Genomic DNA, 144,179 nt, shown 5'->3' with positions numbered 1-144,179 from the left:
TATAAACTCAAATGCTATGGAACAACTTGTTACCACTCCCACAAGAGGGGAAAAAATACTGGACCTGATCATCACCAACATAGGGACTCTATGCTCCAGACCAGAAGTGTATCCCTCACTGGTAAGATCAGACCATAAACTAATCTCACTGGATATTCACATCCCGACCCCACCCCCTGCCCAGAAAACCACAGTGAAAAACTTCTCTAAAGCAAATTTCACACTCCTCAAAACCGAGGTGGAATCCTTCAAAGCCCCCTGGCCTGTGGAAAATACGGCCCAGACCGCAGAATCCTTTATAAATGCATTCTATGAACACCTTCAGGAATGCATGGATCATGCGATCCCAAATAAAACCAAGACCCAATCCTCCAAAGGCAGAAGTCCTGTCTGGTGGACCCCAGCCATAAACAAACTATACAATAGAAGGAGGAAGCTACTAAACAATAGAGCAAAATCCCAAAAAGGGAAGGCATCACTGATCAGTATTAGCAAAAAACTACGGGCACTCATAAAATTGTCTAAGGCCAGCTTCGAGAGAAAAATTGCACAGGACACTAAGGATAATCACAAGGCTTTCTTTAGTTATGTTAGGAACCTGGGTGGTAATTCCCAGATATGCTCAGAATTAGTCCAAAATGACAAAAAATAAACCAAACCCACAGACATTGCCAACATCCTAGCTGACAGGTTCAGCGCAAACCCCCCCCCCCACCAAAAGGGCAAATATCTATCCCAGCAGAGTGCTGCCCCCCTGACATCTCAGATGCTCAGGTAAGAGCTGCCCTCTCCAAAGCAAAAAACACAGCATCAATGGGACCAGATGGTGTCCTGGGCTGCGTCCTACATGAACTCCAAGAAGAGCTAAACCCAAACATAAAACTACTGTTCAATCTCAGCCTTACTACAGGATATGTGCCCAAAGAGTGGTGTACAGCACCAGTGGTCCCTCTCCATAAAGGTGGTGCCTCAACGGATCCTGGAAACTATCGCCCATAAGCCTGACTAGCTTGGTCTGCAAAGCTATGGAAAGGATCGTCTTGGACCTCATAAAAAAAGATATTGGGGACCTACAGACACTGGATCCTATCCAGTTTGGCTTTGTTAAGGGCAGATCCTGCCTCTTAAACCTGGTTGATTTCTTTGAAACAGTCACCAAGGCCATTGACGAGGGGAAGGTGGTCCACACAGCCTACCTGGACCTCGCAAAAGCCTTCGATACAATACCCCACTCGGGCATTATAGATAAGCTCACCAGCTTAAATATAAACCCCTATGTCACTAGATGGATTGCAAACTGGCTCAAGGACAGAACCCACATGGTTAGAATTGCAGGAGCCATGTCAGACTCCAAACCAGTTACAAGTGGTGTCCCACAAGGCTCAGTCCTGGGACCTCTCTTGTTCAGTATATGGTACAGGCCAACACGGAAGGACTGTGGCTGACCAAGTTCGCAGATGACTGCAAACTGGGCACCATAATTGACTCTCCAGCCGACACAAGCATCCTCCAAAAGGGCCTCATAGAAACAGACAACTGGTGCCAGAGCCATGCCTTCAAGTTAAATGCCAAAAAGTGTATAGTCATCCCCTTTGGCAAAAACAAAGTGCCCACAAATTACACATAGGTGGTAATCCATTAAGTACAGAAGAAGTAATTAGGGACCTGGGGACCCAAGTTGATAGCAATCTCTCATTTGACAACCACGTGGCCAAAGTGGTTAGAAAAACATTTTATATAGCCCACCAAATCATGAAGGGATTCACATCTAGATCAGGGGAGGTCATCGTGCCTCTTTACTCATCCCTCATCAGGCCCATAATTGAGTACAATGTCCCTTTTGGGATGTACCTTACCAGACACCTGCAGCAACTGGAAAGACCCCAAATGTACCTCACCAAGAGGATCAAAGGGCTCAAACAGATGCCATATGCTGCCCGGTTAAAGAAACTCCAGCTCTACTCAGTGGCATACCGGCTGTTCAGAGGTGATCTGTGCCTGACGTATAAAGCCATGTCCAACCCAGAATTAATGGACATGCTGCACCTCAGAAAATCCAAATCCCATCGAGCTACGCTCGAGAGACTTGAACCTCAGCACTGAAATAAATAGGACATGCTGGAGGGACAGATTCATAACCCAGAGACTCCCTTCACTCTGGAATAAAATCCCAGTCCAGGTTAGGCAGAGTCCCTCATTGACTCTCTTCAAGAGGAATGTTGATGAGTGGATGGGAGATCGTAGGTTTACCCCGGGTATCACTTCTGTGTCACTGTTAGACAGAGGCACAGTATACTAACCTCGAAAAAGGGCATAGCAAAATAAATTTAAAATGGGTGGCGAAAGCCAAACACATTCTGGCTAGGCTTATAAATGCCCTAGGGCAGATAGCCTAGTATGAACCTATGAACCTATGAACAAAGGAAAACATGCTGCTTAGACATAATTTCCCCTGATGTACTACAAGTGAAGTAAACATTTTTTGGCAAAACAAATCTGTGACACCAATTTCCACCCATCAAAAAATGTTACTCAAATTTTTCTCACATCTAATCTTGTAGTTACTATAATGAGAGAGACACCTCAAGTTAAAAACACAGAACACACACTTGGGGGGGGGGGGGGGGTTAAAGCCACAATCATAATAATGCAAAAGTACACCCTGATCATCTTCAGCCATAGGTTCAAGAATATAGCAAATGCATTCACACGTGCACACAGACACACACATGAGCGTGCACTCGCACGCGCACACTCACACACACACACACACACACACACACACACACACACACACACACACACACACACACACACACACACTAACAACATTGAACACCACTGAACTGTGGAAATTAGCACATAACGCATAGGTATGAAACTGCATCTCAACTACTTGAATAGATAAGTGATATTAAACATTCTATGTTCTAAAGCAAGTATTCTCACCCTGGCCCTCTCTTAGTCACTCCAGTCTCCTCCTGTACAGCTGCATATTCTCTGAAATCTCTTTGAGACTATGCAGAGAAAAACAGCAGGGAGTAATAAGGCCTTTGGATGGCCTGTACTGGCAGGTAGCATATGTAAATGACATAAGTTCTACTCATAGTATATAGGTGATCCCTGCTGTTTAACTTTTTCCTCCCATCAGCCTAAAAGGTCAGGATAGTGGTGCCTAATAACACTATAATGGTGAAGGCACTAGTTACATGTGTGTGGGATACCAGTGACATGTGTGGCAGCCTGGGCTAAACTAATTCAGGCTTCAGTGTTATATTCTGGTCATTGATAGGCCTCCTGCAGAAGCATTAGGGTGAAGTCCTTATGGAGGAGGTGGAGAAAGAATTTGTCTCTTCTGCACACCACTTGTGCACTCTACAAGGGGCACTCTTCTCTCTTCTCTAGCCATGATATCTAACCATGAAGAATCACAGAGAAAAATGGCAGAAAATTGTCACCCAAAATGAATGTCATATGTATCATTTGCCCCATGATGGTGGGCATCGATGGGCAGATCATGTAGGCACTCCATAATTATGGTTGTCAGTGAAACTTTAAATTGAAAAGTATGGCAGTTCTATATTCCTGTTTATAATGTTAAGACAGCAGCCACTACAATGACTCCATTTCCATAAGGCTATATGTGGAATTACAGGTGTCCCCTTAAAAGGCATGTCATATTCCGCACATTTGCAGTGCTGTCCACAGGGAACCAGTCATCTGCACCACTCTAAGTACAGTTGAGCACAATATTTAGTAGATTTTATCATCATGCAAATTGTGAGCTTCAGAAACAGTCAAGAATTAGTCCTTAATTGACATTATCATCTTTCCCAGCCAGAGAAGGGATGGAGTTGACATAATGGTCAAAGTTTTTACCTTGCAGATACAAAGTACAGGGTTTGTTTCTTACCTTGGGTTATTGGCTAGACTTTCCACTAAACAAACAGCATGAGAATTACCTATTCTAAAGACTTACACCTTCATTATGATATAAATAGGACATGCTGGAGAGACAGGTATGTATCCCTGGGACTACACGTTCTCTGGAACAGGCTTCCCATCCATGTTTAGCAGAGTTCATCCCTAATCCAATTCAAGTGTAACTTGGACAACTAGATGGGAACAGGACATTCATCCCTAGTTGGCACCTGTGTCTCTAATGGACACAGGCAGCTTATGAATAGTTCTTTTTCCAGGTCCTGCTTGCAAGTGTTTCATCTCTCAAGCCCTGCTTACACTTATCAAGGGTATGAGAACTTATCAGAGATTTGGGATGCATGGCTATGTTTAAAAAGGCCCTTGTGGTCATTAGTCTAGTAAACACCTATGAACCTAAAGTAAGTGCAAGGGGAGATACTGAGACTCATCATGCTATGGAAGAACTTGTACAGCAGCAACTTGTGAACCTGCAGCAGCTGTTCCTGAGAGGAGTAATTCAGGAAAGTAATGCTCTGGTTGTAAATGTGCTACTTGTTATATGTTTCAAGTGTGGCTGCCTTTACCTAGTATTGCACTCAGCATGATTTTAAATAATTTTGTCATTACTTGTTAGTGTTTTAGGAAGGTGTACTATGAGAGATAATTTAAGGGCAAGGCAACTATAGGCATGGAAGATGCAGAGCATAGAAGAATACTTGATCACTAGCCTTGTGATACCACTTCTAAATGCCTGGTGTATACAGTACAAACATGCAATCTGCAAATATCTTTTTTAAATAGAGAGAAAACAGCCTTATCACATTAGTCAGTTGCAATTGTAGAGGTATTGTTTTGTAGGGGAAATTTGTTCAGTAAATGATGTGCCTGCCATTACGTACAGAATATGGATACAGATATATAAATGTCGAGCACACATGCAGCATACTATATGGGCAAGGAGGACACTGATGGTGCAAAGATTTGGCAGACCCACTCAAAAATAAGAGAATTAATTCAATTTTTTTCCATGCCTACACCTAGAAAATGTGGGAAGCAGAAACACTGCAAAATGCTTAATACAAGCACTCCATCCCCATGGATCTCTTTGGCCACCATGCTTCTAACCAAGACTTCCAGGATCATGCCTGGCAAGATGGGGTGGTAGTATTAATGCAGTTAGAGGCCATAACAGTAATTCAGAGACAGCACTTGTGATGCCCCTGCACTGGTGCAGTAATCAAGGAGCTTCAGTCCTCACCACTGGCAACACCTAGGGGAAGTACACACTGGGAGGATGGCAAGTACACACACAGTAAAGTGCAATTTCCCTTAAGAGGACACAATGATCACAGTCAATCTGGGGCTGGGTTCTCCCTCTTTTTCCAGATTCCAAATAAGATTCCCCACTGGCACAGCTATAGGGCTGAGATCTATGCTGAGTGGTCAAGCCAAAACCTCCAGCACCCTCTCTGTCCAACCAGTGCTTCATGTCCCTGCCCAAGTAGCTGACACACACACACTTTGAGATCTGATTTATATACAAACACACACTAACACACCAGGGAAAGGCTGGCACAGATTTACTACCTATGCTCCCTTCTGCCCAGACTATAATGTAGTTATTACTGCCACCAATCACTCTTATCAGCTACTCTAGACCCTTAACAAAGGGTGTCCAATCTTACTGTGTAATGTTACTATTAATCCAAATCGTAGTTTTGACCAAGTGCCAGGCTATTAGGAGTGGCCTGTAAAGTGTCGCCAAATACATATACAAGTAATCTAAGAGCTTACATATGTCTCCCAAATATTAGCCACAAAGATAGGCTTAAATATATTTAATAAAAAATAATAAAATAACAAGACAGTACTCAGTAAATCAACACAGTTACTTCAGAGTTTAAAATCACCGGAGATATTTTAAAACAACATTGCAGGACAGTCTCAAATAAATACAGAAAACATCTAAACTAATCCTTACTATATTCCTAACTATATCTAAAATAAATTACTGCACCCTAGTTACTTACTATTAGCAAGGGAAGTGCAGATGCTGATGATGAGTGGATGTTTCCGTTAGGTCAAGACAAAATACAAAATGCACAGTTGCTCCCTGAGAGAGTTCTTAAATTAATATCCAATATTACTGCTGGGTTAGCTTGGATGACATCACTTTTTGTCACCTGACTTTTAATTCCTAAACTAAACCCCTCAGTGTTCAACATTTAACACTCTCTGTGAAAATACATAGCGTTCAGATGTTTGCAAATGCTAGAAGACATAAAACAATAAAACACTTACAAAAGAATGCAGAAGGCACCCTAATTCAGTTTCTGCTATTAAAACATAAATTTGCACAGGTATATAATTTATATGCATTTCTGTTATTTTTCAGTAGGGTACACTGTGGACAGATCCTTGAAGCTCAGTACTGTACAAACCGCATTCAACTCACACTTCTGCACCAGTAGTTTAATATACACATAACATGTAGTTATGTGTAAATCATATCGATATTCAAAAATGAGAGAATTATTTACAAAATTCCAAAGAGCTAGGCTGGTGGCGTGACATTTCTCCCACCGTCCCAAAAACTCAAGCTATTTTTTCAAGTGACCCATGAAAAATGTTGCTTGAGGGGGTTGAGCCTATCTGGGAATACCTTACCCCATTCCCTGTCTTTAGAACCTGTCTGTGTTGGCATTGCTAACGCCATAGCTGTGCTGCATTGTCATATCATATGCTTGCAACCCTAGGATCCACCTTAGTAACTTGGCATTTTGCTGACTGGCTCGATGTAGTGATGTAGCGATGTTAAGGGATTGTGGTCTGTAACTACAGTGAATTTCCTTCTATACAGATAAGTCTGAAGTTTCTCGATTGCCCACACTATGGCTAGGCATTCCTTTTCGACAGCTGCATAGCATTCTTCCCTGGGTTGTAGCCTACAACTGAGATATACCACTCATTGCTCTTCACCCTCTAAGGAAACCTGGCTAAGTACAGACTCATGCCATGGTTTGAAGCATCCACCTGCACAACAAATTATTTGCTGTAATTTAGATTGGCTAACACAGGGGGAACCTCCCAAAACTCTTTTAATTCTGGAATTCCTGCTCACATGCTGGGGTCCACACTGCCTTATCTGGCTTGTTTTTCCTTGTCAGGTCTGTGAGGGGAGCAGCTATGGTACTATAATTGGGGACAAACTTTCGGTAGTATCCCACTGTCCCTAAGAATGCCCCTACCTGCTTTTTGGTATCAGGGTCAGGCCATGCCTGAATGGCTTCCACTTTGGCAGGTTCTGGCCTGATCTTACCACTCCTCACTCTGTGTCCAAGGTAGCAGACCTCTGCCATACCCACCTGACATTTGCTGGGCCTAATGAACAACATACCCTCTGTAAACTGCCCAGCACCTCCTGGACATGCTGAAGGTGCTCTTGCCAGGAATGGCTGTAGATGGCAATATCATCTAGGTATGCAAGGGTAAAATCTCCTGCTCCTGCTAGGATATGATCTATCAGGCTCTGGAAAGTTGCTGGGACATTTTTCATCCCAAAGGGCATCTTTGTGAACTCATACAAGCCAAAAGGATTCACAAAAATTGACCTCTCTTTAGCACTGGAAGTCAAGAGCTCCTGCCAGTAACCCTTGGTAAGATCAATCATGGTAAGATACTTTGCCCCACCCAGCTGCTCTAGGGCTTCATCTGTCATGGGGTACGTTTCTGCTCTGTGTGACTAATTTCCTGTATTACACACAGACCCTGGTGCTGCCATCCTTCTTTGGTACCAGCACCACTGAGGAGGCCCAGAGACTGCTGAACTCCTGGATTACCCCTAGTTCCAACATTTGCTGTATAACCTCCTTCAGACTCTGACTCTCTCAGGCACCAAATAAAGGGCCTGCTTAATAGGCCTTTGGGGTCCTGTATCCACATGGTGTTGCACCCCGTGGGTGTACCCTGGTTTCCCACTGAACATGTCCCCAAACGCCTGGAACACTATCCAGATTTTTCAAACTAGGGTAGGGGATAGCTGCTGGGACATTGCTAACCTTTCCACTGAGGTGTCTGTCCGAGTCTCACTGAAGAGATCAGTCACCAGATCCCCTCAGACTCCTCATGCCATCTACTGCAAATACTCAGCAGGAGGGCCTCCCTGTCATGGTAAAGTTTTATCATGCGAACATGGTACAATTTGTGCCCCTGCCTCCTGCCTGGCAGTTGTACCATGTAGTTAACATCACTGACCTTCCTTACTACCTTGTAGGGTCCCCCCAGGCTGCCTGTAGCTTGTTGGGTCTGACAGGAATGAGAACCATTACCTGCTGCTCTACAGCATACTCTGTTGTTCAAGCATTCCTGTCATACCATACCTTTTTCTGCTGTTGGGCTTCTGTGAGGTTCCCTTGGGTCAAGCCCATGAGTTCCCTGAGCCTTGTCCTGAGGTTTAGGACATATTCCACAACAGACTCCTTGTGGGATTCACACTCACCCTCCAATTCATCTCTAATCTAATCTATAAGTCCCCTCACCCTATGCCCATACAGCAACTTAAAGGGTGAAAAACCTCTGGATTCCTGGGGCACCTCTCTCTAAGCAAACAACAGATGGGGCAAATATTTGTTCCACACCATCTTAAACTGGTCTGCAAATGCCTGTAGCATAGTCTTGAGTGTAGAGTTTAACCTCTCAACAAGACCATTGGTCTGGGGATGTTGGGGGTGGTCTTAAGTGCTTCACCCCACAGTGCTTCCACAGATAAGCCAGCAGGTCTGACATGAAATTGGCACCACTATCAGTTAGTATTTCATTTGGGAAACCTACCCTGCTGAAAATCTCTAACAAAGCATTTGCCACCTTTTCTGCCTCAGTGGAGAACAGGGCCACTGCTTCAGGGTATCTGGTAGCATAATCTGTAACCACTAGGATATACTTTTTCCCTGTGGAACTTGGGGTACTCAGAAGCCCCACAATATCCATAGCTACCCTCTGAAATGGTTCTTCAATCACAGGCAAAGGAAACAAAGGAGCTTTCACCTTGTCTCCTGCCTTGTCTACCTTTTGGCATTGCTGACAGGTCCTGCAGTACCCTGTTACATCTCTGGAAATTCCAGGAAAACAAAGATTCTGCATGACACATTTTCTTATATGTTTTATGCCCATATGACCTGCAAAAAGAGTATCATGGGCTATGGCTAAAAGTGCCTGATGGTGTGGTCTGGGCACAACCAAATTCTGTATTCTCTCACCCTCTAGCCCTCTCTCAGGGGTCCACTGTCTATACAGTAACCCTTTGTCCAGTATCCAGATTTCCTCTTCCCTTGAGAATCAGTGCCTCACTAGCTACCTCCCTCAGGGCTTGTAATGTAGGATCTGAGAGCTGAGCCTATCTCAACTTTCTCTTTCTAACCCTTCCCAGCTCCCCTTCCACAGGATGTCTGGTATTCTCTGACAGCGGTGCCTCACTGTCAGCCTGGGAACTACTAGTCACATCTGCCCTTGCAGTCACTCTGTCCAAGAGAACATCAGTACCCACAAGCAGCTGTGACTCATGTTCAGTATCACTGTTACAGAGTAGCTCCCTCCCTGAAGTAACCACCTGATCAGTTGTTGCTGCAAGTGTACAGTCTGTCTGGGTCTCCCCATGGCTACCAGACCCACATGTTTGTCTCCAAGCCTGACTGTGTGTAACTGCATGCACACATGGTACTGCATTATGAAAATCATTCCCTATCAGGACATCTGCTTAGATATCCTCAAACACACCTACTTACTGGCTTCCTTTTCCAGCTTCCCAGTCAAGGTGAACCCTAGCCAAAGGTATTTGGAATGGGGCCCCTCCTATAGCTATGACTAGGTTAGACTGCCCAAGCAAGTAGTGCTCCTCTTTAACCCTTGCTGGATTCACAAAGGTTAAGTCAGAGACTGTGTCTCTCTCTTAGCAATGGCATCTTTCCCATTCACTAAGATAGGATATAACCTCTTGTGGTAGTTTGGTACCCTTGTTCTCTCGAGACAACTTACTTCTGGCATTTTGTCATTCCCAATTACTGGCTCTCCCACATTATGTTCCCCACCTTGCTCTGTGGATATCTATATGCTACATGGCCCCACTGATTGCATTTAAAACATTTAACTCTTGGTCCTGGATGCATACCTAGACTAGTGGCTTCCCCTGCTACTGGCAGACTCTGTTGGGGCAGTCTGGGCTACCCACCATGGGTTCCTTTAGAGTCATGAGCTGCACTGGGTGTCCCTTTCCTGTGCAGTGATGCCCTGCATGTTAGGTATAGGTCTCCCTCCTTCCCCAACTCATCGTCAGTTTTGCATTGTCTATCAGCTAAACAGATTCTCATGTCCTCAGCAAAGTGCTAAGGGCTTATTCCCTCACCAAAAGGTCTGCCAGCCCTTCAAAAGTGGTGACCTGACATCCACTCACCAACTTATGAAAATAAGTGGTTAGTTCAGCAACATATTCTCACACACTTTCATTCACCTTGCGTCTATGCTCATGAAACTTTTTTCTATAAGCTTCAGGAGTTAACTTAAAGCATTCTAAAAGACAGTTTTTTACAAAATTATAATTTAAGCAATCAGTATCAGACAGTTTAGAAATAGCAGTCACAGCTTTACCATGGAGTAAGCAGGTCACAAACTCTACTCAGAGCCCTTGGTCAACAATATACTGTGCACATAACCTTTCAAATATATGAATGAAACTATCAAAATTATCCCCCTTGGCAAATTGTTGAAGAAATTTACTGACCTATGTTGCTTCTAGGGTTCGGTTACTCCCTTACCCATTACCTCAGTGACTCCTTTTCATGTTGCCTCTGCCTCTCCTTCTTCTTAGCCTCTAGATGTTGCAGTTTCTCATTTTCCTCAGCCTCTAGACATCTCAGTCTCTCTGCTGCTTCTATTTCCAAATGCTTGGCCTTCAGCTCAAGTCTCTTTAACTCCAGATGGATTTTTAAGTCCTCTGTGGAAAGGTTAAGCTGTCCATTTTATGAGAGTTGTACATCTCCAAGGGCAGCCTGGTTATCCTCCTGATCTCTGGTCTGTGATGCAGCTGTGTCCAAAGCTACAACCATTTCTGCCTTAGTCAGTTTGGCATGCACTAGTCCTTTAGCCTGGCACATCTCAGCCAACTGGCTCTTTGTCAGCATGACATACTTCTCTGCTGACATGCTTGCCTGATCTCCCTGACTATCTAAGCTAACAAAAAAATAAAATAAAACAATTATGAGGTGAAACTCTGAATGTTCACTGAGTGGCTGATTAAGAGCACAAACACCTTCTGTGACCATGTACACAGGCTACAGGAATTCAATATCCACACCACTACAAGTCAATTAATATGTGATATGTCTATCTCACCACTGCCAACCAAATAATATGTGATATGAATATCCCACCACAGCCAGTCAATTAAAATATGACACCCATGCACTGCCCCAGTAATCAAGGAGCCTCAATCCTCACCACTGGCAACAGCTAGGGACGTACACACTGGGAGGATAACAAGTACACACATAGTAAAGTGCAATTTCCCTTAAGAGCACACAGAGATCACAGTCAGTCTGGGGCTGTTTTTCCCTCTTTTTCCAGAACCCCAATAAGACTCCCAACTGGCACAACTATAGGGCTGAGATCTCAGCTGAGTGGTCAAGCCAAAATCTCCAGTACCCTCTCTATCCAACCAATGCTTCATGTCCCTGCCCAAGTACCTGACACACACACTTTGAGATTTGATTTATATACAGACACACACACACACACACACACACACACACACACACACACACACACACACACACACACACACACACACACGCACACACACACACACGCACACACACACACACACACACACACACACACACACACACACACACACACACACACACACCTGGGAAAGGCTGATACAGATTTACTAGCTATGCCCCCTTCTGCCCAGACTCTAAGGTAGTTATCCCTGCCACCAACCACTCTTATCAGCTACTCTAGGCCTTTAAGAATGGGTGTCCAATCCTAGTGTGTAACGTTACTATTAATTCAAGCTGTAGTTTTGACGAAGCATGAGGCTATTAGGAGTGGCCTGTACAGAGTCACCAAATGCATACGCAAGTAATCTAAGAGCTTAAATATGTCTCCCACATATCAGCCCACAAAGATAGGTTTAAATATATTTAATACTTAATAATAAAAGAACAAGACAGTACTCAGTAAATCAACACAGTTACTTCAGAGTTCAAATTCACCGGAAATATTTTAAAACAACATTGAAGGATGGTCTCAAATAAATGCAGAAAACATCTAAACTAATCCTTACTATATTCCTAACTATAGCTTAAAGAAATTACTGTACCCTAGTTACTTACTATTAGCAAGACAAGTGCTGATGTTGATGATGGGTGGATGTTCTTGTTAGGACCAAGATAAAATACAAAATGTATAGTCTCTCTCTGAGAGAGTTCTTAAATTAATATCCAATATTACTGCTGGGTTAGCTTGGATGACATCACTTTTCATCACCTGACTTTCAGTTCCCAAGCTAAACCCCTCAGCACCCAATATTTAACATCTCTCTGTGAAAATACATAGCCTTCAGATGTTTGCAAATGCTAGAAGACATAAAACAATAAAACACTTACAAAACAATACAGAAGGCACCCTAGTTCTAGATGTTCTGTCTTCTTGCAGCATTAAAACTAACTTTGATAACACTATTGTAAAACAATTTAAATACAACTTATTTTATTGAAGTTTTGCAAGTTAATCTCTATGCTCCAGTCCCTACTATTAAAACATACATTTGCACAGGTATATAGTTTATATACATTTCTATTCATTTCCAGCAGGATACACTAAGGACACATCCTTGAAGCTCAGTACTGTACAAACCCCGCTCAACACACATTTTTGTACTGAAAGTTTAATATACACTTAACATATAGTTCTGTATAAATCATATCAATATTCACAAATGACAGAATTATTTACAAAATTCCAGATAGCTAGGCTGGTGGTTTGACATCCCCCACCCTGAAAACTCAAGCTAGTTTTTCAAGTGACCCTTGAGAAACATTGCTTGAGAGGGTTGAGCCTATCTGGGAATACCTTACCCCATTCCCTGTCTTGAGAACCCATCTGCGTTGGCATTGTTAACCCCGATGCGATACTGCACTTTCATATCATATGTTTGCAACCCTAGGCTCCACCTTAGTAACTCAGCATTTTGCTGACTGGCTCGATGTAGTGATGTTAAGTGATTGTGGTCTGTAACAACAGTGAATTTCCCTTCATATGGATAAGTCTGAAGTTTCTGCAGTGCCCACACTATAGCTAGGCATTCCTATTTTAGAGCTGCATAGCATTCCACCCTGCGTTGGAGCCTACAACTGAGATATACCACTGGGTCCTCTTCTTCCTCTGATGAACCCTTGCTAAGTATAGTCCCCACACCATGGTTTGAAGTATCCATCTGCACAACAAATTCTTTGCCATAATCTAAACTGGCTAACACAAGGGGCTCTCCCAAAACTCCTTTAATCTTCTGGAATGCCTGCTCACATGCTGGGATCCACACTACCTTATCTGGCTTGTTTTTCCTTGTCAGGTCTGTGAGAGGAGCAGCTATGGTAGTATAATTGGGGACAAACTTTCTGTAGTACGCCGCTGTCCATAAGAATGGCCTCACCTGCTTTTTGGTATCAGTGGCAGGCCATGACTGAATGGCTTCCACTTTGGCAGGTTCTGGCCTGATCATACCCTTCCCCCACCCTGTGTCCCAGGTAGGAGACCTATGCCATACCCATCTGACATTGCTGGGCTTAATGGTCAACATTACCCTCTGTAGTCTGTCCAGCACCTCCTGGACATTCTGAAGGTGCTCTTGCCAGAAATGGCTGTAAATGGCAATATCATATAGGTATGCAAGGATAAAAATCTTCTGCTCCTGTGAGTATATGATCTACCAGCCTCTGGAAAGTTGCTGGTGCATTTGCCTTCCCAAAGGGCATCTTTGTGAACTCATACAAGCCAAAAGGAGTCACAAAGGCTGACCTGTCTCTAGCACTGGGAGCCAAGGGTACCTGCCAGTAACTCTTGGTAAGATCAGTCATGGTAAGATACCTAGCCTCACCTAGCTGCTCTATGGCTTCATCTATCCTAGGCATGGGTTAAGCATCTGACTCAGTGTGAATAATTTCCTGTAGTCCACACAGAACCTAGTGCTGCCATCCTTCTTTGGTACCAGCACCACTGAGGAGGCTCAGGGACTGCTGGACTCCTGGATTAATCCTACTTCCAACATTTGCTGTATCTCCACACACACACACACACACACACACACACACACACACACACACACACACACACGCACACACACACACACACACACACACACACACACATGCACACACACACACTTTGAGATTTGATTTATATACAAATACACACACAGACAAACACACACCTGGGAAAGGTTAGCACAGGTTTGCTAGCCATGCCCCTTCTGCCCAGACTATAAGGTAGTTATCACTGCCATCAACCACTCAAATCAGCTACTTTAGGCCCTTAACAAAGGGTGTCCAATCCTAGTGTGTAATGTTGCTATTAGTCCAAATGGTAGTTTTAATGAAGTGCCAGGCTATTAGGAGTGGCTTGTACAGTGTCACCAAATGCATATGCAAGCACTTTAAGAACTTAAATATGTCTCACAAATATCAGCCATAAAGATAGGTTTAAATATATTTAATAATAAATAATAAATAACAAGACAATACTGAGTAACTCAACACAGTTACTTGAGTTCAAAACCACAGGAAATATTTTAAAACAACATTGCAGGGCGGTCTCAAATAAATACAGAAAACATCTAAACTAATCTTTACTATATTTTTAACTATATCTAAAATAAATTACTGTACTCTATTTACTTACTATTAGCAAGGCGAGTGCAGACATTAATGATGAGTGGATGTTCTTGCTAGGGTCCAGAAAAAATACAAAATGCACAGTCTCTCTCTGAGAGAGTTCTTAAATTAACATCCAGTATTACTGCTGAGTTAGCTTGGATGACATCACTTTTTGTCCCCAGACTTTTAATTCCCAAGCCAAACCCCTCAGTGTCCAACATTTAACATCTCTCTGTGAGAATACATAGCCTTCAGATGTTTGCAAATGCTAGAAGACACAAAACAATAAAACACTTACAAAACAATGCAGAAGGCAGCCTAGTTCTAGATATCCTGTCTCCTTGCTGCATTGAATCTAACCTTTATAACACAATCGTAAAATAATTTAATTTCAACTTATTTTCTTGAAGTTTTGCAAGTTAACTCTGTATGTCCCAGTTTCTTCTATTAAAACATACATTTGCTCAGGTATATAGTTTATATATATCATGAAATGGAGGACTTTCTGGCCTCTATTAGAGGTAGTGGCATTTCCCACAATCCCAGAGTGTGGTGTTGGATGTTGGGACAGAGCACAAGTATCCAACAAGATAATCTACTGCAGATAGTTCAGGTATGCCGATCTTTTTTCTGTATAAGACCGCCTGTATGTCCACCAAACCCCTTAGTCACTATCCAAATTATTGAAGCTGTTTGATTTTAGGCATACAGGAACATAAGGGAGCCCCCTCTAAGGCCATCTATGTAAGGTATGGAATTAAAACATTTACCTTTTTAATGCTAGTATTTGTACATCTCCATTTCATACATACTTCTAGTGCTGGGTCATACTTAAACAGGATACTATGCATTTGTGTGTTCAAATATGATTATTTATTATTTATTTATTTATTGGCATTTTTTACTGGCAAAGTCCACTGGGCCAAGCAGAGCCTATTTTCAATGGAAGCCAGGGAGAAAAGCTCCATGAGAAACAGAAAAAATTCTTATACAGAAATACGTTTAGAATATATACACATGCTAAATACACATTTAATACGCTAATTACAGTGTAGTACAATTATCATTGACATAGTTGTGTGGGTGAATATAAAATGCATAGATACAGACACATGATACACACTTAAACTAATTACAATGTAGAACAACTATGGCTGACATAGTAGTGCGGGTGAATATAAATACTCAGCACACAGATTATGACTTAGATTTAGAGCTAGTTGTTGTACATAAGAGGAAAATGAATGGAAAAATATGAGAAGGTATGTAAAAAATTGGAAATGATAACAGTAGAGGTAAGAAGGGTGGGATACCCAGGGACAAACACCACACAGGGAGAGCAGGTTTATTGGGACAATAACAGTGAGGAAAGTGTGTTTCCTCTTAGGAGGCACATGACAATAGCTGCCCCTAGCATCATGGGTAGAATAATACAGACGGGGAGTCAGTAATGGACTCACTGGAGACATGGTTACCATCGTCCACCTGAGGATGGTGTGTCATTAGCTACAACCTAATGTATGACCTTGATCATTGAGGTGAAAGCTAATACTACTACAGCCACTGCAGAGTTAGTGAGAGTCATGCAAGATGTGTGAAATAACCTGCTGGTGTGTATATCCTATATGTATAATTGTCTGGCTAGACTCAGTCACATACTGTAGTGTATCATGTCCTCTTAAGCTCACCTACTGGGAGTGAGGCACTACCTACAAAGTCAATCCACTGCTACTTCCATGATGGTAGTCATCATACCCATGATCAATATAGATCATGCTCCATAAGTGCTAACACTTCCTCAGCTGCATCTGTTGTGGATTGCCCTAGATAGGATGTCTCCGTATGTGTGGCAGTCATGACAGTGGCACATCTCATTGCAGACTTTGCTTATGGTCACAGCACACTGACATCTAACCTAGGTCATGGTACTTCCCATGAGACTACTGGTAGATCCAACTCTGGTGGGTGCAGAAGTGATGTGATGCTAAAACCTCTGCCATTAATGTCCTGCACTTGTCCAGTACATCAAGCCTCAACACTCTAACTACTACTGAGGTTGAGTCCCTGTTGACCCACTTTAACACAACCACTCCCCCAGTACATCACACATACAAACTTCCAATGATACTATCCCTATACAAAGTTTTTCATGTTGACTGCCCTTCCACACACTGAAAGACATTAGACACTACATTGCATTTAACTTTAATGATCTTCAACACTCACACATTTCCCTGAGAAATTATTCTACTCTTGTGCTCCTTTACACACCTGAACAAAAGATGATAATTGTACCCAGTCCATTGCATGTTATTTCATGGGTTGTGTATGTCTATGCATGGGTAAGCACAGCATGGTGTTGGTTTTACATGCATCACTTTTACTGTTGTGTTTCTGTTTTACATTGTCTTCTATTTATTAAAGATGTATGCAAACCACTGCCTGTTTGCCAGTACCACAGTATACTGTGCCTGCCTCCATATGGTATTATTATTCCTACTTGTGGCTCCTCTGCTAACTTAGCATCTGACTTAGCCCCCACTGCCAGGTATATTGAGGATTGCTGCTCCTGCCATTGCCCATATTGCTGTAACTGCCCCCGAGTATGATATTTATTTATTTATTTATTGATTGATTTATTGATTTATTTATTTATTGACATTTGTTAACCGGGTCTGTCCAACTGGGCTTGTGGCCCATTTTCAGTGGAGACCCGAGGAGAAAAGCTCCAATAGTACATTTTAAACAAGTACAATTTTAAACAATATTGATATAATAACAGTTATAGCAAAAAGATTAACATATATTGGGTTACATGCATAAAGTTAAAGTTGCATTAAAAAGAAGCTAAGTAACAATTTTACATTGATATAGTTCAATAGGTCAACAATAAACATTTTTTGTTTGTATAAAATTATGCAAATGCATAGTAGATACATTGGAGAGAGTGGTGCAATGAGGTACAAAGTATGGTCCTTTTGAGGGTACATAAAGGGAAGGAAGACTAGGTAGGATCATGGCAAGGGCAGGTTCTGGAATTGAGAAAATAAGGTTTTAGTTCATTTTTAAAGTGTGAGGTGTGGGAGATTGAACGTAAGTCAAGGGGAAGTTTGTTCCAAGCATGGGCAAGGGAGTGTTTGTAGAGTAGTTTGCCTACTGAACTTTTTGGGTGGTAGATATCAAGTAATTGTTGGTTAGAAGTACGGAGGGTCCGGGATGGGATGTAGATGGAGACTAAGGAAGATAGAGATGGACAGAAGGAGGGTTTATAAAGAAAGAGTGTATCATATGAAATTGATAAGATAGCAGAAACTGGGGAAGTTCAAGCCATTGAAGAGAGTTTAAAGAAATATTGTATAACATTGCACACACTAATAGTATTTTTGAACACCTGACCATGTCATACTACAAGACATTACCAGATGAATCCAGACAATAAAAGCATGCCTTCAGCACCCCAAACACATGCCCAGTAATGTTCCTGGCTTACGACTGGGCATGTTTTTGCCCCTGCTTTGTTTGATAGGGTAGATTTCTTATGGACTTTAGCACAATCAGTTCTTGACTGGACTCTAACTAATAAAGTCTCTCTCTGTCACCAATCTGGCCATCTACCAGACAGCCTAAGTTAACACCTACCCACCTTCCTTCTTGGGCACTGTACATGCCCACCAAAAATGTCCATTATATACATATGCATAACAAAAGAAACTTCTCCCAGAATCCTGTAAGACTTTCCTGCATCAGTGTGACTGGCCCCCTTTAAAACACCTCCACCCAGACCTGGCTATGCAATACTTCCATGAAAAATTCTTTACCATCCTAAACAACCTAGCCTCCATTAGAACAATCCATGCAAAAACTAGACATTTACCTTGGCTTAATAATGACACCAAGAAACTCCTTAAACAGAGAAACAGAGGCTGGTATCACCACCAAGAGGACAAAGACCAAACTTCCCTTCATACCTGCCACCAACTTTGAAACCTAGCCAAAAAACAAATTAAACATGACAAAAAGCTTTGCTATACAACAATCCAGCAAAAACATCAAAATAATCCCCAGAACTTCTGGGGAGGCATCAATCAATTGTTGAAACCAGAACATTCCCCAACCTCAGCTCCAACCACTCTAAATTCTACTGACAGCATTGCCTCTCAATTCAATACCCACTTTATTAATTATATAACATCTCTGGTAAAGAATAACAATAATACTACCTTATCTGTACCCAAAAGACCTCAAACTAGTCATAATTCCTTCACTATAAAAACAATACAAACAAACATTAAAAAACGTCTTTCTAAACTCATGTCCTCTTCCCTTGCTGCTGGCCAAATACTTAGTGAATTTCTTAGACTTGCAGCAGATGTCATCTCCTACCCAGTATCTCTACTAATTAATTATATCATTATCGAACAATATATCCCTAAACTCTGGAAGGTATCTTTTATAATCCCCCTTCGCAAAGGGTACCGCCACTGACTTCACAAACTATTCTCCCTCCCATAGCTAAGCTCCTTGAAAATGCATCCATACTCAACTGATTGACTATCTTCAAAACAACAAGCTCCTGTCTACAAACAAATATGCCTTTCATCCAAAACACAATACTACGACTGCCCTTATTAGTTTTAACAATTCATTCAACCAGTTGAGAAATAATGGCCAGCGGGTCTCTTCTGTCTTCCTTGACATGTTAAAGACTTTTGATAGTGTATCACACCAAAACCTTCTCTACAAACTAGCCTCATTAAACCTTTCTCAATCTGCCCTCTCTTGGTTCATCAGCTATTCATCTGACTGCCAACAGACAGTTAAATAGCAAAATGAACTCTCCACCCTACTACCTTTTGCTGTAGGTGTACCTCAAGAGTCAGTCCTTGTCTCACTACTTTTCTCCATTTTTACCAATAAACTCTGTATGGCCACTCAACATGCAACCATTGCTCAATATGCAGATGACTTCTCCCTCATTTGTTCAGCTCCCTCGCTACATGCACTATGTCAAAAAACCCAACAATCCTTCCCAGACATCGAAAACTTCCTTTCTGCCCCCCAACTTGTACTCAACCCAAATAAAACAAAACTCATGCTCTTCACCAGCAGCAAAACTTCAAAACTCCCTCCACCGTTCACTACCTACTTTTCAAATAAAACTGTAATAGAACCTGTTGACCACACAAAACTCTTAGAGGTCACAACTGACAACAGTCTCAAATTCGATAAGCACCTAGCTCTAACTATCAAAAAGGTACACTTTAAGTTAGGTTCACTCTGCAGACTCAAACCATTCCTAATTGATACTACCAGACAATCCATCTCCAGAGCTCACCTACTCTCCACCCTCTTATATGCCTGTCCAATATTCACCAGTCTGAGAAACAGACCTAAGTAAACTGCAATCCAGTTATAATAAAATAGCTAAGTTTGCCACAAATCTTCCCTATAGATCATACCATTGCATAGCTCTACACCAACTAAAATGGTTGAAACTACCTAACCTCCTATCCTTCCATCAACTAAATTATACAGATTCTATCCTTAACCAACTTGATAATTGCCCAGCACTCAAGGACTTAGTTCAACCACACTGCGACAGCAGACTCCTAAGATCTTCTAACAAACTCTTACTGAAATTAACTAAATCCAATGTTTCCCTGTTCTCATACAAAATATCTAAGTCCTGAAACTCTTAGCCTCAAAATATAGTTAATACTACCAACAAACGTAAATACAAACTATTACTGAAGGAACACCTTACCAACACTTGGCTATGCTCTTGTACCAACCCTGGCTAACTGCCTTCCCTCATTATCTCCCTCCCATGTCGTGCCTTCACACGTTGACATCCTCACACACCAATCTCTAACTAGCTACCTCATTTTCTGCCTATTACCACTCTCAATCACTGTTATATCAAGTATTACCTATGTAAATTCAGACTTCATCCCCACTGATGCATTACTCTGTTGGTCTTGTTGTCTACACTCTTTTTGCAAAAAGTTTACTAAACACACGAATTAACAAACTATCTTGTCATGTAAAACTTACATATTATATTGCTTGAGTTAATCACCTGTCTCATGTTACTTTTATTATAGCTTATATATGGTTCTTTCCTGTCTTATTTTACTACTGTTACTCATTAATGCTGGACCCTTTCTGCACTGTTACTTGTTCACCACTGCAATTTGTGTCAGTTGTAAGAAATTGAATCTATGTAATGGAGCTTTTCTCCTCAGGCCTCTGCTGAAAATCGGACATTGCCCCAGTCAGACGTTCCTGGTAAACAAATGTAAAATAAATAAATTAAAAAAAAGCTAGGGTGGGGCCAGAGGAGAAATTGCCTTGGACATAAAGTTTTGGGAGTACAGTCAGTCAATCCCAATCTTTAGTGCAATACTGGCTTTTAAAAGCTGATATTGTGTTTATGGTCAAACCTGAGCACTATAGCTTTCCATGTGTGATCTAAGCAAGCAGCTGGTTACAATTTAAATGTAAAAAAAAAAAAAAAAAACATCAAATCTCTCTTTGACTAAAACAGGAGCACTGCAGCTCTTCATACAGGCAGGGCATAAACTGTAATAACTATTTGCTACATTTGTGACAGGCAATTTGCTACAGTTTAAAAGAAGATTTTTTTAAACTAAAACATGAGCGCTGTAGCACTCCATACAGGCAGGTTATAAACTGCAGCTACAGTTTAAAAGAATAAATGTTTTTAAAATAAAACATAAACACTGTAGTGAACCATGCAGACTGGGCATGAACTGTAGCAACTGTTTGCTATCTTTGTAGCAAGTAGTTTGCTACAGTTTGATAAAAGAAAGTATTCTTTCTTTTTAAATAAAATGTGTTGAAGGAGGGCTGGGCGCTCAGAAATGGGACCTGAATGGCTGGGTGGGGTGACGGTGTGGGCGTGCCATGCATCTGGCTACCTGGTTGGTGTCTATTTTTTTTTTTTTTTTTTTTTTTTTTTGCTTTACTAGCTACTGAGGTTGGGCCTTCTACTGAAACAGCACTCACTTAGATGTAGAAGTTCCTGTCAACTATCAGGGATTCAGGCAGCTCAGAAGAGTTCTGCAGTGCTGTGATGGATGTTGGGGCAGAGGTGGAGGACAGCCAGAGGATTCCCACTACTGATACTGAAGTTATGCTATTCAAATATATAAATTATTTAGTTTACGATTTATATTAAGTTGCCTTAAGGTGCATGCGTATAATACTTTTATCAACTGAAAATTTTCTAGGGACATCTGGCATTGAGGTACAATGACCACCAGCACACAGTATGGGCATATGTTTTTCTCATTATTTAAATGTATCACTTTCTAAGGTAATTTTCATTTGCAAATGTGGTTGATTTATCCAGGTGTATGTATTATACTATAATCATTGTTATATTTCTTCTGTTTTTCTGTTTACTTGGTGTATTTACAGGTGAGACTGGCACCAGCATTGTTGACCTTCCTCTGCCCAATGTTAGAGGATCTGTAGCTTCTAACCGGATGGTGCTGGTGATGAAGAATCACAGTCTGGGGCTGCATAGGTATAATGTTGATTAGAGTAGTGTGGTCATCTGAGTTGCAGAGCTGGTGGAATCTCCCCCTAGTCTCGTCAGTGTGAAGTACCATACATGGGTGATGGTGCTCAGAAATGGCCTTGGAAGAGATAGTCAGAATATTGCATGTCTTGCATTATGATGTATGAGATTGCATGGGTGTGAATCACTGGACAGGATAATCGACACACTGGATCATGCAGGGTCAGTTATGGAACACCTGCTTGGGGAAGGGCAACATCCATGAGGCCAAACAGTCAGAGCATCATCAGATATGAGTCAGCAAGACCATGAGGCTACTAGACCTTGCTCCTACATTGGTACAACTTCCACCGCTAAATCACTGGTGGATGTGTCCACACCAAGATATGGTCATCCATGGTCATGGTCATGGATGTGGTAATGATAACAGCTCATCCAGCAGACATCAATCATATTCAGGTAGCACTCTGACTTCTAGCCGCTGTCATGGAACTATCAGTACAACTCCTGACAGAGGTAGTTCATGTAGTCAGGGCCATCAGCAATGAACTGGATCCTCTACTACGTATAGCTCACATTTGTCCAGGATGACAGGGCATAGTGCTAGCACAAATATTTGGCTGTGTGTTCCTGAAGACCCACACACCTCATGCTGACCATGACACCTTACACACACATGAATATTCTTTAAAACTGACTTCCTTACATTTGGAAAATACTGTCCCTGACAGTGCATACTTGGTCTGACCTCATCTCTCACACGCACACACACTTCTTTTGTGCCCCCCCAAATACAGATGCACACACTGTGCAAATTATGATGTTTGTGCCCTGCCCTTTGCACAATTCTGCAATTTAGAGTTGCCTACATCTGATCCACAGAGTAGTCAGCTAATACTTGCTCAATCAAATGGCCATGTTTTCATTAGGATGCAAAATAATTTTTGGTTTTGTTTAACCTGCTTAACTTCAGTAGTGTTATTAGTTGTAGCGGTCATAGCTGTAGTGTTAGTAGTAATAATAGAGTTGAAGTGGTCACAGCTGTTGTATTAGTAGTAGTAGTAATAGTAAAGTAATATTACTTATGTAGTACAACTTACTCATCTCCTGGTGCAGATGTTGTTGTGTAATATCTGAAACCAGTGAAATAGAATGAATACATTGTATACTATATAAATAAGTGGACACATCACTATTATTGTCATAATAAGTGTGTACACAATGCAAAAATGACATCTGCTTTATTTATTTTTATATATTTGTTTATTGATTTGTTAATCAGGTAAGTGAGCAGGTACATGGGCCCTTTTCAGATGACAAATACTCTGTGTGTTTGTGTGTATGGTATATTTATTTGTGTATGCATGTGTGTGTGTGGGGTAGTTTAGTGTTTCTTGTCAATCAACTTGTTTTTGGACAAAGGTGGAGTATCCTAAGAATAGAACATGCAGTAACATGTAAAGTATAGAAATACCACACAGATAATATCTAGGAATCTGGACTAAAGCCTGATTTTCCTCTGCATATTATATTCTGTAAGTTGGCACAAGCAATCGGTATTTTGGCAACAGTGGTTGGGTTATATTGCAGGGTAGCTCCAGATGTATCTATATAGTGAAACTGTGATTTGAGCAATCCAAATACATGCCAGAGCACCAAGTAGCAGAGCTGAGGTAGAGATTGTTAAGTGCACATTCAAAAAATGGTGATAAAGAAAGAAGGAAAAATGGAAGGCTATCATTTTGTTGTGGGCCAAATGATTAATGGTGGCAGTGGCTACAGTGTAAAATGGCCATTAGCCTAGTAATTGCCAATGAGCCTACAATTGTACAGACAGGTGGTCCTGAAAGGCTCATAGGCTAAGCTTAAAAGTGGGAGAGAAAAAAATCAATATCCCTTACTGATTTTAATATTTCAGTGGTAAACCATGAGGAGTAGTGATAAGTTGAAATTGCACAAAGTTTAATCACAGAGTTTATTGTGCATAGTGGGGTAAAACCCAGTGGGATTCCAATAATGAAAAAAAAAATAGTTTAAATACATATTCCCAGTGTGGAGGTGGTTGTAGGGTTGCATTTGCTGAAATTAGTGGAAATTATGAACTGCACCATGGTAAAGGTTACAATCCCGGCAAATGGATTATAAAGGTCAATGGCAACATGTATATATGACTAGAGTAGAGAAGAGTTTGAGATAAGCTATTAAGAAGTATAGGAAGTAACAATTACCAGTATCAAAGTTCCAACAATGAACACAGCCACTAATTCCTCCACACTTGTTAACAGGTATATCTATAGTAAATGACTTGTTTACAGTTAAGTGGTGATCATGATTCAGACAAACTGAACAAAACCTTTTATAAATGGGAACAACAATACCTTCAGTGTGATTCATAAGCCTGAAATTTGTTTTTAATGTTTCTAACTCTCGGTCGGCTCTTTCTTTTGTTGCAAATGGAAAGTTTGACTATTGCAGAGCTTTAGTGAAGCCTTCAGAGTTAGTATAATGATATGTCTTACACCAGATGTGTTCCTCAAAAAAACACTTTAGCATACATTTCTAGAATTACAGCTGACATTTTGATAAGTTAACACATTTCTGCAACCAGTTCTTTGCACACATTGTTGATTTTATATTGTAACGTGGATATGGAAACATCACTAGTCAAATGAAAATAGGTGCCATCAGATGCATAGGTATATAAACCTATAAGTATACACTTTTGCAACATGTTTCAAGCACTTAATAGTGCTTACCTGCCAAATTGAGCAGCTCTGTATATGATAACCCTGGTGTAATTTGTATCTATCTATCCAGTCATGAAAACTAACCTTAAAGTTAGCCAGTGTAATATTGTATTTGACCTGTTGTGGTAACATATTTCATACTCTAGAAATACATTGAATTAGGAGCTCATTCCTCACATGAGTCTTGATTATTTGTTGGTGTAGACTGAGAACCCTAGTGTGGCTATTTGCAAAGCCATCTGTTTTGTGAAGGAATAGAAGGTCTTTTCTGGCTTCAAAAGTGAGACACAGTTCACACTGGAGCAGCCTGTAGGCTACTGAGTATAACATGAGTCATGATAATCTATCAGGATAGTTAAAGAATTAAAGGCCTTTAATTTTACTGGTTAGAAATTTTTAGGATGTGTGAGTGTGTGTGGTCAAGATGGCTAACTGAGAGAAGCAAATAGTGAAAGCTGTGTGACTGAAAACTTTTTCTGAGAGAGAATAAAATCAAAAAAATTAAAACATGAAGATACGTGTTAGCTAATTTTCTTCACTGATAGACAGAAAAAATATAGCTTCAAGTTATTCAAAAGCTGTATTTTTTGTCAGAGTTTCAACTGCTTGGTTAAGAGACAAAACACTTCAATAGGAGTCACTCAAAAAATTGTACTCAGGATGCTTGTGTTAAAAATACATCCAGTCATTAATATCTAGTATGCAGGATGCATTGCTTAAAATAGACAACAGAATACCAAACTAGAAAGTTTCAAAGAAGACACCAGAAAGAATATGGAACATTTAGAGATTCTTATGAAACAACAAAGTACATGCATCAACAGTATGGGATAAACTTTACATGATCATGAAGGAAGAATAACTGAAAGTCTGTCGCAGACTGCATTTTTTAAACAAAATAACTGTCTTATAGATGCACTTGATCATTTAGAAAATAGATTGAGATGAAATAACATTAGAATTTATGGTATACCCGAAAAGTATGAAGGAGATAATATAATATACTTCTTAACTACTTGGCTGCATAAACATTAAATCTACATGAAACTTTATCCTTTGAAATTGATAGGGCACATGGATCCCTGAGACCAACTTCTAAGAAGGAAATTTCACCACCATATTCAATTATATTTAAATTCATATCTAGCTTAGAAAAAGATCAAATATTAAAAACAATATGTTCCAGCCCACCTGTTTAAATAGGTGAATATGTAGTCAGATTTGGAAATGATTATTCCAGTAGAGTAATGAGTCAAAGAAAATCCTGCTTACCACTGCTCAAGGAACTTAAAAATAATGGTGTTTCCTACAAAGACTAAATTATTTCTTTCTGAAAAAAAAAAACAAATATTTAACACACTGGGGGAAACATCCCCTTTTTAACAGCAACAACATCCCTAATAATATGAAGAAATGGAGTGAAACAGTATATCCCCGAAGAATCAGAGTGAGGTGAATTCCTAGAAAATTGCTTTTAAAACTAAAAAGCCTAAAAACAAGTGATGTTCATTCTCTGACTGCAGGACTTTTATTTCCTAAAACAATAGATTTGCCCTTTAAGTAAAAGGTTTGTACTGGACTTTAAACTTCAAAACATATGTAAGTATGTATTTATATTTTAAGCTAAAACATTTGTAATGATAAGAAATATAAATGGTTAGTTTTACTGTTCTACTATATTTATAGTGAAAGCCTTAATATATTTCATTTAACTAAACTTATAAGTTTAACAAATGCTTCCTGTTAAAGAATGCCATTAAATTATAAGCAATAGAACTGGTATCATTAAGCCTATATAAGTTGAAAATGTTATTTCTTCTGTTCAACTTGTGTGCATTGCTGGGTTAACTAAATGTCAGATCTAAGTAATAGGTAATATGCTAATTAGAAGAGTTAAAGTGCTGGTGATGTTGTTTTCTTTTTTCCTGTGTATCACATTCCTTTCACAGGTCATTTAGGAAGTAACTGACTCTTAAAGAATGCTTGAGAGTAAAAGAATGTTCCATTTCCGAGAGAAACCTTAAGAATAAAATAATGTTCCATTTCTGTCAGAATGCTGGATTCTTCCTACCTTGAGTTGTCCTGAATAAAATGTAGGACAAAGTTCATCACTGATATCTGTGAAAAAAGGAAAGAACTTTCTGTTTCTTTTTTAATTATATATGTGTGATAAATCTACTCAAAATAACACCACTTTTCTTTTCTTAGAAGTGAAGAACTGATAAGACAAAAGCTATAGTATTGTTTTATACTGAGATGTTGTAACATAATTTGTTTACATTCTGCATGTTAATAGCTTATGTTGTAGTGTTCTTAACTCTAACAATATATATTAACTGTCCATATTAATTGAAAGAAGTAAAGTTAGATGTTTATTACTGATTAGAACAGCAGAAAATAACTAATAGGAATGAAAAACTTACAGAGGAAATTCAAAGCTACTTGATGCTGTGAGTTGTCATTTACACATGCTGTAGTCAAACGTTGATGTCAGTATGTGCAGCTTAGATCAGAGCAGCAGTTCACAATGGCTAGTAATGCACATTCAAATTAAAGAAACAGGAATTATTTTATATAGTCAAGATTGCTTGTAATACTAGAATTAATAAGAGTAAACATCTTATGAATAATATGCATATATATGCACAAGGAATGCAATATCTACCATGTAAGATTAATAAAACAGCAGTATCAGTAAGTTAAGTAATATGTGCACATACTATAATCTTTAATAGAAATCTGATGATTAAATAGTGCTTTGATGGGGATTGTAGAAATACAAGATATATAGAATAACAGAACAGTAGTGGGAAAATGAGACAAGAAAAATATTAAAATAAACAGATTTTAAGAAAGGGTATCTATTACATATACCTACATATGGCATACATGTAATGTACAAGAGCTCATGTAATTTACATAGAAAATCATATACAAATATTTGAAAATAATCTGGAGGCTGACATTTGAAGCTTGATCATGTGAACTTTGAAGCTTTTTATACATTGTATGTTTTTAGATTCATTAAGACTACCTGAAATAACTCATTTCATAAGTCAAACCTAAAAGTTGAGTGTTTTATTGCTGGATCAGTACATCCATTTTGACAAAAAGTAAAGTAGATTTTTCAATATATTTGAATCTGAGAAGGAAGAATGGGATTTGAACTGAACACATTGTAACTTTTGAATACAGTATAGATTATAAATATTTTTGATACCATAGAAATAGCAATGCATTCTCTTAAATGTCAGCAATGTGCATATTTTTATGAAATAGTTTAATAAACTAAAATATTTTTAAATATTTTGATATTTGTTGTGTTAAATGTGTTGCACACATTTGGGCTATAGACACTTGTACTTTAAAAATTAATTTAGAGCTTTGGTTAGATATGTAAAATATGTGTGTGTGCGTGTGTCTTTTAGTGTGACAAATATATATGTGCATTGATTTCCCTTTTATATTATAGTTTAGTATGATATGATTACTTGTCACCTGTAAGTTTGCAGATGTCTTTATCTTTTCAGGTCCCACTGTTATTTATGTTCTGATCTAGTTATAATAATGTTGAATGAGCAAATCATTTAGGAATATTTAATAGGTAATTTATACTACTATGACATAAATAGGTACATAATATACTATTTGTTGCATTATTTAATATTTGTGATTAACAGCATAGGATTATTAAACTTTTATGTAGTAATGAAGGAATTGTTTTAAATGGCAAATTTGATAACTAATTTAATAGTCTCTTATTATTCTTGACATTTATATAAGATTATATTACTTATTTGTAAGGCACAGTAGCTTTTTGCCTATTTTTGTGATGACTTTTTAGGTGTTGATAGGTAGTGAGATAATATAGTAGTTTATCTATTTGATAGGCAAATTAGGAACTTTGTTATCCATGGTAGGTTCTGTTTTATTATCAGTATATACAGTTACAGTTGTAGACTTCTCATTGTTTTTGTTATTTATGAGTTTTAGTAGTTTAGTTTGTAGAAAGGAAGAATTAAAAAATGTGGAATGTTAAGACAGTGTTGGAGGAATGCATTAGAATCTTATATATAATTAAATTAATATGGTGGATAAATGTGTCATATTATCTTTTAAAAGAAATATTTCTAATACATAATATAGATAGTTTTAATCTATTATCTATTAATGTAAATGGAGTAAATAATAGCAACAAAATGTAATCAGTAATGAGATATCTAAAATTAAATAGAGGACACATTATATTCCTGCAAGAGACTCACTTGATAGATAAATATATGTAAAATGTAAACAAATTAGGTTATGAAATGTTATCATCTGCTTCTTTTAACAAAAAGAGAACAATAACAGCTATAATTTGAACAAAATCTACTGTAATACCTAAGGCCATAGTATCAATTAATGATCTCAATGGAATGTATACATTTGTAATAACTAAATAAAATGGCAAACTCGATATACTAGATACTTTTTACTGGATCCCTAGAATATGTGCAAGAGTGGATAAAGATCACTTAAACTTACTATAAAGTCACTGGAAGGGTAGTTTAATTAGAGCAGGGGATTTTAACTATATATCTAGTATAGAAGATACAAGTGATGAGAAGAAATCTAAAATATTGGCATTAGCTGAAACACTAAATTGATGGATTAGGAATGATGATTTAGCTGATTTACTAGTAAAAGCAGAAGATAAGTCATTGTTCTTCACTCATTACTCTTATGTGCATAGGACACATACTAGTATTGATAGGATGTATGCCTCTATAGATTTACCTAATAAAATGATTTATTTTAAAACTATTCCTTGCTCTTTGATCATAATGGACTAAGTATAAATAGAGTATAGGATATAAAGACATTTCTGATTATGTATGGAATCTCAGTATATATGATGACATTAAAAGAGTTTAAGAGTTACCTTCAGGATCAAATAGAGATTTTTTTTTTATCTTTGAATGATAATGGTCAGGTTAGTAAAGTAATACTATGAGTCTCCTTAAAAATGCATATTAACGATAGAATGGGAACATAGCCTAATAATAAAATGAAACAGTGGGATAAATAGTTGTTAGAAATATAAGATGAAATATACAAAGTGTGGTTTGAACAACAAACAAAGAAATTAAAGAATACTAAAGTCATTAAAAATTTATGACAAAATATTAAACATTTTTAATGCATAAAGTGGAGATAGCTTTAGAAAAACTAAAATTGCATGGTTATGTGATGACTTCAAAAAATCTACGTAGATCAGCTAATAGAAGTAAGATATTAAGCAAATAGGCACAAATCAATAATATCCAAAATATTCACACAAAGTAAGCTTACGTCAGGCATAGAGAAAATGCTTAATATTTATAAAAAAATCCATGAGGATCTTAATAAAGATAATAATAATAATCTTGATGATTACAAAATTGACAATTATTTAAAAAAGGTTACTAATAAACTTAATGACCAACAAATATCTTTGTTGAATAAGCCTATTACGCTGATACAAGTTGAAGAAACTTTTTAAAAAAGGTAAAATTGCAATGTTCCAGAGTTGGATGGTTTAAGTATAACTTTATATAGTCTGTTTCCATTAAATATTTTAGAATTACTGACATTTTCAGGATAATTCAAAGTGAGAAAATAATTCCCCCCCGAAGGAAAATTTCTGTAATGTCACCCATACTTAAACAAGGAAAGGATAATAAGTTAATTTCCTCATATAGACCTATTTCATTGTTAAATATAGACTATAAAATATTTACTTCCATTTTCACTACAAGATTAAGAGATATAGTAGATGTAGTAATTAATAAAGATCAAACAGGATTTATAGCCAACAGATTAACATATGACAATATAAAAAGGGTAGTAACTACCTCAGATTTAGCAAAAGGAATGAACAAGAAATTGGCCCTAATTAGGTTAGATAGTGACAGCTTTTGATTCTAAAGATTGGAACTACTTGTTTAAAATTTTTGATGGATTTGCATTTCCTGGACATTTTTTTTGGAATATTAAAAAAAACTGTATAGACACTCCAAAGCCTGTTAAAATTGCATCTTACATTTCTCAAGGATTCACTTTAAACAAAGGCAGAAGCAAGGGTGTCTTTTGTCCCTTGTACTGTTTGCATTAGTTATTGAACCCATAGCTAATGGTATAACAAGCAATGAAAAGAAATATGTATTCTCAATTAACAGAGACTGCCAATCTAAAAATACAGCTTTTTTTCAAATGATATTTTACTAACTATAGGAGATTTAAGCTATTCAATCATAGAAATAGATGAGGAAATTGACAAATTTTAAGAAGTTTCTCTGTTGAAAATTTAATAATAATAAAACAGAAACTTGAATGTTAAATCAGTTATTGGATAGTAAGCATAAAGATAAATATAAATATTACTGAGAAGAAAAAGAACTAAAATATTTAGGAAAAAATCTATCAAGACATGATTAAGATTATTAGTAATAATTCTGAAAAAGCAACTGAAGAAGTGTTACTTCGTATTAAAGAATGGAAATGTTTTTTTTTTCTTTTGAATATAGGTTTATACTTATTAAAATTATTATATAACCCAAGAGTATATATTTAGATGGGTCTACTTCACATGACAAAATGCCAGTAGACCGACTTTTAAAACATCAAGATGACAGCACTGAAAACATGCAATGCTGACAATTTAAATTGCTGATGTACACAAAACCAAATGTATAAGATTCTAACTTACCTCCCATTTAATGAAATTATGAAAGTAAGAACTCATACTTCTGCGGTGGTGCAGCGGTAGAGTTGTTGCCTCACAGCAAGAGGTTCTCCCGTTCAATTCTCGACTGGAGTGCGGGGAGTGCCTTCTGTGTGGAGTCTGCATGTCCTCCCCGTGGTTGGATGGGCATTCGAAAGACATGCATAAATGGGCGTGCCTTCGCTGAAGGTTAGAGATCGAGCTGGCACCTCGGCGTTCATGAAAATCTACTGCCAATCATTAGCAGACCAGAGTTCCGCTGTGGCGACCCCTAACTAGGAAAAGCCGAAAGACAACAACATGAAAGTAAGAACTCATACCATATCAACAGGGGTCTATCACTTTAAAACTCTGTAATACATATCTAACTCTCACCTACATCCTGCCCACTGAACAATATATACATATTCATAGAAAATCCCACTGAATATTCATGAAGGTATCTACGGCACCCACATGAATATTCAGTAGAGATTCCTCAATTCCATTATTACAATTATTTATTTTTTACTTTTACATTTTTGCAGGAGGGCTGTGCCCCCAAATACCTGCAAATTAAATATACCAACTCCGAGATCACACTACACTGCAGAAATGAGCAGGTTTCCTGTTCCACTCAGCTGCCAAAATCAGTATTTGAAACGTTCGCTCTTGTAAATGTCGGCATAGTGAAGTTTCAGTCATATAAAACATCGCTTGGCATTTTAAAAGTTGGTCTACTGAGATTTTGATCATGTACAGTAGTGTGTGTATATATATATATATATATATATATATATATATATATATATATATATATGGGTTACCTTCATTTAATCAAAAGCTAATTTGACTGATAATCATTTTACTGACACTTCATTTGACAGACAATTAATACTAGCAATGTCTAGAGCACTGTAAGGCAAGTAAAAGGAATATGTCTTTTCCCCACTGAAGTGCGACTGTGGAGTTAGTATATATAGTTAGGGAGTAGGGGGCACAGCTCCCCACACTAGGGGTTGTGGGGGGCAGCCCCCCACTTACTTTGGTTTTACTAAACAATATAAAACCAAAAGCAAAGAATATACCATAAAAGTAAGAGGGGGCTACGCCCCCCCCCACACCCCCCCAACTATATATACTAACTCCAGGTTCACACTTCAGTGGAGAAAAGGACATATTCTTTTTACTTGACTTACAGTGCTCTAAACACTGCCAGTACTAATTGTCAGTCAAATGAACGGTCAGTCAAATGAGTGTCAGTCAAATCAGGTTTCAACAAAATGAAGGCAACCCATATATATATATATATATATATATATATATATATATATATATATATATATATGTATATATATATATATATATATATATATATATATATATATATATATATATTTATATATATATAAGACTGAAACACCATCAACTAAATCCCAAAAGACTGAAAATTCAAAATACTGAATGAAGGAATTTGCCCCTTCTCCACTGTTGTGCGATCTTGGAGTTTTGGAGATGATATATATATATATATATGTATATATATATATATATATATATATATATATATATATATATACATATATGTATATATATGTATATATATATATATATATATATATATATATATATATATATATATTGGTCTACTACCGGAGATCGAAATTACACTATTTCAAAATCCGGTAGTAGATGCTCACTAAAGCGAAAGTGCACTTCACCGAAAGTGCACTTTCAAGAACACCACTTGAGCAAATGGTTATGGACCTTAGGGTTAGGGCTTGGGTTAAGGATAGTGGATAGCTAGTATGGCTATCCACTATCCTTAACCCAAGCCCTAACCCTAAGGTCCATGACTACCACACCACAATGGAGGAAATTGCATGTCCTCTGTGGTGCAGTAGTCACGGACCTATGTCCTCCACTGTGGTGTGGTAGTCATGAACCTTAAGTTTTGGGCTTGGGTTAAGAATAGTGGATACCTAGTAGTGATATCCACTATCCTTATCCCAAGTCCTAACCCTAAGGTCCATGACTACCGCACCACAGTGGAGGACATTGCCCATTCGTTCTTGTGGTGTTCGCGAAAGTGCACTTTTGGTGAAGTGCACTTTCGCGTTAGTGGGTATCTACTACCGGATTTCGAAATAGTGTAATTTCCATCCCTGGTAGTAGACCCATATATGTATATATATATATATATATATATATATATATATATATATATATATATATGTATGTATATATATATTATATATATATTATATATATAATTAGCAGGGGGTATGGGGGGTGCAGCCCCCACCTGAGTGGTGTAGGGGGGCTTGATCCCTGCATTAAAAATCTGTTCAGTATTTTGAATTTTTAGTCTTTTGGATATATATATTTATCTTTTACTATCAGAAACTTGAAACTGACACGGCAGTGAATTAATTGACAATGAGATGTTTGAATATGATGTTTTTGTCATTGAAAAAGTCAACCATTTAAAAATGCGAAAAAAAGGTGCTGTCACTTTTAAGAACATCGATAATGTGACAGCGATCATTTAAACAGCCCATAAACAGAATTATATGTAGCTGAAAGTTGCTAAATACATATTTATTATCCTCAAGCCAAAATTCATAATATTGGGATTGTAAACCTTAATTTGGTACCTGTTGGTAAGTTACTACATGGCATAGCTGCAAACTAATAGTATGGAAACGATGTATTGTAGAACAACAGCCAAACACTAGAGTTTCTAATTACTGATATGTCATTATGCTTTTATGTTAAAATTTGAATTCATGGCTATTGTAAAACTGAATTTTATGCTACTTCTGCCTTGTACTACTCAACACTTGTTTGTGTATTATTGCTGCACTTTTGGATATATTTAAATTGTGATGTCACTTTGCCATTTGGGTATCACTATCGGGGGGGTTTTGATTCATGCAATGCGTATGAACTGAATGGCACGGAAACACTGTGGCAACACAGGAAGTACCCAATGTACTCATTGCACCAGGAAGTTATGCGTGGAATGCATTAAAATATATATATATATTGCAATACTGCATTTAAAATGTAATCATATGGTTTACATTCATTGTTCCAGTCTCCAAGAGCTCACAGGATCATTATAATATTGAAGTTCGACATTAACATTGAAATCATGCCTTCAACATTTCCATGTCAATCATTTGACCTACTTAATATTCATGAGATCGATTAAATGTGTCAAAACGGTCTTGCTTGTTAGTGTCGGTCATTTGATAGTATATATATATATATATATATATATATATATATATATATATATATATATATATATATTTTCATATATATATATATATATATATATATATATATATTAGTCAACTTCAAATTAGCAAACACTCATTTGAATGAAACCCATATGGCCAAGATGAAGTTTCCGAAAGTTCAAATTAACGAAACTTCAAGAGAACAAAATCCAAAAACCCAAAAATCATTTACCACAAAACCCTCACCTTCTAGAAACAAACACACACAAAAAATACAACATACACAGCTACAACACCATACCACTACTTACCCTTCCCATAAGTCTACAGTACATTAAAGCAACATGACAAAAAATGTAACTACATCATGTCTGCAGAGTTGCTTGCCCCCTGCACCCCTATGAGGGGGCTCTGTCCCCCCACATCCCCATAACTTAATTATACCAACTCTGTTATCACACTACCTTGTGGAAAGGGCATATTTCCATCCTGGTAGCTACTGCTGCAACAGACTGCAGGTCAACAACTCTTTTGGGTTTTTGGGTTTCATTATTGTAAGGTTTTATTAATGTTAAGTGTCGGTAATTTTGCTTCAGTTATATGGGTGTCATTCCAATGATGATGATATATATTTATTTATATACTTATATATCTTGCATTGAATAGCTTTATTATCTGGCAAACAGCTTTTAAAGAAATGGAAAAATGTTAACTTCATTCCTTAAAAGCCAATAATTGCTTATAGAAATCATATAAGATTATGGTGGTATTAGCTTCCCAGATGTAGAAACTTATTCTATTGCTGCATATTTTAACTCTGTTATACTGTGAATAGACTCAGCTTAAACTAGTCAATAGAAAACAATCCAGGAGAAAATTATACTAGATTTTTATAAGTTTATTAAATATTATAAATATGTAATAATCCTTTCATCTGATTAACAAAATTTACCTTAGAGGGAAATTCATTTCAATCTTTAGACTCTGCAAGTATGAAATCAATTCTTAAAACAGTTAAGCAATATGTTTTTAAAACTCCATTAATATCAAAATGGAAATGTTTGTGCTTTCCCATTGTACACACCTCTAAATTTAAGGAAACTTGGAACAATGTTAAAATGAGTTTACTAAAAGGGAATGGCTTAGGATCTGATTGCTTTGAAAATGGAAATGCTAAGTCCCCAGCATATTTAATGAAAGAAAATAAGTTGGACAAATCTGCTAAACAATTACTATTATACATCAGTAAGGAATTAAATGAAATTGTCGGTAATATGAGTGAAAAGGAACAGATCACTCTTCCCCCATTATATCAATATATAAATGCTATTAACAAAAGTAGATTGACCTACAAAGGAAGCTTGCCCAAGTTATATGAGCTAATCATGAATAATAATGATAATAATAATAATAATAATAATAATAATAATAATAATAATAATAATAATAATGTTTATGCAAAATTCTGGAACTTTTTAAATAGTAGTAGATGACTCAATAAGAATAACATTTTGTTACTTAAATCAGTTAATTTTTATGTTGAAATATTTACATAGAATGTTTGTTATTCCATTTAAAATCTCTAAATTTACTAAATTGACTTCTTCAGTTTGGTAAAGATGTAGTAAACATGTAAAAAATTGTCTTTGCTATCCCTCCTACTCTTTGGGGTGTGTAGGCATTGTGTGTTGCCCAAACATATTCTGCTCCCCACATTATTTTTTTTTCAATTTAATTTACTAAATTGACTACTAAAATGACTTCTTTAGTTTGGTAGAGATATAGTAAACATGTAAAAGTGATTGGATACACCTGTTTATGGATTGTGAAAAATTAAATGTATACTGGGAAGAGATAAATATGTTTTAAGGGGTTGTGGTATGATAATTGTTCTTTAACTAGATCAGTAATAGTAATGAATGTTCCGCTTGCTGCATCTGTTACAACCAAAGAGCAAAAGTGTTTTGGGTTCTCTTGACAATTGCTAGAAAAGTTATTTCAAATAATTGGAAATTGAGCTCAGTTCCTACATTCAAAGAATTTTTAAATTTAAAAGCAATACTATGTAAAATTGATAAAGCAGTAATCAGAATGAGATCTATAAATCATACTAAGACTTTTGGTAGTTGGGATAATCTTGAAATGTTGCTATTGAAATACAAAGACTCTTAAAAGTGTTAATTGTAAAAGATTCAGTATATCCCTATCATTGTATAATATGTGATGTTGAATTTCTTCCTTTCTGTGTATATATTATAAATATATTAAATTAATAAACATTTTCCTTAAAAAAAGAAAGAAAACAGAAATGTTTAATGGCATTCTATTTGATTTTATCATACTAAAGGAGGTCTGATGAGGGAAGAGTATAGTTGAAAGATGACTTATTGAATACATTTCCTTGAAAATTAGCATGTCAAACAGCACTAATACCAGATCACAGCACTATCTAATATCTAGCCTTAACCTAGACACCACTCAGGTGTATCATGTAAAACTAAGTCCTTAAACCATAATAGTCCAAATCTAATAAAGGTCCAGACGACATGGATATGCAATTTCATAATGTCTCAGTGGCCAGCTTGGTAGATATGTACATCCTGAGACAATACAGCAATTTTCTGTACTCAGCCTTATAATCCTTAAAGAAACTAGTACAGTATGCAATAAATGTGCATATGTAACTTCCTTGGAGGCATAAATATGGATTACAAACAAGATTGTCAAGAACATATGCAATACACCCTTCATACATACCACTCAACATACACTTAGGGCATCTTACTCAGAGACACTTAAAAGAAACCTTCTTAAACCTCAAACACCTCCTAAACTGTCAAGTGGCAGTAACTATCCTCAGCAATCACTAAAGCGCACACCAGAAACATAAAAACAAAACACCACAGATATGCCTTTGCCCAATGATTCCCAAGAACAAAGCCCATAAGGCATGCAAACACATTACCTTGTACTCTTGTCATAAGGGATTCTATTGTATGTCACACAGATGCCTCTCTCACCAGGCTGGACATGGAGAAGATAACAGTCAGTTGCCACAATATCAAACTTGCAGTCAAGTCACTGCACCACTGGTACCAATATGATATCATAATAGACCATATGGGTGTAAATGACTTGAGACTTACCTCACTGGACTATATAAAAAGAGACATTATGGATTTCTCTCTGAATATCTGTCAAAGACAGGTATGTGCCTTGCACTGAACAGCATTTTGCATTCACCTAGGATGATGCCACAGTATGAACAGAAAATTATTGATTTTAATAATAGCTTAGTTTTGGATATCACCTCTGTGGGAATCCAACATCTATCACATGGGAGGACATGCTTAATAGACCATGTTGCGTTGCTAAGGATGGTCTGCATTTGTCTATCCCTGGGCTTTCACATATTGGCTTAAAGTTTTTCTGCCCCCAAGATGCCTTTTTAGGTAATAAACAGCAAATTGCAAAAAACACTAAACTTTTAAAAATAATAGTGAGTACCACTGCGAGCACTTATAACACAGACTCAAGCATATCTTCTTGAACACAGGACCATTATAGAATTAAAGAGATTATATATAAGAATTGGTTTATTATTACTGAAGATAAAGCTATATTTATGCTTTTAGGAATTAAACCAAAAGTCATCTTTAGAAGAGGAGCTAATTTAAAATCTATTTTGGAAACAAATGTAAAATCTATAAATAGTAGTAATCTAGGTATGTCTAGATGTGGTGCATGTCACCAATGCAAATATATTAACTTAGACAAAAAAGTTAAATTAAAGAATGAAATGTATTGTATTAAGGGAAGGTATAATTGTCATAGCAGGGCTGTGATATATGTTGCAATTTGCTCTCAGTGTTCCATTTATTATATCGGAAAAACTGAGAGAAAGTTGAAACAACGTATTTACAAACACTATTATGCTATCTCTAAAAAAGATAAGAATAATGCCTTAGCTAGGCATCTTATTGATTACCCTGACCATAGTTTTAAATTTTCGGTCTTGCAACAAACACAATTGGACCCTAGGGGAGGCCCATGGCAATTGAATCTGGAGATAGATGAAATTAAATGGCAGATAAGAACTGAAGCACATATATATCCCGGCCTAAATTAATATATTTCTATAAAATGTATCCTTAAACGCTTAGCCTTGAATAGTAAATAAGGGTTGGAGTATATTTATTTCAATATGTTTGAAAAACTGTATATATTTGTGTTTTGTTTATGTTGTAACATACTGTGTATTATAGGAGTATATAGTAATATGGCATGGCTCTTTAAAGACAAGCTTTTTCCTAAATTGATTTTTAATTGAATTTTTAATTGATTAATTGATGCACATTTAATGTATATAAAGGGTTTTAATTGATTTGTCTTTGTCTGAAGAAGGTGGGATATAGTTTTCGCCGAAAGCGCTAAGTAAACCTGTGTTCAAGAAGATTTGCTTGAGTCTGTGTTATAAGTGCTCGCAGTGGTACTCGCCTTTTTAGGTAATGCAAAATGGCAAAACTGCCAACATAACAAAAAAAAAAAAAACTCAAAGCAACCTAAAGGTGTTACTGCTCAATGCTAGGAGCCTAAACAAGAACCTCCATGCTCTACAAGATCTAATCACTCTGGAGAATGTGTTCATCTGTGATGTTACAGAAACTTAGTATAAAGCCACAGAATGTCTTTTGACAATGCAAGGCTACAGCACCTTCCACATAGAGGACAAATGTGGAGATATCTCAATCTACATTAGCGACAAATACAACTCCAACTTGATTAAACAGGATGATGCCCTGGAGATCATCCACATCCAAGACTCCATAGACAAGATTCCTTACCATGTCCTGACCAGCTACAGATCACCCTCTATGACACACAATGCTCACAACTCTTATCTGGACCTACTAGAAAGGCTCAACATATAACCAAATACCCTATTGATGGGAGACTTTAACTACTCCACTACAGACTGTGAAATGTATATTGTCTGTAAAACAGGCACAATCTTTTCTGGACTTTATCAACACAAACACAATGGACCAGATACTGACCACTCCAACAAGTGGATCAAACATTCTGCACAGCTACTTGTGCAGAACTATTCACAGAAGCCCTGTACAAACATATAAATGGCTGCACTGAGGCTGCCATACCTACCAGAAGTAAGCCCATATCTAATATCATAAACATACCCCACTGGTGGAATCCTTACTTTAACAGGGTATATAACAAATGAAAAAAAGTCATCACCAAAATAAGAGAGACCAACTCTCACAACGACAAGAGTTCTCTAACTGAACTTAACAAGAAATTAAGAGTCCAACAAGGCTAGTTATAACATCAGGATAGCCTTCCCAGCTAAGGACAATCACAAAGCCTTATTCAGCTATGTCAGGAACCTTAAAGGTAACACTCAGCAGTGTGCAGAACTGGTCATAAATGGCACCACCTTCACTGACCAGGGTGACATGGTGAAACTACTGACTGATAAATGTAGCTTCAAATTTTACCCTTCACCCCCCCCACTGCCCCCTGGGAAATCCCTTCTAGCATACTACTATTGTCCATTGCCTTTGTAATCTTTTCAAAGAAGCTTACTAGGTTCTGGCGACATGACCTACCCTTTACAAAACCATGCAGCTTTGGGGTTTAAATCAGTTAAGTTGGTATGTGTGCATAAATTAGTTCTGTTGTGCTGTAATCTATGACTTTGCATATAAGGTTGGTGAGACTAAGGGCCTATAATGTTACGGGCATATGTATAGAGCCATCCTTGTATAGAAGAGTCACAGTAACTGTCCAGATGTCAAACACAAATACTGTGAACAGGGTGAGGTTGAACAGTTTTAGTAGAAAGTTGGAGAGTGCTTACTTTGCACTGATGACAATGCAGCCTGGTATGCTATCTGATCCAATGGAAGTATTATTACTTTTAGGCTTTCATAGTGATTCTGAGACATTTTGAAAAGTGATTACAAAAGAAACTAATTTTTCAGTGATAGTTTATCTAATAATATATTGGCTATTTTATAAGGATCAGAATGCATGATATTATGGACATGCTCAGTGCATTGTTGGATGTTATTTGTTAATTTTCTAGCATAGCTGAAGAAAACAATTGCAGTTTCTGTTGGTATTTATAGTATCATTACGTTTGTACTCTAGATTTTCTGATAGTGTCTTAAGTTGATTACTGGCATGTTTCAGTGTGGTCCTGGGATGGAAGGATGGGGATTTCTCACAAATTTACATTGTTTTCATTCCCTTGTTATACAGTTTAATAATATGGAAATTCCACCAGAGGGGTTTATTCCTAAATGCATAATTATATTTAAAGCAAAGGGGTACTGAGTTTCCTATGCAACTGTTTAGGCAAAAGTCAGAGATGTGTCTGTTGGTCCTTTATGATGGGTCCATTTGTGGGGATTGTTGGGAATTTTGTCCAGGTCTTATATAATCTAAAATAGTTTTTTCCTCGAGAAGACCTTAAAGATGGCCTTGTTTAGTATGGGGTGATACCACTAGGCCTGGCAGAGAAAATGACTGATTTAAGATCAGACATCCAGGTAAGGTGATGCATGGTAAGATAGAGGTGGGTGTTAGGCAGTTAAAGACCAGGCCAAGGATATTAGATCCCATAGTTGATAGTTTTACAATTTTCTCCAATGGATTGTATTACTCGCTGCATGTACATCTGTGGGTTGCACCTTAGGTCATTCACTTCAGCTTGGGCCACCACTAGGTCATACTCATATTTGTCTGGTTTAAAGGGCTTTTAGGGTACTTGTGACATCAACGATCCTGACATTTGACAAGTAGTGTACAATCACCCTCCTTATATGCAGTCTGGTGAGTCTGAATTCTGCATGGCTTCCTATTGATTCAACTACAACTAAAACATGTCCCTTTAAGGAAGGAGCTATAGGTCCCATCCCTCCTTATCCTGTTTGCTATACATCTTGCTCCATATTGAGACATCACCTGCTATTCTGGCCATAGCACTTTAAAACTCCACCACATATGGATGCTATCTCTGTATTTTTTCACACCTTCAACATTCTGGTCTTTCTCTCTCTTGGTTAGTTTCTTTTGGGTCCTATATGATCTATGTAACTGCCTCATACACTGATCTCTTACTGGCCTTAACACTTTTAAGGAATTCATCATTTCTCAAGCTTCTGCACACTTCTCATTACTCTCCCTTGTCCTGCTTTCCTTTATCCATATTTCCTTGTGCTTATATAGCCTACTGCTTCTGCAGCCATTTCCAAATCACTCTACATCTGCTATACCCTCCAGTTTCTATATACACATGGCAGTGCTCTAAAAGACTGCTGCACAACTGCAAAGTTCACTGAAATAAGTGGATGACATTCACCAAGCCGTGTAACACAGAAAACATGATAAACGTGGAATTAGCACGTAGGCAAGCACAGTCCACCAAAGACAGGAAGAAAAGCTGGAAAACTGCTTTATGCAAATCAAATAAAATGCATGCAATGAATGAGGAAAAACTAGTCACAAGCTAATGTGGCATATTGACAAAATTACTAAGAAAACATAATTGTTACAGGTATTTATGTAATAGTGCATTGTTAATTATTGGTACTCTGTGGAATGTGCCAAGTAGCTCCACACAAAAGATAATTTAAAAATTATTTGCTGATTGGGCATGCCATACAAAATCACCTTCATGTCAGTGAGACTAATTAAAAAAATGAATGTGGGGAGCGGGACATGTGTGGGCAACACAATGCCTACACACCCCAAAGCGTGTGAGGGATAGCAAAGATGATTTTTTTAGGGGTACGAAGATAACACACATGGAAGAAGGAAAAAGATGGTCAAAGGGAGAGTCAGAGGAACATGGGCATTTTTTTCTGGCAATATGCTTTTTTTTTTTTGAGAGAAGAAAGGTTGGTTAGGTATTGCTAGATGCAATAGGATAATTGGGTAGGGCAACAGCACTAAATATAGAGGACACCACACAACAGAAGAAAAGGGAGGTGCAACACAAAGGGACATGATAACGTATATATATATATATATATATACAGCACATGGGGTAGCAGATAGCACTCAGAAGTGAAAACAAAAGAGTGGTGCAACTTATATATGAGCCTCTATGCCAAAAAAGTCTAAAGAATACATCAGTGTAAATGTAAAATAAATAAATCAAGCAATAAATAAAAGTATCACAGCAGTTTTGTAAATTGTGTATATGTGGACTGGAATGTTAGATGAGGAATGACTAACAGCATGGTATATGATGCCTTCCATACAAGAATGGATAGCACAGTGCAGCAAAGCACATGTTGAACTACAAGCATGCTACATGTGGGAGCAATTGCCATGTACATAACTGGTGCATGCTGCACCTGGTAATGACCCAGAGATACATTCCTAGCACAGCAACTGAAACGACTATGTGTGCAACCACAACAGCAAATGTCACTTCTCTGGCAAGACAACAACACATTGCATAAACAAATACAAATGAAACAAAATCATATGTAAATATAATAAGCCTACAGACCATTGTACCCAGTAGCAATCCATATTACACATACACCATATTCACGGTATATGTTATCCTCATTCCTGATCTTGTGCAGCAAATGTGATTTTCATAGATTGCATGGACACACCTTTCTGTTTGATTTGTGGTTTCTGCTCTAAGTGTGAAATGTACAACATGCACAACAGTGTATGCTGCAATAATGTGTTGCTGCATGTGTTTTGCTGCTATAGGCATACTGTGCTTAAAATTATACATGCAGTGCCTCATGCAGTGCCAAATTGTATGATACATATATGCAATACTGCAATATGTCAGTCATGAGAAACTAATCCAGCCATGAACATTTGCATGCATGTCCAAGAATGTTTCATGTCCCATTTGCAGAGGTTTAAATGTTTATAGGTGTGTACAAGGCTAATGACCACTGGATCCTTTTTAATCATAGCTATGCATTCCAAGTCTCTGACAAGTTTTGGTACTCTTGGTAGTGTAAGTAGGGGCTTGGTAGATGAAACATTTACAAGCAAGGGCCTGATAAATGAACCATTTACAGGTTGCCTGTGTTCATTAGATACATAAGTACCAAACCAGAGATGACTTTCCTGTTCCTCATCCAGTTGTCTAAGTTAAACTTAAATTGGGTTAGGGAGGAACTCTGCTTCACATGGATGGGGAGCCTGTTCCTGAGAAGGTGGAGTCTCTGGGATACATACCTGTTTCTTCAGCAGGTCCTATTTACATCTCAGGCAAGGTTTAAGTCTTTAGAGCGGGTGTTGTTTGTTTGCCTAGTTCAGAACATTTCCATCATAAAAGTCTACTCAAACTTCTTCAATCCACCAGTATCAGTAAATATGCACAATCTCTGCAGAAGTAAAAGTCATCTAAATAAGTCCACATTAAAGAGATCTGTAACTAATGAAGAGGTTGCTGCTAGCAAACAATTTTATATTTCATTGTTTCATCTACAAATAAAGTGCCTGTTGCCCTTGAGGCATAAATTTCCTATGTTATATAAAAAAAAAAACAATAAGCTAATAATATTGCAAAACGGAATGTATGGCAAACTGATAACAGGTTCATAGTTGCTAGGTATTTCAGCCAAAGAGGACATTCTCAGGACTGCAACATCTACCCCCTTTAAAAGTACAACACAGTACAGTATCAGCAATGCATTTACATACTGTGAGAGTAGAACCCACAGCCTTCTGCATCAAATGTAAGTACACTACTTGTTGTTCTATTAACAATTCAAGTAGACAGCATAAAACAGCACTAAAACTTCTCTTTCCCTGAAGCTCTCAGTTCCTTGTAAAATCCACTTGACACTCAACTGTATCTCACAACTTTGCAGCACAAGAAATCTGGAAAAAGCCAAAATGTATGGGGGGGGGGTGGCAAAAGCCCAAAAACCAGGGATACATTTTAAACATTGCTTGTATAATTTTAGAAAGTTGCCAGAATAAAACACTGTGTTACCACCATACATTTTACTGCCAAGTCTTGAACTCAGGACACTGCGTACTACACTCAGACCAACATACCACTATGGAAAATCAGCTGTGCCTTAAAAGACAGGAAGACTGAAACTTAAATGGCTATCATTTAGTGAATTCAATTCTCACCATAGCTCTCAACCTCTTAGCGCAAAACACCTGGACAAAGCCAATAATGGGGGAATACAGCCCCAAAAATAGGGACAAATTTCAAATATTGATCTTATAAACTTAGAAAATTGCTAGAATAAAAGGTTTTGAGGTACCATGTACTTTCTGAAGAACATGAAGTCTGAAATTCAAATGCCTGTCATTATTTAGTGAATTCAAAATCCAGAAAACCACAGATTTCATGAGGACCAGAAGAGAACAAACATATGAGGCAAAAATCTGATAGTTTTCACAAATGGTGGTGGATAGGGAAATCAGGCTCTTGCTACCTACACCCAAGGTACAGGGTTTGAGCCTGAGTTTTTCTCTAGCCACCAGGTATATTTCCTGAGTTTCTCTCTAGCCACCAGATATATTTAACGGGTCATTTTACACATAGACATGTTTGGAGTCCTTCCTGCAACACACACAGTACCTGGGTTTGGAGTCCATTCCTGAAGCACACACACAGTACCTGGGTTTGGAGTCCATTCCTGCAGCAGTTTCAAAGTTCACAGCTTTGTTTGATTCCTGCAGCTTCAAGTCCCAGCCATTTGAAATAGAAGTCCTTCCCATGCAGCAGACCTAAGAATACAAGTCCTTCCTGCGAAAGAAGCTATCCAGCCTTCAGATGTTGCAGTCCAATCCCCTTCCAGTCTATGCAGTTGTAACTGCATAGACTTCTGGGCATCTCTGTAGTCTGATGCTTTCTTCCTAATCGAGACTGGTTAAACAGCAGTCTGGATTCCTGCATGTGTGGAGTTCGGGGAATGCCAAGCACGCATGAGTGGAGTTCCGGGACCTGCTATAATTGTTTTTATTTTCGTTTTTCTTTTCTTGTTTTTTTATTTCATTTTTTCTTTTCTTTTTACAGCTGGGGGGCTGCAGTCCTGCAGTCCAATAGCACGTGCCACCCCTACCAAAGACCCTGATAGGTTATGTTTCATGCTATTTAGAAGGCAGCCTGGGCTATTGTGAGACCCTGTGATGTAATGTCCATAGCCTTAAAAAGAGAGAGAGAGCATTGAGGTCCTGTTATCTAGTGGTAATTGCGGGTGTTATATTTGATGGTATTTCCTGAATGGAGGCTGGGGAGATGGGAGATGGGTAAAGTTAGAACTTAATTTGTCTGCCAGTAGGTTTGCTATATCCTCTGGCTCAGTGCAGGTGGCTCAATTAACAAGAAGCTCTGTAGACAATTGTGTACTATCTTTGAGGTTGCCGACATTGCCAAAGATTGCCTTATGGCTGTCTACCTGCAAGGACAGATCTCAGAATGCCTATGGGTAATTTGTTATTTCCAGCAATGCCTGCCCTGTCAGGTGTTGTTGTGTGCATATCATTTATCTGTACACAGAGCATGTAATAATGAATGCCTGACAATGCCTGGCTATGTTTAATTTTAATTCATCATTCTGAAATAAACCGTGTCTCAAAAATAGAAGTAGGAAACATAATGTGAAGTATGCATTCTGAAATTAAAGGTGTTTATAAAAATTAAAGGAAATAAAATTGTATTAAAACATTTTGATACATTTGTTATAGTTTTACAGTTTCACATTGTATCCCAATAAAATTGTAAAGCATATAGGGGTAGGAAACTTGTAAAGAAGGTAATCAAGGTTATACTTTATTTAATGAGTAACAGTATTGTGAATGTAGGAATCACAGGCTTGTAGATTTCAATAACCATGCTGTCTTAAAAAGCACATTCCACTTATTTCCTGTTTGGCTTCACCCTGTTATTTTTTTTTTATGGAGATACATTAATGCAGGCATCCTCCAAGAGAGACAGAAGTATATGTAGTCCCATTCCTATTTTGGCATGAACTGCAGACAAACCACTATATAAAAAAGGTTATTTAGGGAATACTTCACATATTAATTTAAATTTCAGTTATTAAAAGCATTAATCTTTTACAGATGCATTCTGAGTATTCTAATTGTTGTTTCGGAATGTTACAGTGTAATATTTCAGACATGTAAAATGCATTGCTTTTTTTGCATATGATTAAGGTTAGGGGTCTACGGAGCTTCATCATGTAGTCTAGGATCAAGGGTTTTAATCCCTCAGTCTTCATATACCCACTGTGTGACTTTGAGTAAGTCACATAAGCAGACAGCACTCCCAGGTGACCATTGAAAAGAGGCTTGTGTGTGGTGGATTTATCCAGATAACAAATAAATTAAAAATTGTGTTGGTTTCTGAATATGAAAATGCCATTAAACAGTCTGCCAAGAAAAGTTATATATGGAATCCAGTTTTGATTTGAGTCCAACTACTCTGCTAATAGAATTCATGAAATAAAATTCAAGTTTCTGCAGGGCCCCACAGAACATTACCTAATGTATTAGCAGATTAACTGGTTGTTTTTCCCTCTCGTATTACTACTAATGTTAAACATTAACTGTGAAATGCAAACTGATTTTATTGCTATTAATACTGGACAAATTAGAGTCAAGAGCATAATTTAATGTCACACGTGCAGGTAGTAAGTGGTACCAATCCAAGATTAGACTGAAAATCACATTCTATCATCTGGATGTATGTAATGTACCTTACAACAATTATGCAGAAGCTCACAAACTGTCATCATCTTTTGGAACAGTACATCCAGCTTGGTATTTTCCATTGCTTTTGTTGTCTTGGCTGTGTAGTATCTGATCTCAACCTTACTGCAATAAATACTGGGTGTTCTACATGTTTCTAAGGCAGATGTACTTATATAACAAATGCCCAAAGACATTGTTTTCAAACAATGGTTTTCTGCATCATGAAATTTGCAGAGAAAGAAGATAGGAAATTACTTAAAAATAAACTCCATTTCACTTAGTAATAGCGACTTCAAACATAATTAGATTTGGAAATATGAGAGGGGAGGGGATTTAAAGTACAGCATGAGATTATTCCTATGTAAAATGTCTTCCAATTATGTCCATATTAATAATCTTATGATCTTCATTTTAAAAACACTTTAGATTTTTCTCCTAAATATCCAGCCATTTACGTGATATATGATTGATAGATCTGGTGACTATTTGATAAAAGCATTCCATTACAATGTAGAGTCGTAGTCTTGGTGGTACATGAAGCTGTTTCTCTGCCACCAGTTTCTTTACATCTTCACTAGAATTAAATGCAGACTATCCATTAAGAAGTAATACATAACCAATTTCTGAACATGAAAAGATAAAATACCTTCAGAATATTCCCTCCTACAACACTGTAGTAATTTTAAAATTTTTTCTAGCACATAATAATTAACTTATAGGAAAAAAGGAGGGGTTATTTACAGATTAGGTGCCACAGCAGTAAAACGGTTAGTGTAGTCACTTCTCAGAAAGGGGTTCTTCAGTTTGAATAATGGATGGGGTGCCTTATTTGTGGAGTCTGCACATCCTCCCTGTGGTTGCATGGCTTTTCCCAAGGTGCTCCATTGTCCTCCCATATTCCAAAGATGGAAATGGGCACACTACATTGACCATAGGTATGAGGGTGTGTACATCTGTGTGGTATGGAAGAATAACTGTGACAGCACTAGCCACCCAGTGGTGTGAACATTGGCTGTAGATGATTGTCACTGTTGATGTGATACCTCGACCCCATGTATAAAAATGGGAAAAGGGGATTGTGGATGGATGGATGGATGGATGGATGGATGGATGGAGTATTATGTTTGCATTTATGTTCCTAGGAAGTGAATCTTTGATTATTATTTTGTGGAAATGCACTTAGCAATAGGAACTGTTCTGGTCCAGTTCTGGTCCAGTCTTCTTTTGCTTTAGTACAAAGAAGTATGGCTTGAACCTGTCTGCTCTCCCTGTTAAAAATGTGACACGGGTACTATGAGGACTCAATTTCATGAATGATGAAGTTTAGCAATATATGGGCTTGCTGTTCTATTGTTACATGGCACATTTAGACTCTGTAGTGCCAGTTAAGATGACATTCAGAGAATACGTATGCTATAAGAATTTAATAGACTACATTTTGTTAGATTCTAAGGGGCATTATTATATGCAAACAAGTTCAGCATTAAATGATATGTAAGACAATACTTACTGAATCATGTGGTTTAGTTTGGATACTTTTATACATCCAATAACTCCATTAATATTCACATCCAACATAGACCACATATGTATAGCACAGAACACTGTAAAATGCTTAAGAAGTTCTGGCTATCTGTCTTCATTTTGTAAGAATCCATAGGATGTGTATTGCTGAACAAGACTTAAATCATCAGAGCATGGGACATTACCCACAGGATAGCCTCTCATTACTTTTTATGCACCATCACATCTAAGTTTGTTGATTCTTAACTCCTTCAGACCTTCCTAGTTCCCAAAATGTATATTCTCTGATGACATTTATTTTTACTTTGATAATGATATTGTAACCACTGATATCTCTTCCTCTTTACAGTGCTCTATTGGGTTTAAGGTACTTCTGATGTCTTCACACACAGCCATTAAACATACCCAAGATGGCTGTTTTGAGAATCGGTGAATCTGAATTCTCCATAGATGATCCTTCTCAGTAAAAGGACAACTATGCCCTAAACACATTTCCTTTCCTTAGATTGTATGTTCTTCCCTACAGAATGAACCACATACTTCCCTGCATTAAAAGAAGGATGATTCAGTTTCTTCCCCTCAGTATCTTATCACTTTTCTCATTATACACACTGGTGAGGTGGAATAACATTTCCTTTCACTTTATCTAGGTATTTGTTTTCATTTCTCTTATATTATTTTATCATTTTGCCTGTCACTTTGAAAGTTTATGGCAAACACAGCACACATCATTTTCCACTCACAATGGTCATAAAGTTATTAAGACTAAAACTTCAAAGCTTTTCTAATGTGTGCTATCACTAATTTCCACATTTTTTCTCTTACTGGATCCATAAAGCTAGTAAGCCTTTTGTAGCCTGAAGTTATGGAAACTTGGTAATAACTGACAGCAATTTCATTAATCAGCTGGACTTTCTTTGCAAATCAGGAATTTTGATAGTCTGGTTAAGTCATGGAAGGAAGAAAAGAAGGAAGGACCTGTAACTTATACAATTTCAATAAAAAAAAGATATCTTAACTATTTATTTACGTTTCTGCAATAATTTATTACAGATTGTGTAATGCATATGAATATGAATCACTGCAAACCAATCACTTGACACTTTTGCTGAGTTTAAGAATCTTAGCATGTAAATATGATCTGACAGTAGACAGTTGGATATTGCAATCTTATCATCTGTGCCCTCTAAATGAATTTTGGTCACAAAGCAGCATGTCTGCTCCCACAAAAGCATTGAGTATTAGAAAAAAAAAACAATAAATGTCCACTTATTATGCTCCAGACATGTTTACATTATAACTTCATGAGATGGTAAACAAATATGTTTGCTTTTTTTTTGGATTCCACCCATAGTGATTCCTTATGGAATATTATGAAAGAAAAGTTTACTGGTTGGCAAAAGTGAGAGCTAATTGGAAAGCTTCAGGTGTACATTATGGGCATTAATAAGGCAGCAGTCTCATGTGCCAGTCTTCATGTTTTTTTGTAATTTCGCTTTTTACATCATATTTTCTGAGCACTTAAGTTCAAGTAGATTTGTAATTTATTACAGTGAATATGAACAATTTGACTAAGTGCACCAAAATGAATTCCATTTCTTTTGGAGAAAAAAATAAGGCTTCTGCCATGCAAACAACTTTATGTATGGGTAGTGACCTAAATTTAGTCCAACAACTATGAGATATTTTGGCTGAGTGCGAGCTCTTATGTATGTTTATGCAATATCATTCTCTTATAGAAATGCTTTTTTTCTGTTTTTAAGAATTATATATTAAAATTATTAAGATTAACACTATCACTACAGTAGCTGAAGGTTTACTACTTTTTCAGCAGCATAATGCTTCAAGGATGCAAGTTGTGCTGCATAGTAGTATGGTTACTGTTTTATGTGGTGGATTTTGGATTTTCCCCATGGATGTGAAAAGAAGGAAAGGGTTTAAGTCTTTGTTTTAAAGTTATTATGCTTCCACTTTCCCACTCACATGTCCTTGGAAAAAGCCAGTGGTGGGCATAAAATAGAGACATTAGGGTGGTGTCTGTCACTTAAACGAGTGGGATATCCTCTCTAGTAGTCTTGCCATTCCCACCCTTGCCTGAAAATGCTTTCTGTAAAGCAAATGAAAATAACTGCTGCACCAGAACTTACACACCAAGAGTTTATTAGGAAAAAAACAAAAAACACATACATATAAAATGTAAGCGCTTTCACAATCTCTCTGGTTGCTTCATCAGACAAAAATGACTAGTTAACAGATCCTTAATATAACAAGTGTAAATCATCAGCTGACATGCCTTAATTGGAATTAATTATGTGCCATAGGTAAAACCAATGAATAGTTAAAACTTCAAAAATGCATATTTCTATCTAAAGCTATAAAATATTATTAAGTCAATTGAGTATATAATATAATATAAATATAAAAATATATATATATTCATTTTTAGTACAGTCTATATTAAAACATATATATATAAAAACGTAATATATGTCTCAATAAAAATAATACAAATACAAATAAAAATACATATATAACTGTATGTATACCTAAATAAATATCTAGATGTATGAATGTCATATTATACAAATCTATGAACACTAAATAAATGGAATAAATATACAACTGGGAAAAAAATTACAATTGAGAAAAAAAATACCAGTCTCATTGTTTGAGTCGACGGGATTTAAGAAAGGGTTTCAAGGATGCCACACTGTTCAGACCAGGGTATTTCTCTGCTTGAAGTGACAGAATCCATTTCTGTTCAATGCTCTCAGTTAGGTTCTCTATGTCACCTCCTCTCATCCCTAAATGAACCACTTTAATCACAAGGAACGTAAAGCTATGTGTACAATCTGTCTCTTTAATATGTTTTGCTAAGGCATTAGTTTCTTTATAATTATTAATATCTCGGATATGGTCAAGTATCCTACTTTGAGCATCCTGTTGGTCTTGCCTACATAGAATACATAACATTTCTGACAAAAAGAAAAATACACAATATTAGTGGTTCGGCAATCAGCATAACTGGAACTAGTAATAGTAAACTTTCTTATAGGATGAGTAAAGGTTCTGCATGTAAATAAAGATTTACAAGCAGAGCATCTTTTACATGGAAATGTGCCTAGTCGGGTTGAACTAAAACATTTATTCATGTCCATCTTATTGCATAGATATTGCTTCAAGGACCGATTGTTTCTAAAAGAAAAGGTGGGGTTGTTTCCAATCTTATCCAACAATTCAGGTACTTCTTGTAAAATATGCCAGTTTCTCTTGATAATGGAAGTGACTTCATTAATGTCATTTGAATATTGGAACACTACTCTAAACTTGTTCTTGGTCTGCCTGTCCCTGCTAGCATCATTGTGATGAGAGTTATTAAAGTACGGTTTGCATCTATCATTTCTATGTGTCCATGCCTCTCTTATGGTTGTGTCAATCTTCTGTTTGGAGTAGCCTCTCTCTAAAAATTCTTGAGTCATCACTTCTAGAGCCTTGTGTGCATCATCATCTTTATTGTGTAACCGTAAGACCCTGTAAATTTGTCCCTTCAACACATTCTTAGGGATATGTCTTGGGTGCATACCTGATTTGTGTAGTAGGGCATTTTTTCTGGTAGGTTTTTTATATATACTACTACTGACATCTGTAAAGCCCTTGTTTATCTGGTCAGTAGCAAGATATTCTCCCAAGATATGTCACATCTTATATACCTGCAAAAATGAGCAACCAAAAACCTCATTCACTCCATCCCTCCAGTGTTCAGGTATTTAGATCTTGTTGGATTGTTCCTGGCCATCTGTACATTAATTTACAAAACTGCCAGTTCTGTCTATTGTTACTCTTTAAAAGATTATTTGCATTAAAAGTTGTGTACTAAATCACTTCAGTCCAGTATGGCAAATTATAGAGAGTGAAGCATTCTGTTCCAGACATTGCATGGTGTTCTAAAGCATTCTCCATGCCAGGATCACAAATTTCTTATAAGCAAGACACAAGATTTTAGGAAATTAACCTTATTAAAAAAAGGCTTAACTGTTTTCTATTTCAAGAGACTTTGTATAAATGTGCTGCCAATATTACTTACAATCTTGTAATGATACTTTGTAAGCTAGTATCTGCTAAAATTGCCAAATAAATTATTCTTTTCACATTATACTGTTTTGTCAAGTCTATGTTCATAGGTTCATAAGTGATTACTAGGCTAATGGCACAAGAGTCTTTACAAGTCTAGCCTGCTTGAATAGTCTAACCATCCAAGCAAACCTAGCCATCTACCATTCCAAAAAGCCAAAACCCTTCTGATTCAATTAAACAAAATTGTCATTAACAGTACAGTGAACACAAATCTTTATCCTGTAAAACTAGTATATATGTATGAAAAATAAGAGAAGTATTCTATGTCCCAAAGTTGTTGTTTAATTTACATATTTTCATGTTTATATGGTCATTAAAACACTAAGAGATAAATAAAATGTCTTATTGTTCAATAACTATATACAGTCTTGAATCTTATATACTGTCATCCTGAAAAGGTGAGAAACTGCTGTACTGCAGTTAAAGAGTCCTATTATGTACCTCACAAAAAGATCAATTTCCTTCCTGAATCATCTGTTTTCATTCAGTACAAATGTAATATCCTGACCTAATGGAAATGCTGCATATCCACAAGTCAGATGGGAAAAGATTCACTCACTCTCGGGATCTTAAGCTAGCCTACAGCATTAACAGGACATGCTGGAGAGACAGATATGTCTACCAGAGATTGTCCCTCCTCTGGAATAAAATCCCAATTCATGTAAAACAGAGCACCTCGGTGACCCTATTTAAGCATAACTTAGACAACTGGATGTTTGTATAAGACCTTCCTGTCAGTTGGGTTACAGAACTGATTCTTATTTCGAAGGAGATTCTTAGTAGTCTGACCATACCAGAAAAGAACACGACACTGGGGGACAGCATTCTTCTACATTTGTGAGTACTAGGTCCAATATGTTTATGCCTCTAGTAGGAGTATGCACTAACTGGTCCAGCATATTCGTAATTGCAAAGTTTAGAAATCTCCCTGCCTGCAAATTTGGGGTCATGTAGAATTCCCATTTCAAAGAGGGATAATTAAAGTCCCCCATGAGTATGGTATTTGGTTCAATATTGAGTTTCTCCAAAAGGCCTAAGTATGAGCGTTGGGTTCCATGGGGCATAGAAGGTGACCTATAGATTGCTAGGATATGGTATGGGATTTTGTCTGTGGCAATCTAGATGTGGAGGAAGTCCAGTGCATCATCCTGTTTAACCAACCTAGCGGTATGCTTGTTATTGATGTAAATCAAGAGACCTCCACCTTTAGTCCCTTTAGTCCATGTCTGTGCAGTTGCTGGTCTAAGTGTGTCAAAGGCACTAAACCCTTGCACTACTGGGATACTCTATGTGGCTTTAAACCATGTGTCTGTAACTTCACAGATGTCTGCACTCTCCAAGGTGAGGATAGCTTGGAGAGAGTGGAGCTTCTTGTTTAGACTCCTGGCATTCAGTAGTAACAACTCCAGATTACCTTGGGTAGATGCTGCTATGCTGGAAAGTTTGTCAATTTGGCATTGACTAAAAGAGGCACTATGGGGGACGCCAATGTTTTAGCCAATAATCAAAAGCCTAGAGGGACAGGTGCAGACTATCTTTGGCAAAACAACATGGTTTGTAACCATATTCTCCCACTCTAAGAAAAAATTGTATCCCCATAGAATGATACAGAAAGTTAAGCCAACTAATACCATAATCATCTTCCCTTCATATTGTGGCATCAGCCTTGGTGAAGGTAGAATGCTGCTCAATGCAAGACACATATCAGCCTGTGATGCATAGTCTGAGAGCTCCATAATGTCTCTCTTTATATAGTCTGTAGAGAGGTACATCTCGCGTCATTTGTACCTATACGGACTTTGACTGAATCATACTGGTATCTGTAGTACAGTGACTTGAGTGCATGTAAATTGGCAGATCATGGCCCCTGATAGGCAACTGACCATTATTTTCTCCTTGTTCTGCCTGGTGAGTGGGGCATCAGTAGGTCATACAGTGGCATCCCCTATAACTAGCGCCCTGGGTATTGTATGGATTTGTCTGATGGGCTTGGTAGTTGATGGTCCACTGGGTGTGGTTTTATGCAGTGTTAGGTGCTGTTTTTGTTGTGTGCTTTTGGGTTTGCTGAGGGTAGTTGTACAGGTGGAATGTCTGGGAGGTCTTTAGGGTTTGGGAAGATTGCAGTTAAGTGCTTCAGGATAAGTAAGCCTATGTGTGAGATGCATACTATTTGTAGTGGGTGTAGGATATATATTTCTGATGACCAGATTATTAGTGTTTGGATGTGAGAGTTTTGCCTACAGAGATGTTGTGTATTTACATCTCTCTCATATTGTATTTTTGTTTCCATGAAAATTGAATAGTTGTCAGTGAACTTTAAACAGTTGTTAAATTGTCGTTAATATTTCCATATCCACCAAACTGGCTGTGGAGTAATTGGGTGAGCTTCTTGGGTATGGTGCACAAGGGGTTAATAGTGAGTTGAATAAGGGTATTTTGGGGGTTAACGACTAGACTGGGCTATATAATATTCAAGGGGCAGTGCTCCTCACTGTGCAAACTAGCTGGTTTGTGCTATTCGGTGTGCAAAGTAGCTGCTGTACACTCACTGAGTTACAGGTACATTTACAAAGGTGAATTTATAGAGGCAATTTGTTGTGTGTCTGCATCTATACAGCGCACTATTAAATACCAATGCACAATAAGTAACAAGCACACAAATCCACCAAATTTTCATAGGCACTTAAAACAGAGGAAACTGCTTATAAGCCGTCTATCCAATAAAACAAATACTTAAAACTTTCTTATGTGTTTCCCAACTCAGATAGACCAGGCCACTTCCGACTACCATCAGATGGAATATCGCAGTCATCTTAATCTAAAAACACCAAAAAGATGGCTTAAGAGTGTAACATTATCATAAAACACCTTAAGCAAATTACTCGGTGAGGCGATTTCAAGTATTAGGGACCTTTGAAATGATTTAAAGTGCAAAACCAACAAATAATGCAGAACAAGGTGGATTGAGTTTGGAGTTGATTTAGTTGGGGGGGGGCAAAAATAGCAGTCCATTGCATGAGAGTTGTAAAGAGATTATGCATTCTGTCTATTGTCATCATTTTCAGCCTGAAGGTGATTTTCATCTGACTTAGTGTCAAGACATTTAACCTGTATACGATAAACACAGTTAAATATCTCCATTCTCAGGAACACCTAAGGAGAATGTGATTTCTCAGAAGGAAAGAAAATTAAAAGCTTATTGTAAAACTGAAAGAAAAAGAAGAAAATGAGTCAATATCCTGATCAACAGTGACAATGTCTAAACTGAAGATGTGGAGAATTTACATGTCTTGGCTGATCCATTCTTGACTAGTAGCCTTGTTGGTTGGTGGAGAGCCATCAAGGAAGAAATGGCATGAATAGCTGAGGGTGTGCTGCTCTGTTCCAAAGGTGGAAGGACATACTATTCTCCATACTGCAATTCATAGAAGCTTTGAGATATTGTAGGTAGGTGATATCAAGAGAATTGACTCCATATTTACATAGTCCAGGAGCATAAGAATATGCAAATTTGGGCTGTAGAGTCATTATAAGAACACGAGTTAAGAATATTTTCTAGGATATATGAAACAAAGTCCTAAACACTTACAGAATGATGCCACTTATCACCCATTGCCCCAATAGGGTGACAGTAAAAAGGCTAATTTTAGGAATGTGATGAACCTGAAATTGTTTAATCCTGCAGGAAAACTACTCAACTTGTTTGGCTGTATGTCATATAATATGGATTTTAAATGCTAGTTTATCAACAAGGAAAAAAAACCCAGCAAAACTAGAGACTTCACTGTGTAATAAATTAACCCCCCTCATAGAGGAGGCCCATAGCGTGTAAGTAAATGACCCCTTAAAGACACACAGTGTTTCACTACATGGCATCTGAATGTCAATGACATTTTTACTTTTTAAAGTTGTGGTACATTTAGGCCAATAAAGCAAAACCCCACCAGCTGTATACAACCACATTTCAGTCTTTTTAGTGTCCTCGTCAGTAAAGCATAAGGGTATTGGTTGGTTATATTTAAGCAGCACCAAGTGTAAAATGAGCCTGATGTCCATAAACATTAATGTAGGCATTATGCATGTCTACAATGCGTGGAGTTTGGTGTTACTGAATTGAATGTATCCATAAATACTTAAAAAGTAAATGATCAAGGGCATTCAGAAGCCATGTAGCTTAAACATGTATGTCCTTAAGATGTCATTTGCATATACCCCATGGGCCTCCACAACAGAAGGATTTAAGGCATTAAACAGTGAAACTTCTGAGGCATGCAAATCACCTCATAAGCAGGTGAATTTCATGCAAATAAGGGAGGTAGAGCAATCAAACAAGCAGATAGGCAGCTCTTCAGACCCCTTGTCAGTGTTTGTAATGTATGCAGAAAAATTCCATGTACAGGAATATAGACAGGCAAAAGGGGCTGTATAAATGTAGATAGATGGACAGAAATGGCATAGCACATACAGATATGAGTGAAACTATCCTCTGTGTGTCTGACAAATTAAAGGAAATAAGTTAGATTACATTTATTTTTTTTAATAATTTGAGCATGTTTGCACAGCACGCTGCAGTGTGCAAACATGCTTAATAAAAAAAATAAAAAAAAAAAAAGAAAAGTGGAGAAAAGTGGAAAAACAAAATTAATATTATTATTATGTGACAGAAATGTATTACAGGATCCTGCGTGGAGTGTCTGCAATGGTGCATTGGTGCTGTTGCTAATGCGGTAGGGTTTTGAAGTTTGTAATTTCCAGGCGGTAAGCATGGATCCCTGTGCAAATGAGGTGGAGTTACTGAACAGTAATCATGTCCGCATATACCTTTCATGTAGACAGAACCATTTTGCTGTTTACAGAGGAGGTAGCTGACATCAGAGGACGGTGTGTCCAATGTCTTCTAAGCTTATTTCAGCTTATCTGTGCCTGTTTGTGCAGCGTGCCACTGTGCTGAGCTTATTCTTGCAGGGGTGTGTGTGTGCACTCACTTCTAAGCTTTGTTTAGCTAAGGAGAGTGAGTTTGAGGGTGTTGGCGTGGCATATTGCCATGCTAAGTGTGAAAGTCTGGAGGTACATATACAGACTGCTAAGCTTTGTTTACCTATGGGGTGTATGTTTGCTCTGCACACCTCAGTGCTGATTGCATCTAAAAGGTAGTGACATATTAATTAGTTTTGACCTCTGTTTAACTTAAACTAGGACCATTAAATGATGTTAATGATATACTAGGCAGGTGGAATGCATCATAAGTAGCCAATCACTCAGTCAGCACCTACAGCAGGGCACTATAAAGTATGCATACACTCTACAATCTGATTTTCCCACATACTCTGCCCCACTGGAGTACAGACTTGGGAATTTTAATTGAGAGAATGCTAGGTGCTGCTGCAGGTCTGCTACCTCAGCATGTGTTAGATGCCGAAGTCAATGCTGCTGCTGACAATAGGCCTGGACAGAGAAAAAGAAAAGTGTTCAGGTCCAGGGTAACCTTACAGGAGCTACATGAGCTAGAGATTGTAGAGTGCTACAGGGTGGACAGGAACATACTACAAGAACTCACTGAGCTCTGCCGCCCAAAACTCAAAGACAGAGCCAACAGAGGGGAACCCATCTCAGTGGAAATAAAGGTATGTGTATCCCTTAAGATACTAGCTACAGGTACTTTCCAAAGACCAATGGGGGCATGCTGGGGGTCTCAAAGACATCTGCTTCTAGGGTACTCTACCAGTTCCTGGATGCCATGCAACCACATGCCAGTGAGTGCATTTCTTTTCCCCTCACCCCTGAGATGCCAGCGATATGCAACACTTCTACCATGTAGCACACTACCCTGAGGTACTGGGTGCTATAGACTGCACACATGTACACATCAAATCACCACCCAATGAGGAGGGCAGAATCAATCCCAACTGCAAGGGGTACCACTTCATCAACTGCCAGTTCATGTGCAATGTCCAGGGCATTATCATGAATGTGTGTGCTGGCAGCACTGGCAGTTATCACGACTCTAATATCTGACATGCATCACAGCTGAATCAGATGTTTGCTGGGGGGATATCCCACATGGCCCTATATTAGGGGTGCTGGCTATGCACGGGAACCATGGATGATGAGACCCATCAGAAATGCGTACACGCCCACTAAAGTATGCCATAATGAGGCACACGCACAAACTAGGAACATCATAGCACATGCGTTAGGGCTTCTGAAGTCATGGTTTCCATGCTTCAATATATCTGGTGGAGCCCTGCAGTACTCCCCAGCCACATGTGCACATATGTTCTCAGTGTGTGCCCTGCAAACCAATATGATCCTGCAGAAACAGCTGCAGCAGGATCAGCAAAGGGAAGGGATACACAGCCCCCCACCAAAGCCTCCATCACCACTGCCACAGTCACAGCAGGACTCGGAGGAGGAACCCCCAGATGATATCCTTGTAGGCAGATGTAGGCATGCCCAGTATGCCCTGGCTTTTGCTGAGAGACAATGCATAGCACATTTATTGACAATCTGGGGCCCTAGAGACTGACACCTTACCCCTACTCACATACATATAGTACAATTGTTGATGCCAGGTAACCCACACAATCATTACCTATACATATATTGGCTGTGTACTGCTTGCTCACACAGAGTCATTCCTGAAGTACAGTCCTGTCAACTGTTGCATTCACAAGGTAAGTCTCTAACCTACACACTACTTGTAAGGATTACTATAATATAGTATAGTATGTACGGATCTCCTGCTTTTATGCAAGGAAATATAGTGGGCTATGAGGACAGAAGTAACATCCACATGATACTACAGATACCCAGTCCAATAGTATGTGTTGCTTAATAATCACAAAGCTTCATGGTGTGAATATTCACTACATTAGTCAAGAGAGATGTTAAACAGTAGGGTCACATGATATCTGGGCTACTGTCTATCCCAGCAGATCATGTGCTGTTGTTCCCCCACCCCAAACACAGCAGTGTTCACATATAGCTGCTTTAACAGTAAGTCAGCAATGGTATATCAGCAGACCAGGCAATCTCAGGGTTGTAACATAGAACTCATTGTATGTCACACATAACGCAAGAATAGCAATGTACATATTTATGCTATTGATTGTGTGATGAATGGCTCCACTCTGTCTGGCAGCCTGTGTGGCTCAGTGGACTATGGAAGTTAGCATGGGTGATGGTGTTGATGATTCTAATCTGGAAGTAGGCACATCTTTTGCATGTGAGATATTATTATGCTGGTGTTTTCACAGACTGTCAGTCTGTGTGTGGTGTAACTTTATGAACCCCAGTCACATATTAAGTACAGCAGACAGTTGGGGAATGCCATGGACATATTGAGTGATGCGCAGTACTGCAGAAACAGGGACATACGTCAATGTCTGTAACACACATCTCAACCTCTTAGTGCAAGCAATCTGTTCAAAATGGGGGGACAAAGGCCCAAACATAGAGGCATATGTTAAATACTGCTCTCATACACTTTAACAGTTGCTAAAATAACAGGGTTTGTTATAACAGACATTTTTCTGAAGGATGTGAAGTCAGAAACTCAAATGTATGTCACTATTTAGTGACTTCATTCCTAAGTTCATCCAAGTGATTCACCAGAAAACCGCTAATATTATGAGGAATACACCAAAACTATGAGCCAAACCTCTGGACATTCTGCAAAACCCTGGACAGTTGAGAAGTACACAAAATCCCGGGCTAGAGTTCAGGTAGGTGTGGCCTGTAGTCACTTTAAGTACTGATAGTCACACTGGGCATGCCCAAATACATTTAAAACAAGTGCAGTTCTGTTGCCCCATCATCAGATTAACCTGTTATGTATAGATATGTCTATACATACAGACATATACCGATACATATCCATCTTTCACTCTCTCTCACATACATAGCATATCTATTGCTGTGTAGTGTCAAAAAGATATATACCATCACATATCACTATATATATCATAATGATACATAGACTCTCCACATATATCTACAGAACACATATACATATCATACACACACAGAGCTACAGTTATATATACATTCCTGTTAATTACATAAATATGTGTGTGGATGTCTGTATCGTCCTACATACCCTAATAATGGTGAGTAAATCTACACTATCATACATCATACATCCATACTGTTGCTCAAATGATCCAAACTAAGGTTGCAACAGTACATAATCCAGTTAGCTACAGACCCCTGTGTCTGCTGGACCACGTAGAGAGACGCAGGTGAGCAGGTGGTGTAATGTATTATGTTGTCAACACACGCGCGGACAGGGTGCATTGTTCCTACCCACAGGTTTGCCTATCTACCTGCAACCAGCCACATATGGCCATACTGGTCAATGTACACACATAGCTAGGATAATAGCAGTAATCTCACTGCTAGGATACTAGATGCAGATAATGGTATGAAGCAATATCACTCTGCAGACCACAGATTCTGTTCCACACAAGCCTAGTTTGTGTAAAATGCACAAGTACTGAGCCTGCAATCACATATACAACAGACTCAACCTGTGGTTGCATGCAGTAAGTACTGTGACCTATAGTGAATAAGACTAGAAAGGTAGTGGTTCTAATCTCCCTCCGGGTTACTTGCTGTGTGTGTGTGTGTGTGTGTGTGTGTGTGTGTGTGTGTGTGTGTGTGCGTGTGTGCGTGTGTGTGTGTGTCACCCTACAGAACAACTGCCATGCCCTCATGGGCTATCCACCTGCAATGGTTATGCACTATTTGGCTCTGTAACCTGCTGTTGGCTTCCACACTGCCTTCCTCTATAAGGCCTGATGATGTCATCCACCTAAAGACTACCAGCTGACAGTGTAGGATCCCTACTTAAGCCATGGTGCATGCAATAAATACTGTGATCTATCGTGTGTAAGACTAGATAAGCAGGGGTTCAAATTTCACTCCAGGTTACTTGGTATGTGTGTATGTCCTGATGGCATAAATATGATCATCTTAGTAACTTAGTAATAGGTAGGGTTTTGCAGCATTTTATTTGTAGCATGTGATGTGGCCCCCCCAAAGGACTGAAAACAATAAAGCCTGCTGATGTCATTGTGCATATGTCCTGAACTGATAATATTAGGAGACATGAGGTGTGTTGCATACCTCACATACTGTGATCTGAAGCGTGCACCATTACATAGGTTAGTCTTCCCATCTACATACAGCCAACTTGCACTATGTGTGTGGCTTGACATGTCCTGTACTCAGTGATTGAAAGGGGTGCTAGCCTGAATGCAGCCATGTTTGTGTGTGAGCCTGTTAGAGCATTTTACATCATGTTATGGAACCATAGAACATTTGAACTTCCCTAGCATAATAGCCATACAGCCTCACAATCATAGGCATCTTTATACCCATAGTTACAGGATCAGTACATATTGCCCCAGTCCAAGAGGCACACAGGCAGATGCCCTGTGTTTAGATAATGGTTGCCCAGCCAATCACACAGATGGCATGGGGTGAGGTGCATGGAGGTGCTCTGTGTGCCATTATGCAGGATTCTCTTTCAAGGGTGTGTTTAAGTCTATTAGGCACATCCCTCCCACAAGCATGTAGTACCAACATCACATATGAGGTTAATGTCTTTACACTGGGTTATCCATCTACTATGTCTCATACAGAGAGGCAGTATATGCAGTCAAGCAGGGTCACACATTGCCCTGTATGCAGAACTCAGATCACTTCTGAGTAGTCTATATGCCACAGGTGATAATGACATTCATTGCAGACTATCCTAATTGAACACATACTGAAGACATGAAGTGACCTTGTCAGGGACCATACTGCAGTGTCCAATTGCCAGTGCTGCTTGGAAAGGTACATCACCAAATGGCACTCAGATATTGACGTGCTGAGGGAAGACTACTCGGAGGTTATGAGCATGTCACTTACAGGTGACTCTGGCCTCAGCTATGCCAAATGATTACTGCCATACCACTGTAGAGACATGGTGATCTGAGGCACATTAGGTGTAAACCTGTGTGGCCAGTACGTTCACCCCTGAGTATGTACATCACATGTTGTAAGTGATGTGCTACTTACCAGGCACATAGTTCAAACTGATGGAACTGATACTACATATATATTTGCATGGAGTTCATGGACATTACTATGTCAACAGGCATGTGCTCGTAATACCCTTCTGTAGGATAGTGGCATACCACAGAGACTCTATGAGTGCTCACAATATGCAGGCATCAGCCAACATTGTTAGCCACAGTCAGTCAGTAGTCATGTGTATTTTGGTTGAATGTCTCTATGTTGCGTATGTGTGCCAGCAATGGGCCACTTAGTGACCCCTACAATGACAGCATCATGGATGCCTAAGTGGGTGCTTTGTAAATGTTGCTTGAGCAGTGGATATAATCAGATGGTTTGGATGAGTCTAGGGTGTTGTATGTCCTGATGTACCCTCACTCAGGTCCATGGTGACTGCCTTGGAAATGTCCATCACATGTAACAGTCATGCTCTCCCTGTCACACATCGAAACTGTGTACAGTCAACTGTGTGTAGAAAACATATATGTGTGCTTATCAGCTCCATGATGATCGCACCTACGGGCATACAGGTATGGATATTCAGAGAAAGAGGTTTATAGTTATGTTGGTCAGTGGATGCACCACGTCTGTGCAAGGGTATAACAGCTGCAATTGTTCATTCAGCTGCTGTGCATCCACTAGTGTCAGTATGATTGCAAGGGTTTCCCACTGGTGTTAGTAATCCATGTCAGATCACATGTGGGATGCAGTCTGGAATGTTAGCATGTGTAATAGATGCTGTGTATCTTCCAATGAGAGGCCAGTTATGAACTGCTCTGTAAATCTGGAAGCAATGGGACAGGTTGTAGGAATATCATGTGTCACATGTGGCGTGGACAAGGGAGTGCAGCTGATGCAGACAGTGTGAGTGTACAGGTAGGTATGAGTCCAGACCCATCATATATGGCATCATGATGTATGAGGTCAGAGACGATCTGGGCCTGTCCTTTGAGGTCACAACTATACTATGTGCTGTGGTTCTGCTTTGCATGGGTGGCTACTTTTGTCATTTACCATGTCTACTCAACATCACAACAACACTACTCACTTCTTTTAGCTGAGAAGGTACTGGCTCCATGTTAGGGGGGCACCCTCATCCCAAATATCACACAGCACTATCCACCTGTTATTGTACAATCTGCTAATGGTAGTTGTCCACCAGTCAAGTTTGCTGAGCCATGATGAGCCTGTGTTATTCCTGTCATGTTCAGCTGAGTCTATGCCATTGTAATGCTGCTGACATAATGCATGGGTGTAGAGCTCTGCATACTTGCCTGTCTCATCTGAAGGGGGAAGTGCATTCATACTATGTCAACCATCCCACAGGAGTAAATAAATGGCTGTCTTGACATATATGTCTGTATTGTCTACAAGGGAGAGGTATGTGCCAGTAGTTCTAAGTAGACTGATTTGTGGCCAGATCCTACCAAAGAGGACCTCACATTGGGGGTGCTGTACTGGTCACCCATACTGGTAAACACATGATGCAATACCTTGGTTCTCTGTGTGGGGATGTCATGGCACTGCTGCAGGGCATTGTAGGTAAGGGCCTGGACTATCCTTTGGGCAAGTGAGCCGCAGCACAACTAAGCAACACAGTGTGAACATATTACACTTCCCTAAAGTGTCTGTCTGTACTCTGCACAGACAGCTTACATGACTCTCTTCCTGCAACATGCTTGAAGTAACTACAACACTTACTTGCACAGAGGACAACTAACATGTAGTGCCAAGTGGTGTCCCCAGATCTGTGAGTCATGTCAACTTACATGCCATGAAAGGAGTTAGCATAGATACATGCACTGACACTGTTGTACAGCTAGTGAGACTGGACCAAATACTGTTTCTTTTGCTCAAGGCTAGATCATGCCTACTGACTGCAACCAGTGGAGCCCATCGACTGTTACACTATGCAATGGATGTCGGACATATGTCTCACTCCACCAACCATGGCCTGACAAGGTGTATGACACTATTAGGCCAGCAGGCCTTGCTGGAAACTGTGTATGTCATGTACAGAGTGTTATGTCAGCTGGTGGATAGCAAAGTGTCTGACAGTCATACTCTGGGAAGACAGCATCAGGAGACCTGCACTGCAATGATGCCAGTCATTAGTGGGGTTCACCATCCTCCATTATTGGCATACCCCATCTACCTATTCACTCTCTGCAGTCACAGCCACCATCAGTGACCTTTGACTGAGTACATTAGCAGATAATTGCATATTGGGAGCTGTCACAGACTCCCACACAGAACCAACCATAATTTAATAATGGGGGCATTTTCTAGATGGTAGAAGTTGCCATCTGCCCCATTTGCTGAATGCTCTGCCTTATGGTGAAATACATGTGAGGAGATTGTGTAGTGATATAAGGGTTTTAGAACAGGAAATTATTGGAACTTGTATCATGTTTAAAAAGGAGGCTATAGTGTTGAAGTTATTACTAGTGCCCTTGAAAGATTGTGTGAATTGGATTGTTCTGGTAGGAGTAATTATGGCAGAAAAAAAGATGTAGATGCGAAGTTAGGTGATTACCCCCATAGAGATGGTAAAAAGGTTTATTTTGTGACTGTGTTTAATTTGTTGACCCAGGAGATTGTTGATATTATAAGGTCCTATTGGCCCTTTCTTCTTAAAGGGAAAGGTTGTGTTAAGAATCTATGGACTATCCCCTTGATATCCCTAAAGATGGGATGAAGTGTAAGAGATAGGTGGTCCACAGTAAGTTTTGTGTACCGAAATTGGGATATAATAAAAAGGTGTGTAATTTTGGTTCTTGGGCCTGCGGGGGTTATTCTATATGCCAACATGTGGTTAGATTTTTTGATAATATTAATGGTGTTAGATATAAGCCTATAGTGGAATATTCATGCAATACAGAAGGGGTAATTTATTCCTTGAGGTGTTCCTGCAACCTATTTATATTGGTGAAAGTAAAAGATCTTTTAAAATAAGGTTGCAGGAACACTTAAAGAGATATTAAGAATAATAAGTGTGAAAGCCCCCTAGCATTTAATTTTAATGCTGTTCATGGGGGTGGGGGTTATAGTGACTTAAAGGGATGTATTTTAGAACATATTTCAGCTGAGAATATGACCCTCTTGAAGAATAAATTGTTATATAAAGAATCTATCTTTATTTTAAAATATGGAACCCTGACACCTACTGGTCTTAACAGGGAATTTAGCTGGAAATCTCTCTTGTAAAAGTTTTTTTATTGGATAATTGTATTATTGCTGTTAATTGTTAGTAGTATTTATTGATGCATTTTTATTGCTTATTAACTCCTAGAAGGCCTGTAGGCCGAGACACTAGAACAGTGTTGGTTTTAAGTGTGTTGGTCTGTGTTTGTAATAAATTTTCTTTTTTATATCGATTGCTGGCCACGTTGTGGATTTTAATTTGTTTATCTATTTTGTGGTATTGGACTGCAAAATACTACCCTATGGGAGATCATCCACCCATGCAAAATATTGTAGTGTCCACACATTGCACACTCTTCAGCCATTACACATGGAGTTATGGACACAGAGAGTAGAGGTAAGATGTGGGGATACATTCACTGTTGTACAACATACAACAACAGGTTTTGGATGTAAATCTCAGATTGTCACTGCTATACTGAATGTGGCAGTCACCACTGCTATCACTGTGTGCAGTGACACTCTTGCTATGTAATTACACAGGCATATTGTATAACTGTAGCAGCCATACAGGTTTCATGGTACACCAATGCACAGCATAGATAACATGTCCTATGGGGTCCGTGTCATGACCATACACACGCAGTCTATCTCCTAAATGCTTTGGAGGGAATGTGTAGGGCTCCATACAGAGAGGTGTCAGAGCCCACTGTGTGCCTCCCACATATACATGACAGTACTATCACATGCTTCACGTGTTCTACACACCAACAACATCATTGTGGTATACATAGTACACACTGCAGAGACAGGTATGTAACAAAGACAGTATGCCGTACGTGAAACAGCCCCCCCCATGCATATGATGCACATATCTGCTGTGACACAGCATGTGCAGATTACAAAATGGGATGCCAAACTCGACAATCATGGTGGGTGTTGGGCAACTGTCTGAACTGGACACAGGATGTTTGTATATGAGTCATCTCCATTACCACAGCTTGGAAATGAATGGGTACCCAAAACCCTGGTGACATTTATCAAGGGTAGCAGATCTATTCACAGATTAGGGATGCACAAGTACGCTGAATGCCGCCACTATCCTTGTTAGCCTGTTATACACATATGAACCTATGGAGCCACGCACTTATAGTGCTGTAGCTTGCTGAACACATATTTCTGCTGTGCTGACATGCCATCCTGTGCTGCTTTATTGCAGCTGTGTATCCATAGGTTACCCCAACAGACTCCTCAAATAGAAACATAAACAGGTCCTTGATACACCTGTCATTGTGTAACTATATAGACAGTACAATATCATTCAACATAAGGTACACAGAAGTATGCAGCGTACTCGTGAGAAATGTCAGCATACAGTACCTGTCATTAAGCACTACAAGTGGCATGACAAAACAACATGTTAACTAATATAGTCACCCTGTACATCAGACACATAGCTTCTTTTCTCTGCATGCATCGATGGTGAGGATGACAGGGATGCGGCACAGGTGTCATCAGTTGCACAGGGTTTTATGTGGGGGGGGGTGCAGGAGGCCCAAGCTGACCCAAATGGTTGATAGCATGTGTGTGAGTCAGGAAGGGAAGCAGGTAGGATGAACCATGGAAAGGTGTTGTGTATTTCTGTAGGTGAACCTGCGTTTGACAGTGGTATGTGAGCGTGTGCGTGCACACAGTCAAGCTCAGTGCTAGCCCTACATATGTGTACATTGGACAGCTTTGGACTGTACATGGTAGAGTTGACAGTTCACCATCGCTGGCCCCGAACACGGGAACTGGTTCTGCCAGGAGTTGCACTGGCACCTCCATGCACAAGGTCAGAAGTGGTGCTAGTACCTGACTGTGACTGCTGTCTACTGGGACCATGTCCCCCATGGGAATGCCCAGGACCATGAGGCATGGCCTGCCACATCATGGTGTGGACAGCACACTCCTCTCTGTAGCACTGGATGCACTGCCACTATGGGACCGTTATTGTGCATGGCCATATGGACTCTCAGCAGATGGGTTTGCTGACCTACGTCCATGAGTCCGATGCTCAACTCTAACCACACACTCCAGCACAGACAATGTGTGGTCCAAGAGAGACACTATCTCAGCCATCTTCTGTCCACTGCATCAGTCAACTGATCCAGGGTGTCCCCAATGCAGTGGAGACAGTCATGGATGTCAGACTGTAATGCATCCATAACCCTAAGAATAAGTCTGGTGTTCCATTCCGAATTTGCCTATGCCTCCATGCTGGTCCAAAACATGTGCCAAGTGACCCATGATGTGACACCTGGAACAGGTGGTAGATAGACAGCAGACCTCCTGTGAGTATCCCTGTCAATCTGCCTGTGTGGGACCTCACCAGCTCTCTGGCTAAGGCCAGTGTCTACATTCACTGGAGCCATAGTTTTCATACTTTCCTGTTCAATGTCCCCAACCTCTGACTGTCTAATATCTGTGGCCTCCAGGGCTGGGTATGTGTGGGCATGCTGACTGCACTGTGACAATAGAGGCAGAAGAGGGATGTCTACCTCTGGGACAGATTCAGCCCTCAACACCATATTAAGCAATATGACATTATAATTGATAAATCAACACATAACAACCCAGTACACCTATCTTAACAAATATAATGAAATACATGTTTCACTGCCTAATTTAATGTCCTTTCATCCTTTTGTTTTTAAAAGGCATTTTATAGTAAATGCCTCATTTAAACCAGGAGGCTTATCTTTTCTTTATTGTCATTGCCAAAGTGTTTCTATTTGTTCAACTACACTCCTGTGATTACCCCCTCCAAGAACCTTATATACCTGTTTCATAATGGAAATTAAAAACATTCTACCCTGTTTGCACACAAAATCATGTTTAAATAGGGCATTATTCTGGCCCTTAACTTTAATAGAATATAAATATTCCTTAACAAAATAGTGCCATGCTTACCAGAAGCAGGACCACAGCCTTGGCCAATTCCTGATGGACCTCTGAAAAGTTGAGGGTGAGGTAATGTCAGTATTAGTGCAATTTGCAGCACAGCACAAGGTAATACATCCATATAGCTCACATTTACAGTAGCTACTGTGTTACTTGTATTAGTCACTTTCTGAGTATGAGAGTAAAACTGAGGTAAACCCCCCAAGAGCAAAGACCTGACACCCACGTAAATGTATGTACAGTCTGACACACTGACTGTGACAGTATTATAATGCTGATCACAGTGAACCTACCTGCATGCTCCTCTGCTGTGGAAACTGTGGCACCCACCTCCATGATGTATGGTGTGGTGGATGCCTAGGAGCTGTCATATGTGCCTAAGTTTGACAGGAATTCCTAAATGGCTGAGAGTGGTTATTCCACTGAAGGCCCTCCACCGGTAATGGCACAATCCCTGGCTACATCTGTTGCCCTTCATCGTGCAGCATTGATCATGTCTGTTGCCCAGTTGCAAACCTGCTCATATGTCCTGCCCTGATGGCCAGTGTCATTCACATCACAGACAAGGTCTCCCCACAATGCAGCCCACTGTTCTCTGTTTTGCCTCCCCCTGGACAGTAGGATGTGATGATGGAGCCTTAGTCCTTCAAGTGTAATTTTATTTTCCACATCAGAGAAGGGTGCATGGCATCTAGGATACATGATTCCTGAAAGACAATAAAAGGGAAATGCATTACAGGATCACATACATGGAAGCACACTACATAGAGATATAGCAAGGACAAAATGGCTGGCACTATCCACTGCTTGCTCATACAAGTCATATTCCACACTGTTCAACATAATATGTGTGTGGATACAACAGAGATAGTAGCACTAGTCAGATGTGCCATGACAGATACTACTGTATGATCATACACCTAGCACTCGAGTCTATTGCGGTGTGTCCATTACGGGTAACCCCCCAATAATATGTCATAGGAACAGCGCCACACAATTAGCAGTGTGCTTTTACAGTCCCTATAAAGGGACAGTCCAATGAGCCCAGTATGCCAGAATGACAACAGACAATGCACCCTTGATGTATTGTACATCCTCTGTAGGTGTACGAAAGCAGGAGATCAATGACATGTCATTATCACAGGTCTAGGAAAGGTTTAATGCTGTAATCTTTATTCCCTATAAGTATGTTCACACAGCTGCATCCTGTTGTACATAAAAAAGTTTACATACTTGATGGAGTGCAGTACTCCTCTCTTGATATAAAGTGATAGTAACATTTTCAAAAAGGAGTGCTCTGTGTGAGGAAATCCACATGCAGACTAGTTTCCCATAGCCAACTGCTTGCCTTTTAAACATGGTTCTCATCAGCAGGTGATTGCCTCTAAACCAACCTGGGGGTCTGAAATGCTAATTGCAGCTAACACAGCTGATCTGCACTATCATCAGCAAATGACATGCAACCACTGTACAATATATAAGGCCTTCATGTAGATTAGGGGGAATTTCTGGTATGTTATTCTGGACATTACTAGGTTTTTGAGACTTCATTGTCACAGAGGGTGGGTCTGTAGCAGAAACCTTACCACAGAGATGTTTGTGCTACAGGTTGCAGTTGCTGCTGCAGGTAACAGACATAGGCAGAGAGTGTGAACACTTTGGAGAGCAAAAACCTGCAAGAGTAACTGTGAGAGCTGTGCCAGCCTTGTTGTAGAGGCAGAGCCAGATTGAGGCTACCCTTTCCACTCCAAATAAGGCATGTGTTTAAGGTAAGTATGTTAGGCAATGGTATCACTAACATAGTACTAGGCAACATGTTTGATATGTCCTTTAGTAAGAGGGAGTATAAATATAAGAAAATGCCCACCATTTGGGCAACTACCATGCCACGTGTTACACTCTAGTAGTAATTTGCAGCATGTACGAGGGCAGACCTTGCTACAAGCAGGGACTTCCAATGTGTATGTTAGCTGTGCAGCTGTGATAATCTGTAAAGTGACTTTGGAAGAATATTAGTGGCCCACATTTACAGTACCTGTGTTGACATTATGTGTGAATGCATATTATTGCATGACGTGACACTTTATGCTCATATAGTTTTGCTACAGAGATATGTGAAGTGTGTTCCTACCTGCAGGCCTGTGACCTCCATCATGTGAAAAGCCGACATGTCATTTGAAATGCATTGTATGGCTAAAGAGTGCATGACTCAGTCATTAATTGCTGCCATCACAATACTGTAAATTCACTTCTACACACCACTGGATTTGAACCCAGGGCTGTGTGTAGTGAAATGTACTGCTTACAAAGCAATTAACCGACTGAGTTACTGAGTCACTGTTGCAGTAGGTGTATTTGCAAGATATATTTGCACACATATAGGCTGTGACGTACATTTTCTACATCCATCAGTATGTGCATGGATTTATATGGATGTATGTGTGCATCAGGGTCCCAGATGAACATGTACTTTGCCATTAATGCCGTAGTGTGTATCTTTCTACATGTTGTTGCTGAAGGGCACATTTACCTGCTATCACAAGCCTCACTTACATCCATTATTTTGTCTTTGGCTTTTTAGTGGTGTACTATTGCACCAGAGTCCAAAGTACACTCCCATTTTTACTCTTTTTAATTTAATTACTTTTTAATCAAGTTTGCACAGCATGGTGCAGCTCACAGCTCCTCTGAATATGCTTAATGACTGTAACTGGCAATTACTATGTTTTCTTTAAACCACCTCTTTTAAGTAAGAGTTGTGTGGTGTGGCAGGTTAATGCAGTGGTCTGTAGATGTATATTACATGTTTTAAAACACATATAGCTTAGCAAAGCTGCTTTGCATGCATTGTGCTAAAAAATGTAAAGAAAAGAAAATTCTGGAGATAGGAAAGTGGTGAAATGGGATGCAATCAGGGTGAAAAACATAGCGAAAGGCAGGTAGTTATGTGCAGGAAGGGTGCAGGAAAGAACCATAGCTATCCATTTCTTGTACAGTAACAAATGTACACTTTGACAGAATCTGTATATGACTTTGAACTCTCAAGAGAGAGAGGGGTGAGGAAAACATAACTGTGTTGTCAAGCCAGTTGGACAAAATTACATATGTCCAGTGGACACGTGTGAAATGGAGAGCTATGTATGGAACGATATATTTTTTTGGGACAGATGGCCATTTTTTTTAAAAGTGAGAGTGGATTGTTGGGGAAGGGACATAGGCACATGAGGGGGAAGTAAGTTGTGTAAGTGAGGATGCATTTACAGGCAGACAAGACAGACAAGACAGCAGACAGGGGCAGTGTGTGACACATGAGGGGTTGAAAACCTTGGATAGGGAGGGTGTTGTGGAATCCAAGTCCAATGTGCCTCCAGTTGGCAACAGCATGACACACATCCCCACCAATGGGACTGTTGGCACTGCTCCTTTACTGCCCCAAGGGTGGTAGTGCTGGAGGGTGGGTACCAGGATGAGGCTGCCCCACCAGGTCAGCCAGCATGCCCTCAATCAGATGCAGGTGACAGTCAAACCCATGGTAGACTATCCTGCACACCAAGACTGGTAGCCCATCCCAAGTGACAACACCCCCTCCACCACCACTCTCAGAGGGGGCTGGGCCTCATCCCTTGGGGTGGTATTACCTGATGCCATAGGTAGTGCAAGGGCAGCAGAGTGGACACCATCGGTCTGTGTCCCAGACATGCTGGATCCCAGTGCCATGGCCAGTGCCATGGCCAGTTGAGGCAAGGTAGCCTACCTTGTGCTGTGGTGAATGAGGTATTGCAATAAGCTAAGGTTAGTAATAATCAAACCACTGTTAATATTAGCAGACTGGAACATCATTTTAATTAATCCAAATACACATTAATGTATAGCATGTGTAACACAACAGTAAATAACATAACAGTCAGTATGGCAAGAGCATGCCATTAAGAAGTAATCCATAAGGGCAACAAAATAGTTTAACAAAGAATGTTAATAGTGAATCATAGTACTACATAATATTATGTCACATTTTGCAAAAATATAGTTTATTTAACAACATATGTTAATATTAAATCATAATAATAATAAATAACAGTAAATAAATTAAGGTAAGGGGTGGGGAAACAGAGTAACAATCCATTACTGACAATGCAGACTATATTCCTGAAAACACTGATAATAAATACGCTACAAGTGTGTTGTGTCAATTCTGAGTACAGTAACTACAATTTTCCTATAGGTGATGTAGCTTGTACATACCCCTCAAGCTGTTAGCATGGGTCAGTACAGGCCAAGCAATAACAATTCAGGTATACAACTACAAAGAATACTTTCACATAATGTGGACTTTTATAACTACCAAGATGTTCTGTAAGCAGATTTGGTAATACATTGCATTCCAGGTAATCATTTTTTTCCTAATCGTGTGATAGATGGATCAGGCAGTTTTAATTACATTACGTGAATTTGTGACACTTGAGAGGCATGTTTGTGTACAGTGCATAAACTAGACATCTGTCAGGCCTTAGGTGGCAGGCATGGAAATATAATCCAATAGCTGTGACTGCAGGGGACATTTCCAAAACATTTAACTTTATTAGTATTGCTGATAGCTGTCTGTGAAATGTTAGCACAATAATATCTGCTCATAACATGGGCTATTTCAACCATATACCACATACCATTTATTCCTGGAGTGGTAGAAAAAGACAGCATTATGTGACTGAATTTGTTCTGCGTTCCACAACTATTACAGTGCTATATTTGACTGCAGTGACAGTAACACACACATGCATGGCAAATAGTTGTACTGCATTTTTTTGAAACAAATTTCTTTAGGAATCAGCTATGTTGCTTAGCACTTTATTGGTATTGCTGATAAGTGTCTGTGAAATGTAACCATGATCATATCTGTTGATAACATGGGCTACCTCCCCCATATATCTTTTGTTCCTGGAGTGGGAGAAAAAGACAGCATTATGGGACTGAATTCATTTTGTATTCCAGAACTATTACAGTGGTATACTTGGATGCACTGACAGTAAAACACACATGCACAGAAGGGTCTGTATTAAATCATCGAACGCTTAGAAAAGTGAATGATGATTTACTGACCCCATGTAAGTGAAAGCTTACAAACTCGAATGCTTAGAACAATGATTTTTTTTCCAACGGAAAAAATTGCTGTTCCAAAAAAAAAAACATAACATAAGGAGAGGGGGCTTCGCCCCCACACCCCCCCTACTTAAATATACCAACACTGAGATCATACTACAGTGACGAAAATGGCAAAGTAACAGATGCAACCAAGCGATTTCTTTCCCAGGGAAAGAATTCGCTTATATGCCACTTCATCATTTAGCCTTTTCGTGTTTTCAAGTTTGACCAAGACGCATTCGAAAGAATGCGTCTTCGGTTATCTAATAGGAACCCGCATGGAATACAGTCATAATGCATTTATTAAAACAGATTTCTGTAGGAATCAACAATGCTGAACACTTTATTGGTATTACTGATAAATGTCTGTGAAGTCCACACAATATTTAGCCATAGAGTGGGCTACCTCACTCATATAACTTTATTACCTGGAGTAGGAGGAACAGAGAGCATTCTGTGACCAATATTGGCATGGAGACAGCCTTGGACCATACTATGAGTTAAACAATACAGCTTGCAGCCCATTAGTTTTGCATTCTACAGCTATTACAGTGTTGACTGCAGCAACCTTACCATAGACAAGTAATGCATACAGCTCTACTGCAATGGTTATGACAACACAATCCTACTGTACACCATTTTACTTACTGTTATCGGTATCGTTTATTGTTTATTGCAATGTAGATGTTATTGTTCATTTATTGCACTACACCTCTATTTGCCCTTTTATTGCATTACAGTTCTACTTGCCCATTTATTGCACTACAGTTTTTATCGTGTATACTTCATTGCAGTAATTGCTTTACTCTGTCTTGCTTATTGCACTACAGTTAGCATAATAAAGCCATACATACCACACTCACAGCACAACCTGGCCAGGCCCCAGTATAGCATTCAACATTACGTGCCCTCTCAGCTGCAGCTGTTGGGAGAGAAGCACACCATTGTGCATACCAATTTTGCAGACATTCAGCTTGCATATTGGAGGAAAACATACTCACATATCTGTGTGGCATTCCCAGCTATGGCTTCTTGGACTCAGGTGTCCAAGGTTCCCCTCTTTCTCCTCTTCAGGTCACCATAATGGTGACAACACTACTCACCTGTGTGAGGGATACCAATAATACTGGTGAGTTCCCTGGCCAACCAGTCCCAAGCCTCTGCCTTACACTCCGAGCCCTGGAAACCATCCTGCAGCTGCCTGGGTTCATGATTTTTTACCAGGATCCCAACAAATACCCTGGACTCCTGAACACTTAATCTCAGTGCCCCAAAGCACGCACCTTCACCAGCACCACTTGCCATATCACCAGCTGACCAGACTTCAAAGATTGTTGCAGAATTCCTGCCTATTGTGCCTAATATAGGCTGTTTTCCAACCCTTACACATCACTGAGCAACTTTCAAAAAAGTGCAGCATTGCTTCACATTACTCAAACCAGCTAAGCTCAGGTAAGCAGTGCAAAAACTCACATGACTAAGGTCTTAGCTAAGCTTAGCACTGCACAAAAAAAGTAGCGATTAGCATGTTTAAGCACTGTTCAGCACAGCACAATAGTGACATATTTCACAAATTTGTTTTTAAAATTAAACATATATAAGGAATTAAATTATAGATATCTTATCAGTGCTACAGACTTGAACCCAGGATGTATACCTTCAGATATACTACTGGGCTACCTGTTAGCATTGCTAAGCACAGCGGCTCACCATACAAACACACTTAAATAAACACAGACATAAATAATTAATTACATCCGGTTTCTATTTTTAGGTGTCTAACAACAGTCAGCTATGTATGTATAAGCAGCGCTCAGCTTTGCGGCACACCGTGCTGGGCCACGCAAACAGTAATAAAAAAAAAAAAAAAAACACAGAAAAAAAACAGAAAAATATTTAAAATAAGCAAAATACGTCATTATGATAATTAATGACATACGGGTTTTTTTAGATGCCTTTGCTCTGTGCCGACCTGTGCAAACATGCAAAAAAAACCCAGAAAAAATATTTAAAATAAAATATTACACATTTGACCCATTTCACAGCATTTCAACAGTAGCAGAGAACAGTATAGGCCATCCACAACCACGGATAGCTCCTACACTTCTTCCTACACTGAGTCACTAAACCTGTTCCTACGCTCTTCCTCAGCAGCACTCCATGGCACGCTGCCAAGGGGGAACTGTGACCATGTACACAGATGCATTACATGTACAGGATACATTCCATGTGGCCTCTACATGGTGCCTAGATTTAGTTTATTAAATCCTGGGGTAAGTATTTTAAGTGTTTTTTGTCTTACTGAAAATCAGCTGACATGTCATGCTGATAAAATATGATTCTAGCTTATATGATTAAACTCATTCAACACCAAAAACAAAACATACTGTAGGCAAAAATAAATTTGAACATTCATTTAAACCTACAAAAGATAGGAAAACAAAAACAATTTTCCTTTGTGATGTTTACACCCTCCATAACTCTAAACCCACATTTATATGAGTAAGTGGTATTATTAAAGAAAGTTTGTTTTTAAGGTAAGATGTAACATTAGGGTTAATGATAGAGGCAAGATTAGTGTTAAGATTAGGGTTAGCACTCATTATTAAGGTGAGCAGAGGGGCTTTCCCCAATGCATCAACTTATTAAGGCATACTAATTATAAATGTAACACTTCCCTGCTCCTAACCCTAACACTACTTCTTGCCTTTAACTACCACTGCACAGACTCAGACACACAAACACAGACGAACATACACATATTCAAACCTCTGGATCTATTCCCCAACCTAATCCTTACTCTAAACCTAACTCACATACACTCTCATAGAGATGCACTAAAACTATGCCTTCATCTACCCCGTACCCTAACCTGAATATGCTACCACAGACACACACACACACACACACACACACACACACACACACACACACACACACACACACACACACACACACAAACACACTCAAACACTGAAGCTATGCCCTTATCTAACCATTGCCCTAACCCTAGCCTGCACACACACACACACACACACACACACACACACACACACACACACACACACACACACACACACACACACCCGCACACACACACACACACACATATATACACATTATCTAGCTGTGTATTTATCTATTCACAGTTTTGTCTTTATTGGTGATGGGCAGTTTAAAAGCTTTTGTGGACACTTTCTTAAAATATTATCACCAAGCTGTGAAGGGTATATTAGGAGCTTGAAAATGTCTTTTGTATTTGCCTCCATGCTAGGGGCTACCATATTATTGTAAATGGAATATCATTCAATAATGCCCAATATTTTTAAAATGAAGACATAATTTTTAGATCAAAAATTAAATATGTATACCTTTCTCTGAGGAGGTGTAATTTAAGCGGTAGTATATTTTAATATCTGGAGTAGGAAGTTAAGCACTCAGACTACAGATACAGGAGGCACTCCCCCTTGCAGGAAATACATTTTTTTAGTAATGTTAATTAAACTGGATCATGTGCTGTTCGTTAGGTAGCAGTAATGTGATCTGTAGTAGGCTTGATTGAGATAGTTAGGTTTGGTAAGCTGACTTAAGCCAGAAAGAGCAAATCTTCATGTATATGTTCCAATGAGCATGTATATATATATATATATATATATATATATATATATATATATATATATATATATATATATATATATATATAGATATAGATATATCAATTTCATGAAGCCCACCTCTCAGGGTCCTGGGTCCAGCCTATATTACATAACAGACAAAAAGCACTAAATAAATAAAAATGTAAGAAAACAGATAAAAATGATGAATGTACTAAAAATATGGAAAAGTATGTTTTTGAGAAAGGGATGAATGTTCTTTTAACAGCTTTGTGGCCTGGAACATGGAAAGAAATAATACTTGTTATGATATATAGCAACAAATAGATGTTACACAAAAGTTCTTAAATCATGCTGAACATGGAATAAGCTAATGGTTTGGTAGAAAAGCTTAATAGCTGGAATTCTAGAATGAGATTGAAGGTATACAAAACTGAGTCTACTACAAGTGCATGAGTGCTTGTAATAAACCCATGACAACATCAAAACTAACTAAACAAATTGGTTAGATTCTACTCTGCCAATGGTGTTTGCATTTCTGTGCACTGCAAACTGAAACATTAACAACAAATACATTATTGTGAAGCAATGAATACAATACATTTTATGAATGAGAACTTTTCCATCACAGACAAGTTATTGTAAATGTTTTTGGGTACTTAACATATTATCACAACCAGATCTTGTAACCTGGGGTTCTTCCTGATGTGATCGCGAAACGACTGTATAGTAAACTGAAATGGGGTGTGTGAAGTTCAAATCATTTTTGGATCACCTTTGTTATGAAAGAGGAAGTGGAGTAACAGGCAAATTCTTCTTCCTTGGGACCATCCTTTACCGGCGTAACTTCCACCAAAATAACATGAGCAGGGCACACTACATTACGTAAGATTCCTACATGTCATTCTGACAGTGCCAAAACAGTAGTTATCGCTTCACACACCCCTTTTCACTTAAGAGAAAAGTCATTCTGAGATCACATTAACAGTGACAGCATGTTACAAAATGTGGTTGTGATATGGATGAGGAGATGTTTTATTTTTCAGAAGTAGGAAGGTGCCCGTTAAGTTTTGTTTGTTTATAGCCATTGTTGTACTTCTCCACAATTCCCAGAAAGACTGTTTCAGTGCCAGGGAAGGAAGTCGTTTTGCATTACAATGACAGTGGAAGTAAAAACGGAGAAGGTTTTGCACTCAGTACACTACTTTCTGTTGTTCGTGGTATCTTTAATAATACCTACACATCTGGAGACTTGAAAAATTTCAGTGCGGCCAACTGCATTCAAGCCCATGGAGAACCAGACCTTTAAATAAAAAAGGGCGCTAAATACAGAGTCCCAGAAACAACAGTAACTCATTCTAAGGTCATTCATCCCTTGTGCTCTCTTGTTCCCAAGTACTGACTCACGTTTCTGAAAATTGCCCCAGAAAATAGGGGCAGAATTTAAACATTACTCGTAGAAACATTTTGGAAACTGCAGAAATCGCTACTTATGCATTGCTGACTGCTCTGCAATCTGGTTGTGATAATACGTAAGTACCATTTTTTTGCCAATGATAATATATTTTTTCTGAGTCTTGCACCACTGGCTTTAAGAAATTGAAGGAAAATACAAGAGCAGGATGTGGAGTAATTAATCGAAAAGGAGGTACTAATCAAAAATCAAAAATCTCAAAGGAATATAAAAGCAAACGTGCTCAGGTCAGGACAATTTACATGCATGATCTGTGAATGTGAATATATGTGTGTGTATATAGTTCAGGAAAAGAACAGAGATTTTCCAAATGGTTGTTTTCCAAGTACTGGCTGAGATTTTCAATGAAGATTTTAATTTAGTCATTGTATACGTTTTCAAAACGTTCATTTAATTTCTTGTTTTTAATTTACAACACTGATTTTACAGCATACTGCTCTTACAAAGGTAGTACTTTCTGCAGATAAACATGAATGCTGTTATAAAAAAAGCATGTTATATAATTTCACATGCTGAACCTAAATAGAAATTCATAGCGCAAGCTGGTTACTGTGACAAAATGCCCTGTACACATACACTCAGAATGAACAAAACCTTTTTAAGGATTTTTCTTTTTTTTTACTAAGACAGATGTCAGATACTGCTTGAGTAATTCATATTTGATTTACTCAAAATTTATACATGCTGAGCTTTAGATATATTAACAGTAATCCTCAGTCTTGTGTTTAATATGGCAGAACCAGAACTTAATTTGCAGGGATCAGACAGAAATCCATCAAAGTGATTAACTCTACATGTAAACCATTATCCGGTGACATCCCTGCTGTGAGTGGTGCAAAAGAAGGTAATAATGCAGTAATTGGCTTCACTTAAATAACTTTAATATTAGCTATAATTGCTGGTTAGATACGGGATTCTGCCTCCAAGGCTTTGCTGCAGTGTTTCTTTTCATATATTTTTGATAATGTCCATTGGAAAACAAAGCATAAACAGCAGAAAACAGAATTTATGGATTATGATGAATAAAAACATTCCTGATTCCTGCAGAAGTTAGTCATTTTGCTTAACTTGACCTGAAGAGAAGCTTGGCAGCACAATCCTTTTGCTGATATGTTTTCTGTACTTCAAAATTAAAACTGTAGGACTCAGCAGAGTTGAATATTACTGCACTGCAGAATAGAGACACCAACGTTTATACTCAGTGACTTCATTTTGCCTTAAAGAAAATGTTAATTTTTTAAATGGCTATCTTAAAACCCAGTCATAAATCATCCACTGCTAAAGTATATTAAACCATTTTTACTTTCACTGTGGTCATTATAAATGTCCTCTTTAAGTACATAAGTGCATGCATACATGTACATTCTCACAGACATGCGCACACACAAAATGTGTGTATATGTGTTTACTTACTCTCCCCCAAAAAAATTGTCTTCCCTTTATATTCCTTATGGAAGCAGTATATGTGCTAAGTTGGTCTATATGTAATCTTGAGTGTAAACAGTGCAAGGTTTCAGCATCTTTGTTAAAATTATCTTCGGTCAGTGATAAACTCATTGAACTCACACTGTCAACATTTATACTATTGAAAGACAAAAATACTAAAACAAGTGTTTTTGCATTGAGACAAACTTTCCTTGTACTCATCATGTGGGAGTGGGGTGTGTGACGCCCCACATATTTTCTATTTTATAGATAGACTAACTCTAACAGCACTCAAAAAATATAGGTGGAATCTTCTTCATCCCCAGTGTTCAGTGATCTGGCATTAAAATCTCTTATTTGCACTCATTCAAAATGCAAAGACACATGTACGTTCATTAAAAAAAAATCACTCACAGATATACATATATATATATATATATATACTAAACCCAGCAACTGGGGATGCACAAGCCAGTGCAGTTCTTTGTGCTGGTCCCAAGCCCAGATAAATGGGGAGGGTTACGTCAGGAGGGGCATCCGCTGTAAAACTTTTGTAAATGACATTCAAACAACTCAGATTTCCATACCGGATTGATCCAGGCCTGGGTGGAAGGTTAGGAGTGTGGTAGTGAGGGTAGGTACTTTGAATGTTGGCAGTATGACTGCTATAGGAAGAGAGCCAGCTGATATGAGGAGAGAAGAAAAGATGATATATTGTGCATGCAAGAGACAAGATGGAAGGAGAATAAAGCCAGGTGTATTGGAGGCAGGTTCAAATTGTTCTATCATGGTGTGGATGGGAAGAGAAATGGGGTAGGGGTCATCCTGAAAGAACAGTATGCCAAGAGTGTTTTAGAGATGAAAAGAGTGCTGGATAGAGTGATGTTTATGAAGCTGGACATGGATGGTGTGATGATGAATACTGTTACTGCATATGGTCTGCAAGCTGAGTGTGCAATGGATGAGAAAGAAAAAAATTTGGAGTGAGTTGGATGAAGTGGTGGTGAGTCTACCCAAGGCTGAATGAGTGGTGATTGGAGCAGATTTCAGTGGCATGTTGGTGAGGGGAATAGAGGGGATGAGGAAGTGATGGGTAGGCATGGTGTTAAGGAGAGGAATGCAGAAGGTCAGATGGTAGTGGATTTTGCAAAAAGGATGCACATGGCTGTGGTGAATAAATATTTTAAGAAGAAGAAGGAGCATAGGGTGACATACAAGAATGGAGGAAGATGCACACAGGTGCATTGTAACCAACGCAGGAAGGTCAGTCTGAAGGAGATTGGAGACTGTAAAGTGGTGATAGAGGAAAGAGTAGTTAGATAGCATAGGATGGTGGTCTGTAGGATGACGTTGGTGATCAAGAAGAGGAGGAGGAGAATGAGGGCAGTGCCAAGGATCAAATGGTGGAAGATGAAAAAGGATAATTGTGATATGGAGTTCAGTGAAGAGTTCAGACAGGCACTGGGCAGCTGTGAAGAGTTACCAAATAGCTGGGCAACTACAGCAGACCTGGTAAAGGAGACACCTAGAAAGGTGCTTGGTGTGACATCTGGACAGAGGAAGGAGGATGTGGAGACCTGGTGGTGGAATGAGGAAGTACAGGAGAGTATACAGAGAAAGAGGTTGGTTAAAAAGAAGTGGGGTTGTCAGAGAGATGAAGAAAGTAGACCAGAGTATAAGGAGAGGAGGTGCTTGGCAAAGAGAGAGGTGGCAAAGGCTAAAGGATAAAGCATATGGAGAGTTGTATGAAAGTTTAGACATGAAGGAAGGAGGAAAGGACCTGTACTGATTGGCTAGACGGAGTGACCAAGCTGGGAAAGATATACAGCAAGTAAGGGTAATAAAGTATAATGAAGGAAATGTATCCACAGTCGTGGAGTGTGTGTTGAGCAGTTGAAGAAAGTACTTTGAGGGTCTAATGAATGAAGAGAATGAGAGGAAGAGAGAAGGTTGGATGATGTGGGGATAGTGAATCAGGAGGTGCAACGGATTAGCAAGGAGGAAGTAAGGACAGCTTTGAAGAAGATGAAGAATGGAAAGACTGTTGGTCCAGATGACATACCTGTGGAAGCATGGAAGTGTTTAGGAGAGATGGCAGTGGAGTTTTTAACGAGATTGTTTAATGATATCTTGTAAAGTGAGGGGATGCCTGAGGAGTGGAGAAGAAGTGTTTTGGTACCAATTGTTATGAATAAGGGTGATGTGCAGACCTGTAGTAAGAACAGAGGGATAAAATTGATCACTCACAGCATGAAGTTATGGGAAAGAGTAGTGGAAGCTTGGTTAAGAAGAGAGGTGATGATTAGTGAGCAGCAGTATCATTTCATGGTGGGAAACAGCACTACAGATGTGATGTTTGTTTTAAGGGTGTTGGAGAAGTATAGAGAAGGTCAGAAGTAGTTGCATTGTGTCTTTGTGGACTTAGAGAAAGCATATGTTAGGGTGCTTAGAGAGGAGTTGTGGTATTGTATGTAGAAGTCAGGGGTGGAAGAGAAGTATGTAAGAGTGGTACAGGATATGTACGACAGTAGTATGACAGTGGTGAGGTCTGCAGTAGGAGTGATGGATGCATTCAAGATGGAGGTGGGATTACATCAAGGATCAGCTCTGAGCCCTTTCTTATTTGCAGTGGTGATGGACAGGTTGACAGATGAGATGAGACAGGAGTCCGCGTGGACTATGATTTTTGCCAATGACATTGTGATCTATAGTGAAATTAGGGAACAGATTGAGGAGTCCCTGGAGAGGTGGAGATATGCTCTACAGAGGAGAGGAATAAAGGTCAGCAGGACTAAGACAGAATATATGTGTGTGAATGACAGGGAGGCTAGAGGAATGGTGAGGATGCAGGGAGTAGAGCTGGCAAAGGTGGATGAGTTTAAATACTTGGGATCAACAGCTCTGAGTAATGGTGAGTGTGGAAGAGAGGTGAAGAAGAGAGTACAGGCAGGGTGGAGTGGGTGGAGAAGAGTGCCAGGAGTGATTTGTGACAGACAGGTATAAGCAAGAGTGAAAGGGAAGGTCTACAAAAGGGTGGTGAGATCATCTATGTTATATGGTTTGGAGATGGTGGCACTGACAAAAAGGCAGGAGTCAGAGCTGGAGATGGCAGAGTTCATAGGTTGGTACTGTGCTATCTGCCTGAAGACATATATTAGCCCAGCCACGTTGTGCGGTATTCACCGCCCCTTTAGTAGTTCCCTAGACCCTTGTACTAGCAGCTAGTACCCTTGGCCCCTATCTAATAGTGCTGTTGGTGTGATCTCGGGTGTGAACTTTCTGTTACCCATTCACTCATCAAGGTTCCTCTTGAAGAGTGATAGTGAGGGGCTCTGTCTTATGTAGATCAGGACCCTGTTCCATAGTAAGGGAAGTCTCTGCGAAGGGAATCTATCCCTCCGGCATGTTCTATTCATTGTTGTGTTGAGGTTTATATCCCTAGAGCGTGTAGGTCGAGTAGATTTGGTTTTGCTAAGATGGAGCATGTTCAACAATTCTGGGTTGGACATGGCTCTGTACGTTAGACAGAGATCACCTCTGAGAAAGCGGTATGCAACAGAGAACAGTCTTAGCTTTTTCAATTGTGCTGCATAGGGCAACTGTTTGAGGCCAGTAATCCTCTTGGTTAGGTACCTCTGTGGTCTCTCCAGCTGCTGGAGATGTCTAGCCAGGTACATTCCAATTGGTGCATTGTACTCAATAATGGGTCTGATGAGGGAAGAGTCGAGGGACACCATTACATCCTTAGATCTTGATGCGAACCCTTTCATTATCAGATGGGTCACACAGAAGGATTTTCTAACCACTTTGGCAACATGGTTATCAAAGGAAAGCTGACTATCTACTTGGTCCCTAGTTAAAGATGTTAAGATTTGCACTGGGTGTGACAAGGATGGACAAGATTAGGACTCAGTATATTAGAGGGTCAGCTCAGGTTGGATGGTTAGAAGACAAAGCCAGAGAGGTGAGATTGCATTAGTTTTGACATGTGCTGAGGAGGGATGCTGGGTATATTGGTAAAAGAATGCTAAGGATGGAACTGCCAGGTAACAGGAAAAGAGGAAGGGCTAAGATAAGGTTTATGGATGTGGTGAGAGGGGACATGCAGATGGTTGGTGTGACAGAGCAAGATGTAGAGGACAGGAAGAAATGGAAACAGATGATCTGCTCTGTTGATCCATAACGGGAACAGCCAAAAGAAGAACTCACATATATACACTAAACACTGTACTGTGCACACATAGGCACCATTCAACAGACTCAGTTCACCAACAATGCACACGCTTACCATTCACTTGTGCCTCTGTTACCATGACAGTTTAAACCACAGTTGCACACAATCATCACATTGTATATATTGACATGAGAATCCAAAAAGAACCAACAATTACCATCCATATATTGACATGAGGATCCAAAAAGAACCAATTGCCATCCATTTTAATGAAGCATCATACGGATATAATAAAATGCATCTCTCTCTCTCTCTCTCTCTCTCTCTCTATTTATATATAGTTAGATATAGATATAGATATGTTTGTGTGTGCGTGTGTGTGTGTGTGTGTGCGCATACAAACATATAAACACAAAGATATCTGCACAAGTGCACACACACATGCACACATACACACACACACACACACACACACACACACACACACACACACACACACACACACACACACACACCCACACACACACATATATGTGCGCATGCATGCACACAGAATTATGGCACTTCAGAGGCTCACAGAGTCATCTGTCAACAAGACACTAGGATGTTGAAGAAATTAAGAGACCAGGCAAAACCCTTACAGATAGAGGCAGCTCTGCAAAACATGTGAGTAGTTGTGTGTGTGTGTGTGTGTGTGTGTGTGTGTGTGTGTGTGTGTGTGTGTGTGTGTGTGTGTGTGTGTGGTAAAGCATGAACTTAAACATTTTGTATATTAAGATCATTAAGAATGCAGTCTTTAAAGGATGTTCAGAGTCTGACCAGCTTCAGAGTTATACTATTTAAGTATTTATTGATATTGTGGGTTGAAAAAAAATGCTAAGCTTGTTTCCTGCCTTTCCTGTGGGTAGTCTAGTCTGGATACAGATTTGCTGTGTCCAGGACTATTTGTGGGCTTCTAAGCCCCCAAGCCTTTCTGTGTTGGAGGGAAGCCTTCTAGCTTAATTTTGTTTCTTAGAAGTAGCCAGTTTTTTAGTTTCAGCACTCAATTCTGTTTGTTTGAGCTCAGCACTTGTTCAGAACTTATTGTAAGCACTTAATAAGCTACAAATTACTAAAGCATTCAACTTTCCTCACTGTCTAGAGGAAAACAGTTTCTAGTACTTAACAAATAAGCACCTATCCAGGCATGTCTAAGGGTCAGCTACCAGTGTTTTCTCCTGTCTACCTGATGAATCTGGGCATTTTGGGGCAATGCAGCAATTGCCTCTTGTACACAGACAACCCTCTCCTCCTACCACCCAACACTACAACCTGTGAGAAATACACTTATATAGCCAAACTGGAAGCAAAGCTCTCTTAACCTAAGACTGGACTAGACAGTCAAGAGGAGAAGGTAAACACTTGCACCACACCACACTCAGCACATAGTCTCTCAAAACATACACCACCAAAACACACACATAGAAACGCAAAACACACACCTACATTCACGGAAGCTCTCAGTAAAAACCTGTCCAAGCAAAAGGGACCTCCAAAGCAGAAACACAAGCACCCCCCCCAACACAACCCAAATGACACATAGCCCACAAACTCAGTGTGCCACTCAACCACAGCCCATAAGGCATAACAACGTACCCAACACTCTAGTCATAGGTGACTCCATAGTCAGGCACACAGATGCTCCACTCACCAGGCTAAACAAGGAGAAAGTTACTGTCAGCTGTCTGTTGGGTGCCAGGATCCGCCACATAACGCATGCACTCAGGTCACTCGACAACAAGTTGGGAGGGTGGCCTAATGGTTAAGGTGTTTGCCTTACAAACACAAAGTGCAGGGTTTGAGTCTCACAAGGGATAATTGTCTAGGCTTAAAATGGCTCGCAAGGGCAGTTAGCTTAGTACTAACCTATGAACCAAATATGACTCTGTCATTGTCCATGTTGGTGTGAATGACCTGAGACATACCTCCCTGGACTACATGAAAAGGGACATGGAGGAGCTGTCCGATCTTGTATCCCAGGCAGGTATGACCCTAGCCCTGAGTAGCATCCTGCCATCACCCAGAATGATACCACAGTACAAGGACAAAATGATTGACTTCAACAATTGGCTCAGCTTCTGGTGTCATTCTAAGGGGATCCAGTAGCTGTCTGCCTGGGATGACATGATCGACAAACCACGATGCTTTGCCAGAGATGGCCTGCACCTGTCACCCCTGCGATTCTGGATACTGGCTAAGACTCTAGCCACCCCTATAGTGCCTTTTTTAGGCAAGGTTCAAATGACAAATTAACCACCATAACATGTACAAGCAAGAAGAATTTGAGGGTATTGCTACTCAATGCTAGAAGTCTAAACCTCAAAATGCACTCACTCGAGGCACTCCTTAAAATGGAGAACATCGACATCTGTGCAGTGACAGAGATCTGGTTCAAGGCTCCAGAGAGTACCCCTGCATTACCAGGCTATAATTCATACCATACCTTTCGGCCACCTAACCTGGACCAAAACACTAAAGGCGGAGGCATGTCCATATTCATTAAGGATATCCACACCTCTAGGCTAGTTGCTCAGCATAATGTATCCGAGATTATCCAAGTGCAACTAACTCTGGGCAAGACAGCAATCCAAACTGTAGCTTGCTAAAGATCCCCCACCACGCCCCAGGATTCCCACTCCTCATTTCTTGATACACTGGAAAATATTAGGGTACAACCTAACACCCTAATAATGGGCAAATTCAACTAACCCACCATTAACTGGGAAAACTACTCCTGTACCAACTCTTGTGCTCAGCGTTTTCTGGAATTCATAAATTCCAATGCCGTGGATCAACTTATCCACACCCCCACCAGGGGTAGCAATATCCTAGACCTGATTATTTCCAACATGGGCAACCAGTGCTTCACACTAGAGGTCAATTCCTTGTTGGTAGGATCCGACCACAAGCTACTCACCCTAGACATCCACATCCCTCCCTCACCGCCCATTAGGAAAACCACAGTAAAAAATTTCTCCAAAGCCAACTTCACACTTCTTAAGACAGAAGTGGCAAATTTCACGACACCCATGCTGACGGACAATAGAGGTATGACTGCTGAATCCTACACAAATGCACTTTATAAGCACTTACACGAGTGCATGGATTGTGCAGTCCCTAACAGAACCAAGATTCTTTCCTCCAAAAAAGGAAGCCAATCTGGTGGTCCCCTGCCATAAACAAACTCTACAACAGAAGAAAGAAATTGTTGCAAAAAAGAGTAAAATCCCATGATTGGAGAAACTCTCTGGTCAGCCTCAGTAAGAAGCTGAGAGCCCTCATAAAATCCTCCAAAGCTAGTTACGAAAACAAAATCGCCACTGACTCTAAAGACAACCACAAAGCATTCTATAGCTATGTCAAGAATCTCAATGGCAACACTCATATCTGCTCTGAGTTACAGCACAATAGCACTAAATATACAGAACCAACTGATATTGCCAGCATCCTGGCAGATAGGTTCAGTGCTAACCTTACTCTCCTATCATCCCTTAAAGGGCCCATCTCTATACCAGAAGAATGCAAAGTTCCTCTAATCATGGCTTCACAGGTAAAAAACACACTATCCAAAGCCAAGAACACAGCATCCATGGGACCTGACAACATCCCAGGCTGTGTTCTACATGAACTACAGAACGAACTGGCACCCCATCTAAGTACCATGTTCAATCATAGCCTCATCTCAGGCTATGTGCCCAGTGAATGGCGCACAGCGACGATTATCCCACTCCACAAAGGGGGAGCCACAACAGACCCTGGAAACTACCACCCCATTAGCCTAACGAGCCTGGTCTGCAAGGCTATGGAATGTATCATCATGGAACTTATAAACAATGACATTGGTAATCTCTAAACTCAGGACCCCACCCAGTTTGGGTTTGTAAAAGGCAGATCATGTCTCCTAAACCTGATAGACTTCTTTTAAGCAGTCACCAAAGCTGTAGATGAAGGTAAGGTGGTTCACACAGCCTATCTAGATCCTGCCAAGGCTTTCAACACCATCTGGAATTATAGATAAACTCACTAAACTAGGTATAAATCCCTATGTCACAAGATGGGTTGCCAACTGTCTCACTGACAGAAACCACACTGGGAAAGTAGCAGACTCCAAATCCAACTTCAGACCAGTGACAAGTGGAGTACCACAGAGTTCAGTCCTGGGACCTCTCCTGTTTGGTATCTACTTCTCTGAAGTATAGGCTAACACAGAAGGTCTTTGGCTAATGAAGTTCGCAGATGACTGCAAACTAGGAGCCATAATCAAAACTCCAAAAGATGTGGACATCCTACAAATGGGCCTTGCTGAGACAGATGCCTGGTGTCAAAGCCATGGCCTCAAGCTCAATTCCAAAAAGTGCATTGTCATCCCTTTTGGTAAAAACTCTGTACCCATGAACTACCACATAGGCGGTAGTCTACTTAACACCAAAAGTGTGATAAGAGACCTTGGGACACAGGTGGACAGTAGTCTCTCCTTTGATAATCACATCGCCACAGTAGTCAGGAAATCCTTCTACGTGGCACACCTCATCACAAAAGGTTTCTCATCCAGCAAAAAAGAGGTCATTGTTCCCCTCTACTCGTCACTCATTAGACCCATTATAGAGTACAATGCCCCTTTTGGTATGTAGCTCACAAGACATCTACAACAACTGGAAAGGCCGCAGAAATACCTCACAAAGAGGATTACCGGCCTCAAACAGATGCCCTATGCAGACCATCTCAAAAATCTGCAGCTTTACTCCATTGCATATCGCCTACTCAGAGGCGATCTCTGACTAACACACAAAGCTATGTCAAACCCAGAGCTTTTAAACATGCTCCACTTAAAGAAATCCCAATCCCTATGAGCTACATGCTCTAGATACCTAAACCTTGTCACCACAATAAACAAAACATGCTGGAGGGATAGATTCCTGTCCCAGAGACTTCCCATACTCTGGAACAACTACCTATCTGTATCAAACAAAGCTCCTCATTAGCACTCTTCAAGAAAAATATTGATGATTGGATGGGAGATAGGAAATTCACCCCTGGGATCACTTCTGTGGCTCTGCTCAACAGTGGCACAGGAAAATAATTTTCTTGGGTGGCGAAAGCCAGGGTACCTTTTGGGTAGGCTTATATAGGCCCTAGGGCCAATAGCCTAGTACCTACCTATGAACCTATGAACCTATGAACCTGGGCTCATTTTGATGCCAGAAGACAACATAATAGATGCCAGTTCACAACATAGACATTTTTGGCATTTCTATATGATCAGCATTGTATCTCAATGGAATTCCATAGTCTGCAATGCCAGAACAAAATTTTGTACTGCACAAACAGGAAAGTGAAAACTCCATGGTTAAAGTCTGCACCCCTACACATTGTAAGCATATAATGATATGCCTGTCATATTAGATCTGCATTCTTCTCTCAGAAACATATAACATCAGATAAGTCCATCATAACAGAATGCAAGTTAAGAACTATACCTAATATTATCAATGTTTTGCAGTACTGCAAGCTTTTCATTGGACCTTTGTTAATGTTGATGATGAGAGTTCTGGTGAAGTAATTTTGTGTATCATCCAGGTATCACTCCAATCAGGCTACAATTGTATATTGCCCTGTCCAGTGGACAACACACTAACTCATACCTACATACAACATACTAACCCATACCTACATACAACACACTAACCCATACCTGCATAATATCATGTGACTGTCACATAAAAAATAGGGATGAAAATGTATGTGAGTGGCAGCTGTACAACATAAATTAAAGCACAGATGGACCACCCACCAGGAAATCATATATTGTATAGTTGTCCTCGGGACTGTACCACCGTTTCTCTAGACAGACACTGCTCTGAAAAACACTGTAAGGAATACTGGTCTACTTTAGAAGAATCATTTCCTTGAATCAAATCATTGTTCACAACATTTTGGAGACTGACAGAAGACAGAGGTTAGTGATCATAGCAATATGCACAGCGTGGAACCTGCCATTAGAGAATTATCTTTGTATTTTAGAAAAATATGTTAGGTTTGAGCATTTCAATTAGAAGAATGATTTTTGCTTTTTATCTCTTTTCAGGTATTTTATAGTTTATTTTTCAAAGTAAATGCTCAAATGAGAATATGTTTTAAATACTACAGGTTGAACAATATATTTTTCCTTTGCAGATTGTTTGCTAGCCACTGTTATCTTTAATTAATTAAAATTCTGATGAAGTGTAAGGGCTGTTTATTGTGTGGTTCCAACACATTAGTCTAATTGTTTGAGCTACCTGGATGTACTCAGTACTCAGAAGTACATCTGCAGTTTGGTTACAATGCATGAAATAAAAAGAGTTATAGCATGAGGACACACAATAATGTTGCCTACAGGGATACTTTCATCAGCTAACAGAGGTCTGCTTCTTAATAAATTGTGTAGCACAGCTTCTTAGTCTGCCTTTTGTCATTTATTTTTGCATTGTGCCATCATAGCAATATATCAGTGGCATTTGATTTTAACCATTTGGTTTTGTTAACATGCCTGTAACTGCTCTGTTCAGTAATACATTAATATTGCAAATAGCATTTTATAGAGTGATAATATATAAATACAAGAAATTATGAAAATTGCCATAAAATGCACAGCAAATCTTCCATCCTTTAAACAAGAGAAGATGCCAAATATCTGTCCTGTTGGTGATCAGTTAAGAATTTGGAGTGTCTTTCTGAGTGTATGGAATTCTTGCATTTTTGAATTTAATTTCCTTTTCTAGCAGCAATAATGGCCTATAAATTGAAAATAGTAACTCAGTACACCTTGTATTTTTAAATGATTCCTCATGACTTCTGTAGTTCAATTGCCATTTGTAAATTCCAAATGAGTTTGTGTTTGTAAAGCTGTATACAAGACAACGGCTGTGTAGCTTTGGTGGTGCAAGGGACATTTAAAGGTAAGGAACTTATATATTACTAGAAATAAATTCATATAAGTGAAGTCATGGGAAATAGGAAGACTCTGAGGGCAGAAAAGAAATGAATTTTGCAGCCATCTAGCTCATGTTCATACTGACTGTATAATCATCGGGGCATTTCCAAAGTAAAGAACTGTTTATATTATGTCATGTATCCCCTCACACAAATAGATGTTTACATTGAAAGTCAAGATGGCCCACTGACTTCTGAATTCTGTCATCTTTTTGGTTTCCATTTTCTTTGTCATAAAAGCTTTTTAGGAGAGACTCAACACACTTTTTTTGCTTTCATCTTTCAACTGCAAATTCCAGCTAAGTGTGTTTCCACTTTATATGTTTAGACAGCTCCTGTAATGAATGTAGAGCCAGACAGCAGCACAAGACCTATGTGCAATTAATAGCAGATCTTTATGAATACACAGAGACAAACAAAGCCATGGCATGATAGAAAGCAAGACAGATTCTGAGGGGAGTTAAGGAGGCACTTTTGGTCTGTCAAATCTGTTTCTAATTACAATATTTTATTTATTATTTATTGGCATTGTTTACTGGGATTGTCCACTGGGTCGTTAAGAGCCCATTTTCAGTGGAGGCTTGGGAACAAAAGCTCCAGAAGTACAAGTACATAGAACAATCATGAACAGGAATTTCACAAAACAAATTCAATAACAAGCAAGTTAATTCCAAGACATACATATCCATAGATCAATATTAATCATTTGAAGAAATTCACAAAATACATTCACTGTCAACCAAATTAACAATTGATAGGAATAGAGGTAAAACTGAGAAGAAACATGCCAATTAGTACAATTAATTCTAACTAATATTACAGAGTAAGAATCACAAATAGTGATGCAGCAACAGCATAAGGTAAACAGCTTGTTACCAGTAATTTTGTAGGCAGATATTATATATAGAGGAAAACTAGTAACAAATTGAGTAGTGAGTGCATGAATATAAGAGGAGCTCTGGAAATAGAGCTGGTCAGGACTTAAACATTGGATGCCTGGTACAACTGCAGATCCAGATAGAAGAGAAGTAATTATGTAAGGAAGTTTTAAAAGATAAAATGCTTTGGTTGGATCTAGGCATTAAAGGAAGAGCATTCCAGGTTCTGGTTACTGAGCAGGAGTATAGAAGTCGGCCTGCATGTAGGTTAGGTTTGCGTACCTGTAAAAGATGTTGATTTTCAGATCTAAGAGACATTTTGAGTAGGTAGTTAGTGAATAGTGAGTCAAGGGCAGAACATTCTGAAGGTTTGTATACTATTATATGTGCAGTTGTTAATTCCAAGTAAGATAGACTGTTGTAGTTCAAGTACAAAGTATGTATAGTAGTTGAATCCATTTAGGAGAGTGTAATGCAGTACAGTGGTAGGTGGAATATAAAGCATTAGTAGCGAACCTAGTGACTTTGTTATAACACCTTTTAAAGTTTTGGTTTTAGGGTAGATGGTAAACTAATGAGTAATGGAGCACCATAGGTGAGACAGGGAAACAGATATGTGATAGCAAGTTTTTTTTTACTGAAAGGGCTAAGAATGTTTTTTGTGCCTATACAGAATGTCAAATTTTTGGTGAGTTTTGTTATTATTCTGGTGAATATGTAAGCCAAATTTTACGTGTCCGGCTATTATTACCCCGAATAATTTAGTGTAGGAAACCATTTCAATTGCTATTTTGCTCCAACAGAGTATTGTAAATTTGTCTTTGTTCATGAGGGTATTTTTCTTAGTGGTGAATATAATTAGCTTGGTTTTGTTTGGATTGAATAACAGTTGATTTTTACTAAGCCAGTTTTCTATGGAGGTAAAGGTGAGTTGTGTAGTATGTTGGAGGTCAGACATGAAGTCAGCAGAACAAATAATAGTTGAATCATCTGCATATTGAATAAGAGAGCCTTGACTGAATGAGGAATGCAACTTATTAATAAAGATACTAAATAAGAGGGACCCTAATATAGAACCCTGGGGAACACCCATAGAGTTGACGAGATAAGAGAAAGAGAGGAGTTCCATTTAACTGCCTGTTGTGCATTTGATAGATAGGCTTTGATAGATAGGCTGAGAACCATTTAAGAGGAGAATTGGAGAGTCCAGTTTGAGAGAGTTAATTTAGAAGAAGTGGATGTGAAAATGTATCAAAAGCCTTTGAAAGGTCTAGAAATAGGCAAGAGACAATTTTGCCAGAGTCTATAGCTTTGTTGACTATGTCCATGAAAGAAATCAAAGTGGTCATTGTACCATGACCCTGTCTAAAGTCGTATTGTGTAAGTGACAGAATTTGGTTATTAATGAAAAAAAGTTAAGTTTAAGTTGTATACATTTCTCCAGAATCTTGGAGATAGGAGAAATAATAGCAAAAAGATGGTAGTGTGGACAGATCTGTGAGATTACCACCTTTGTAGAGGAGTAGAATACATGTCATTTTCCAGGTTTTTGGGATGTAGAATTTGAGGATGGATCTATTTATAAGTATACTAATAGGGAAGCAATTGCATCAGCAGCAAGCCTTTGCTATCCTGTGGGTAGTTCATCAGCTGCATTAGAGCTAGTTTTGAGCATGAGGAGTAGTCTTTTTATGATAGTAGTGGGAATGGGTTTTAGAGTAAAAGAGGGTGTCAGATGGGTGGTACAATGAAAAGATTTGAGAAAAGATGAGGATGGAGAATATTGGGTGAGGTGGGATGGTGTTGATGGTGCAGTAACAGTAGAGACTGTATCAGTGTGATGTTGGGGGAAATTGGTTATGATATTTGATATAGCGTTGATAAAATGGGAGTTAAAGAGATTTGCTATTTCTGTGTGGCTTTTATCAGCAAAATAACTTGGGCTGTTTTTTATGACTGAGTTTAGAAATGAAGTAATGGCTCTCCAGAATTTTTGGGGTTATTCTTATTATTGGATTGCAATTTTAGGTAATATTCTTTTTTGTCTTTGGTTACTTGTTTTTAGCTTGATTGCAGAGTTGTCTGAATTTCTGTATGTCAGGCTGAATTTTGTGTTATTTAGCTATTGTTTCCAAATTTTGTCCCTGCTTTGCATTAATTGTTTTGTTGGTTTAGTTAACCATGGGGCACATAAATAGATTTTATTCTTTTTATTTGAGGGTGGGGTTCAAGTTTGTTTAGGGTTTGTAGAAATAAAGTATTAAAGTGGCTGACTGCATCATCTAGGGTAATAATTTTTTTAGGATATTTCATTCCATATGTTTCAGTAAATTGATGAATGTTTGAGGTTCAAAATTAGCCAAATTCTGTGTTTGTTTGCAGTGGTATTCTTTTTGAAAGGAGGGTGATGTTCTGAGCACAAAAGCAGGCAGATGCTCACTTAGAGTGTGTGGGAGAGCACCTGCTGTAGAGATTTTATTCGGGTCACTGACCAGTATCCAATCCAGGATGGAGCCTTCATTGTTATCTCTGTTGAATCTGGTTGGGAATCTAATTGAGTGAGGTTGGATAGATTAATGTTAGAGGATGGGAAAGTAGTATATAAGTTTAGCCAATTATTATTAATATCACCCAGTATGATGGTTTAATTCTTAATTGTGCTAGAGATCCAGGTAAGAATATCTTCCAGAATAGTTATATTATTGCCTGGGGGAATATAAAGAACTACTATGCAGAGTTTTTTTGGATATATTTATCTTTAGGAATGAGATGAGAATTTCAGCAGTGGAGAATTGGGGAGTGGTATTAGAGAAAGAGGTTATGTAGTAGGACATAGGGAAGAGGAGTGTAATTCCTCATTCTTTCTTGAGCAGTCTATCTAGCCTTATGGTGTTGAAACTTGGAGGGAGGAATTGAGAGTGTTTTATATTTGGTTTGAGCCAAGTCTCTGTGGTAGCAATAATGCCAGGTTGATTATGGGGTGTCAAGTAATGGAAGTCTGTAATTTTGTTTCAAATATTTTGGAAGTTCAGTGAAACTATGTTTAAGGATTTGAGAGAGATCGAGGGAAAGATTAGTTAAAGTAGGTCTGAGATTAGGATGGATATCACCATTAAGAGGTATTGCTGAAAATATGGGTTTGTAAAGGGGTAGTTGTTGGTATTTTTTGGGTCTGCTGAGGTGTATGTTGTGGGAGAGTATATGATGTTTTATAGGTAGAATGTTTAGTTTGGGGATTAACAGTGGGTCTATATGAAAGAGGTTGGGAGATACATTACAGTAGCTGTTTGAGTTGAGTGTTAGAAAGGATGTAAGGGTTGTAGGTTTAGAGGGAACAGTGGTAGGGTTAAGAGCTGTGATCTGAACAAGTGCAAAGAGAAGTAGGGACAGATGAAAATGAAGTAACGCATGTGTGATTGCTGGAAACAATGCGTTTCAATGATGACAGTGATACTAGTAGGAAATGGTGTAGTATAGGTATAGGATAAGAGAGATATGGCTACAGACTAAAATGGGAGGAAAAGTGTTGGGGACTTTAATTAGAAAAGGTGCTGGAATGGTTAGAATCTAGATTATAGTAGTGAGTGGAGGGTTTAAAAGAGGGTATAGTTAGGAAGTAGGAGGCAGAGTAGGAGAGGTTGGGTGGGGATATGATGTAAGAGTGAAGTGATTGATGTATTGTAAGGTGTGGGTGTGGTTATGAAGTATAAGTGTAGGAGTAGGGGGGTGAGAACAGGGGATAAGGCAGAGGAGCAGAATGAGTCTGAACAGAGCAAGGGTTAATGGAGCGGGCTGAACCAGACAAGAAAGGCCAAGAGTTTAGAAAACCAATAATTAAGTTAGAACACTGCTTATTTTGTGAATGTTTTAACAATATAACTGAAGGGGGAACAAAGTTAAGTGAGCTATTTTAATGTACCTAAGGGCAAGCTGTGCTGATAGAATCTTGCAATATTTCAGTCTGGATGAGAAAGTAAATATAATGTAGGAAAGCTAAATGAATTAGTAAACAATAAAACAGAGTGAGAAAGATGGTGAAAGAGAGTGGGTCAAAATAACAGATAGGGCAAGGTAGTGCTGTCTGATAGATGGTATTGGATGGAGGAGAACAGAATAGTGTAGAGCTAGGGAGGATAGGGGAGAACAGATAGTGTGTGCTAAGCAGAAGGGGATGAAGTAGAGAGTAACAAGGGGTACAGTGATGTGCGATACAGCTATGAGGAGGTATGGGCCAGAAATCCTAACAGCAAGACACAATTCAACATACAATAGTTGTAGACTCCAAGCTGCAGCATCTTTCTGGTGTCCATGGCTTGGAGATAGATAGTTTACTTGTATCCAGGAATAGTGAGCCATGTCAAGCTGTGAGCTGTAGCTTCTTTCTGGAGTCCACGACTTGGAAAGAGATAGTTTACTTGCGGCCTGGAATAGTGAGGCAATTGGTATCAGGATATGGAAGTGGGTCCTTAACAATAGTTGTAGACTGCAAGCTGTAGCATCTTTCTGGGGTGCATGGCTTGGAGAGTGATAGTTTGCTTGTGGCTAGGAATAGCAAGGCAGGTGGTGTCAGGATATGGAAGTGTATCCTTAACAATGGTTGTAGGCTGTGAGTTGTAGCATCTTTCTGGGGTCCATGGCTAGGAGAGAAACAGAGTTTACTTGTGGCCTGGAATAGTGAGGCAAGTGGTATCAGGATATGGAAGTGGGTCCTTAACCTCCATTAGCTACTCACACATCACCTATAGGGAAAGGGTTGGGGCTCAAGTCGGACTGCAAGGGCAAAGAAAAAATATGAATATTTAATAAGCTAATATTGTTGACTATTTTCTATTTACAAGAGTTGCTTACACCAGTGTTTGCTAAAATGACCATGTGTGGTCCTAACATTTTTGACTGCACTAATTCCCCCTCCTAAAACAAAACAAAACAAAAAAAAAACTAAAATGCTTATGACAACACTTGAAGAAATACTTAATTTTATAGCTCCTTGTTAACTAACCATTTCTTTCTTTCTTTCTTTCTTTCTTTCTTTCTTTCTTTCTTTCTTTCTTTCTTTCTTTCTTTCTTTCCTTCCTTCCATCTATCTATCTATCTATCTATCTATCTATCTATCTATCTATCTATCTATCTATCTATCTATCTATATGTTTAGCTATCTATCCATTTCCTTTGTTATTCAGATAAGTGAACTGGTTCAATGCCTATAACAATTTCAGTCACAACCCAGGACAACTAAGAAAAAGCAATACATGCAAAAAATAACAAAAAAATGTAAATGTCTAATGGAAACATGACTTGTGAAAAATGTAGAATATTTACTTTGTGTAAAAATATACTAAGTGGTACATTTCATAAGCAGGGATAGAACTGACAGTAGTATAGTACAAAAGCATTTAAACAGAATATAGCAGTTAACTGATATTTCAAAAAGTAACCCTTGATGTTACTTGTTATTTAACACATTTCAGACTATGATTCAAAAATTATAAATTTCAACCAAGTTTCTGCTTGTATAAGTATGGAGAGGCAACTGTAATGAAGGAGTTATACCATTAGTATCAGATGAGGCCCTATATGTAATTAGCTCCTTCAATTGTCAAAAGACACTCATTTCCCACATTAAATAATGGCACAACCGATAAGCCCACATATGAGGAGGTACTCAGTAGTAACGTACCAAAAGCTCAGAGACCTTCGAAATGGAAACCACTTACACACCTAACAATACAAAAAACAACCACTACAAATAATAACACACACCCCAGCGTCTCATCAAATAAGCCCCTAAGGGATAACACCACAAAACCTAATGTATTGATCATAGGTGACTCCATTGTTAGCCACACAGATGTTACCCTCACCAGGCTGGATAAGGAGTGGGTAATTGTCCGGTGCCAGGATCTGTCAAGTCGCTCAATCACTGTAGTCACTCAACCACAAGTACCGGTATGACTTTGCCATAGTCCATGTGGTGGGTGAATGACTTGAGACATCCCTCGCTGGACTATATAAAGAGAGACATGACTGTGTTTTCAGATTATGTGTCACAGGCTGGTATAAGTCTAGCCTTAAGCAACATTCTACCTTCTCCAAAGATGATGACAGAATACAAACAAAAATTAGTGACTTTAGCAATTGGCTTAGCTTCTGTTGTCAGTCCAAGGGGATCCAATATCTGTCAGCCTGAGAAGACATGGTCGATAGTCCACACTGCTTTGCCAGAGATGATCTGCACCTGTGTTCTATTGGCTTTCAGATACTGACAAAGGCATTAGTCACACCTATTATACCTTTTTTAAGCAGTGTTAAAATAACCAACCTCCCAACATAGCAAAATCCTCCCTGGATAAACTCAAGGTACTGCTGCTTAATGCTAGGAGTCTAAACAAGAAACTGTACTCCTTGGAGGTACTTCTCACTTTGGAAGATGCTGTTATCTATGCAGTCACTGAGATATGGCTCAAAGGTGCGGAAAGCACTTCATCTGTGCAGGGCTACAATGCCTTCCATATGTTTAGACCATAAACTGAGCATGAAAGAACCAAAGGAGGAGGTGTATCCATTTTTGTTGAGGATAAGTATACCTCAAGACTGTTCAAATAGCATGACTCTTTTGACCTATTCTATGTCCAATTAACTATAGGTAAAGCCCCCACCACATCCTAGCTAGCTATAGTTCCCCCACCATGAAACAGGAAAAGTGGAACCTGGACAGTCTACTGAAAGCCTGTTTCACCAAAAGTGAAATGGGCTGTCACAGTTTCGCGAAAGCACTTTTTAATCAAAAAAAGTGCTTTCGCAAAACTTTCGTAAAAGTACAGGGAATCGGGGAAGTGGTAGTGGGTGAGATTGGACTACAATGGGGATAAGGAAACATTTCCTTTTCCCCACTGTAGTGCGATCTCGGAGTGAGAATATAAAAGTAGGGGGGAGGGGGGGTGGAGCAAAGCCCCCCTGCATAAACATGGTGTGTTTTGTTTTTGTTTTTTGTGTGTGTGTGCGTGTGTCTGCGTGTGTGCGTGTGTGTGTGTGTGTGTGTGTGTGTGTGTGTGTGTGTGTGTGTGTGTGTGTGTGTGTGTGTGTGTGTGTGTGTGTGTGCGTGTGTGTGTTTTGCCTTCCATTTACCAAAGCTACTTTTTCGGTGAAAGCAGTTTCGGTAAAATGGTGTTCAGTAGGGTTGGATTCGGACAGTTGGTCTTTCGATCAACTGTCCTAGATCCGGAAAAGCATACTGCATACCTGGACTTACTGGAGTCACTTGCCATACAACCCAACACCTTACTCATGGGTGATCTTAATTATCCTACCATCCACTGGGAAACATACACAACCACAAACATGCTGGCTCAGAGGTTCTTGAAATTTGTGAATGCAAATGCTCTGGAACAGCTAACCAGCACACCAAGAAGAGGCTCAAATGTCCTGGACATAGTACTCACTAACACAGGAGAGCATAGCACCCCTTTTTTATTTCTACATGTTTTGGGGTTTCTAATACCATGACAGGAATGGACCCCATTCTTAAGTCAAAGTATGATTCAAGTTCATGAAATTAGTATTGTTTCAATCTTTGATGTTTGCCAGAAGTGCTCTTTGCAGCACCTGCAATGTGCCCAGTAATGGCTCCTTCTTAATTTGTATGGAGTTACACGTACTGGTAACATATTTAAGTATGACTGTAATTTTTTTTTTTTTATAAGATCTGTTGCTCCTACTACTACTGGAAGTGTTTGAGTATCTTTCTTACAAATTGCCCTCATTTCTGCCTGCAAATTCTGGTACTTTATGACTGTCTCTCTCTGAATGTAAGACACTGTAGTCACTAGGTATAGCAATTTCAATAGTCAATGCTACTTTTGTCTTCTTTTTTGGACTACTATATCTGGTTTTCTTGCATCTATTTTTTGAACTGTTGGTAATGGATGATCCCTTGTGATATAAACATCATGTTCTATGATGCTTTGTGGCTTATGTTTCCAGTGCTTTTCAGCAACTTCAGTATTATAGTATTTGCATATTCCACAATACAACAGTCTTGCTACATTATTATGCCTTTCAGTATACAGTCCTTCTGCCATTAGTATATCACAACCAACAACAAGATGGACAACTGTTTCCAATTCTGTTTTCAAAACCTACATTTGTCTGTTTCTCCCACATGTTCAATGGGCTTTGTAAACAAACATGTATGTAGTCCACTATCTTGAGCCACCAATATCAACCTTTTGTCTTTTGGTTTAAATTCACCTCTCCTTAATCATTCCTGTGTATGATCCTGAGCAACATGAGATTGTTCCAAGAGTTTCATTTAGTTGCAACTATATTTATGTACTTTCCCTTCTCATCTGATCCTTCACCGTATATCTTTTCTTTTCTTTTTTCTTGGCATTTTCACTTGCTTGATTTTTATCTTCTTCTGATTTGATTTCCATTCCTGCTTGACACACATATGCTTCTGCTAAATTAAACAGGACATCATCTTACACTTGTTCTCCTCATGTTTCAAAACGTTCACTACATTTGGGTCTTGTGAAGACAACAGATATATATGCAGTCCCACTATTGCAGATCTGTATATGTAATCAATTTCGAGGAGGCCTCTACTGCCTTCAGAACAGGAAATATATACTCTTGGTATGCACTAATTTTTATAAATCATTTGATAAGCATGAAGCACCCTTCTTGTTTTCCTGCCTAAAACATCCATCACCTTTTGGGGGCAGCCAATCACTCCAAAACTAAGTTAGGACAGGAAGATCAAACTAGTTTATAGCTTTGACTTTGTTCCTAGATGCCAGTGCTGTTCTTAGTATTAATTTAAGCCTTCTGAAATATTCCTTACTGAGTTTTATTCAAATGTGCAGCAACAATCAGAACCTTGACTCCTAGACTTTGGTGCACAAACTTCTTTATTTCGAACAAAACTGGACCACAACGAAACCAATAAAAACAGTTGTAAACAGCAGTACTAAGCGCTTTCACCCTTCCATGTTAGGGCATCATCAGAGTACAAACTATATTAACCTAGAACATCCCTTAAATACTGATACTTTAATTACTTGATTAGGTCAATCAACACTCAATAACAAAAGGTTTGTTCTGCGTTAGCAATGAATGTGGAATACAGTTAGACAAATGAATAGACTTAAAATACTAGTAAAAACAATAACCAAGAGTTTTAACTCATATATCACTTAATTATAAGATTTTTAAATTTTTTGTTCATACAACAAATCCTCACAATAACGTAAACATATTGTATAAATTTGTTTTTGTATTACAAAACAAATTTAAATAAATTGTGTAGTTGTGAATTGATGTAATGAACATGATTATAATTAATATTAATTATTAAATATAATAAATATATGAATAAACTAGATAAAACTTATTGTTAAAATTTTATTTTTATGTTACTAATCAATTTTGAGTAAGTTTTGTTTTAATGATATTTAACAAATTAAGTAAGTTGTACAATAATAAATTAACATAGTAAACATGTTTACAATAAATATTAGATATAATAAATATTATAAATATATAAATGGAATAAATAAAACGTGTTAAAAATGGGAATGAAGAAATTATTTAACAAATTATAACAAAAAGTTATGATTATTTAAAAATTATGTTTGTTATGCATTTAATTAGTAAATCTCTAGTTAAATAAACTACTTTTATGAGTGTATGTGGAAAATGTATATAAAAATAAAAGATCTGTGAAGAATATATGTATGAAAAATGTATAAAATGTGTGTGAAGAAAGTATGTGAAACATTGTAGGTATGTGGTTAACTTCTAAATGATTTGTGATTTTAACTTCAATATACTTGTAATGGAGACTTGGTCGTTGATACCAGGCCACTTGTTGGCGTTTAATCTTAATTGCCAAATACATTCTTTGGCTTCCAACAAAGTCTTAATGTCGCCCCCATTATACAACTTAAATTGTGGTATTCTATCTATAACAAAAAATAAAAACTTATTAAAATTAACACACACCGTACTATGAATATATAAGGCACTTGTTTCTTTCTTTATCCTAATGTCACTGGTGTGTTCAATAATACGAGTTTTTAATTTTCTGTGTGTTTTTCCTATATAGAAGGCCTGACAACTTGTACAAGTAGCAGCATAAACAACCATACAGGTGTTACAATCACAAACTCCTGGACATCTAATTGTTTTTTCATAGTTGTATATAGATAAATATGGTCCATTATTGATGAATCTACATGAACGACAACCACCACATTTATACATTTTGGATCTCATGTTCATTTCATTGCTTAAGGGTTTCTCAAATAAGTTCTTTAAACTTCTCCCTTTACTAAAAGTGCATTTTGGCTTATTCCCAAGAATATTCCCCAAATCAACATTAATTTCTGTAATAATGTTCCATGAGTCATACATCACTTTAACTATTTGTTGAGATTTTTCATTGAACGGGATAACAAAAGTGTCGTGTCCAATGTTCCTAACGTTAGATGCATCTTTAGATGGTAATCCATAGTATATAATAGGTTTGTATAATGTTATTCTATTACTTTTTATACTATTACCAATTCTTGATACCAACTCCTCTGGATAAGCTCTAGAGGTGAACATGTTTTTCAATAAAGTGAGTTCCTTTGAAAAAGTCTCTTCGTTACTCACTAATCTTGACAGCCTCACCATCTGACCCTTAACTAAATTCGTTTTCTGATGGTTCGGGTGGCTACTGTCAAAATGTAAAAATGAATTGGAGTAAGTTTTTTTCCGATAAATGTTAGATTCTACTTTGCCGTTTTGAAATGAGATTGTGATATCTAGAAAGTTGATCTTTTCAAAAGAAGTGTGACTAGTAAATTTCAAAAAACTAGTCGTTGAACCAATATATGTAATAAATTCTTTAAGCTCGATCTCAGACCCCTTCCAAAAAATTAAGATATCATCAAGAAATCTTAAATAAATCAAAATGTTACTCCAATAAATACTAGTAAAAACGTGTTCCTCCTCCCATGCTGCCAGGACCAAATTGGCATAAATAGGGGCACATTTGGCCCCCATTGCAACACCATTTTTTTGTCTGTAATGTTGACTGTTAAAATAAATGAAATTATTTTCTAAAACTAATTCCAACATCTGTGTCAACAATCTACATTCAGAGTTGCTGTAACCGCTATGTTTGTTGAGACAAATTTCGAACAACTCAAGGCCTTCTTGGTGTGGAATCACACTGAATAAGTTAACAACATCGACGGTAACCATACAAAAATCAAATTTACCATCGAAAGAGTTGACAAAAGCACGAATAGAATCCAAACAGTGCCACGAATCTCTAATAATGTGTGGAAATTCTGTCAAAATTTTCTTACACTTAAAATCAATATAAGCAGCCAAAGCCTCTGTCTTTGATCCTTTGGCGGAGACTATAGGTCTAAAGGGGGGATTGTCTAAATGTTTGTGAATTTTTGGAATCCCAAAAATAGAAGGTACTACTGGGAATTCCACTGATAAAAAATGATAAATTTGTGCATCAATCATTCCATCCATCAAAAATTCATAAAGCAGCCAATCAATTTTAGTATAGGCCTTATCTACTTCATGTCTATTCACCTTGACATAGGTGTCTTCATCGTCCAAAAGTCTAACCATCCTGTTTATATAGTCATAAGTCAACATAATGACTACACCACCTCCTTTGTCTGGTTTCATTATTCTAAACTTGTTAGAACTAGTGAGCTCCTTTAAACAGAAACGTTCTGCTGGAGTTAGATTGTGTGTGATACTGGTTTTTTCGTTTAGTATCCTTCTTATATGTGTCTCACAAAGTTTTTCAAATATGTGTATAATGAGATTCTGAGGTGGTATATATGTACTAAGATGTTTGAGTGTAAGTCCTCCATCCAATGCGACTGAATTGGAATCATGAAAAAAGACCTTTAAATTCAATAACCTAGTATATGTTTTTAAATTAATCAGGACTTCGCCGATGTCTAACTTAAAGGTCGGCACAAATGTGAATCCTTTACTAAACAATTTTAAATATGTAGTGTCAAATGTCTTGTCAGTAAAATTGTACAAATTGAAACCCATATAGTTTATAACTTCACTTCCATAACTTAGGTTTTTCATGCCAGTGTTAACACTTGCAGTATTGTGTTGCACAACTCCAACATCTGAATTTAAATGTAGTGTTACTGAAGTTCCAACTAGTGTACCGTCAGAACAATCAACCTCCACATTGCATTGTGTGTCACATTGTGCTACCATCTGCCCCTTCTGTTGCCTCCATTGTTGTAGTTCCTTTGTACATAATAATTTTGGCTGCCCTGCCTCTCCCTTATCCTCTCTGATCTCCTTAGGGCTGGCTGCTCTAAAAAAAACTGACTGTGCCTCATCATTATTGTCGAAATTGCCTCGATAGCGTGATTCGTGGTCACCATCAATATTAAAATCGTTAAAATTAGAGTGTGGGTTGATATTCCCATTTGTGTTAAAATTTGTACTAAAATTCCGACCATTCCCTACTACGTTTGTGTTTCGAGTGTGTTGTTGTGACTTCATATTTTTATATTCCCTAAAATGGTTATATACTCTGTTATTTTTATAATCGTTGGTATCTCTCTCAATTTTCAAATTTTTAATGTCTAAGCCTTTAGTAATGTATCTGTCTAAATCTCTAAAAATGTTTTCCATTTTAAACTTGTTGTACTCAAATAAAACATCAGCCTTAATACCTCTGTCTAAGTTACACAGTTTATCCTTTAAAACATTTAACTTATCATTGTTGTTTCGAATAATGAGTTTTAGAAGCTCAAAACCAGTATTGTCATAAAGTCCCAGTAATTCTGAAAAAAGTGGTGTACCTTCTGCAAACCCATGGGGCAGCTTGAAAATACGTAGTCCCTTTGGGACTTGTTTTAACTCTAATGAGCGTTCCAAAAAAGCGTTATCCATCTGCAGAGATTTAAAAGTTTTCAGTGTCCTTTCAAATTCCTCAAGCCTTGAATTTAATGTTCCCTGGTTCGGAGCTGTAACAGATCCTGCTCTATTCAAATTTGGCGCTGTTAGGAACCGGTTGAGGTCAATGTTTCTGTTTGGTGAGTGATTCCTGTGTACATTCACTCTACGGACCGGCTGGTTGTGTTGATTACTGTTGTTAACGTTCAGAGGTATCCCCGAGACGTCTTCTCTCCCTGACGTCACTGCCTGACGCTGGGGACTGGCCGATCGTTGCCTAGCAACTGCATTATGTAGGCTGGTGTTCGGAGTTGAATGTAGAGTGAGAAGCCGCTCTTGTGAGTCTGTGATAATCATTTCTGATTCATTCCCACCTAGACATTGCTGCTCGTTTAAAGCTTTGATAAGTTTGTTAGTGATATCTAAGTGCTCCTGTAGCAACCGCTGCATCGCGATGACAATAGTTAAACTAATTCAGTAGTCAATGCCAAAGACAACGTTGAGCCTGTGAGTGTTTGTAAATACAAGCAAACTGTGTAATACAACACTGTTAGTTCTTCAACTTAATTTGATTATCACAAAATCTTTCAACACAAAGAAAGATAAATTGCCGTTGCTGATAACAGTGTTGTAATGCGATATAATGAAACTTCCGGCAAGTTGTCTATACCACGATCAGTTTACTAACAAGTTCAGTTCATATACCACAATTGCCAATTATAGGTGCCTTCACTCGTTTGGTGTATTGATACAACTGAGTATTAGTAAAGCACCGGATACTGATCAAACACTTGTTTTCCACCAAACGTTTACAAATTTGACATTGCTTGTTAGTAAGTTGCACACGTTGCCACAGAAGTGATACTTCCAAACAGCGGAATATATAGTGTTCGCCAAATAATACTGTGTTGATACCACTTTGTGTTATTTTAAAACTGAATTCAGGCTTAATTAACAAGTTGCGCACGATACCACGAACGTTGAAATTCCATAAAGCTAAATACAGAGTGTTCACCAAGTAGTTCGTTGTAATGTAGTTTGCTGGGTTCAATTAAAAAACAGTTTAAACACAGGGACGTTCTTTTAAAATTGTTTGCAATACTGTCAAGTCGCAAAAACTGTAATTCACGTAACAGTATTACCAGTTACTTTTGATCCATTTAGGTCCGGCACATACCCACAATCTAGGTTCGAACAGGAATCTGACGAAATTAACTTTGAAACAAACTTCCGACCAAGACTAGTAAGCAGCAACAATCAGAACCTTGACTCCTAGACTTTGGTGCACAAACTTCTTTATTTCGAACAAAACTGGACCACAACGAAACCAATAAAAACAGTTGTAAACAGCAGTACTAAGCGCTTTCACCCTTCCATGTTAGGGCATCATCAGAGTACAAACTATATTAACCTAGAACATCCCTTAAATACTGATACTTTAATTACTTGATTAGGTCAATCAACACTCAATAACAAAAGGTTTGTTTTATAGTTGACCTTTCATCAATTCCCAAATATTTATACACTCTCCCTTGCTTAAGTTCTTTTATATCACATTCCTGTCCCAAACTGATTTCTTTCTTGGTTCTGCAGCTTTCCTTCTTTAAAGGTTGCTTTTACACATTTATCAAGACCAAACGGCATTCTTATATCATCTGAAAAAGTTTTGAACACTTGCAGTTGTGCTTTCAGTTCCTCATCTGATGAACTATACAGTATTAAATCATCTACAAAAAGAAGATGAGAAGTCTTCACACTTTGTTGTTTTCTGGGAGCCAAATTATAACCATGACCTAATCTGTTAAGTAGACAGCTTAATGGGTTAAGGGCAAGACAAAAGAGCAGCTGTGAAAGAGAGTCACCCTGGAATATCCCCCTTTGAATTTTTATCCCTGCAATAATAATCTCTCCTTTATCATGACTTAACTGCAGAGTGTTTTGTTACTGTTTCATGGCTGCTGTAATTAAATCAGTCAGGGTAGGGTATGTCTTATACATTTTAAGCACTCTTTTTCAATGAATATGGGATATCATCAAATGCTTTTTTTATAATCTATCCATGCCATACTTAGATTCATCCCCTTTTTACAATTCTCCATTATGATTTTATTTAACATCAAATGATCCCCCAGTGTGATGTCCTCCCTTGTAAGACTGGACAATAAATCAGTCTCATTCATTGTAATTAAAAGACCAGATACCCCATCAAGCTCAAAAAGTTTAAGAATTTTTCAAAGACAAACTACCTCCTACTAAGTGGTGGTATAAGAAGTTTTAAAGCCCCCTTATGCAGAAGTGTGCATCAATGCCCTCTATAACCACTTAAAATGCTGTATAGAATCGGATGTACCTGACCAGATTAAAACCAGGTCTTGCTGAAAAACAAGCCACCTTAGTGGACCCCTAATAAAAACAGGCTATACAACAAGAGAAAAAATCTAATGTCCAAGAGCAAGAGGGAACTGGCTCGGCAGAGGAAGAAATTCCTCTCTAGCTTAAACAACAAATTGGAGATCTTGTCAAGTCTTCCAAAACTAATTACAAAGCAAAAATAGCCTCCCTAGCTAAGGATAATCACAAGGAATTCTTTAACTACATCTTATATCTAAAATGGATATTCAGCTATGGGCTGAGCTGGATGGCACCACCCATACTCAACTGGAGGTAATAGCCAATCTGCTAGAGCAAACTTCACCACCCTGTCCCCTACAGTCATCTTCTAAAGTATACCTGCCAACGTTCCTCAGCCTATTATCTCATGAGAGCAGGTCATCACAGTACTCTCCAATGTCAAAAACATGGCATCAGTGGGACCAGACATCATCCCAGGTTGCCTTTTAAACAACTTAAAACATTTTCTAGCAGACTCACTTGGATCCCTGTTTAACCACAGCCTGCGAACTGGCTATGTTCCGCTGGAATGGAAGACATCAACAGCAATCCCTCTGCACAAAGGGGGATCATCAACTGACCCTGGGAATTATAGGCCCATAGCTTTGACTAGCCTCATATGCAAGGCCATGGAAAGAATAATTATGGACCTTATTAACAAAGACACAGGCAATTTCCAAATACTGGACCCAACCCAATTTGGATTAATTAAAGGTAGATTATGCTTGCTAAACATAGTTAACTTCTTCAAGAAAGTCACCAAGGCCCTGAACGAGGGAAAGACAGTGCATGCCACTTATTTTGACCTAGCTAAGACATTTGACACAGTTCTTCACTTACGTACTATAATGAATTCTCCCAGTTGGGAATTAACCCCTACATTACCAGATGGTGAGCCAACTGGCTCGCTGACTGGAAACATACTGTCAAAGTGGGTGAATTCACCTCTAGAAAAAGACCAGTCACCAGTGGTGTACCACAGGGTTCTGTGCTGAGTCCCTTACTGTTTGGAATTTATTCATCAGAAATCCAGGCAAACTTGGATGGCCTGTTGCTGACCAATTTTACTGATGATTGCAAATTGGGAGCAATCACTGAGTCCTCCAATGATGTTAATATACTGCAGCTAGGATTAACGCAGACATATTATTGATGCCAAAGCCATGGATTTTAAACTACATGCAAAAAAATGCATTATTATTCTCTGTGGGAAAGCTGACATCAATGCTAATTAAATTATAGACAACACCCCTCCCTAAGTATAGACCCAGTCTTCCATAATCTGGGTATTCAGGTTGGTAGCAACCTGAACTTTGACCACCACATATCCAGAGTAGTAAGGAAATCCTTCTATGTGGCACATCTTATAAGTAAAGGCATCACATCTTGATCTAAGGATATTATATTTCCATTATACTCAGCCCTCATAGGGCTAATAATTGAGTACAATGCTCCCTTTTGTATGTACCTACCAAACACCCACAATAATTGAAGAGACCACAGAGGTTTCTCACCAAGAAGTTACAGGGCACACAAAACAAGTCTTATGCGGAAAGACTGAAAGCCCTACCACTCTATTCTGTCTTCTACACATTACTAAGCGGTGAACTGCGCTTGGCTTACAGGGCAGTCTCTGACCTAGCCCTCAGAAATGCTATACATTTTTAAATCAACCTGCAGGAGGGTCATTCGCTCCAGGGTCTTAACCTTGCCTCTGACATGAACAGGTCATGCTGGAAAGATACATACATCTCCCAGAGAGTGCCACTTCTCTGGAGCATGCTTCCAATTCATGTGAAACAGATCCCCTCCCTGACCCACTTCAAATTCAACCTAGGTCAATGGATTGGTGACTGCAAATTCTCTCCTGGGGTGGTGCCCCATAGAATCTTGCCTCTGTGAACTTCACTCATCTAACCATGGGCAATTGGGGCAGTTTGGGATAAATATGGCATGTCTAGGCTTGTAAGGGCTCCAGGGCTGTTAGCCTAGTAACCTACTATGAACCTGTGAAGAATGACAATAGGCTGTACAGTGTCACATCTGTTAATACAGCTGTCTTCATTCAAGTGTTTGGAGATTAAATTCAGGTCCAGGTTACAATCTGTGTTGCTTGTTTATTTTCATTCATTTGTTACTATATAATTTATTAGCTTTCTTGGTGGACTTGTCCAGGGACTTCTTTTAGCCATATTACATGTCGAGTAGAACTGGTCACATTACAATGCACTTACCTTGAACATCAACTTGAAGATTCAGATATTTCAAGGGTTAGTAGTTGTATAAGTAGAAGTATATATAGGTAAATTTTAGGTTTTTAATTTGTTTTGTCTGTCTACTTATGTCTTTCAATCAATAATTCTCTTTGCCATGGTGATTTTAATGAAATATTTTTCTTCAATAGTTATGTTACAGAGGGGTCTATGAAAGAAAAAGGTATTATTTTCCTTAGAATGGAGGTTATAAAGGGAGAAGTTGATAATTCAATCTATTTGCAGGAGAAAGCTAGTTCCTTTCTTAAAAAATGATTTAAAGGTTAAGAAATGGAGAAGCATAGTATCTTTGGTAGTGTCCAGGAGGCACATAACTCTTTGTATGGTGGTAAAATAGTATTTTGATCTGAGTGCTTGGCAAATAAATTTGTAGATATTGTCTATTGAAGTCTGGATAGTGTTTGTATTTTAAGCAGAAGACAGAAACATAATAATCACTGCATGGTCAGCTTGAGGTATGATAACACTTATAGCCATCTTTTTATGAAAGATCATAAAGCTGACCCCAGAAAAGGCTGCTCAAAGTTGGTAGTTTACTTTGGTGGAAATCATTATCTGTCAGAATTTCATACTTATTTAAATGGTCACCCAGACTCTGTTACAGTTTGCTGTGAGGGTAAGGTTAGTTTGCTTTTTATTTCTTGTATTTCGTATTACTTAATTGCCTTTTTCTATTTTGTATACTGTGATTTGCTTTCTTTACACTGCGTTTCACTTGTATTCTGCTTTTAACCGCATATTAAAACTTGAAAAGAGACCACAGCTCTGTCTCTTGTGAGTCAGACAGAAATTTCTCCCACCCTCACACGCAGTTACTGTTGTGTTCTTAAACACCACTGTTTTTCAGCTGCCTGCCCCTTATGTTAATTTGAACATATACCTCAATTCCTCTTTACTTTTACTGGCTGGTGTGATAAGCACAACATTATCATTTTATGAATTCACTCCCCTTCAAATATTTAAATTTATTGGCCATCCTACTGTATTCCATAGTACCAGAATACAAAAGTGACCACCCCCTTTCAATCTATCTTGCTGTTTTAAAAATAGTGACTATCCTTCGAAAACTTAGCTTTTTAGACAGGTAAAACTTAAGTTACCTACTTTCACATCTAACGTCTCTAGTGCACACTGCAGTGTTTAGGATAAGCTATCTTTTTCATCTTACCTTTAAGCATATATTGCAAGACCACCAGTTATTGGAGAGCCCACATTCTGCCTCTCAGTAGTCATCCTGGGATTAGTGCTTCTGTTTTCTCCTGTTGAGAGAAGGAGTGCAGTTACATTATTTCCTGGAGACTGCTGATCACGAGAAAGTTTAATAACTGCTTCATAGGCGACAACCTGGAATTTGTGCTTATATTCTATTCCTGGTGAGAGTAGGAGCAGAGTGTATTCATTCCTGATTCTTTCTGGTTGGAGAGTGAGTGTCTGAGCTTAACGTACCTGATTGGTCTGGTTGCTATTAGTGGCATCTACCAGAAAAAGGCTACAAGCCTACAGACCCTTGCATCATCTGGGACAAGATTGTGGATCACCAAACAGGCCATGACCTGCTTCTCTTCTTTGGATTGGGGCTAACGTTTTGCTTCTGGTGAAAGAAGAAACAAAGGAGTATTGTATCCCAACAGAGTGAAGCTGTGCTGAGACCAGCATTAGTAGCAGCCAGGCAGTAGTCATTCATGTGACTCTCCTCTTTTCATCATTCTTGACAAGCTAATTCTTTATTTTTCAGTAAGTACTGCTTGATTTCTTCCTAACTTCAGAATTTCTGCCTAAATACTTCATCCTTAAATTTTCATGGTCTATGTATTAGTTTCCCTCAAGTGTTTGGCAGTTCTCTATACAGACTCAGACACCTTAAGTGACATTTTTCCTGTAAAAGAAATATATAAGGAAACAGCTCCAGTACTTAGTAATAATGGCCACCCCTCATGGCATGTCTAAAGGTCAGTTCCCTGTGCTTTCTTCTATTAACCTGGTGAACTTCAGCATTCTAAGGCAGTGTAGCAACTACCTCATGTACACAGACAACCCTCTCCTCTTACCTCCCAACACTCAGACTTGTGAGAGATGCACTTATATATCCAAATTGGAAGCCATGCACTCTCAAGCCAAGACTGGCAAATCTGGTCAAGATGAGAAGGTCAACACCTGCACCACACCACATTCAACACATAGCCCTGCACAACACCCACCATCACAGCTCTCACAAAAAAACAGAAAACACACACCCATGTTCACGGAGGTCCTCAATAGAAATCTACCCAAACAGCAGAGAACTTCAAGGCAGAATGCACTTGACCACCACAACACAGCACAAACCAAAAGACACATAGCTCACCTACACAGTGTGCCCCACAACCTAAGCCCCTAAGGCAAAACAGCTTGCTCAATGCACAAAGCATAGGTGACTCAATAGTGAGGCACACTGATGTCTCACTCACTAGTTTGAATAAGGAGAAGGTAACAGTCAGCTGTCTATCAGGTGCCAGAATCCGACACATAACACGTGCACTCAGGTCACTCCACAACAAGTACAGGTATGACTCTGCCACTGTCCATGTGGGTGTGAATGACCTAAGATGCACCTCCCTGGACTACATGAAAAGAGACATGGAGGAGCTCTCGGATTATGTGGCTCAGGCAGGTATGACCCTAACCCTGAGCATCCTACCATCACCCAGAATGATACCGCAGTACATGCAAAAAATGATTGACTTCAACAATTGACTAAGTTTCTGGTGTTATTCTAAGGGTATCCAGTATCTGTCTGTTTGGGATGACATGATTGACAGACCTCAATGCTTTGCCAGAGATGGCCTGCAACTGTCACCCCTGGTTTCCGGATACTGGCTAAGGCTCTTGCCAACACTATAGTGCATTTTTAGTTGATGTTCCAAAGACCAAATTACCACCATAACAGCTATAAATAAATGCAATCTGAGGGTCATGCTGCTCAATGCTAGAATCTCAAGATGCACTTGCTCAAAGCACTCCTCAAAATGGAGAACATTGATATCTGTGCTGTAACGGATTCCTGTTTTAAAGCAACAGAAAGTACCCCCGTGCTACCAGGCTATAACTCATTCCACACCATTCAGCCCCAGAACATGGACCGAAGCTTCAAAGGTGGTAGTGTCTCCATATTCATAAAGAATATGCACACCTCAAGACTAGTAGCCCAGCATAACACATCTGAGATACTTCAGGTACAACTAACATTGGGTAAGATAGCAATTCAGGTTGTAGCCCAATATAGGTCCCCAACCATGTCCCAAGACTCTCACTCCACATTCTTAAGCACCCTGGAAACTGTTAGGGTCTAACCTAACACTCTCATACTAGGTGACTTCAACTACCCCTCCATCAACTGGAAAAACTACTCATGCACCAATACACTGGCCCAACGCTTCCTGGAATTCTTCGATTCCAATGCCCTAGACTAGCTCATTCTTACCCCCACTAGAGGAAGCAACATCCTTGACCTGGTATTATTAATATGGGCAACCATTGCTCTACACCAATAGTCAATTCCTCTCTGGTTAGATCCGGCCACAAACTAATCACCATGGAAATCCACATCTCCCCCACACCCCCCGCAAAGGTAACCACCATGAAAAACTTCTCCAAAGCTGACTTTGGACTCCTAAAAACAGAGGTGGCTAACTTCAGAGCACCCATGTCAATGGAAAATAGATGCATGACTGCTGAATCATACACCAATGCACTGTATGAACACATACTTAAATGCATGAAACAGCCATACCCAAGAGAACCAAGACGTTTTCCTCCAAAAAGAAGAAAGACAATCTGGTGGTACCCTGTCATTAATAAACTCTACAACAGAAGGAAGAAACTGCTGCAGAAAAAGGTAAAGTCCCAAGAATGGAAAAAATCCCTTATTAGCCTCAAGAAAAAGTTGAGATCCCTCATCAAAATCTCTAAAGCCGCTATGAAGGCAGAATTACAGCAGACACTAAAAACATCCACAAAGCCTTTTATAGTTATATCAAAAATCTCCACAACAATACCTAGGTGTGCTCTGAGTTACTGCACAATGGTACCTCCTATACTGAGTGAACAGATATTGCAAACATTCTGGCAGACAAATTCAGTGGCAACTTTACCCCCCCTCCCCATAAAGGGCTGATCACAATACCGGAGGAATGCCAGGCACCCAGCATTACTGCAGCACAGGTTAAAGCTGCATTGCCCAAGGCCAAGAATACAGTTTCCATGGGACCCAACAGTATCCCTGGATGTGTTCTACATGAACTGCAAAGTGAACTGCACCACATCTGTGTGCCCTGTTCATTCACAGTATCACCTCAGGCTTTGTCCCTATTGAATGGCGCACTGCTACAGTCATCCCTCTCCATAAAGCAGTATGGACTATAGACCCTGGGAATTATTGCCCTATTAACCGGACAAGTCTGATATGTAAGGCTATGGAGTGCATCATCATGGACCTAATTAACAAGGATATAAAGAATCTCCAAACTCTAGATCCCAAGCAATTTGGTTTTGTGAAAGGTAGATCATGCCTGCTTGACCTGGTTGACTTCTTTGAGTCAATCACCAGAGCTATGGATGATGGCAAGGCAGTTCATACAGCCTACCTTGATCTGGTCAACACCTTTGATACCATTCCCCACTCAGGATTTATTGATAAACTCATCAAACTAGGCATCAACTTCTATATCACTAGGTGGGTTGCAGATTGGATCACAGATAGAACCCACAGTGTGAAAGTAGCAGACTCCAAGTCAGACTGCCGGCCAGTCATGAGTGGATTCCCACAAGGATCAGTCCTGGGTCCTCTCCTGTTTGGTATCTACTTCTCAGAAATCCAGGCCAACATAGAGGGACTCTAGCTGACCAAGTTTGCAGATGACTGCATCCTACAGAAATGCCTCACTGAGACCAACGACTGGTGTTGAAACCATGGCCTTAACCTTAATGCCAAAAAATGTGTCATCATCCCCTTTGGGAAAAACTCAGTTTCCACTAATTACCACATCAATGGGAGCCCACTGAACACTGAAGGTGTTATAAGAGATCTGGGGACACAAGTTGACAGCAACCTCTCCTTCGACCACCACATTGCCACTGTGGTCAGAAACTCCTTCTATGTGGCACATCTCATTACCAAGTGTTTTGCATCCAGGAAGAAAGAGGTCATCATTTCTCTCTACTCTTCTCTCATTAGGCCAGTCATCTAGTATAATACCCCATTTGGCATCTACCTCACTAGACTCATGCAACAGCTGGAAAGGCCACAAAAGTACCTCACAAAGAGGATCCTAGGCCTTAAACACATGTCCTACATGGACAGACTCAAAAAACTCCAGCTATTCTTTGTCTCATATCATCTACTAAGAGATCTTTTAAGAGGCGATCTCTGCTTGACTTACAAAGCCATGTCTGACCCAGCTCTGTTAGAAATGCTACTACTAAAGAAATCTCAATCCTTCCACACCACATGATCCAGAGACCTCACCCTCATTACCACAATCAACAGAACATGCTGGAGGGACAGGTTCATAACCCAGAGACTGCTCATGCTCTGGAATAGACTTCCCATACATGTCAAGCAGAGCACCTCACTGGCCTTCTTCAAGAGAAATCTTGATGAGTGGATGGGAAATCAAAAGATCACCGCGGGGATTACTCCAGTGGCTCTACTTGATAGAGGCACTGGGAACTAATGTCGGGCAGTACAATGCCAGGGTACTTCTATGGGCTAGGCTTGTAAAGGCTCCAGTGCCATTAGCCTAGTACACACTTATGAACCTATATCTTAGCATTTATGCATAGTAGTAAGATCTGTCTATCTATCATTGTTTACTGGGAAAGTCTGACTGGAACAAAATATGTTTTTAGTGGAGGCTCAGTTGTTTTGCTGGGAAAATTTTGACTAGGACAAAAAATTGTTTTTCAGTGGAGGTCCAGGGAGAAAAGCTCCATAAACATATTATACAATTAGAAAAATAAAAATGGCACAAATTGGCTAAAGAATGATACTTAAACTTTTAATAACGACCAGTAAGCACTGTCATTCATAAAGAACTTCATCAGACCTAGTTGTAAAAACACATATTTCTGTTAAACCATTACTTTGATCACATGACATCAATGCTTAACAAAGATAAAGTCTGTCTTAATTACCTGGATCTGACTGTGTATAAAAAAGAGAATAAGATTATAGTGAAAATACATAAAAAGAAGTACAGAGTAATAGTTATTTAGACTACAATAGTATACATAATAAGAAGTTGAAGAGAAATATAGTCTACAGCCAATTTGATAGAATAAATAGACTTACAGATGAGAATTGCTATTTTCTAAAGAATGTGAAGCCTTGAAAAATAAATTTTTGAGAAGAGGGTATCCAAATATTGTGATGGAAGAAGCAATGTTAAATACAATTGAAAAATGAAATTCATGTTATGAGAAAAAGATAGGTAAGAAGCAGAGAGAGGAAAATTTTAGTATGGCTTGTATATTAGAAAATTTGGTCGATGAACCTGGCATAACAAGATTATTTATGAAAATTGGAAATTTCTAAAGAATTTCAGTGATACAAGTAAAATAATTGGAGACAAACCAATTTTTGTAACAAGAAAGGGGAGTAGTTTAAGAGATTTATTGCATACCACCAAAGGAGATAGTAGTATTTCATACAAGGGTATGAAGAAGTGTAATGCGTGTAATTACTGTAAATATATTTTGGTGGGGAAAGAAGTATATGTTACTGTCAGGGACTATAATATAAAGTCATTAGGAGATTTTCACTGTAAGTCAAAGTTTCTAGTTTATATAGTTTTTTTGCAGCTTATTTCAGGCATTTTATTTAGGGAGAACTGTTCGTAGTTTCTATTATAGAATCTATGAACATTTGAGAGCAGTAGGAAAAAATGGATGAGGCCAATGCCTTGGGAAGGCATGTGACATTTTTACACAAAGATATGAAACCTGATTTTAAATTTTTAGTGTTAGAGCAAGTCCCAAATTATAAAATAAGATGGGATGTTGAGGATGACCTAAATTGGAAGGAATATTGCTGGCAAGTGAGAGTAAACGCAGTTTCAGATTTATTTATTTATTTTTATTTTATTTATCATTTGTTGACCGGGAAAGTCCGACTAGGTTCCACCGAGCCTGTTTTCAGTGGAGGCCCGGGGAGAAATGCTCCAGATCCAGGTATGAATGACAGAGAGAATTTCAAGGTTGTTTTGAATAGGAAAGGGTTAAAGCATTGACATCATGTGATCAAACTAATGGTTTAAAAGAACTATCATGCGTTTTTACAACTAAGTCTGATGAAGTTCTTTATGAATGAACGTGCTTACTGGTTGTTATTAAAAGTTTAAGTATCATTCTTCCAATTTGTGCCATTTTTAAAAAATCGGGTAGAAACAGTTATACAATGATTAGTGTTCAAAACAATAATACAAGAGATTTAAGTTTTGATATTTTTACAGAGCTAAAAGTTTACAGTTTATAAACAGGTATATGAAAAGTCTAGAGACAATGCAGCCAGCAGTATGATTTTTACAGAGATACATCTATTTTTAGGTAAATTGGCAAACATTTGTGAAGGATAGGTTAAGATAAAGTGAGAGAAAAGAGATGTCAAAAAAAAGGCAGGTGTGAGGACATGATAGAAAAGTATAAAGAAGTTGGGTTAGCTTAAAAACTGTGATAGAAGAAAGTCTTGGAGCAAACTGTTTGATGGATCGGGAAAGGTGGGTGGTGAGTGAGCAGGGACAGATGAGTAAAGATGATTGGTATCTAATGTTGTGATTTGTGTGAAGATGATAGTAATAATTGAGAGCATATTCAGATATCTTTCAGGTTAAGTAGGAGAAGCCAGGAGCAGAGCAAGTTTCTTTTGAGGTGTCATATTAGTACTGCTTTTAAAATATTTTTCTTTTAGATAAGTTTTAGGTGAAGTAGGATGGAGTTTCACAGAACACTGACATTGTGGGAGTATAGAGAGTTACCAGCATAGTTATTAGATTTGATTGTGACTAGGAGGGAATTTAATATTAAATCACAGGATTCTGCTAGTTGTGTTTGGTTGCATTGTATTTCTTAGGGATGAGTATTTTTCTGGGTAGAATATTAAGTTGTGAGCAATTAGTAGTTTGGAGAAGGCCAGGTATTGTGATTGTTCCAGCCAATTTAGGTCATTTAGTGTTTGACAATGATGTGTTGACTGGGGAGTATTAACTGCAAATTTAACTATTTAGGGATAGCATGAATCTAATTTTGTTCTGAGGGTAATATTCAGATTTGTGAAAATGGGTGATGCATATAAGAGGGAAGGGAGGAAATAGATTTGGGCTATTGATTTTCTAGTATTAGTGAGAAACTTTTGGCACTGTAGAAAGAGCATATCTTACTATGGATTTTATGTATTGCTTCGTGTAGGTATTGGTCATATTTCAGACTGTCGTTGAGTAAGATTTACTTTCAGACATAGTTTCAGTTTTTAATTTGTTGGATAATAGAATATGGAAAGATGAATGCTTTGGGGTAAACTACATTGCTTTGGTCTTTTTTGCATTGAGGAGTAGGTCAGAACTTGACAACTGGGTTTCTGTGGAGATGAATGTCTGCTGTGTACTATATAGGAGGTTATCTAATGTTGGAGCTGAACAGATGAGTGCATCATCATCTGTGTATTGGATTAAGATTGTTTATTTAGAGAACATATGGAGTTTATTAACAAACATGTTGAAGAGAAGGGGCCTAGGACTGATCCTTGGTGTGCTCCAACTACAGCTTGAAGGAAAGATAAAAATTCTTGTTGCCATGTTACGGCTTGCTGCCTTATTGACAGATGACTGCGAAAAGAGTTAAGAGATGGGTTGCAGAGCCCTAATGAGGAAAGTTCAGAGAGAAGTTTTTGATGTGATACTGTATCAGAAGCTTTGGAAAGATTGATGGAGACAGTTGTTTCTATGAGGGTTGAAGAGAAAATTGTGTTCTGAGTTGGGCAGTAAATTATGATCTATAAAGGATTGCAGAATTTGGAAGTGCACACATTTTCAAGAATTTTAGACAGAGGTGAGAGTGTGGCAATACGCCTGTAGTTTGTTAGGCTGGCAAAGTTGCCGCTTTATGTAGGAGTATGATGAAAGATTCCTTCCAGATTTCTGGGCATAGTTTTCTGTCAGGAATCCATTAATAAGAATACAAGATAAGCAATGGCTGTGACTGCAATTTTCAGGCATTTGGTAGGTTTGTTTTCAGCAGCCATTGTCATTAGTTTAAGGTTTAATATGCATTTGTTTTGAATGACTGCAGTGGGATCACACTTAAGATTGAATTCTGTTTTACTGTTAATATTAGGTATTGGAATGAAGAGGGATGAAGCAATTTGTTCTCTTAGATTTACCGACCTAAACTCTTGTGACTGGAATGGATGATGGTGAGTGCAAACCATTAAGGTATAGGAACCGTGATGAACTATTGTAGAGTAAATCCTATTACTGACACCAGATAATGTGACAAATCCAACTAATGCCAAGCAATAATGTCACAGCCAAGGGTATGAATCTCAAGTCTCACACTGCTGTTACCAATGAGATGAGAGAATGAGGTTATGATGCCCAAATCTGCACCATTTCCACCCAAAATTTGTATAGGAAGATGACTGCCCTTAACAGTTTACAGCAAGTTATAACCAACATATGTCACAGATTAATGAGTTGTACACTGTCAGCTCCAGAATAGGATTATAATCACTTACTCCTCTAGATTTTTCCCACCTTAGACTTAGTCCAGTGACATCTAGTGCCAACTGACCAGAATTAGTTGAGACAATGCCAAACTGTTCTTTATACAGATGCATACCTTGCGCTGTTTCCATTGAGAAGTTACTGATATCTATCCTACGATATAACCCCATACGTGTAGTCACAGTTCACCACCACCAGTTGGATTGCTAAGCAGATATCATGGCATCTGTTACTAATCACTTTTCTAAGAAGCCAGGCAAGATTACATAATGATAGCTGATAGCCACGCATTTTCTGTCTTCAAAAAATTTGGTATAAACAGTCATGCAAATACAATAAGGATACCATTCACTAGAAAACTAAGACATCAACCACAATAGTTCATAGGTTCATAGGTTCATAGGTTTATACTAGGCTATCTGCCCTAAGGCATTTATAAGCCTAGCCCAAATTATTGTGGCTTACGCCACCCCTTATATGAAAAAATACTGTGCCCATTAGTTTGTTGTGCCTCTGTCCAGCAGTGACCCAGAGATGATTCCCGGGGTAAACCTACGATCTCCCATCCACAGGTCTAGATTTCTCTTGAACAGAGTCAGCGAGGTGCTCTGCCTCACATGGACCGGGATTTTATTCCACAGCATAGGAGTCTCTGAGTGATAAATCTATCCTCCAGCACGCCCTATTTATATCCGTGCTAAGGTTCAAGTCGCTTGCTCTAGTGGTTTTGGTGGATTTGGATTTTTTGAGGTGGAGCATGTCCATTAATTCCGGGTTGGACATGGCCTTGTATGTCAGGCACATGTCACCTCTGAGCAGACGGTATGCGACTGAATAGAGCTGGAGTTTCTTCAATCTGGCAGCATATGACAGATTTTGGAGTCCCTTTATCCTTTTGGTGAGGAACTTTTGGGGTCTCTCCAATTGCTGCAGATGTCGGGTGAGATACATCCCGAATGGGGCAGTGTACTCGATCATTGGTCTGATAAGTGAAGAGTACAGGGAACAATGACCTCACTAGATCTGGATGTGAATCCCTTCATGATCAGGTGGGCAATGTAGAAGGTCTTTCTAACCACTTTAGCAATGTGAGTGTCAAAAGAAAGGCCACTGTCAACCTGGGTCCCCAGGTCCCTGATAACCTCTTCTGTGCTTAGTGGATTGCCACCTATATGGTAGCTTGGGGTTACCTTGTTTTTCCCGAAGGGTATGACTATACATTTTTGGCGTTTAACTTCAGGCCATGGCTCTGGCACCAGCTATCTGTTTCCGTGAGTCCCTTCTGAAGGATATCAGTGTCCGATGCACTTTCCACTATGGCCCAGTTTGCAGTCATCTGCAAACTTTGTCAGCCAAAGTCCTCCCATGTTGGCCTGTACTTCTGAGAAGTAGATGCCAAACAATAGGGGCCAAGGACCGAGCCCTGTGGGACACCACTTGTGACCGGCTTGGAGTCTGACACAGCGCCAGCAACTCTAACCCTGTGGGTTCTGTCCTTAAGCCAGTTTGCAACCCATCTTGTGACATATGGGTTTACATTTAAGCTGGTAAGTTTTTCTACAATACCCGAGTGGGGTATTGTGTCGAAAGCCTTTGCAAGGTCAAGGTAGGCTGTATGGACTGCCTTTCCCTCATCAATGGCCTTGGTGACTATTTCGAAGAAGTCGACCAAGTTCAAAAGGCATGATCTTCCCTTGACAAAGCCAAACTGGGTCGGGTCCAATGTCTGCAAGTCCCCTATATCTTTGTTTATGAGCTCCATTATGATCCTCTCCATAGCTTTGCAGACTAGACTTGTTAAGCTTATGGGGCGGTAATTACCAGGGTCCGTAGAGGCGCCACCTTTGTGGAGTGGGACCACAGTTGCCGTACGCCACTCCTTAAAATGTACTACATTTAGAAGATACAATTTCATATACAAAACAATATTACAGCTGCACAAGTAAAGAAATATAAAATGTTTCATACAGATAGACCTTTGGCAGATTATATCTTTAGAAATAATTTTCAGTTGCTTAATATCAGACCTCACAATATAAATAAAGTCCAATAAGCCTATAAACCATGTATCTTAAAGTAAATTTCTCAGGCAATTTGAATGTCCAAAGTCCAAATAATAGTCTTAGATAATAAGAAAGAAAATAACAGGAGTAGCTCTTATGTAGTACACTCCACTGAAGTTAGAAAGAGCTCAGACACAAATGATTTCTGTCTTACCTTTTGAAATAAGCCACAGAATACCCAGACAGCTATGATCCAGAATGGCATAATGCCTGCTGCTGAAGCAGTGAGTAAACAACCACAAACAATTTTATAGCTTATACACATCTAATAAAAAGCACAGCTATTTACTTTTTAAAATCTGAGACAGCATTTCTAATGTGCCCGAAGCAATCACATTAGTGGATGAATTCTTGGAAACAATTTTTGTCATAATAGAGAAGTTGAAAATGTTGACTAAGGGCTAAGAAAGACATTATGCTGCCAGGTATTGGTATGGAAAGTATACACTAACTATACTGAGGTTAGCTTAAAGTCCATTTTTATTTAACCCCCCTCAGACTGATCATGGATTTAAAGGAAAAGGTGGGTTTACAGAGGAGATCAAAAGAGGTAGGTTATGAGGTAGACTTGCATGTGCTTATTTATGGTAATTAGATTTGGTGTTTTGGCAAAATGTTACTGTATACTGGTTGATGCTGACTGCATTACCAGGGAACTGTTCATTTTATTTAAAGTTTTAGATATCTGTAGCAGATAGTGTCAGATGGAAAGGGAAGAGTTTATTAAATTAAGTGATGCCCATGATAATTTGATTGATGGTGATTGCATTACTATGAAGCTGATCTTATTTTTTTTATTTCTTGGATACAAGTAGTGGAAAGTAGCAGATGGGAAGGGTTGAATTTATTAAAGTAGTTAACGCCACTAGTAATTTTTCCAGGAGAGTTTAGGGTGAGATGCCAAAAGCATTCACTGCTTGCCTTTTTAATTTCTAATTTGCAGAACTTCCAAAAATATATACATTTCAGCTGGTGGACAAGGAGATTATTAGATTTACATTGGCACCAAGCTTTAAATCTGGTTCTCATTTGAGCTTTGACTATACAAGTGATCCAAGGATAGTTCTGACCCATCACTCTCCTTTTTAGTAGTGAACACTATCTATTTATGATGGACCAAATTAAAGCAATGCAGATGTGGTGTTGGTAGAATAACAATGAGTGAACCAATCAATGTTTTCAAAAACATTTAGTGCTGTATAGTCCATATATTTTAGATATGATCTAGGATGATTGGTTAAATGGGAATTATGTGGGCCATACATGAGGAAGGTCTGTGTATATATATATGGTCTCTGATGAAGTCAGAAAGGCATTTGGCTTCAGTAAAATTAAAGCTATGTGCTTACCATAGCTATGCATCTGTGTTGTCCATTTTCATTCTTCCTCAACAAATGAGTTCTGATCTGATCCTTGGATGCAACTTGGCCACTTTTTTCGCAGGCCAGGAGCTGACTCTCAAGCTCCTCCCTTTATCTACAATGCCCCTGATCACTGCTTTACCTCACACTGAGTTTGCTGTCTCTAAGCTATGTTTGAAAAATATAACATAATCATAACACTGACAGAAAAAGATGCAATAAAACAGAACAGGAGCACAGACAGGAACAATGGTTCCTGACAAACTCCATCAGGTCATTCCCAAGTAAAGGAAGGAAGAAGGTGAGAGGGAAGTTAAAGGAGGATAAAAATGGACAACAAAGATGCATAGTTACGATAAGTAAAATATATGATGCTGTCATTTGCATTTGATCCTCAATGAATGGGACAAAGTCCCCGTCTACAATAATCTTGGTTGACCCTGTTGGAAGGATGTTTTGGAGCACTGGAGAATCAAATGCAGATCTATTCCTAGAGATGATGTCTAATTTATAATGAGTCACAAAAGTTTATGCTTTAGACCAAATGACATCTACACAAATATTATCAATGGAAGCTCTGGACCAAAAAGCAGATGATGTAGCCACTGACCTAGTTGAATGAGCTTTTGGTTGTCTAGGCAAGGTCAAACTTTGAAAGAGTACACATGCAAATTAAGATCAGTTATCCATTTGGCTATTGTAGTTTTTGAGACAGGCCTACCCAACTTGTTTTTGGCAAAGGAAATGAATAATTTTCAGTCTTTCTAATTTCCTTTGTTCTATGAAGATATTAATGAAGCTGTCTATGTGCATCTAAAGAACAGAGCATGCATTCACCTTTATTCTCAAATTTAGAGAAGAAAACTTGCAAATTGATGACTTGATTGATGTTTGCTTCTGCTGCAACCTTGGGTAAGAAAGATAGATTTATATGTAAGGCAACTCTGTCCTTATGGAAGATCAAGTAAGGCAGTTTTGAAGACAGTGCTTGGAGTTCAGAGACTCACCTTGCTGAAGTTATGGCTATGAAAAAACTGTTTTCCAAGAAAGAAACTTGAGGTCCATTTTTGCAGAGGGTTCAAAGGGTGACTATGTGAGACCCTGTAAAACTAAAGTAAGATCACAAGGTGGTATAGGGTCTTTAATAGGTGGCCTAAGTTAAAAGATACCCTCAAGAAATGCCTTACACAGCTTCAATGATGCAAAAGGAAAAGTATTATCTCCAATGTGAAAATTCAAAATGGCAGCCAGTTGAACTTTAATAGTAGAGAAACTGGCCTCACCTTGAAAGAGAAATGTTAGAAATTCTAAAATAGCAGGGACTGGAACAGAAAAAGGATCCAAATCTCGAAAATCTCTTCCATTTTCTTTTATAAATCTCTCTTGTAAAGGGTTTCTGAGATGAAAAAAAAATCTTCAAACAGGAGAGGAAAGCCTAGAATGTCTAGCCATCATTGGAACTAGAGAAACCATGCAGTCAATCTGAGGCTTTGTATGCCCAGATGAATCAGGTCTAACAGGTGTGAGAGGAGATCTGGAATGGGATCTAGTGTCCATGGCAGACATATTAGATGAGACCATAGGAAGGGAAACCAAATCTACTGAGGCCAAAACCTGTAACTAGTAGAATGTGCTAGGTAATTCAGTGATCATATAGCAAAGGTCACTGATGCATATATTCACTTTACATATCTGTCCAAAGCTCTAGATTATCTGTTAGGGGGATACCCAGTTGAGGTCTGTTCAGTTGTCTCCTTTTTTTGTGGCTGCTGCAATAATCTTGGCATCTACAGAAATCCCTTGGACCAGTGTTGTCTGTTTAGTGGTGCTCTGTGAATCTTGTCCGGGAGTTTGCGGATGGGGTCTAAAGAGTCTGGCTCCTTCCATGCCTGGCAGGAGACATGGTTGGCAAGATCATCTGCCAGGGGGTAACCCAAGATGTAGATAGGCCAGACCCAAAAGCTTCCAGGAATATTGATTCCTCCTGAGAAGGGTTCTGGGAAGACCACTCACCTTTTTTCTGCAGGATTTCTAAAATGTCTCCAAATGAGACATGTTCTGGTGGAGATCTGGGGACTCTTCTCCTTTATCAAAATCAGCGTCCTCTGTCAATCATTCCTGAAGGGAATCTAAATGCCTCCTTTTGTCTAGTTTTTTCTAAGGAACCTCTTCAGTGGGATACTCTGGAGAAGTGTTGGAAGAAAGGGGAAGCACCTGGGCAGGGACTGTCTGGAAGCTGTTATGGGTTGGCTGGCAGAGTAAGATGATAAGACTTAGCAGTCAGATCCAGAGGAGAGATGGGAATAGGATCAGGAGAGGTGATTGCTGAAGGTTTCCCTTGATGGGAGAAAACCCTGTTCACTACCTCAAAGGCCAAAGGTGCATGACATGTGGCAATCACCCTCCCCAGAGCTGATGCTCTTGGATCAGCTTATGCTCCACTCATTCCAGGTTTTGCAACTTGGAAGGGAATCAGAGCCAAACTGTCCTACACCAAGGCACCGAGGGGAAGCGATGGCTCCAAAAATTCAGAATCAAAGTCATCCTCCACAGACCCAATGTTGATGCTTTGGCTCATGAATTTGTTCTGCTCTGAAACACTCAGAGCCAAACGAATCAAGGAAAGAGTCTGAGTTGAGGAAAGGAACATTCATGGATCCAATGCTCAATTCTCGGAATTTTCAGATCCAACAACTCTGAAACACCAGGGCAGATTGGAGAAGGAAATGCTAAAGGTTGTGAAGGTTGTAGATTCATGGATCTGTTGCAGGACAGAGCCTGATGGAACCTCATCTGGGTCTGAGCTCTAAGGAACTTTCTTATCATCCTATTCACATCATACTCAGAAAGGCTCCAGGAAGACCTGGTGAATGAGGATGCTGACAGGGGACAAGAATTCTTTTTTTGGAGTCTCCTGCAAAAAAGGGGACTTCAGTCTCAGAGAAATCAGCTCCAGAAAGACACGCGTGCAGACTGGATCTGAAGATACCTGCCCAGGCATACAATCGGATCCAAAACCTTTTTAGCCCTAGTGGTAGTAGGATCTGTAAAGGTTGGATCCCAGACCTTTATTATTTTTATGGTGGATCCAAACTCGGGGAAGAAAGAGATTGGAAAGGAGAGTTTTTCCTAGACTCCCTGGTCTCCAAACTCTTCTGACCTCCCCAGGGGGCCTGAGCCCCTGAAGTAGAAGGAACTGCAGAAGAAGAAGAAGCAGGCAAAATACCTTTTAAAATAAGCTTATTACACCTATCACTTACTGCCCTGGCATTAAAACCTGCGCAGATTTCACAAGTAATCTGAAGATGAGTAGGGCCTAAACAATACATGCACTCCCATTTCATGAAACCAGGAAATATGTCCACCATACCATAAAACTACACCACAAACAAAAACACAATTCAGAAATAACAAATAGAGTATATTTTTTTAATGGAGAAAATACCAGCAATGGTATAAAAATTACCTCAGGAGAGGTAAGACAAACAGAAAGACTACCAATGATGGTAGGATAGAGTGTATACTAGTAGCAGAAAAGGTCTAAACTAATTTTAAACTAGCTCTAATGGGTAAAGAGAGAAAGGTAGTTAGGAAAAAAGAGATTTAGTAATAAGACAAAAATATTATTTCACTCACAATTGATTAATTACTGTCTAGAGCTCAGCCACTAGAAATCCCGATGATCACTAGACCACCAAAAAAGATCTGAGGTAAAGCAGTGATCAGGGGCTTTATGGATAAAGGGAGGAATCTGAGAGTCAGATCCTAGACTGCAAAAAAAAATTTGCTGAGTTGGATTCAAGGATCAGATCCGAACCCATTTATTGAAGAGTGAATGAAAAATGGCAGCATCAGATATTGAGTGATATATTGTAGTAAATAAGGTGAGCAGTGAATCTTTGTTGGGGAAGGGGGGGGGGCTAAGCCTAATGCAAGATTTGAAAAAGTGTACAATCTTTAAAGTGATAGAACTGAGGTTACTTGAAATTTGGTTTGGACTTTGAAGGTCCTAGTTGAATTCTCCTAACATAATCATATTATATCTAAAGGGAAGATGTATGATGTCTTTATTGGTTTCAGAAACTGGACTTATGTTTGAAGGGCAGGGTATAATCAACAGCTACTACTACTATAGCCTGGGTTTCAATGACTATAAAGACCACTGAGAAGGTCAGTGAATCAACTCTGGGGTTTACTGTGCTCTGTAAATTTAACAGAGATTATTTTTTTTGGCTACCAACACTGTATGACCCTCTGCTGTACTGCTTGCATGCCAAGCCTGTTGCTGGTGAGGGAGCCATATTTGATATTTACAATGACTGAGGTACCAATGACATTCTTTAATCAAGTTTAACTGATGACAAGTGTATCAGGATAGTTTTCCATCAACCAAACCTCAATCACATATATTTTATTCTTTATCATCTGAACATTAATATTCATGATATTTGCAACCTTAATTTGTGGAAAAGGGGGGAATAGCTAAGACAGTGTGCATTCAATTAGGTGTTGTTTGTAGAAAATGAGGATATAATTTTATAAACATGGGGTTAAATGTTTACCTCAAGCTATCTGATGACGTGTAGTAGTGAGGGGCTCAGGGTTTGGTTTGATATGTCACCTACTATGTAGACCTTGGGAAAGTAAGATGTAATAGGAAGACAAATTTCCTAATCATTTTGGCAGGGGTTTGAGAAGATTCATCCTTATATACACTTATGTGCTTTTTAGTTACTGGAGTGCCAAAATGAGCAAGTTTTAGGAAGAATATATGTAATCAATTATTAAATCTTTGCCATTTGATCCAACCTCAAAAGTCAATGGGGAGTATATGATGTTACAGATGGGCAGCAGATATCAACTGACATAAGGCAACCATATGTCAAGATATGTGTCCACAAAGACAAACACAGGTGATGCTGAATCTGCGTTAGTATACTATACTTAAGTTAACACATACTTTCCAGTGTAAAGCAGGACGTTAGATGATTTAGTTAGGTGAATCAACAGAATACACTAAATAAGGAGGGTTTTGAAAAGGTTCTGAGACTCAACTGTTGAAGACTTCTTACTCTGGCTATCAACCAACATCAACCAAACCATTATTCTATATGATCTAAACATAGATGGCAATCATTCTCTTTTAACCACTTCACTTCTGCTATCATCCTCTGTAATTTTACACAAGTTATTACCTATCCAAATAGAAATAATCCTTACATCCACAACCGCTGTTTTCCATTTTTGCACATGGGGTAACCCCTTCAAAAGATTATCTACCCTTGACTGGGCCCTCACATAGGTTCATTGGTTCATAGGTTGGTACTAGGCTATTGGCCCTAGGGCCTATACAAGCCTAGCCATAACAATTCCCTGGCTATTTCTTCCCACAGTATTTACTTCCCTGAACCCCTGTCTAGCAGGGCAACTGACATGATCCCTGGGGTGAATTTCCTATCTCCCATCCAATCATCAAGGTTCCTTTAAGAGGGCCAACGAGGTGCTCTGCTTGACATGTATGGGCAGTCCAATCCCAAAAAAAAATATTTCCTCTGTGCCCAACTCAAATTCTTTGACTGACCACTTTCAAATCCTTGTTAAAAGATTACCTATTCTATCTACAAAACCTGAACATTACAGTCTGCAACATAGGAAACTTCAACAAAGACAGTTTCATAGACGCAATAAATATCTGTAATTGCTTCTCTTTTAAAGCCTTTGTAACTGAAGAAAACACTATGTTAATAGTTTCATTTAGTCATGAGGGTAATCTGTTCTTAAAGCTATCTGCCATTTAGTTTCCCTACATTCTAATAAGGCTTTAAAAATACCCATCAAAGGACCACAAACTACTTTGTCTAAAACAAAGAATGTAAATTTCTTAAAATTATTACATAATAAAACATGTTGTGCCAGTGTATTATTCCTGTCTTTGTTTCTCACTGCCAACACGTTCATAAATCCTTCTGCTTAGTGACCTGTTGGTCTTGCCAACATAAAAACTGGTACAAGAATTACATACTGCGAGATAAACAATGCCCACAGAATCACATGTAAACCTGTCCTTTGCCCAAATAACTTTCTTGAAATGTTTCAACTCAACAGAACCTGAATTGGCTATGTATCTACATTGCCTGCAATGACCACACGCAAAAGTCCCGACAGGGTCTTTGAACCCATTGTGTGATGTCTTAAAAGTACTTTCAAGTATACTTCTTATGTTACATACCTTTTTATAAGTGAACAAAGGTTCATTACCCAGGACTTTCACCAATTCAGAATGACCAAGCAACACCTTCCAATTTCCTTAATAATACCCCTAATAATGTCCATTCCATCTGAAATGGGCAATGGGAAGGCAAGCTCAAACACCTTGTTGTTTTGATTCACCCTACTTGCTACACTGAAATTGCCTCTCAAAATGGGGCTAGCTAAACTGTCTCTGAGAGTTATACCTTCAGCGACAATGTTAAATAACCAAAACAAATCATATACCCTGGCTGTAAAAAATCCAGTCAGTTTGTTAACCTCACCATCAAAAACAGAATCTTCACTGGTCAAACGACTCAGCCTTAAAAGTTGTCCCTTAACAATCCCTCTTTTCATATGTTGGGGGTGAAGACTGTCCCTGTGCAGTTACTGATTGACAAAGACATATGTTTTATAAAACAAGGGGATATAGGTAAGGGAGGAGGAGGTTACAGGAGTTATAGAGTGGATAGAAGTGTAGTTAGAGGTTATATCTGAGTGAGGGAAAGTTATCCAGGTTTAGTACATGAGTAGTGCCAGGTAGATGTCAGGTGATCTTTTAGTAGTTTCTTAAACAAGGTGGTGCTGGCGGTGGATCTAATATCGATGGGTAGGGACTTCCAGATTTTGGTGATGCTGTTTGAGTATAGCAAGTTACCAGCATTATTGCTACTTTTAGTGATGTTTACTAGGTTTTTGTTACTGGTTATTTATTTGCCTTTATTTATCAGGAATGTCCGACTGCGTAATACCCATTTTCAGAGGAGACCCAGGGAGAAAAGCTCCATATGCTTACATTGCATTATATGAAGTTCCAGTCAAACATGCAGTAGTTACATTTCTATTGAGACATTTATACACAAACAGTAGTTATATTTCTATTTGCATTTATACACAAATAATAGTTACATTTATACATATATGTTCTAAGATTTTACAGAGGTGGAAGTTACTAAAGTGACTTCTAAACTGATTTTTCCATGTTCCATACAATTGATCTCCTATCACAGCCATTCCGTCTTTCTATCACCTCTAACATCCAACCTAACTACACATTAAATCTCTACAGTTACTATTCCTTATATTTGAAATTGTACATATTCTCCTGTTATTTTACTTGTTTGGTATTAAACACACTCTTTACTGCTACTTGTTTTCTCCTCTCAACACTGTCAGCCTCGCACAATGTGTAATCACTGGAATCATGACACAGATTTTCAGACCGTCTCTGTGCATAACAATGACCTTTGCACATTCTCTATTTCATTCTATATTTAGTTTCATTGTGTCTGTAAGGTAAACAGTTTAACCATTAGGCCAATCCCAACCCAAAAAGAAATATACTTCTAAGCACTTATGCCCTTTACACACAATCATGCACTTAGGTACAAGGTAAAGAACAACAGTTATTAGCATGCTATTCAAATGGGCTCATCGGTAAATGTAAGGCAATCAGTTTGTAGACTATTACATACCTAGTAAACAAGCAACCAGTGACCAAAGGTGAGGATCAAAACCTGTACTTTGTCTATATGACATAAACACCTTAACCATCTGTTAATTTACTTACTATAACTGACCTTAAATACTGCAATATATGTAGTCTGCTCCCGTTATGTGTGAATATACTTCTATACTGTTTTACTTTATTTGTATTTTGGTAATTTTGCTGTGTAATGTTTTTTTCTTATTGAATTGTACTATATAATTGGATCTTTTCTCCTTGGGCATTTGCTGAAAACAGTCCATTTGCACCCAACCAGACCATCCCAGTCAACAAAACAAATAAATTAATAAATTATATGTATAAGTTTAACCCGCGGTAGTGGTGCTGTGGTAGCGTTGTCGCCTCACAGCAAGACGTTGTCACGTTCGATTCTCAGCTAGAGCGTCTTCTGTGTGGAGGCTTGCGTGAATGGGCGTGCCTTAGTTGAAGGTTGTGTGTCAGGGCTGGTAACTCGGCACATAAAAATCCACTACCAAACATTAGCGGACCGGAGTTCCACTGTGGCGACCTCTAACCAGGATAAGCCGAAAGACACAACAACAACATACGTATAGGTTTAAACGTTACTATCACTAAAAGAGCTAATGGCTGTGGTGAGAAAATGAGTGACAGCAAAATTTATGGGGCCAAGCATGCAATACAATAAAACACCTAAACAAAGGTCTGGAACTTACAGGTACACATCCAAGTAATCTATAAATTATGTTCATTTCTAGGTGATCTAAAATTTTATAAAATTTTAAAAAATATATAGACTCAGTGTTAAACTTTGCAATGTTGTATGCAAATTGCATTTTTTTTTTTAATATTACCACACCGTGAGTTCAAGAAGTTTAGGAATGCTCACTTAAAGTAAAGGCAGGTTCAGCCTTTAAAACTGCTGTTGGGCAAGCGTTGTTCCATTGAAAAGCCCAAGGGCAGGCAGACTGACTGGAATGGGGAGTGCTCCTTCCCACATTCTGACTGGGGTGGGGAGTGCTCCTTCCCATTTTTGCCCTTTGCAATGGAATTTACAAAGCACAGTTTTTTGAATGTTGCAAACTTACAGCTGGAGAGGTTGATATCTTAGCAGTTGCTCCAGTGAAGAATTAGAAAGATGGGAAGATTAACTGGGGTGATGGCTTCTCCTTCTTTTCCTTGCATTATAAGTGTGTCCTGAGTTGCTGGGTGTTTCAATTGAAGATTATCTGGCTCTCGAGTTGCTGGGTGTTTCAATTGAAGATTATCTGGCTCTCCTCATGCCATGATTTGTTCACTCAATTTCTCTGGTAAAAAAAAAAAAATTAAATGAGTTATTAGAAATGTAATACATAATTAAATAACAGATTTGTTCATTTAAACTAATAAGGGATATAAACTGAACTTCTTAGAGGCATGCTAATTTATAAGTTTTCTTTGCCTACATTATGACTGCAAAAGGTCTAAAAGGATCATTTAATTTACACTCAACTAATGCATAAACAAATAATACAGAAACTGGGGCTCTGAAGTAGACAAGAAAGAGGTCTTTGCTTCACCTAACCTAATTATCTCCTAGCTTTCTGCATTACCTGCACTGAAAAAATAAACTGTAGCATATAGTTTTTCATATGCCCAGTCTGCATAAGGGTTGCTTTGCTTTTTATAAATTCTAATATGCATTTGTGTACCATATACTTATTTATTTATTTACCAGTTCACACTCTACTGTTTATTCAAAAAATATTGAAGTTGCCGGCTGCCATGTTTCTGTGTGAATATGCTTCCTAAAATCTAGCTTAAGCTTACTGTCAGCTGTAATCTCCAGCTGGAAATGTGGTGGTACAAATATATAATTACCATTATGCTTTACTGGTAAAGCCTGACACCAGCCAAGCTTCATAGGATGTTTAATTTTTGAATGACCACAACATACTCATATAACTCTCCTTATAGAGTGGAGCTTCTTCTAGAGGGAGGGACCCTTTTTTATGAATGTTATATATATGGGACTTTGAATTTGATAGACACAGCAAACTGTCAACAGTTGTTTGATCAACCACAGTGGGTCAATGTATGAAGACAGGTGTGCTAGTCTGGCAATTCCCTGGTGGAGAAATATTCTCTTTCCCCCTGGAGTGAGCAATCTCAAAGTTAGTATATATAAGGGGGGGGGGGGGTGTTTGAAAAAAAAACAATGTTATTTTATTTATTTATTTTTGCATGAGGTGAGGATTTTCCTTGTTCATACTCAGGTCAATGTCAACATTTGTATTGTCGACCTTTTGTGGTTGGCGGTTTTGCCACTGACATTTTGCCATGTTGACAAACATACCTAATCCCATCAATCTATCTACCTATCTATCTATCTATCTATCTATCTATCTATCTATCTATCTATCTATCTATCTATCTAGCTATCTATCTATATATCTATAAATTGCTACAATATAAGTCCAAACGTTACTCCTACTTAATTTATTAGAAAGCCTGGAATGTACAGGAAACATATCATGAATGTGTCTGTCTTCATATCCTTCGATGGAGGAAAAGGGATATATGATGTTCAGCTATGCCAATATTTGAGTTCATAGGTTCATAGGTAGGTACTAGGCTATCTGCCCAAGGGCATTTATAAGCCTAGCCAGAGTGTATCAGCTTCCGCCACCCCATTGATTAATTAACTGAGCCTCTGTCAAGAAGAGCCAATTAAGTGATCCCAGGGGTGTATTTTCTGTTACCCATCCACTCATCAAGGTTTCTCTTGAAGAGTGTTGGTGAGGGGCTCTGCTTAATGTAGTTAGGAGTTTTGTTCCAAAGCATGGGGAATCTCTGTGACAGGAATCTATCCCTCCAGCATGTTCTATTTATTGTTGTGGCGAGATTTAGCTCACTAGAGTGAGTGACTCGCAGTGACTTGGATTTCTTTAGGTGGAGCATGTCCATCAATTCTGAGCTGGACATGGCTTTGTAAGTCAGGCAGAGATCACCTCTGAATAAGAGATATGCCTCTGAGTACAGCCAGAGTTTTTCCAGTCGGGCTGCATAGAATATATGTTTGAGGCCAGTAATTCTCTTGGTGAGGTACTTTTGTGGTCTTTCCAGCTGTTGGAAGTGTCTTGTGAGGTACATCCCAAATGGGGCATTGTACTCTATGATGGGTCTGATGAGTGACAAGTAGAGGGGCACTATAACCTCTTTATTTCTAGATGCAAACCCTTTAATAATTAGATGGGCTACATAAAAGGATTTCCTAATTACTTTAGCAATATGATTGTCAAAGGAGAGATTACTATCTACCTGGGTTCCCAGATCTCTTATTACCTCTTCTGTATTAAGGGGGCTGCCACCTATGTGGTAATTCATGGGTGTTTTGTGTTTCCCAAATGGGATGACTATGAATTTTTTGGCATTTAGCTTGAGAGCATGACTTTGACACCAGGTGCCCATCTCAGTAAGGCCCTTTTGGAGAATATCTTTGTCAGCCGGAGAGACAATTATGGCTCCCAGTTTGCAGTCATCGGCAAACTTGGTTAGCCATAGTCCTCCTGTGTTTGCTTGTACTTCTGAGATGTATATGCCGAACAGTAGGGGTCCCAGGACCGAGCCTTGTGGGACACCACTTGTGACTGGTTTTGAGTCGGACCTGGAGCCCACAATTCTTACCGTGTGAGTTCTGTCTGTAAGCCAGTTGGCAACCCATCTCATGATGTATGGGTTTATGTTCAGGCTGGTGAGTTTTTCTATAATTTCCGAGTGGGGAATGGTGTCCAAAGCCTTGCAAGGACAGGTTAGGCTGTGTAAACCACCTTCCCCTCATCTATTATCTTGGTGACTGTCCTGAAGAAGTGAACCAGGTTTAGTAGGCATGATCTGCCCTTAACAAAGCCGAACTGGGTTGGGTCAAGTGTTTGGAGGTTCCCAATGTCTTTGTTAATGAGTTCCATGATGATGCACTCTATAGCCTTGCAGACCAGGCTAGTCAGGCTTATGGGGTGATAGTTACCAGGGTCATTTGTGGCCCCTCCTTTGTGCAGTGGAATAACCATTGCTGTGCACCATTCTATGGGCACGTAGCCTGTGGAGAGGCTGAGGTTGAACAGTGTGTTTAGGTGGGGAGGGGAGTAGTTCATTCTGTAGTTAGTGCAAGACGCAGCCTGGGACACCATCTGGCCCCATTGACGCTGTGATTTTGGCTTTTGAAAGGGCTGTTTTCACCTGTCTGTCTGTGATTTCTGGGACACTACACTTTTCCGGTATTGTTGTGGGCCCTTTTGGGGGTGAGAGGGGGGTGAAGTTTGCACTGAATCCATCTGCCAGGATGTTGGCAATATCAGTAGGTTCAGTATATTTTGTGCTATTTTGCACTAGCTCAGAGCATATCTGCGAGTTGCCACTTAGATTTTTGACATAGCTAAAGAAGGCTTTGTGGTTATCTTTCAAATCCTTGGCTATTTTTCTTTAGAAGTTAGCCTTGGATGATTTTATGAGGGACCTTAGTTTCTTACTAATACTGATCAGGGATATCTTTCCTTCTTGGGATTTGCTTTTTTTCTGAACTAGTTTCCTCCTTCTATTGTATAGCCTGTTTATGGCAGTGGTCCACCAGACTGGTTTCCTTCTCTTAGGGCAGTGAGTCTTGGTTTTGCTAGGGATGGCATGATCCATGCATCCTTGTAGGTGCTCATAGAGTGCATTTGTAAAGGTTCCTGCATCTTGAACACTGTTATCCTTTAGCGTGGGGACTGTGAAACGTATCACCTCTGTCTTAAGTAAGGCGAAGTTTGCTATAGAAAAGTTTTTCACTGCGATTTCCTTGGTTGGGGGTGATGGTGTAGTGTGAACATCCAGAGTGATTAGTTTATGGTCTTATCTAACCAGTAACGGTTTGGCCTTCGGTTCGGAACACCTGTCGCCCATGTTGGTGATGACCAGGTCAAGTATGTTTTCACCTCTGGTAGGGGAGTTTACCAGCTGATCCAGGGCATTTGAGTTGATAAATTCCAGGAAGCGCTGGACCTGGGAGTTTGTACTTGAGTAGTTTTCCCAGTTAACGGTAGGGTAATTGAAATCGCCCAGTATCAGGGTGTTCGGTAGGACCTTCCAGTTTTCCAGTGTCTCCAGAAAGGCGGACTGGTGGTCCTGGGTCATGGAGGGTGATCTGTAGCAGGCCACAATTTGCATTGCAGATTTGCCCGATGTTAGTTACACATGGATGATCTCAGAGGTATCATGCTGCGCCACTAACCTGGAGGTGCAGGTATCCTTGATGAATATGGATACACCCCCTCCTTTTGTGTTTCGGTCCATGTTCTGTGGCCAAAATGTGTGGTATGAGTTGTAGCCTGGTAGTGCTGGGGTGCTCTGTCGAGCCTTGACCCAGGTTTCAGTTACTGCACAGATGTTGACATTCTCCATTCTGAGGAGTGCTTTGAGTGCGTGCATTTTGAGATTTAAACTCCTGACGTTGAGTGTCATAACCCTCATTTTTTTATTTGTGCTGTTTACGGAGGTGGGTGACTTTTGATCCTTGCCTAAAAAAGGCACTATGCGGGCAGCAAGAGCCTTGGCCAGTATTCGAAATCCTAGGGGTGACAGGTGCAAGCCATCTCTTGCAAAGCAACGAGGCTTGTTGAGCATGTCATCCCAGGCTGACAGACACTGGATCCCCTTTGAATGACAACAGAAGCTTAGCCAATTGTTGAAATTGATCATTTTTACTTTATACTGAGGTATCATTCTTGGTGAGGGCAGGATGCTACTCAGGGTCAGGGTTATACCTGCCTGGGCTACATGATCAGAGAGCTCTTCCATGTCTTTTTTCATGTAGTCCAGGGAGGTACATCTCAGGTCATTCAAACCAACATGAACAATGACAGAGTCATATTTGTACTTGATCTGGAGTGAGCTGAGTGCTTGTGTTATGTGGTGGATTCTGGCTCCTGACAGGCAGCTAACAGTAACCTTCTCGTTGTCCAGCCTAGTGAGTGGGACATCAGTGTGCCTTACTATAGAGTCACCTATTACTAGCGTGTTAGGTATCTTATTTCGTCTTAAGGGCTGTGATTGTGCGGCACACTGATTTTGTGTTTTATGCATTGTCTGGTTTGTGATGGGAGGTGCAGGTTTTTTGGGTGTCTGCTTTGGTGGTCTCTGATGCTTTTGCAGGTTTTTATTTAGAGCCTCCGAGTATGATTTTGTGTATTTATGTGTATTTTTTGCCAGTGCTGGTTTAGTATGTCTATGTGAGGCTGGAGTTGTGGTGCAAGTGTTAACCTTCTTCTCATGACTGTCTGTTCCAGTCTTGGGTGGAGAGAGTTTAGCCTCCAATTTAGCTATATAATTGCATCTCTCGCATATGTTAATGTTTTGTGGTAGGAGGAGAGGGTTGTCTGTGTACATGAGGCAGTTGTAACATTGCCTCAGGATACCCAGGTTCACCAGCTGGACTGGAGAGTATACCTGTAATTGCCCTTTGGTCACGCCTGAATAGTAGGGTGAGCTGCTTAGTCGCTTGGTTGGTGAGGGGTAAATAATGAGCCTTGCCCTGCTGGGCAATCAAGTGTCGGGGTATATTAGTGCTTGCTATTAGGGCTAAGCAAGTGCTGGACTGTAGGATGCTTTGTAAGTGCTTAGATTGAGAGTTAGACTACTTAGAAGGGAAAAACTGAAGAGGAGACTTGGTGGAGCCGAGAATAATTTAGCCCTAGCTAACTGGCGCTGCCTGGACGTGCAAAACCATGCAAATGCAGTTTTTACAGCATGGAAATGAAAGAGATAGAAATTAGCCCAAAATGGCCTATAAACTATTAACTTCTGGGCTGGAACCACTCCTCCAGGGACAGATGGCTGCTCAAAGCTCCCTCACTCACAGGTGAACAGAGAAACCTCCTTCTATCCAAGTAAGGTATGGGCAACTCAGAAACTTGTAACACAGCCCTAAATTCAGCACTAGCCTGAAAACAGGACTATACTAGCTTAGAAAGTTGGGAAACAAGGAAATTTGTTTTTGAAAAGATAAGGCAAAAAAAGTAAAAATACACTTGAAACAGCTTTAAACGACTACAAACAGTAAAAAATACACTTAAAACAGCTTTTGATGACTACAAGCAATCAGAAAAGGCTTTTAAACAAATTACCCAAATTAACTAGTAAAAAAATCTCAAAACTGAGCCCTGTTCCTGTAGTCTTCAATCAGACAAGTTCTAACTGCACACTCCTGCCACTGGGGTGCAGGGGAACCTTCTCCAAAAAAGAAGTTATTATCTCATATCTCATTGATTTATTGTGTACAAGTACTGAAATATCATACAGCAAATGTGCATTTTAAGAAATGTATTCGAGAAAGTTTGATTATAGCTATTTTGTTTTATGATGATCAATATTGCTAGGCTAATGGCCCACATGCCCAATTACCATTTTAATTGCTGTGCAGCATAGAAAACAATGAAAAAGAACAATTACTGAAATGTTCAGTTTTTTCTGTTGGGCCATACTAGATAGAGAATTGTTTTCCCTCCATGAAATCACTGACTTCAACCTTTATTGTATATTTGACTTTGTTCAGTCTAACCAACTCTCTACAGTGATGTAATGCAGGACCAGTATGGGTCTCAGGGATTAAGCACTATGTTTTGCTCTATGTTTTGCAGCATGTTTCTTTCCTGACCTCTGTTCACTGACTGTAAAGTTTTGCATATTGTCCTCAAATATTTGCTGACTTTCTCTCTGTACCTTGGTCTCTTCTTATCTCCCAGAAACATATGGGTTGATCAGCTACTCTGTCCTCATCATATATATTAGATGCCTGTAGCCCAAGTCATGTTTTTAAAGGTCTTGACCAGTCTGCTTTCCTGGTTAGCACATAAATTAAGTAAAATGTCTGCTCCCAGCTGCGTCTGCTATAGAATCACTTTGCAAATCTGATATAAGCACCACATTGAACAAACCACCATTGATGAGAGGTTTCAGTGCTGAGTTCTTGTAAATGATCAGCAATGGCCACATTAAAACAGTAACTCTAAGGGTAGGTAGGTGAATTAGTGCAGGAATGGCAGCTCGGTCCTTAGGGTGCACACCTGAAAGTAAGGAGAAAATGGTTAACATGTTAAGTAATGAACAGTTTTATGTCAAAGTTAAAAGAAAGAAAACAAATATATCAACACATAACTTTTATACTTTCTTATTTGTTTGTTTATTTATCAGCTGTATTTGTTTACATTGTTAGACCAAAGGACCATTTCAGACTCAGACCGAGAGTACATCTCAGACTCAGACCGAGAGTACAGCTCAGAAGAAAGAATAATAGCAAATAGTTTTCACTGGACAATATTAACAAACTAAGTAAAAGACAGAAGCATTAATATAGGTAAAAACATTCATAATGTTTTGTAGAGTAAATATTTACAGCAACAACCTTTATAATTATACACACATAGTAGATGCACAGTCACACACATAGACACAGACACAGAAATGCACGCACAAAAACATCAACAACGGAAGAACAACTGCAGGGCTAGGGAGCAGATAAGAGAAAAGGATTTTTTTGATGATACAGATAGAGGATTCATACTTGAGTTGGGGTATGAGTATTTCTTTGGCTTTCACAGTCCTTCCTTCTGGGTTAAAGAAATGGCAACTTTTCCAGGAGAAGAAGTGAACTCTATTGATTTAAATATTTTGTCACTGGAATGTAGAGCTGGCAGTTATGTTTTGGGTCTAGCTAAATGCCAGGGTAGCAGAATGATTGAACAGTTTTAATAGGAATGTTTGGATGGATAGAAATTTTACAGTTAGGAAGAGCTTTTAGGGTTTCTAAGTTCTAAATGACAGTTTTAGTTATTTTTTCTTGATGTTCAGGATCAGTATATTTTGGGAAAGCCAATTGTTAAGGTTTGTTAAGTCAGCTTTTAATATTTGTTTTCATTGTATTTAAAGATGTCTTTGACCTAAAGACAAGTATCGCATGTGCACAGAGAAATAATGATAGAGAGGGAAGGTCAGACCAAATGTTAGGGGGTACTGATATCCTCCATTTGTGATGGATATGGAGTTTAACATGGGTGCGTCTATAAGGAGTTGTAGATTTGTCATTTGAGAAATCTTAAACCAATCTGCAACCTCATCACTTATCCTTGTATTGATGAAAGCATGAGAAAGTGGATTATGGTTCACACATCGTCAAATGCTTTAGCAGTATCAGTAAAGAAGGCACCCATTAGCTCCACAGCTCCACATTTAGAAATATGCTGCATGATAATTGCATGTTGTCTGATGAAGGTATGGTCATTATTAGCATGTGACGTATGATGAAGAAGTACTGTTTATTCACTTAACATTTGTTTAGCCGGAGAGTTTAACTGGCAGTAATCCCATTTCAGTGAAGTAGAAAAGCTTCACAGTCAAATCAATTTTACAACCAAATAAAACTTCATATATACATAAAAAAACAATATTTACAATAGTCATGTATGAGCTGTATGCACAGAGCCTGAGTACAATGAACTGAATGCTGCAAGTTATACATACTGTAGGTTGGTAGAACAGTCTCCATATATTGGAAAAGAAACTATAGCAATAATGGAGCTAGAACATAAAAAAAAGAATTGTCGGTTAAAACAATTTCATTCCTAGGCCAATGGCAGGATATAGGAAAGAAAGCAATTTTTAAGAAGGAAGGGGGATAGTATTTAGTAAATCTTAGGTTCATAGGATGATACTAGGCTATTGATCTGGAGGCCCTTATAAGCCTAGCCAAGAATTTCACCCATGTTCCCACAAAGTCAGCACCTGTTTTCCCTGTCTAGCAGGGACACAGGAGGAATTCCAGGGGTATATGTTCTGTTCCCATCCAGTCATCCAGGTTCCTCCTAAAGTGGTCTAGTGAGGTACTCTGCTTGACAGGGGTTGGGAGAATGGCCTAATGGTTAAGGTGTTTGCCTTACAAACACAAGGTGCAGGGTTTAAGTCTCACAAGGGATAACCAGCTAGACTTAAAAAAACAAATGGCCTGCAAGGGCAGTTAGCCTAGTACTAATCCATCAGACTGTGCTGTTTTACTACTACATCAAAAACAAATATAGTCAGGTTTGGTGAAGGGCTTTAATACAAGGAATGGTTGAATGACATAAAGTAAAAACACTTTATGTGTACTTTAAAATGAGTTGGGAGGGTGGCCTAATGGTTAAGGTGTGTGCCTTGCAAGCACAAGGTGCAGGGTTTGAGTCTCCCAAAGGATAGTTCGCTAGGCTTAAAATGGCTCGCAAGGGCAGTTAGCTTAGTACTAATCTATGAACCTATGAACGTGGAGAGGAAGTCTATTCCACAGATGGGGGAGTCACTGGGACAAAAATCTATCCTGCCAACAAGTTCTATTAATGTCACAGACCAGGTTGAGACCTTATGTACGGGTTGCATGAGTGGAGTCTGACTTCGGTTATGCAGCAACTCCATCAAGGCTGAGTCTGAGACGGCCTTGTATGCCAGACACAGTTCACCACTGAGCAGTATGTATGAGACTGAGTAGAGGGACAGGGCTTTTAGCCTACCTGTATAGGATAGGTGTTTGACACCCTGAATGTTCCTGGTCAGGAGCCTCTGTGGTCTCTCCACCTGCTGCATGTGCTTGGCAAGGTGAATGCCGAAGGGGGAATTGTACTCGATAACGGGTCTGATAAGGGAGGAGTACAGGGATGTTATGACCTCCTGATTCCTGGATGAAATAACCTTATTTATGAGGTAGGCCATGTAGAAAGCCTTCTGTACAACTGAGGCAACAGGGTGGCCAAAAGTCAGGCTGCTATCAACCTGGGTGCCCAAGTCCCTCATGACTGATTGTGTGCTTAGTACATTGCTATTAATGTGATAATTAGTAGGGACACCATTTTCCCCAAAGGGGGTAATGATGCATTTCTTGGCATTCAGTTTGAGGCCATGCTTCTGGCACCAGTCATTAGTTTGGTTATGGCCCTCTTGGAGGACATTCACATCACTAGGGGAATTTATGACAGTGCCCAGCTTGCAGTCATCTGCAAACTTGGTCAGTCATAGACCACTGGTTTTGGTTTGCACCTCAAAAAGTATATCCAAAACAGTAGAGGCCTCAAGACCGATTCTTGGGGTACGCCAATTGTTATGGGTCTACTACTAGAGGTGGCTTTCCCTATTTTGACTCAGTGGGTTCTATCAGTGAGCCAATTAACTACCCATCTGGTAAAATATGGGTTGATGCCTAGCCGGGAGAGTTTATCTATTATGCCCGAGTGGGGAATAGTTTCAAAGCCTTTGGCTAGGTCGAGGTAGGCGGTGTGCACTGTCTTGCCCTCATCCATGGCTTTGGTGACTGTTTTGAAGAAGGTGACCAATTTTAACAGGCATGATCTCCCTTTGACAAAACCAAACTGTGTGGGATCAAGTGTTTGGAGGTTGCCAGTATCCTTGTTTATAAGGTCCATGATAATGCATTCCATGGCCTTGTAGATCCAGGCTAGTTAGCCTGATGAGCCTATAATTGCCTGGGTAAGTGGACACCCCACCTTTGTGCAGAGGGATGACAGTGGCTGCCCTCCATTCTACTGGGACAAAGCCAGCGCACAGGCTTTGGTTGAATAGGGTGCCTATTGGTGCTGAGAGTTCTTGCCTGACTTCATGTAGGACACAGCGAGGGATATTGTCGGGTTCCATGAAGACTGTATTTTTTTCCTTTGAAAGGGCCTTAATAACCTGCTCCCTGGTGATGAGAGGAGGTGGACAGGTGCTGGGGATGGCTGGGTTTACTGATGGGAGGGTGGGGGTGATGTTTTCACTGAATTTGTCAGCCAGCAGGTTGGCTATATCTATGGCATTTGTGTATGCAGTATTATTGACCACCAATTCAGAGCAGATTTGGGAGTTACCTTTGAGATTGTGGATGTATGGGAAGAAGGCCTTGTGATTGTCCTTAGTAGATGTGGCCAATTTGAGCTCGAAGTTAGCCTCAGAGGATTTCACAAGTGAACTTATTTGCTTGTTCAGACAAAGAAAAGATTGCTTAGGACTTGGCACCTGCTCCTTCTTGGTCCTGGACATCATTTTTTTTTTCCTTTTATTATAGCATCTGTTTATTGATGCTGTCCACCAGACAGGTTTACTCTTCCTTGAGGAAGATGATTTGGTCCTGTCAGGTATTCCTGAGTCCATGCAGCTACGTAGGTGCTCATATAGTTTTTTTTTGTGTAGGCTTGGACATTAGTGTTTGATTCAACTGAAGGGATGGTGACTGTGAAGCTGCTTATACCTGCTCTCAGGAGGTTATAGTCAGCTTTGGAAAAGTTTTTTTGTTCG

Source organism: Protopterus annectens, chromosome 1.part2 (assembly GCF_019279795.1).
Source record: "Protopterus annectens isolate FY-2018-M chromosome 1.part2, PAN1.0, whole genome shotgun sequence".
Lineage (NCBI taxonomy): Eukaryota > Metazoa > Chordata > Ceratodontiformes > Protopteridae > Protopterus > Protopterus annectens.
The sequence above is the reverse complement of the archived record's forward strand: the minus strand, read 5'-3'. Positions refer to the sequence as shown.